Below are 127783 nucleotides of genomic sequence, written 5' to 3' on the forward strand. Positions count from 1 at the left end.
TGTGGCATAGAATTAAAATGACATATGTTATTTTGTCAAAAAATAAGCTAAAAATTAAGAAATTAAAAATGGCAAGTTAGAAAAAAATTGTTGTCACTGTATTTGTAATGAGTTTCATGAAGGAAAAAGCGTTGCAAAAGCAATGATGTGACCTGTTCTTGGGGATAATATTGTATCCAAATGTACATGAGTTTGCAATTAAATATGGTGATTTCAGTATAAGCCATTGTGAACATAGTGCATTAATACTTAATATTAGTTGATGTTTTGTTGACAATGCATCATTTGACATAAAATAGAGATAGAGGAGCAGGAGAATGGTTTTAATTTTGAATTACAGTTATACTTTACACAAAACATTTAAAACGTATTTCTACACCTAATAGTATGTTAAAAATAACATTATATATTATGCTGTGAAACAATACTATGCAGCCGTCCTTTAGGAGTCTGGAGGAATTAGCCCGTGCCTTTGTTACTGACATGTGACAGAATTCACATTGAGCTGAACACGTGAGTGTTCTGATCCACAAATGCAGATTCAACAATTTACAAATATATTTTAAATTTGAGATTTCAGCTTTACCAATATATGCAATTTAAACAAAATATTTATTTTTGCATGAAATTATAAAATATCAATGAAAACCAAAAACATGTATTTATGAATGTAACTGAATAGTGAAACATATTTGCGACTTGTGTTTAATTTGTGGATTAACATTTGCGCATTTGTAAAGTGTTTTGAGACTAATCTCTCCTCATATATGTTCACTTTTCAGTTTGGTTCATGATACTGTGGTGAAGCAAGGCTTTTAAAGTTGTAGAGAACAGCTGTGCTGTGCACGCCACCTCTAAATATATTCCCATATATGCTATGTTCATATACTATAATTTATTAACAATCCAACACCGAGAAAAACAGTCACAGGTTTACCTCACTGCTGTTCTCACAGCTCAGTTTCGTGGAATCCTTTTTTCCTCTTTTCATATGCTGAAGGAAGGTTTTGCTTCAATTACTTTAACTTCACCCTTATCTTGACAAGGGGGCCTTCTTTAATTTGCAGGGCCCTACACAGCGTGTGTAGTGCGCGGATAGTGCGGGGCGGCTCTGCGACTCTCCTTTTCTATCTGTTAGCACATTTCATTAGATTATCTCATAGATACTATGATGTCATGATGTGTGCAACCCCCATAAAACGGCACCCACTAAGGAATCTTAATGAATACATATGAATTTTACTGAAACAATTTTTGGAAAGGTCAATTTTTATGATTCATTGGTCATGAGATATTGCATATCTGTCCAAATGACTCTTTCAATGCACAGTGCCTTTTGAAGAGGTTAACATATTATGAAACAAAATAATAATAAAATAAAAAACACTAAAACATGATTTCTGAGCAGGTCATCTTCCTAGAAAAGTTTGGTGAGTTTGTAGGTTTTCTAAGTACTCTGGTTTCCTCCCACAGTCCATAGACATGTGTTGGTTGGGGGATTGATTGCACAATGCCGCCCACAACTATGAGTGTGTGAGTGAATGTGATAAACTGGAACCCCATCCACGGTGCATTTCTGCCTTGTGCTCATTATTCACAATGACTTATCTACATATACATTCTACTGTTACTATTATTCAAAGTTGTATTCAACAACATTAGAGGTGAGACTATGTCAAGACTGAGTCAAGAGACTATGTCAAGACTGAGCCAAGACATTTAATCTGAGACCACTTGAACAGTTTTTCAGAGTACAAAATTACTTATACTTTAATAAAAATACAAAAAGCTAGATAATAATATATAATGCTATTCATATTCATATACAGGAACATTCATTCATTCATTATCTGTAACCCTTATCCAATTCAGGGTTGCGGTGGGTCCAGAGCCTACCTGGAATCATTGGGCGCAAGGCGGGGACACACCCTGGAGGGGGCGCCAGTCCTTCACAGGGCGACACACACACCCACACACACATTCACTCACACTGTTACGTTTTGTGTTCTGTTCTGTTTTTGTTCATTGTTTGTGCTCCCCTTGTCATGTGACTGTTTCCTGATTTTTCTCTGGTCATGTGATACCCTTCCCTTGTGTTTCTAGTGTAATGTGTCTTAATTAGTACCCAGGTGTTTCTTGTTGGTGTTGTCTTTATATATTCCTTGTCAGCGTTTCTTGTTTCTGGGTCGTTGTATGTATGTTTGGTTGTTGTTCATGGTCCTTAGTCTTGTTCTATGTTTAATGATCTGTGTTTAGCCTTGCTTTGTGTTTAGTCCTTGTTTTATGTTTGGCCTTGTTTTATGTATGATTTTTTTGTTTAGTGTTGAGCCTTTTTTAATGTTTAAAGCTTAGCCGTTTTTACTGTTTAGCTTTGTTTAATGTTTACTGTTTATCTTTGGGGCGGCACGGTGGCGCAGCAGGTAGTGTCGCAGTCACACAGCTCCAGGGGCCTGGAGGTTGTGGGTTAGATTCCCACTCCGGGTGACTGTCTGTGAGGAGTTGGTGTGTTCTCCCCGTGTCCGCGTGAGTTTCCTCCAGGTGCTCCGGTTTCTGGCGTCCCCTCCAGGGTGTATTCCCGCCTTGCGCCCGATGATTCCAGGTAGGCTCTGGACCCCCCGCGACCCTAAATTGGATAAGCGGTTACAGATAATGGATGGATGGATGGATGGATGGATGGATGTTTAGCTTTGTTTAATGGTTAGTGTTTTGCTTTGTTTAATGGTTAGTGTTTAGCTGTGTTTAGCATTTAGCCCCTTAGTTCTGTATAGTCCATGTTTAGTGTTTATCCCTGTTTATAGTTTAGCCCTTTGTCCCTCTGTCTAGTGTCCTTTAAGTTATATTAATAAAGCCTCGTCCATCTATCTCCGTCCTTGACCACTCCTATACATTGTCATATTTAATCAGTTACAGATCATATAGAAAAACAGAAAGCGCATAGAGAAACACAGATTAGACCCGGAGGTCCTAATATGAGCATAGTGCAGATTACATGATGATGTCAGAGGTCTTTGGATGCAGTACATTTGGTCCAGACATAATTTGATTCAGTCTGGGAATCGGTTCAGAAGGCGGAGAGAGGGATTGAAAAGATCACTCGCTCCCTGCTGAAGCAGAAGTTGTATGAGACCTTCAGCAGTACAAGGAGCTGGGCTCGAGGCATTCCCTAAAGCGTCGATGATGACTAATACGACGCCAATCTAACGCGAGCACTATCAACTTGAGCGTTATGAATAGCACCGATGCCCTCGTCCTCGCCCCGCTGCCGCTGCTCCAGCCATTTTGGGACGCGTTGCGCGCGCGCTCGGCACTGCTGTCTCCAGTGGGCTGCGCGTGTGTCGCGCTGCTCTTGCACCTCTGCTTCTCCACACCGTTTCTGCTGCTCGAGCTGCTCGGAGCGCGCTCCACGCTACTGAGACGTTACCGAATCGCTGGGCGCGAGTATGGAGCGCGTGAAACTGCGGATCGTTGGTTCGAGTGCCTCGCCCGGATAACGTGCCTGTACGTAGCGGCGGTGCTGCCGCTGGCCGCGCTCGTGCAGCTCTTCGGAGGAGATACTGGCCATGACCGTTACCGAGAGGCACCGCCGCTGTTCCGCGCGCTTTCACAGATCTTCGCGTGCCTGCTCCTGTTCGACACGCTGTTTTTCGTCTCGCACTACGCCATACACAGGTGAGCTTGAGCGCACACACCCTGTCCTGCATGATGGACTGGTCCATAAGGTAAACATGTATCTGCAAGTTTGATAACATTAAGACCTTTTCTGAATCTCACACAAGTAGCACGGTAGGAGCCTGGGGTTGTGGGTTTGAGACCCACTCACTGTCTGAGGAGTTGTGAGGAGGTGTGTTCTCCCCGTGTGTGTGTGGGTTTCCCAAGATTTTCTGGCTTTGTCCCACATTTTAAAAATCTACTAATCTTAATTAAAGCCTTATAAGAAGAGACAAAGCTGTTACTTAATAATGCCCTTCATTCCAGGAGAAACGTTGGATGAGAAGATGTCCAGAAACATTTTGCCATGTTGCATAGTCCTGCCTTAATCCATCCATCCATTATCTGTAACCGCTTATCCAATTTAGGGTCGCAGGGGGTCCAGAGCCTATCTGGAATCATCGGGCGCAAGGCGGGAATACACCCTGGAGGGGATGCCAGTCCTTCACAGGGCAACACAGACACACACACATTCACACCTACGGACACTTTCGAGTCACCAATCCACCTGCAACGTGTGTTTTTGGACTGTGGGAGGAAACCGGAGGAAACCCATGCGGACACGGGGAGAACACACCAACTCCTCACAGACAGTCACCCGGAGCTGGAATTGAACCCACAACCTCCAGGCCCCTGGAGCTGTGTGACTGCGACACTACCTGCTGCGCCACCGTGCCGCCGTCCTGCCTTAATATCATTCTTAAATACTTTTAAAGCAGGGTGTAGATCAGACTAAACAGTGCAGTAAGAGTCACTGCAGAGTAGCACATTGTTATAAAACTGAATTACATGGAGTTAATAATAATTATTTTATTATTGCGAACATATGACTAAATATTATCAAAGGTATCAGGCTAATAAAGAAGTAAGGAAGGCTAAAAGTGTAAGAAAGAAGTGGTAAATTACTTGCACATGTATGGTGGTTGTGATAAAGAAGAATAATTGTGCTTGCATTAAACCTTATGGACCAGTACAGTCAAGTAAAGACAAAGTCAGTTTCTGTTTATTGTGGTGCACAGTTCAATTAAATTTGCACAGGTGAGAACTGCAATCATGGATTTTGCATGTCTGCTTAAAGCAGTCACATAAAGACATGTCCTGGAATGTTGGAATGTAAATTTATTTCTTCAATTTACCATAATAGCCATCATCAGATATGGCTATTTCATGATGAATGGACCCATATTACTGTTTAATAATTACTTGGAATAGAGTACAAGTTTTTTTCCTTCTTCCTGTAAAGTTACTGTTTTGGAGAGATACATTTTTTTTGAGCAGCGACAGTATGTGTTGGTATAGTAGTGATTTTGGGTAGTAAATAAGTTGTGTGTTCTGTTGTGTTGTAGATATTGTTATCCCTGTTTATCACCACTTCTGTAAGGAAACCTAACTCAATAAGCTTTTCTACAATTTCACGTTTCACGTCAACAGACTCGTTTAAATCTCAGGTCAACCTTTAAATCTCAACAAAAATCTGCTTCTAACATTATATATTCTGAAATGTCTTTTTTCTATTTTTTTATATGCTGTCCCCGCTCCTCATAGTATGACCAAGAAATCTAATGAAAATAATGAATGAGCAAAATAACATAACAATCAAACATTGTCAGAAAATGTGTCCCTGTGGTACCTTTGACTGTCTCTGTGGTGGTACCCTCAAGGGTACATATTTGTACCTTTTTAATTAGGGAACATAATTGTACCTTATTCTATTATAATTGTAGATTTTAAAATTGTGTTGATTTCATGTGCCCCGTTTCACCTCTAGGACTTTTATTATGTTTTTTATATGACACAGTTCTATAATGAAAGATTACAAAAATGTATCTCTTCTTCTGGAGAAGAGAATGTAATGTACCTTTAAGGAACAAAACTTAAACAGTAATACACTTAAAATGAATAACTTCTCTTAAAAACCATCAGGTCTATTCCATCACAAATGAACGACTATTTCTCGGATACATAGCTTTTAAATGTTATTTCCTCGTGTGCCTAAAACTTGTGCACAGTACTGTACTTGTACACCACTGTCCAATTTCCTAGACTCAAAATAAAGATGTCCAATTATTACAGAGTATATATGTGAAAACGGTGCTCAATTCATGATGTGTTTACACATGAGAATTTCCCACCAAAATAAATCAACATTCCTTTATTCCCAGCATCTAAATACCATATTAGGATAAACTGTTCCTGGCTGTTTGATACAAAGTGTGTCCTCCCCAAAAGTGCCCCTCTCTCATCTTTTGGCAAAAAACATCATCAGACACATGGTTCAACAGAAATCAGTGAAGAGTCTGTGAGGCGAACTAAGCGAATGATCTGGAATAGTCTGGCCAGTATTAACCAGGACCAAAACCTTAATTAGGCAGGGTGGAGAACTGCTACATGCATCTTAATTTGAACAGTCCAGTCTATGAGTCAGGATGTAATTTTGTTGTATAATTTAATATTTAAAGATAAGTGACATGCAAAATGCTTCTGGAATTATTAATTAATTTGTTTTTCCTCTGTAGCTACTCACACAGTCACACACACTCATACTAGTGGACAATTTCACATATCACCCAGTCACTCACACATTTACGTTAATGGGCAAATCACACATCTAGTGTTTTAGACTGTGGAAAGAGAACCACATAGACATGTGGGGAACACCACAAACACTGTCCTGAGGCGAGGATAGAACCCAGGACCACAAGAGATTAGAGCTGTGTTATTTTTAAATGTGCTTAATAAATTGCTGAAGCAGAATTGAGGGGGAAAAAATCAAATAAAGTTAGAATCGTGTACAATTTGTGTACAGGATATTTATTTATTGTTTTTGTTACATTTATATAGCACCTTTCTATAAACACAAGGATACTTTGACATCAGCACTGCACAGAACACAATTCCATTCACCAAGGCAATTTATGAGTCTGAAACATACACAACAATGAGCCAACATTAAAATTACCTCCTGCACTCATATCAACTGGACACACAGGTGCCCTTTGTAGCTCTACCCTGGCATTTAGCACTCACAACCATCAAAGAGTGCTGGTGGTGTTTTTGGAGTATGGTGCACTGGTACGAGTGGATCAAACAGAGCATTGCACATGGATATTTGAACCACAGTACCCTGCCCTGCGAATGTTCCATCACCCAGGTGATACCTGCTGTGTGGTGGTCCTGTGGGCATTCTGACCATTGAAGAGAAGTGTGAAAAGTGACAACAGATGGACTAAACTTTGTTAAGTATGGAACTAAAAAAATGCAAGTATATAGTAAGAGGAGCAGACAATACTTAATTTTTTTTGTCATTTTAATATTTAAATCCAAAATACAGAGATTTTAAAGAGTTTACGTCTAATCCCTATTACTTAAATATTGGGACATTCAGGAAAAAAGTATGGTAGAGGTATATTATTGGTCACTACATGTGCACACATTGTGAATACAGTTTATCCTCTGGGATCAATAGAGTATCTGTCTGTCTGTCTGTCTATCTATCTATCTCATGTACGTATAATGGTACAAGTAACAGCTTTTTTTTTCCTGAATGTACATTACATTCTCTTCTCCAGAAGGAGAGTTGTATATTTGTAATAGTTTATTACAGATTTGGGTAAAATAAAAGAACATAATAGAAGGTCTGGAAGTGAAATAGGGTGTATGAAATCAACACAATTTGAAAATTATAATTACAGTTTTCCTCAATTGCTTTGGTGCATTTCTCACATCACTATTAACATTTGCACAACATTAAGTGAATTTCTCAAAACAATTAGTACAAAAACTAGTTGATAACCTGCAAAAGTGTGTCACTTGTTCAAAATGAATAGTTCATTCCTCAAAATCAAGTATTCATATCAATGAAAGTGTCTGGGTAATCAAAATAAAAACTCCTGACACCATTGCTTATGAACAATATAGTCAAATGGCTTTGTCATGTTTTCATTACGACAGTTCACTCTGTAAGTGTTTTCCAGTGCAAAAAACTCAGATTATGGTGACACTACCTGAAAATGCTCAAGACAGCACTGTACACTATTAGCACACCCATTTGAAGTCTACAGTTACAGTAAGTTACACATTATTGTATTTAGTGGTAAATTAGGTAAATGGGTACAAGACACATGTTTCACATTTTTACTCTTTGAAATTCTAATTTGTTCACATCACTGTGCAAAAGCAAAGTACAAACTTATTTACGACAAAAATATGAAACACCCTTTGGATAGAGTTGTGCACAACTGTAAACAATATTGCAGTACATATTGGAACTGAATAGGAACATACAAAGTACTGTAAATCATTCTTGCACATCCATACGTTCCTGTCTGTCTGGCCACATGTTTGCATCGACATCACAGCGAATATCATCCCTGGCAATGCAGCAAGGAAAGTATCCCCTCGAGTGGTGAATCCACCCTCTGCAGGATGCTGCTGTGATGTCATCACATGCTGCATCCATGGCCACTAACAGGACCATTTGGGTCTGTGGATGCCGGTCATATACCTTCCACCTCCAGGCAGAGAAAAACTCCTCTATTGGATTAAGGAATGGGGAATAGGGAGGGAGATATTCCACCAGCAGCCTTTGTGAGCTGCAAACCACTGTCTGACCAAATCTGAGTGGTGAAAACGCACATTATCCCAACAAACTTGTTCAGATGGTCTCCATTTAGACCCCCCTCATTCTCAGGGATTATGTCCCTGTAAAGAGTGTCTAAAAAAGTCAGCAAATGTTGTGTGTTGTATGGACCACGATGTGGGACATGGGTGAGGAGACAGTTTTCTGTAGCCCTAAATTCATCAGGAATCTGCCTATGTACTTGGCCTCTTCTTCCTCTTCCCCTGGTTTGTCCCCTTCCCCTTCCTCCACGCATCCTCACCCCTCTTCCACGATGCTGACGTTCCATTTCCGTGTCACTGTATTGACAAAATGGTGCACACTATGTCCTGCTTGGCTCATATATACTTGCCAATTGAGAGTTCATGAGGTTCAGCTTTGAGGGACTGTGGAGAAGTGGCATATCATTGGTTACAGCTAATGCTTCAAACACTCCTCATCAGTGAAAGCTGAGGTTCACCTGAGAGGAATTGTTCAATTTGGGAGACATTTTCAGAAAAAAATGATAAAGAAATGCATAAGATTTTCTTGACTGCCTTTGACAACTATCGCAACATTTTTCTATGTAATGATTCAAACAATGAAATGAGGACTATTAGTGTCACAGGGAAAGACTATTCAGCATTCATAAGTATAGTGCATTTTGACTGACATGACATAAGCATATGATAATGTTATAAAACAGAAGAGAATTGTCTGGAAGCAATTGATGCATGTCCAAAAGCATTTGCAGTTTGTTGGATGGAATGAGAAACTGCTACTATGATGTGCACAAATGACTCTGTCTTGTCGAGGTTGAACTAACAGTTATGAGAATTTTAATTCTGATCGGAGAAATGCACCAAAGCAGCTGAGAAAAACTGTATAATAACATAAAGTATAATTACATTCCCTATATAATATGTACCTTTGAGGGGATCACCACATTGAGACTGACAGCAAAAGGTACCACAACAGAGAGAGTTGTTCTGACAGTGCACAACAGTGCTGTTTATCTTCACTCTCAGATGAATATTTAACCACTGATGTACATTAACCAGTTTCAGATTTTCTGCAGCACAAGTTGTCCTTTGTGTTTTTCTGGCCTGTAATGATTTATGTGTCTGTTTTTCAGGAATCAGTGGTTATTCCAGAAAATCCATCGCTCTCACCACTTACACCGGGACACGTTTGCACTGGCTGCACAGGACTCTGGTGTTACGGAGCTACTGCTTCAGCAGATGCTGGCCATATGCAGTGCCAGACTAGTTGGATGCCACCCCATGAGCGAGATCCTTTTCCATTTTCTCAACATCTGGCTGGCTGTGGAGGACCACTGTGGCTATGACTTCCCCTGGGCAACACACAGACTACTGCCCTGCTTTGGTGGACCTCCCTTCCACCATGCTCACCACTTGCATTTCAGGGGAAACTATGCACCATATTTCAGACACTGGGACCTGATCTTCAGGACCTCACTCCCACCCGCCCCTACACACAAGGGCAATTCCAGCACGTCTGTCTTTGATCACCAAGCGCTTAGCAACTATTCAGTAGGGAGCTGTAAAAATTTCCACTCCACTGCTGTGAGGAGGAGATTACTGAAGGGACAAAATATCTAAGGTTTTTCATTAGTTGCTCATTTGTGGGCCTCTTTTCACTTTATATTATACAGTCAACAAAGATTGGGTGGGTGAAAAGAAAAATAAATGGCTAAAATACACCAAAAGATCAAACACATAATCATAAACTTTGCAGTTGTCTCTAAAATGATCAGAAAATGGATTGAACAAATTAACTAGTGTGCAAGAGACACTCAGAATATTCTTTTCAATCTTTCAACATTCAAAATGACACACTAGCCCAAACTGTTTGTTGGTGTTCATCTTGTTGGTGTTCTCTGGCCTTCAGACTTATAGAGTATGGTTAATGCTTTCAGGCATTAACATGAAAACGGTAAACATTATTCATTTCTTCAGAAATCCAAGTGTCAGTATGGAGTTTTGCAGTAGTGACAGCCTCTACTGTATTTGGAGACTTTACCCTAAATGGAACATAGCTGTGAGAATCTGGTGAGGTCAGCTACTGATGTTGGATGATTAGTTCTGGATCACAAATGGTTCTCCAGCTCATCCCAGAGGTATAAAAGGGAGCTCCATTACTCCACAGCCATTCTACTGCTCCATGGCCCCATGCTGGAAGCCTCATGCTGATGTTTGGCATTGGGCACCGTAACCTTAAGGGTCATGTGCAGGTGCTCCAGAATGATCAATTCTCAGTGCAAAAATCAAAACAAAACTGGGTGCATATAAAAGTAGTTAAATTCAGTCCCAATATCTTGAGACATCCTGTTTAGACATGTGTTTACTTTGTGGAGGATTTTCAGTTGTGAAAGACCATAATTACTGTTTAGTGTAATTTTATTTCTCTTTTGCTGTGCCAGGTCTCACAGATTCATCTTTAATTCCAGCACAAATGAGCAGCTATTTCTGCTGCTGTCATTGTCATAACTTAGTGACAGCTCGGGGCCAGTGTTCTATTTATTTTTGATATGTAAATATAATGACTAAAAAAGGCTAACAAAGTTTTAATTTGTGTCACAAACTACTTTTAAAAGACACATTTCAGTGTCTTTAACAAGTATATCAATGTAAACTGCATTCTGAATATATAAATCTAATATATAAATCTAATATAGTGCATCGAAGGCAGAATGGACCTGTTGGAAAACACAGTAGCAGAAAACTTCTGTATTATATTCACTGATGATAGTTTATGTTTGATTGGGTTAAATAGATGTGTTACCACAGGCAGAACTCTGTTACTGTAAGGCATGTTTCTAACACAGCACAGTTAGTACATAAACAATCATAAATGTTAAAAGTATGCAAGAGCTCCCCAGGGATAACACTTTGAACTTTGAATCTCCTCAAGGCTAAGGTTGCAAATTTCAGAGGAGCACTAGACATATTTTTCAATAAGTAAATAGATAAATATTTTCTGGAGTTACATAATTTAGTGTTTTCTTTTTTGCTTTGGATGCCTTCATTTGTAATTGGTTGTAGCTGTGAATTCCGCCACTATGCAAGATTGGACTTGATATCTGCCTTGGCACAGACAAGCAGAGTTTCTCCTTTAATGTTTGATCAACCCCTGGAGAGATTGGTTGTACTGAAGGAGAAATGTGGCATCCGGCTGAACTTGAATGCAGCTGAAGACATGAAAAAAAATTTCAAACTTTGTAGATGGGAAAGCAACTGGTAGTATGAGGTTTATCAGAGCAGGTAGAGGTGGGCACTATGATATCAGTATTGCAATACATTGCTAGTGATAATTAATTTCCACAATTTTTATTTTTATTTTAACACAATCCATCCATCCATTATCTGTAACCGCTTATCCAATTTTTAGGGTCGCGGGGGGTCCAGAGCCTACCTGGATTCATCGGGCGCAAGGCGGGAATACACCCTGGAGGGGACGCCAGTCCTTCACAGGGCAACACAGACACACGGACACTTTCGAGTCGCCAATCCACCTGCAACGTGTGTTTTTGGACTGTGGGAGGAAACTGGAGCACCCGGAGGAAACCCACGCGGACACGGGGAGAACACACCAACTCCTCACAGACAGTCACCCGGAGCTGGAATCGAACCCACAACCTCCAGGCCCCTGGAGCTGTGTGACTGCGACACTACCTGCTGCGCCACCGTGCCGCCCTTTAACACAATCTAACCATCGATATTTTCACATTCTGTCACCTCATTTAAAGAAAATCAGATTCAGATAAAAGGGATATAAGCCTCTTAGCTTTTAGATGATACCATGTCTGTGTTCACATGTTAAAAATACTGAATTACTGAAACAAATTGTTTTTTCTGATTTGACTTTTTTTTTCCACTTGTGTAAAATTAACAAAAAGCCCTGTGGGTTAAATGACCAAAAAGTACTAAACATGAATTGTGATAAAAAAGAACTTTAACACAGGCTTCTATTTTGTTTTGCTGTTTTCAGTTTTGTTTTATCATCAGTAATGTATGGCTAATGGCTGTTAAACTGGAAAGGAATAATTAATGTTATTTTGGGGGACCTGTTTAGGATGTCGCTGAACGTCCTGTGAATGTATGTTTGAGAATATTCCACTACAATTGAGCTGTTGGGCTTGCTGTTTGCTGAGATTATCTAATTCCCTAGCCCCAAATTCCATCCAGACTAAGAGTTTTTACTTGGTGTAGAGCACCTATATTTTTAGCTTTAGTGAATTGTGGTTTTAACGAGTAAGGCTGTCGCGGTTCAAAAATCGGTCAGTATTCAGTTTGATGAACTGGGGTGCAGGTGCTTGTAAGATGACATAATTTATTCTGTTCCATTGGATGGGTGGATTCCTCTGGGTGTGGAGATGATTCATCAGTCTGGACCAGTGTCCACCACAGCACACTCACATAGACATTCCACTGCTAACAAACCCTGGACAAGCCTACTGTTGCAGCTTGGAGCAGCCTGTCAATTTTTGATATAATTTCAAAAAGCCAGTTATCCTTCAGACTGTGAGAGAAATCCGGGAATAGACAAAGATAAATGGTCCAGAACCATTAAAAAATAAATATGTTTGAATTTCTCTTTCTCTAATGAAATGCCTGAAATGTTTATGAAAGTTTTTACCGAATTTCCTAACCCTAAATGCAGAAAAGATACAGAAGGTGTCTGTAGAGTTTTTGAATGTATACATCAACAAAGACTGTGATATGAACCAGGATATAAGTGGAAGGAATAAATGAAGGAGATGTTAATGTGAATTTTATCATGGATCAATGTTGAAAATGCTTGCTGATGCTGTGTGAACATTTTTAAAGGAACCAAGAGGGTGATAGTGCAGTAACTGAGGCTTCCTTGGAACTATGACACATCCACACATCACTACTTCCTGTAAATACTGAAGAAGAAAGGCAGCCCTTCTTTCACAGTCTGCTGAGGCATTTCACAACAAATCAACCCCAACTAAAACACTGTTGCTTCTTCTGAAAGACTTTTGAAATGAGAGAGAGGAAATGGCCTGATTGACTTTGTTTCTTTTAGGCTTTACTTGGCTGATCACGTCAGAAAGGATTTCTTTTTTTTCTTCTTTTCATTCAAGGTTTTAAAATCGGTTTTGGGCCTCCTCCAGCTCAGACTAAATGAAAACATGTTCATCTACTGTTTATGGAATTTTAACTATTCCTCTGAATGGTGTAAAGATATTTTCTGTGACAAATTATTGATTATCATGAATATGAAAGAATAATTGAGAATGAGAATCAATATGAGAATTGTGTTGTACGTTCTTAATTAAAAGGGTTCTAATTAAAAAATGTATAATATACGGCTTGTAGCTTGCAACCAAGACAAATTTCAAAGAAATGTAAAATTTACAACAGGTTTTCCACCCTAGGACCATCCAATCAGGCAAAGATTAAATAACCCTTGAAGCACTATTTCCGCAGGTATAAACTACCTTAAAATATGGGTATTACTCTATTTTTCTTGATGAAAAATACATTCTTTTAAGGTTCTTTGAATGGACATTAATGGTTCTAGGAAACATCTTTAAAAGTGCAGTTAATGTAGCAAAAATGGTAGATGGAAACCTTTATGGTTTTAAAAGGGTCCTTTAATATCTATATATAGAATATTATTTACAGTACATCTATTAACCAGGCAATAAATCATTAACTATACAGTTAAGTGGTCTCAGTTCTATATAAAACCTTAACCTGAATCATTTTTAAGGGTGTAGTCATTCAGTTTAATTTTAAAATGCATGCAAAAATAAATAGCGTTTATTCTTCTGTATTTTGGTTAGTAAACTCATCATTCTTTATTCAGGGTCATGAAAGGGGTTATGAGTGTAAGATAAATTTCATAAATATATTTTCATAAAATAAATGCAATAATCCAAACTTGCTGCTCACTAATGTCGCTATGAAGTCAGACATATATATAATATAGCAGTTTTTAGAAACGTTCCTTTTTTAATATATGCAAGTGGAATTTTTCACCATGATTAAAACTTGTGCTTAATGGATATTTTAACTGGGAAATTCAATAAGTGTGAGACAAATGAATGTACCTACAGGAGAAATAGCATGTAGTAGATTACAATACTAAAATAACCTTAATAAAATAAACACTAGAAAGGTTATATGCTCTTGGGGCCTAATTGTGGCTTGGAGGTCTCTTAACTTTAAACACAAAGGTAGAAATACTGCAAATACAGTTTCAAAATACAGCAGGCACTTTGAGAAAAAAAAGGTACTCTTGCATAACTGTTTACCATATATACAAACAGTGTAAATGTACCTGTAAAGCCCTGTAGATTAAATGGGCCATATGAAATCATTAAATATACATTAATATAGAACATTGTACAAACATATTCCTTATGTAAATGTACTTAATGTGTATCCACTGCAGTGTGTGTTCTGAAGGTACCACCACTGTGACGGTGTTCCTGAGAGTTTGTAAGACTGATTTAAATCTAATCATTTAAATATAATCATTCTTGTCCACACAGTCTTTATTGGAATCATGCGATTATGTTATTACTTGCAGAAGGAGCTCATCGCATGTCTCTTTTAGAAACATTTGCTGCTGTCATTTGCTTTGCTGTACTATGGAAATAAATGTAGAATTTCATCACAAAATAAAATAAAATGCCCAAAGTCCTGTTTGTAAAGCAGTTTAATTACTACATGTATAATAAGAGCTCAATTAATTAATTTTCTTACATTTCTATGGAGATAATAAAAGCTGTGTTCTCATTTCTGTTTCCACACTGGATGCGCTTTAAGGTAACTGAATTCATTGTAAATTCACTGGTTTGAAGCAGTGTTTAAACATGCTATTCATTCATTCATTATCTGTAACCCTTATCCAGTTCAGGGTCGCGGTGGGTCCAGAGCCTACCTGGAATCATTGGGCGCAAGGCAGGAATTCACCCTGGAGGGGGCGCCAGTCCTTCACAGGGCAACAAACACATTCACACACTCACACATACAGACACTTTTGAGTCACCAGTCCACCTCCCAACCTGTGTTTTTGGACTGTGGGAGGAAATTGGAGGAAACCCACGCAGACACGGGGAGAACACCCGGAGCAGGAATTGAACCCACAACCTCCAGGTCCCTGGAGCTGTGTGACTGCAACATTTCCTGCTGCACCACTGCCCTTAAGCATGTTAATTAACACTAAATAAAGTCATGTATAACACAGATCAGTAGAGCTTTAAAAGTATGTACATCAGTTCCAACATGTCAAGATTTTGCTAGAGATACAAGCAGCAGCATGAAATGATAACCTTTCCAGCAACGATCAAAGAGTGCTTTGCTGTAGCACAGAAATAACTATCATTTTTTACACAAATTACTTGCAACTGACTTACTTACACATTTGATTTTACAGAATTTGCCAGATTTTTTTTATACACAGAAACTACTATTTCAATCATGTTACAGTTGTAGGTTAATGGAGAAACCTGTAATACTGACACCAAGCGTTTAAAATTGGAACTAAGATACATATAAAACAATGGAGATGCTGTTTGCCTCCTCCCCCTCCTCCACAGATGCGAAGCTTGACTAGGGCAGTTTGAGGAAAACTGAACCTTCATGAACAAGCAAGAGAAAAGTTAAGGAAATTTGGACAGTTATTTCCCAGCATTCAATGTTTTGTTTTAAATTTGTCACTCATGTTGTTATTCACCTTCTTTGTATAAAACATACAAAAGTAATTACAAATTTCAATTGCCTCTACCCCTTATTTCTTTAAAATCTTTAATATATACAAAGACATCTGTACTTATATATTTTTTTTCTTTCAGAAATGACTTGCTTTATTTTGGCAGGAAATCAGTCCACTCTGGAACTGTCTGATAGCTGCTTCTAAGTTGCCTCCATCTTCCAAACACATGGCCAGTATTTCCTCTCGCTTTACTCTGTCTCTGATCATAGAGTTTTTAGAAGGTCATATGGTAAAATCTAATATTTTCTCTGTTCACTTCATGGCTGAATGACAATGTGTTGGTGTCAGCTATTGCAGTGATGGCCAACCTATCAGACACAAACAACGGAAAAACAAACAGATTACTACCAGGAGCCACAAATAATGTATTTACGCAAATTGTGCAATACAACAACCGCAACTTCTTATGACAATCACAAACCATGACGAAACAGATCAAAGCGTTTCAACGGCAGACGCTCCCCAGAGACTGGCAGAGCATTTTCCTTTACTTGCTATTTTTGTTTTACAAATTAAAGAAATGGGGCGGCACGGTGGCGCAGTCACATAGCTCTAGGGGCCTGGAGGTTGTGACTTCGATTCCCGCTCCGGGTGACTATCTGTGAGGAGTTGGTGTGTTCTCCCCGTGTCCGCGTGGGTTTCCTCTGGGTGCTCCGGTTTCCTCCACAGTCCAAAAACACACGTTGGTAGGTGAATTGGCGACTCAAAAGTAGGTGTGAGTGAATGTGTGTGTGTCTGTGTTGCCCTGTGAAGGACTGGCGCCCCCTCCAGGGTGTATTTCCGCCTTGCGCCCAATGATTCCATGTAGGCTCTGGACCAGTGGCGGATGCTGGTCTTTCAAGGAGGGGAAACTCAATTTCGGCCTACATCATAAAATGTGTCGGTTTATTTATACGTAAATTCTACCCTCTGTTCCTTTTTTAAGAAAATGATCTGTGACCCTGTCGTACCAACAAAGCGTCTTTTCCAGGGACTTGACTAGTGTCCTCTCAATGGCCAGCAGAGCTAGGCTGCTTAAACGGCCCTGGCCCATGTGAAGTGTGTCCACCTGTGAGTGCTTTGTGACGGTGGAGGGGCTCAGCAGCACCCGCTGGACAGAAACTGCGATAGAAGTCAGAAAGAGTGATAGAAGTCAGTCTCCAAACACAAGCAGCTACAAAAAAACCACCAGAAATAGAAGCTCGATTTGTCACTAGTCGTTTTTAACAAAGAACATGCCGCTAAGAGGATTAAGAAAGTCTAGTTCAACTCAGAACAGAAAGAAAATGTAATGCTCCCTCGGATCTTTACACCAAAGGATCACTGATTCGCTAATTTCGCTGTCAATCAAAAAGGGAATCAGCCAAATACAGATCATCCAATCATCATGCAGAAGCTGAGTATCCGGGCCAGCCGAGGCCAGCCCACTGCTCCATAGACCCCCAGAGACGCTGAGCGTCCGATGGGCGGGACAAAGCCCAGCATTTATCCAATGGCTCCAAATGACATTTTAGGGGAAGCTGAGCTTCCCTTGCAGTCTTAGAGCAATCACCTCTGCTCTGGACCCTGAACTGGATAAGCGGTTACAGATAATGAATGAATGAAATCAAAGAAATGGCCCAGGTGTGTATATTTGGTTACAATATGAAATATTTTATTCATATTTTATTTAACATGTTTTACATTATGATCTGCATTAACACTGAATTAAAACTGAGCCAAAGTGTGATAGTTGTATGCTTGGCGTTCATTGTTTGTATTACGTACAATCCATGGATACCTGTCTTTACAATTTTATTTTCAAGATTCTTTTGTGTACTGTCATTTTAAGACCATGCAACCCCTTTTTGCAAAAAGTAAAAAAAAAATTTAAAATAGAATTATGAGTTGTTGTGTATTTTAGGTGATGTACTTGACTAACAGGCCACTTTTAACTAACCCTGCCATATTTTTTTGCTATTGAAACTTCCAGCACAATTAAATCTGAATTTATTTTACCTGGAAGGCTAAGTACCTTCTAGAATTTATTAAACTCAGAGCCTATGCATATTACAGTTTTATAAATACACTGGTAAAACATTAATAAAATCCACTTCTGTTATTGGTGCCCAGAAGGCTTGACTTCAAACAATGGCTCTAATCTTCAGACTTTTGGCCAGATATAAGGAACACTGAAATAATATTTCAGGAATATCCTGAAACTGAAAATACCTCTCAAATGTCAGAGTGATATCTAACTTGCTGGAGAACATTTGTTATTGGCCCACTTTCCTGTCCTTATCTAAGATGGTTTGATCTGGGATTCTGGAAAATGTGGGATTCTTTACCTCCTGTGTCATTCAGTTCAAATAATACTTAGCAAATGTACCCGATATTATACGTTTTTTTTTTTTATTGCTTGTACCTTAAGAATTTTAGATTTGGATCACATGTCACATCCATCCAAAACATCAGAATTGCGCTGCTACTATTCTGGATACTGTTAATAATATCCCTTTAACTGAACCTGAGTCTGTATTCTATGCAACTGGAAAATATTAAGCTTACATAAGTTTATAGCTATGAGGCTGATGAAATAAATAATATAATACAGTGATGCTTGTCTGATGTACTAGCTTGGATTCCATGTCATATATAAAAACAGAGATGGCCAAAAGTCAACAAGTTACAGATTTAAGTTTAAGACTAATGACTTGAGTCTGACTTCATACTGTCACTGACTGCTTGCCTGAAGGTCAGATTTGAGTCAAAGTTTAATCAATTTACAGTTTTGTTGCTGCAGAGCACAGTGCTTTTTAGCTCAAAGAAGCGAGAAATGACTCCATTAAAAGTAAAAGGCAAAGAGAGGTGCAATAACTTAAACAAAACTTAAACTCTGTTTTCCAGAACTCAAATTCACATCTTGGAACTCAACTTGGATTTGCATCCTGAAGAATAATGACTCAACTCAATTCAACATCGGGAATCTCCTAGAGACACCAAAGGACATTAGCGATATTAGCATGGTGATTAATGAGGGCTAATGAGGGCAATAAGTTGCAAGGTTTCTGAATTGATCACTGTTGATGAATAACAACTGACACATTTTAATGACTATTGACTGTTATTATGCTTCACAAGGTATATCAGTGTACTTGAAATTCTCCATTTACTGGATGTAGTCCATCTATTGCTCTGCATATCACACTTTCACACTGTTCACGCAGATGACTAACACAGAGCAGGTGTGGTTTGGCTGGTTGATCATTATTAGTCCTGCAGTGACACAGTGGTGGTGTTACAAGTGTGTTCAGACTTGTAGTTTTGTTCCCATGGCCCGGTCCAAACAAGAAAATGATATAGGCTGTTGCAACATCTTAGTGCTGGTTTGATTTAACACTGACGCATACAATCTAACATTTTTTTAATGACATCGGACACAAGTATGGCTTTTATTTTGAATCGTCAGCTGGGTTTATTACAGTTATTGGGAATTTGTGTGTGCCCACCTGGAGGTAGTTTTACCAACTGGAAACAAAGCAAGAAATAAGATGTGTGTCTTCAGTTTGTTTCCTTTTCATTGTTTGCACTCAATTTCCACGTGGCCCCATTATTGTTACATCCTGCCTGCACAGCCGATAGTGTTGCAGTCACACAGCTCCAGGGACCTGGGTTCGAGTTCTGCTCTGGGTGACTGTCTATGAGGAGTTTGGTGTGTTCTCCCTGTGTCTGCATGGGTTTCCTCCGGGTGCTCCGGCTTCCTCCCACAGTCCAAAAACACACGTTGGTAGGGGGATTGGCGACTCAAATGTGTCTCTGCGTGAGGTGTGAGTGAATGTGTGAGTGTGTGTTGCCCTGTGAAGGACTGGCGCCCACTCCAGGGTGTGTTCCCGCTTTGCGCCCAATGATTCCAGGTAGGCTCTGGGCCAACCGCGACCCTGAAGCGGTTACAGATAATGAATGAATGTTTGGTTTGTTTCAAGGCCTTTGCTTCATGTTGCATTCACAGTTGAAACTCACTGCACCAGAGTTTGTATAGAAACGTTCACACTATTAGGGTGTTTACACAACTGCAATTTTTAGTCTGGTTAGCTCAAACTCTAGTTCGTTTTCACACTTGGTGTGGTTTGCTTGGGCAGGTGTGAAATAAGTAATCGTTTCTGGTGAGAATGTGATCCGACCTTGATCCAATACAACAATAAGGTGTACGCCATAGGTCAGTGCTAAATGGCATTCGTAGCCAGGGTGTGCTTTGCATATTGCACACAGAAGGCAGGTAAACAGAGAACTGGTTCAAGTTAAAACTCTAATCTGAATAATGGATCAGAAAAGCACTAGTCCAGAATACAGGACCTTTTTCCTGTGTTTACATTCTTGCTCCCACCTCAGTCAGTCTGACCAATCAGCTGCTAGGATTTTTCAGTGTGTGAAAATAAACCAAACCAAGGCGAAAACGCTCCAAGATTATGAGCTTCTTAAATGATTCAGACCAGAACAAATGAACTACAGGTGTGAAAATGCCCTAACATACAGCACCAAAAGTGCTAGGGTTCGTTTTAAATTAAAGATATTTGAACACACCCTTAAAGGCAGTATGATACTGGAGATCATAGAAGTATTATTCTCCCAGCAAAATCAACTCCCCCTGCCCTTTGTATTCATTCAGATGTGGCACACTTTTAATGTGGATTGATATGTTTGAATAAGAAGCCAAATAATCCTTTGGTTGAACGTGGTTGAAGTTTGACTTGCCTGAATGTTTTTATTTACTCTTTGAATTACCACAGGAAGTCATTGAACTGTTTACGTTTGTAGCACTTTCATTTACTTTCATGAAGTTAAGGGCCTCCTGAATTTGAAGTCAAGTCCTTAGTAACATAACTGTAACAACAAAAAAATAGAGGAAGAGAGAACTCCTGAGCCAGTTCGGACATAGATACTTAGTTTGTTTCCATTGTATGAGCCAGGCCAACAGCAATATATGGGCAGCATCCAGTGACCACTGATGATGGACTAGAGAATGACAAACAGAAACTGTGCCTCGACAGTGGTCGGTATGTCTAATAGAGTGAAAATTGACTGGGTACAGAGTTTAAAAAGTGATCTGATCTGCTTGTACCAGTGTAACTGGTAAAGGCTCATTTATGCTTAACGTTAAATATGGATATGGACGGAGCCTTCGGTCTGTACTCTGCATTCATTTTGTACATAATTTGCACATTTTCTGAAACTTTTGGATGTGGATGGGACAGAGCAATACCACTGGAGACCATGGGGTCAGTGCAAGATGACACCACTTGGACACGACCAAGGCACACTGTGCGAGATCCCATTCCAGATGTGTGGGGATCCTTAACCCTGTGTGGCGATTAATGAGCGGCTAGTCAGTTCATTGCCATTTATATTAGTGACCAACGGAGTTGCCGCAGATAAAAATTAACATCAATTTGGGGGAATGATTATGCAGTTTGTGCTCATTTTCTCTAATTCATGGCTACAAAAATATAATAATAATTAACTGGATTTATGCATCTTGCCGAAATACATTAAAATATAGTTTTTATTGTCAGTGCACATCATACAACAAAACAGTGTCTCCTCAATTACCCATCTGTTGTAGTGAAAACACACAAAGACAGTACTTTATTAGGATTTAACATATAAAATATATTATCATATAAAACCCAAATAGTGGTTCAGAGTCATTACAAAGTTCATAATTAAATTCACACTATGCATTTCTCATGGAGACAGAAGATAGTGTCTTCTCCAGATAAACAGATTCCCTATAACTGCAGAAACCTCAGTTGGGTTAAATATAGGGCTGGGCACTTTCTGATCGGCATAAACATGTCTATATTCATTATATCAATTTGTCTTGTAATTCTGTTTTTTTTTTTTAATTTTTTTTTTATTAATCTGTCCCTAGTGTTGCAGTCACACAGCTCCAGGGACCTGGAGGTTATGGGTTCAAGTTCTGCTGACTTGAACTGTCTGTGAAGAGTTTGGTGTGTTATCCCTGTGTCTGTGTGAGTTTCCTCCCACAGTCCAAAAACACACATTGGTAGGTGGATTGGTGACTCAAAAGTGTCCTTAGGTGTGAGTGCATATGAGTTGCCCTGTGAAGGACTGGCAACCCCTCTAGTGTGTATTCCTGCCTTGTGCCCAATGATTCCGAGTAGACCCCACACCCACTGTGACCCTGAACTGGATACAGAAGAGGTTACAGATAATGAAAGAATGAATAAATGAATAAATGTTATGTCCCCATTATGTGTTCATGTACTGTCCATTTAAAACCACACTACCATGCTGTAGTCACATGATTCTGCCCTAATCTGCCTAATGGAAGCAACATGGAGAAGAACCTAAACACTCAGGAATACCAAGTGGCTCAAGTAGCTCCTACCAAAGAAAAAAGCTGTGTCTGTGGTTTGGACGTGATTTGAATTTAGTGAAAACGACACTGTTTCAGGCCAAATTTATTCCCCCAGTCTTTTTCACACTGAACACAGTCGCACACTGAAAATGAACAGAGCACAGCTCAAAAACAGGGATGAACAAGCTTCTAGCTACATAAGAAACAAATATACCAGCTTTAATACTGGAGCATATATACAGTACAAGCCTCATCACTGAACTATGAGATAAACAAAAACAAAATCTTTCATTAATTGTAATAGTGGTAAAATGTTCAATTAATCGTGATACAGATTAGCACTCATATCGCCTAGCACTAGTTACAAGTCTTGCTCAAGGGCACCTCAGCTGTGGATGTTGAGGGAGGAAAAAGCACAGTTCCCTCACTCCCCCTGCTTCTTATTTTCCTGCCAGTTAGGGGGATCAAACCAACAACCTTCGGTTCCCAAACCTTTATGGTTGTGTTATGTCAGGGCTGCACCCTGTTGTGGTCCTGTGGGGTCACTGACCATTGAAGAAAAGGGTGGAATGGTGCTAACAAATATGCAAAAACTACAGCTAAATTAAAACCAGTACCTCTAGAATGTGCAGCTGATGGAATGTATAAAGTGCTTGAATGTTATGGCTGATTTATGTGGAAAATTACAGAGCTGAAATATGGGCTAAAAATATATAAATTACAAGTGATGACTTATTGTTGGACACAGGTTTGGACTTGTTTTAAATTGTAAATCACACTCTACCAGGAAAGTGCATGAGCTCTTTCAGGGTAAACTCTTAAATCTTCTCAAAGAGGAATACCACATGCAGTAAGGCCACAGTATCTTATCTCAGGATGAATCACTGTCACAGATTGAATACAGACATTGTGCTGCCCACAAGCATGAGGTAATTTACACAGAATGATTTAATAATGACTCAAACACTTCTGCCATATCTCTGTAGTACGGTGCAACATAAAGGTGCATCTCAGTAAATTAAAATATAATCAAAATAATAATTTATTTCAGTAATTCAATTGAATATTATATAGCTTCATTCCAGACAGAGTGATCTGTATCAAGCGTTTATTTCTTTTAATGTTGATGATTATGGCTTACAGCCAGTGAAAACCCTGAAGTCAATATTCTCAGTAAAGCAGTGACACTGTGGGCATTAAGAACTTCAGCAGCAGTGCTGTGTCTGATTCAGCACAACACACACTAACGTGTCATTGCAGTGTTGAAAATGATCTGCTAACCAAATCAAGTCAAGTCAAGTCAAGAGAGTTTTATTGTCAATTCCGCATATGTACAGGACATACAAAGGATTGAAATTACAGTACTCTCCTCTCCAAGATGCAGTAACGTTTAACAAAAAATAGACTAAATTCAACTAAGCTAAGTATATAAATATATGAAAGTGAACAAACAGAAGACAAGTGCAGGACAACAGAAGACAAGTGCAGGACATACGATACCAGCAGCTCACAGATAGACATACATGAGACAATGGGACACTGACTGAAGACAATAACCTGATTTGGAGGTAGGATACTGGATGTACAAGGCAGAGTAGACAATAGTGCAAGATAATCGTATAACAACTAAGTAAAGTGAACAAGTGCATACCTATTGAAAAAGTCACAATTAGGTCTCATGAGGAGATTAAGTGACAGTACCAATATAAACAGACCCGGTTTCAACAGAAGTGCAAATACAGGGATATGAAGCCTGGAGGCTGGTTATAGTGATTGAGTGCCTGCCTGATTTTCAAAGTCACAGTTGGGTATTGGTGATAATTGATGAGGTTGCTGAGTAGTGTGTGTGGGGGCAGAGCAGGGAGAGAGTTCAGCATTCTCACAGCCTGATGGATGGGGCTATCCCTCAGTCTGCTGGTCCTCGCCCTGAGACTACGCAGTCTCCGCCCTGATGGCAGCAGGCTGAAGAAGCTGTGTAGCGGGTGGGTGGGATTGCCTGTCAAGCAGAGGGCTTTTCATAGGAGGCGAGAGCTGTATAAGTCCTGAAGGCAGGGGAGAGAGGTACCAATGATCTTCTCAGCAGTTCTCTGCGGCAGGATGCTGTGCAGGCCCCGTAACACACAGTGAAACAGCTAGTCAGGATACTCTCAATGGGCCCACTGTAGAAGGTGATCATGATGGGAGTGGGAACTCTTGCTCTTCTTAGCTTGCAGAGAAAGTAGAGCTGTTGGTGAGCCTTCTTGGCCAGTGATGCTGTGTTGATGGTCCAGGAGTCCCGTTGATGGATAGAGGGGCATGTTGTGTGTGGGTTCTCCTGAAGTCCACAACAATCTCCTTGGTCTTCTCAGTGTTCAGATAGAGATTGTTGTGTTTGCACCAAGAGGCCAGCCGGCTTACATTGCTATTTGCTCTGTGGTTGTCCTGACCATTGAAGAACATGGTGAAAGGGGCAAACAATGTATACAGAACTACAGATTAACTCCAGTCTGTAATTGTAGAACAACAAAGTGCTCCTGAGGACAGTGGAGGTGAGGGATGGACAATGAGTATAGGAGCAAGGAGGTAGTCATAACATTGCATTGTTGATGCATGAATTTGAGCCTAATTCGATCAAATATGTCTAAGATATACTCACTGTCAGGCTAAATCCTCTCATCTCCAACTTACAGCTTTACAAGAGAGGGGTGAATATCTTAGCTTGCAATGTAGATAAGTATAATCATTCAATTATATATCATTGTTTTTTACAGGCTCACTGGATCCCCCCCTGCACCAGAAATATCCCCAGTCCACTCAAGACTACAAAAGCTGGGTGAACTGAGCTCTGCCACCAGTTTCATATTCCTAATTGTTCATTTTAAGTCTTTTTAAAGAAAGTATCTTTGGTGAGGTGTTTTAGAGAGATGGTGATGTGTTGGGCCAGCCTACATCATCACAGAGGTGCTGATTATAGAGCCTAACAGCAGTAGGTAGGAAAAAGCTGTGGTATCTCTCCTTTCCACATCTCAGTTGGAGGAACATTTCACTGAAGGAGCTACCCAGTACTGCAACGATCCCTAAGTCATGCATACTGTGGTCTGTTTGTGAGGTAGTCCATAGTCCATGTGGTGAGAAGATAAACCACACCTGCTCTTTCCAACGTGCTCCCTAGTATAGTGGGGCTTATGGAGTGGAAAGCACTCGATGGCTCAAAGAACATGATTCTAACAGTGCTTCCTGACTTTTCAAAATGAGCGAGGGATCTGTGGAGTAAGTAAAAGATTGCAACCTCTACTCCTATACCTGACTGGTAGGCAAACTGCAGATGATCCATAGCTGGTCCTACCATTGGCGAAGATAGGCAAGAACAAGTCTTTCCAGTGCCTTCATCAGATGAGAGATGAGAGCCACTGATCTGTAGTTATTCAAATCACTGGGTTGTGGAGTTTTTGGAATTGGTACCACACACAATGTCTTCCAGAGAAGCCAGCACTCTCCTGTTTCAGTCTTAGGTTGAAAATGTCCTTCACTATCCCACACAGTTAGTTTGAGCATTGCCTCAGGAGCCCAGGGCTGATGTTGTCTGGACCTGCTGCTTTCCTCACCTTCATCTTTCTTAGTTCCCTTCTTACCTGTTCTGTGGTTAAGGACAGAGGGGAGCAGAGTAGTGATGGGAATTTCGGCTCTTTTGGCTCGGCTCTTCATAAAGAGCCGGCTCTTTTGGCTCTTACTTGTAACTTGTAATAACTTGTAATAACTTGTAAACTCTGAAATATAGCCAATGGAACCCAAAAGGTAGGTATTACAAAATAGCTTATTAAATTAAATAATCATCCATTTCTGGGTAATAAAATAAACAAATACTCTGCAAAGTGCAAAACAGCAGCATTCAACCATAGTGATTAAAACAACCACAACTGTCAACAAACATTTAACTGATTTAACATATTCTTCAACTATTTTTTGGAAGGCAGATTGGCATTCAGGACAACCAAGTGTCTCAGCTTGGAGGGTTGGAGCTTGCTTGTTCTCTGGTTGAATGACAAGCCTTAGAAAAAAATGGCTCGGTCTTAGACGGGAACCGGCTCTCATCGTTCACTTACAAGAGCCGGCTCTTTGAACCGGTTCGTTCGCGACCGACACATCACTAGAGCAGAGCTGAGTGTTGAGTGCTGAGAGCAAGGATGTTGGCTGGTCTAAGGGAGGGTTAGATACCAGACTGAATCTGTTGAAGAAGGAATTAAAGTCATTTGCCCTTTGTAAGTTTCCTTATAGCTGCCTGTTGGATTCCTAAAACCTGAGATGGTTTTAAGACTCCTCCAGACTCCACTCATGTTATTCTGCTGCAGAGGGAAAAAAGGGCAGCTCTGAGGAAACAGACACTACACTCTATATTATTTATAAGTGAAATACAGTTGCATGCAAATGTCAGATCACCTTGGTTAAATTATTATTATTATTATTATTATTATTATTATTATTATTAAGGGTGGCACAGTGTTGCAGCAGGTAGTGTCCTGGCAGCTCCAGGGACTTGGAGGTTGTGGGTTTGATTCCTGCTCCGGGTGACTGTCTGTGAGGAGTTTGGTGTGTTCCTCCCATGTCTGCGTGGGTTTCCTCCGGGTGCTATTCACTATTAAGGCTGCTAAACAACTCTTACTGATGTATAGTGTGGTGCGTTTACCCAAGCAGGGAATCAAACCCTATTCTTCTGCATAGGAAGCCTTTGTGCTAACGCCAAAATCGAAACTTATGGCTGTTGTATAAGTCACATAGTGCACACATGCCATAAATTTCAGCACTTACAGGGGTCTGCAATTTGTTCCAGTGAGTATATACAGTATAACCACTAACACCTCAGCCTCATTTCTGCGTTAAGCCACAGCCACTTTCAGTTTAAATTATAAAGATTGCACTGAAAAAAACAATATTGTTTAGGAATCAGTACTGAAATCTTCTAATGTTACCCATATGTAATCACGATCTCATTTCCCTTTTGGCTAACATTATGATCCTAAAGAAAACATTTCACTCGCCTCCACTCTTGCATTTGTAAGATCAAGTTCAGCCACTTCCCTGTTCAGCTGGGCAAGCTGCAAACCTTGTTCCAGGTTTGTTTTGCACTTATAATATATTTATTACATCAAGTTGTTTGGACACACTGTGGCTTTCCCTTTCTGTTGCCTGCTGGCTTTCACTGCCTCACTGCTGTTGCAGATGTTGGCAAAAACAATGCAGAATGTTTAACCAAAATGGCCTGCAAGCCTCACTGAAGCTGTTGCAGATGTTGTCAAAAACAATGCAGAATGTTTAACCAAAATGGCCTGTAAGCTGACCTTTAACTGTTGTTTCTCAGCTCTCCACAGCCTCGAGAGTCTGTCCAGGAGCATGAGAGACTTATACAAACGGGTTTGTTTATTCAAGAGAGGAACAGTGTTGGAAAAGATGTAGATATGATGAGCCCCATTCACTTTCTCTGTGGACATATGTTGGAAGATTTTTAAGTTTCTTAATTAGGAAGCACTATGAAAGCTTGCAGGGTGTAATGTCTAGACATTTCTTTGTTTTACTCAGTCTATTAAACGGCTTCTACTTTATGTATAGTTGTCTGTCAGGTATTTTAAAGCAGGGAATATGATACCTAATACACTGCTGTGGCTTCCAGAACCTACACATATGCTTTTTTAATTTGTCCCTTTTATATTTCCCTGAGGAAGTTTTTGTGGTTGGGGCGTGTTTTTTCTTTTTCTTTTTTCTTTTGTAAATTAACATATTTAATGCTCTTTATTCCTCAAACTAGTTTATATACCTTTAGGATATATATTGCTAGATCAAATCCTTGGTTCTAAAATGTAAGGAAAATACTTATATTTCTTTATAGTGTCTGTGGGAATTTAAAACCTTTAAAAAGCTCACAGCACTGAAAAAATAAGGCCAGAGTGTGAGAAAATAAGCAGTCTAAGAAATTTGACCTTAAGGGACCACTCATATGTGGTAAAGCCCACAGAAACACACTTATAACAAATTACAATCCCCTTCTAAAAGGCACAGCCCATGCTCTGGACATAAATCAAGAGCTGATTGCCTAGCTTAATGGTGCTTGTAGCCCTGGGTTTGCCAGTTTTGTACAGATTGGTGCTGATGTGCACATCTCTATTTCTGAGTAGTACCAATTAAAATACTCAGACTTTACTGTGTTGCAATTCTGCTCTTGGGTCCATGTACTGGAACTGGTCTGAACTTTGTAGCAATTTTCCCCCAAGGAAAACTGTATAATCAATCCACACAAACATACACCATAAATAGCTTTTGGCTGAGACATGCAGTCAAAAAAAAAAAAAAAGGGGAGGAAAGTCACCCAGTTGTTTGGGGGTAGATGTTGGTTATGAAGATATACTAGAGCTTGTTTTAGCAATTGCAGCAACATGGGAGCTGTCTAGACAAAGCCCATGTCCTACTGTAATAGAACTATTAGTATTTTGCGCATTCAAGTATAGAATAATATACTTGGACATAAATACACAGTTTACACAGTTTTTTCACTCACTGTCCTTTCACTTAGCTTCACTGACCATACAGGAGCACTTTGTTGTTCTACAGTTAAAGTTATAAGTCCATCTGTTGGTCTGCATACTTTGTTTTCCCACTTTAACCCTGTTTTTCCAGTGGTCAGGACATCCACAGAACCACCACAGAGTAGGTTTTAATTTGGGTGATGGATAATTGCTGCAGTGATATTAACGTGGTGCTGGTATGAGTGAATCAGACGCAGTGGTGCTGCTGGAGTTTTTAATCCCTCAGTGTCACGGCCAGATTGAGAATAGCCCAGCAGAACACTCATATATATCCATAACACCTGGTACAATGTGGTCACGACCTTTGAAGGACAAGGGTGGAGCAACAGATGGACTACAAAAGTTATACAGTCAATGGAGAGTGACTGTAGAAACAAGCAGATGTTGTGGCTGATTGGTGTATATAGATGTCATGTAGCCTTATCAAGGGACACATACAATAAGGTGTTACCAAAATGTTCAGCAATGAGTTTTGCTTTGGTATCAGATGGAATACATTAACAGACACTTTCTTTCAGTACATAGATATGTAGTCTCATTCTCATTAACGGCTTGTTGTTTGGTAAGAGCTGGAATTGGGAAGCTATAAAGATCAGTGTTGTTTAAAAATGGTAAAATGTTCAGTGAGAGGAAATTAGGTGAGGCAAGAAATATATGCCATTTTCTTTTTTTTTTTCTTGTCTGGGGCCTTAAAACTCTTGTAAACATGCCCGGAGGGCGTTCTTTTTAACAACAAGAAACAGCTATATTTACAGCAATTAAAAAAATAATCTGGACAAATCACAACGATGGGCATGTATCCCATTTCCGGTATATGCACATGAGTCACTAAACAGGATTAATGCTGTATTCCTGGGGAACAACCTAGGACTGTGTCATATTCATGACTCAGGTATTGACTAAACATATCTAGAAATTCTTAGGAACCTTATTATTTACACATTCATAAATATTCAACAGGGCATTGTACCTTTTTCTAATCACTGCTTTATTAAATACTGATTTCTAGTGAAATTCACCCAGACATTGCTGAACAGCTGAAGCATCCAAAAAAAAAAACAAGAAGGAATGTTCTGCAGTATGAGACACGGACTGGATGTGATCTTGGGTTAAACTAAGTCCAATTGAAAAAATTGAATATATAAGATCAGTCAGGGCGGCACGGTGGCGCAGCAGGTAGTGTCGCAATCACACAGCTCCAGGGACTTGGAGGTTGTGTGTTCGATTCCCGCTCCGGGTGACTGTCTGTGAGGAGTTGGTGTGTTCTCCCCGCGTGGGTTTCCTCCGGGTGCTCCGGTTTCCTCCCACAGTCCATGTTGGTAGGTGGATTGGCGACTCGAAAGTGTCCGTAGGTGTGTATGTGTCTGTGTTGCCCTGTGAAGGACTGGCGCCCCCTCCAGGGTGTATTCCTGCCTTGCACCCAATGATTCCAGGTAGGCTCTGGACCCCCGCGACCCTGAATTGGTCATTAAAGCTTGAAGGTTTTAAAAGTGAATTTTAAGAGCCAAGAAGCAGATCCCATAACCATAAAAGCACTGATTATACACAAGGGGACTCTCGCTTTTGTAAAGAAAACCTTTTTATATGAACAAATCAGTGTTAGCTACTCATGAAGTATTTCTTATCTGTCTCATTCTCCTCATTACAAAATGCTTCTCACTTAATGGTTTGGGATATAGTCAAAGACCGGCTGCTAAACAAATTAATGACAAATTTTGGTAACACTTTATATTACAGCCCACTAATTAGTAGGTAAGTATGGAGAAAGTATCTGTTAAGTAAGCCATAAGATAAAATAAGTACTGAGAAAGTAAAGGGTATGATACTAGGAATATGTGGATATTACTGAGTATCTTACAAACGTTTTACAAATAGGGAAGGAGAGCAGAAGAGAAACACCCATTTCATCATTGGTCAGCTGTGTTCATATAATGCCACAATACATATCAGCTAAACAGTGTAAAATATCTCTGAAGTATGTGAAGATGATTATTGTGCTAAATCACGTCCTGAACCTAATGAGTACAAAGCACCATGAAACTCTCTCAATGCTTGTAATGAAAGTAACTGACCATGTCCTTCTCTGTATGTGCACTGTAAATCATTTTAAAGGATCAATAATTTAATTTAATAATTTAATTACAGTAATAAACCCAAATTTCTAGTATCATACCCTTTACTTACTCAGTTGTTTATTTTTGTTTTATTTATACCTTACTTAACAGGTACTTACTCTGTACTTACAGTATGCCTTATCAATAAAATGTTTGTAAGATACCAGTAATAATCACATATTTCTAGTATCATAACCTTTACTCACTTAGTACTTATTTTAATTTACACCTTAGGTACAGGTAATTACTTTGTACTTACCCAGTAATTAGCAAGCTGTAATTCAAAGTGTTACCCTTTAAACATTTGGCCTTATTTTGATGATATATGTTTGTTGTATTTTAAACAAATGCATGTTTGTGCTCTGGTCTGGACAAGTCAGTCTGGATATGGTTTGTTACCATGATTGGTGCTGATCAGGAAGTGTCTAAGAGTATCGTAACTATGAAACCAGACTGTGAATCACTGTCATGAAGACCACCAGAACATTTTTACAGCTCTTGACACGTTTAACCAACTATGACGAATGGCCATGGCTTCAGTGCTGAATGTAAACAATCCGTACTAAAGCATGTCCATGTGGAAACCATTTGGCGCGGCAGTTAAAAAGATGCTTCAGGCTTTGATGTAATTTATTGAATTGCGCCCCCTTGTGGAGCAGCGAACTTGAGCGAACGGCACCACTTTGAGGAGGATTTTGTGCTCTATTTATGTTTGCACATAGTGAATGCAAAAATAATTAGTACTTTTACGGCTTAGGAAACAATCACCACACAATGTGGAAAAATGTACACAATCCATCTAAAAAATGTTTTCAGCGGAGGAGCCCCATAATCTGGAAGAAACCATACACATATGGCATCTTTCTTTTTTTTGACTACAATGCCCTGCTCTCTGAATCCTGAGACATTAATTACTAACAAAAGACACCCTGTACTGCTTTCATGTAGCATTAATGCTGTTGTGTTTCAGCACTGACTGAGATGATTACCATATAAATCACCTACTTCAGTATATATGCTCTGTGTGACCTTTTGTAGAATACTTACCAAAAGTGTCTCCATGCTGTTCTCATTATGCCTTGTTTTTGTTACTGTTCTGCAGGGTCCTGCAGGAAGCATTTCCAGTTCTCAGTGGGGCAGTTTAAGTTGAAAAGTTCTGCTGGAAATGGATTTTCTCAGAAAGTAAAAGTCTGTTTGTCCAAGGTTTCACTCTACAAGACATACCAAGAGTTTACCTTCAGAATGCAGGGCCTAAATTGGTATTGTTTTACAGCTTTATCTGTGTCTAATTAAGTTTACTGAGACAATAACCTGATCAGCTCTTCATTAATGAATAACATTCACATTGACATCTGTTTCAAATAAAATATAGACCCTCCATCTTAAGCTACTGATGTCAGGTCTGTGTAGGTTTCTGTGAGGTTTTATGGTGAGCAGAGGATTACATTTCCAAAGAAATCCACTGGGTGTCCTCACTGTATTGTTTCTGGCATTCATGGGCACTGACTCAATACAGGCGCAATAGAATATGTTTATTTATTCAGTGTACTCATGCAGTTTAAAACCAAAATTCCATGGTCTGAGGAGCAAGTCAAGCAGATTAAAGTAATGCCTTTTTACCAGCTCTGCTGAGCAGTGTGCATCATCACAATCTCACAGTAAACGAGTTACAGTTCAAAGCTTTGAGAGTGTTTTTTGGGAAAGACTATATTTCACAACTGACTTCAAAAAAAAAAAAGAATCCATTTGCAAACAATCTGTTTTGTGTGATCTGCCAACATCTAAAAACATGTGGTAAAATGACTCATGAGCTGACCCCAGGTATCAAATGCAATTTCAGGCTGAGCCTTTGGTGGATACATCTTTTTAAACTATATCGCCTGTTTTTAGTGGAATGTTTAAAAATGGGTTTACTTGCATATTCCCAACTTTCTTGGAGTTTGTTATGGCCATTTAAATTGTTTTAGAGTTTGAAAACACAATCAAGTTGATTAAGGACATATAGGAAATACTTACTTTTGTCAGTTAAAGTTTCAAGAGAATGAACAATTAGTTGTTTTTATTAGTTTATTTTTATTATTATGTGCCTGACATTCTAGCTTAAAGCAGAAGCCCCCAAAGCTGCAGACTAAATACAGTCTCTTTTCAAAATGAACCCATTTGTCAGAACTAGCAAACTGAGAGATTACAGAGTCACACAACTCTACAGAACTAAATTTCAGAGATTTTTCTTATAATGTGCTTTAGCCTTGTTCCAAGTGGCAGGAGTACACCCCTGAGATTATTTTGAGCACAATGAATCAAATTACTTTGATTTTGTAGGTTGAGAGTACCACTGCAGGGACAAGAGGCACTGTGTGTGTGTGTGTGTGTGTGTGTGTGTGTCTTTCTGTAGGTGTGGCTAAGAGGGGGCCGGGGGTCCTGCGAACTCACACGTAGCCCACTGTACACTCTGGAAATGACCACAGCCCTTCATCCCCATACCACATGTCCTCATGACGTCTCTGCCCACGAGCAGGCCCTCTATCTCTACCCTCATCGCACCATCCATACACTTTATCTCTCTTTTCATCACTCCATCCCAGCACGGGCTGAATGGGGTCGGGCAGCAGCAACCCTCCGCCAGGCCTCCCTCCTGCCCCATTAAAGGCAATTACAGACATCCGCTCATGTAAATAACCACGTTGCAGCTGCTTTCTTACTTTTGCTATTTCTCTCTCTGTTGTTTTCTCATTTGTGCTGTCTCATTCTGCCATGCTGTTTATTATCCTCCTTTAATACATAACACCCTGGCCTGAGCGTTGTATCTCTTAGCACAAAGCTTAGACCATTTTGTCCAATTTTATTGAAAATGTATAGCATAGCTGTACACCTTTAATTCAATTCAGTGATTTAATTTTGTTTGTCACATATATTTCACACAGCAGCATTGCTTGCAAGACTTTGTCTCCCTTCTTTTTCCTCAGTCTTCTAAATCCATTACATGGTATTGCTAATGCAAAGCACCATGTGTTCCACAGTGAACGTGAAGAATATTTTTTATTACCTGAATATATTTGACTCATATTCAAGAACAAAAAAAGTTTTAACAATTATGCCCAATCTGAGGCCATTTATACTTCAGAGAACACATGTGCCACTGATTTCACTATATTTGCTGAAGTAAATGCATGCATCTCTCTCTTCCTTTCTCTTGTTCTGCCATGCTCTTTCTCATTATTCCTTTCCAACCCTTTACCTGTGATGTTTGCTATGTGCTAAAGCTAATGCTAAGAAACATGAGCTTCTAATGTCAACCTCCCTCAAGCATTTGTTTCTCATATTCATTCAGACATTCATCACTGCTTACACTTCTTTCTTATATCACATATATATTATTACTATATATGAAACATTTATTTGTCAGATTTCACTTTATCTTTGTCTTATCAATGATCATATGGCAGTTGTTCTTTCTTTCCCACTATCACTTTCATTGTTTCTTGTTCTCTTTTTCTTACCGCTCTAAATCTACTTGTCTGACTGTTTGAGAGATTTTCAAGGACACACACCCACACTCACACTGAGAGGGATCAGAGTGTTCTATGGGTGGAAGTGTTGTCGAGGTGATGAGCTGATATGGAGTTTTGTGATGTGCAAGTGGTGATAAGCTTCATTAGGCTTTCACGTCATACTAGAGGATGACAACACATCTCAGCCTCCACCTACAATACAAATCATCCATCATTATTCGTGGTCAACAGCTAAGCATTCAGTTCACATCATAAATTACGAAACTTCATAAGACAAGACAAACAATGATATTATATCTTCCCTATAGAATATATAATGTATGTGAGCATTAAGGTAATGCTGGTAAACAAAAACACAGATATTACAGATATTCAGATATTTATTGTCTGTAAATTACTTGTAAAAATATTTTCTTACATTTCATTTGAAAGATGTAAATCAAAATTAATACAGATTTTATTTTAAATATAGCAGTATCTGTATTAGTATTATTAAACATCTGCATTAGTAAACTGCCACTGCCTTTTTCCCTTTCTAACAATTGACTGAGAACTGTTAACCTATAGGGTTTTTTTTGTCACAAATATGTGGCAATAGTATAGTTGATTAAAATGTGACTTGGTCAAATTGTTATTGGTTCAACTGGTTAACTGCCTTGAGACCATGCGTGTGTGTGTATGTGTGTGTGTGTGTGTGTGTGTGTTTGTTTGTTCACTGCCACAGATGGAGGACACATTTAATTGCATGTTAAAAATTAGTTTAAATGTAAACTCCACCCAGAGTATTCAAGAGTCCAGTTACTGAGCTTGAAATTTAGTAACAGTTTTAAGTGTTTTATATATATATATATATATATATATATATATATATATATATATATATATATATATATATATATATATATATATATATATTTTTTTTTTTTTTTTTCAAACGAATAGTGCAGCAGTGTGCAGTTTGGGATACAGCCAGAGAGTAACGTTAACTTGCTTGCATATACTATACTCAACTTAACGAAGGCTGAAAGAAGACCCACCCTGTGTTTGACTCGCTGTCAAAAAACATGTTAATCTCAGTGGTACATTTTCAAAAAAATGCATATTTTGGTTCCAGGCAAGCTACGTTTTCTGGTCTCCTATCTAATGTTCTTTTAGTATGTTTAAGGACTATTAATGAATCCATTGTGAATGGGTACTTTTTATTGAGTAAACTTTATTGGCAAAACAGAAAGGCATTAATGAAGACAGGCATAAAAATGCTAATTTCTGCAAAAACCAGTGGATCGTGTCCCACACTGTGCTAATCTAAACGGTGCTAATAATCTAATTTATTACTATATAACAGGTTCTACATACAATACACATTCAGGGCTTAAAATAATGGAACATTAAGTACCGCGCAGAGGGCTCGGTTTGTTTTTCTGAAGAACAGGTAAATGTCATAGGACCATTTAGTTGGATTACTCCTGAAAAATCAGAGTTGACATTTTTACTGTGTGATAATAACATTTGACGCAACTAACTAATACATTTTGAGTCAACATTTTTTAGAAGGTGTGCCTTCATTACGGTGTTTTAATTTAGTACAGTGGTTAGTACCCAGACATAACCATGGTCATGTTCTGGAAATTTAATATCAACAATTGTATTGGAGGATTTTTGTTTTATTATATTATATTAAACGTTAAAGTGTTTGCTATCATGAACTCATGCTAATAGCTTCTAATTTCAGCATAGCAGCTGGCTGTTTAGCATAAGATGACAGTGTCCAGATGTAACTTTTTCAGCAAAATAGTAAATAGCTTGTTAATAGGAAAATGCTCAAAGGCTTACTGAAGCCTTAAGAGGAGTTCAAGTAATTGGTCAGGGTCCTTGAACTCCACAGTGCTGTATTTAGACTGTCACATAATTTCACTAAACATCATGGCGATTGGGTTTACTGATATTCACTTCTGCCTATAAACATTACAACTCTGTGTCTTATGAAGTGTGGGAGTGTATACTTCATTATAGATTATATGTATATGATTTATGCATAATACAATACAAAATCAGTTACAAGTAAAGATTTGATATATTTCATCAGTAGACAAACAATCAGGGGCGATTCCAGATTAAAAATGATTGCACCGGTGGACCAAGAATCAAATGGCTTGAAAATAAGTGTTCTCCAGTGCCAATTTATTTTTACTGCTTAATTTCCAGTTATTTCATATGTTAATATTAATTGCAGCAGCAATATGTGTGATTTATTAACCAGATAGTTTGTGAGTGGATTGAAACAAGATAATAATAACAGTTTATTTTATTTATTTATATTATAAACTATTTATAAATGTATTTATATTATTATTATTATTATTATTATTATTATTATTATTATTATTATTTTATAATAAAAAAAAGCATGTATGTGTTTTAATTGTCCTGATTTACCATGTCTTTATTTTACTTCATCCTCCCCCTGCTAAAATTACATTAATTTAAAAGATTTGCCAAAAGCCCTGAGTTCTAGTTTCACTTGCACAAAAGACTTTTATGTTGATGAGCCTGAATATGGGTGGAGTGGGGTGAGCACTGTTTTTCCTGCTGGAGTCTGAATGTGGTGGAGTGTTGCCTTTATCAATAACCATATTTAAAGCGGAATATCAGAATCTCAAAATTAGAAACTGTATACAAACACCCCACAAACAAACATCTAAATACCCTAATATCTGGGGCCATCCCTATTGTTCAGAATTTCAGCACTCAGCACCCACTTTAAAATTAGGACTGCACTGTATTGAGTAAGATTACTGTCAAAAATAAACGTGTGCATGCTCATTTATATTCATACATAAATATTTAAGTTGTACACAATAGTCTGTTGTGTGTGTTTTGTACGAATACAAAACTTAAAAAATACACAGTTATAAAGACATGTGCATACAACTTTAGTTATTACTAAATTACTATTACTATTACTATTTAGTTTAGGTATGACTTCTAGATTATGAACATGAATATAAGTGAGAAAACACTGTCAAAAACACATTGCTGAACTCACAGGCAAAATGCATCGAGGAGACAACCAATTAATTCAATATTTTTGCCTATTATCTAAGCTGTCTGCAGTTAAAGAGAATGAGGAAAGTCAGTAAAAGAGAGACATTAAACAGCAAAAAAATATGTAAGTATATATTTTTAGCAGTGTCGTATTTTTATGTAAGTACACGTTGTTGAATATGAATTGCATCCTTAATAAAAATGCTGTCTAATGTTCTGCTTAGAAAGAAACCTTCAGTTTCAGACTTATGTTGATTTAACCTGTATTCTTTACAAATGGAACCAGATACATAGGTTTGTAAATGTTTGTACTTGTATTGTTGCCATCCCCTTTATGTCTGGTTTTAAACAGCAGATGTAGTGACCATGGCCTGGATGTTAATGAAGCATTTCAGCAAACAATATATAAAAGCAATGTATATTAGTTTGTTGCATAAATTAGTCTGATCAAGGATAGTAAAACTCTGGAGCATGTTTCTTTCTGTTGTTACAAAAAGTCTGGTAAGCAGAGGTGGGTTTTTGTGTATCATGGTTTATTCTGCTGGTATGTGCTATTGATTTGAAACTCATGTCTGGGTTCCTGCAATTTCGAAAGGACTGTAGTGATCTTGAAACATTTCAAAGTTCCTTTGATCAGTGGCTACAACAGGCAAATTGATTAATGTACCCTGAGAAGTAGACATTTTGAGGACCATTTGAAAATTCTGCTTGTTATTATTTGCAGCAGCTGTATCTGAACTGGGTCCACATAAAGGGTTTATTGCACATCATATGGTCTTGAACTTCCTATGGTTATTGCAAGTGTGTATTGCACAACCTGTTTCTTTACAAGTGTTCCAATTTAGGTGCTGACATGAGGCTCAGAATGACAGAGGAGTAGACACAATGCCAAAGTCTAACACTTGGAGCCTAAATGTCTTTGTTTGTTATCCAGTCATGGAGACAACAGCTGACATTTCTTCAATGCAAAGCATTGAAGAGATGAGTTTAAAATGTTTAATTGAACGTGAACCTACTATAACTATTAATTATCTCTTGTGCACATGTCCACTCTTAATTTTTGAATGTTGCCCTGTTAAAGAGTAAATAAAACACCCTTTCAATGATATAAGTTGAAGATGAGTGTAAAGGGTGTTTCTTTTCTCTTTAACCAATAAGTCTTTGATAACCAGTTCTTATCAATTCGAGCTCTAAGTTAAAAACTCCTCCAGAGGCCAGGTGTTACGATTAATTCACAAGAAGTGTGTGTGGGGTTGTGTGTTTAATGTGCGGTGGGTTTTTGACAAAACAGTTCTGTTAAACTGATACAACAAATAACTATATAACAAATATTAAATGCGTTTTTCGGCTGGGATACCACTTTTCCATCCATCTATCCCTAAATACTTAATGTTGGAATTTTGTTTGAGAAAAATTGACATAACAACTTATAATGTTTAATTACAAAATTTTAATTTAATTTAAAATGTATTATAGTTTATTTTTTTACGTAGTAAGATGGTTCATGTTGGCATGCAACATATAACAACTTAAAATCATAACTTAAAACTTAGTAATTGTGTCAGATCTGTCATCATAATACTATGGACAGCACATTCCTCACAGTTTATGTACAGTCATGACAAGTGATACAATGCAAACAATCTTAACAAAGCACACTCAAAGTCCCAAAAAACACCCTTTTCGGTTTAAAGAAAATGGCATATGAGCAGCTGCATGAGACTGCAGGGTTTTGTGCATTTGGACAGATCACTGACTGTGGTCATTAGCTTCTACTGAGTTTCCAGTCACATATGAACTATGGCCCTGGACCAGACAACTTCTCCTTTCAATGAAAAGTTAAGTTATGAATGGCTCCCCCTGCAAGCTGTGTTTAAACAAAATGTTCTGGTTAAATGAAGAGTGTCATGTCTAAAAATATCTACTGTTTTAGAGGGGCCAGTGTGGGTGGCTTTGGGGGATGAGTTTAGATGATCTGCAGAGGATCTGCACAAATGTCACAGCATCTGCTCAAATATGTAAGAAATTGGATGCATTTATCAATGCTACTAAGACAAGAGGTTCCTTGACTTGGCATTTTACAAGCCTTAGGGTTTCATAACATAACATCGCTAACTTTAACAAAGCACATGATGGTATTCATGGTGAGGTGATGTATGAGTGTAATCAATTTATGTACATTTATTGCTATACAAAATTACTTAAGACACAAAATTAATAAATTAATCAATAAATAGGCATTTGTCTTTAAGCAGCAGTACAAAATCATATTTCAGGAGCATCATGATTGTGGATAGGTTTGTAGGAACCTCAGTTTTGACAATTATCACGAGTAGTTAAGGTTACGGTATTGGTTCCTATTTCTATCAACATTTTACTCAGCATGCTGAAAACAAAATATTCTGTCAAGGAGACAGTAGCAAACTGGCAGGCAACATGTAGAAGCTAGCATACCCCAATTAAGATAATGTTGCTTGTTAAAATTTTTGGTTAAACTACCTCTTCAAAAATTTCACTAAATATCTTTGCTGTCATAGACCCAATATGAAGTTAGTCAGTAATTGTTCCCTGACTCCAACAGACTACAGTTGCTAGAAATGCATGAAAGTTAGTTGGGGCTATCTATTTATATGCAAAAGTCATGCTAATCTTCCCACATTTGACTTGATTAATTGTTAGCAACATCCCAGGAGTATTATCTTTATTTAAGTAAAAACAAAAAGTTATCTAAAGAAAACTCAAAAGCCCTCTGTTTTGTTAAGAAGCTTAATATGGGTAAGGAAACACTTGAGAATTGTCATCTGTTCTCTGGGTCTGTGAATCTACACACTGCTCATAAAATGAATGACATGTGTCTGTCTGCTAGAGGAGCAGAGGTGAGGAGAAGGAAAAATAGAGGCAATATAATATGCAGAGAAGGGCCCAGTATCCAAAAATGAGTCAAAATTAGGGTCAGAGAGTTGAAATAAATTTGGAATCTTGACAGGTTTCGGTCCCACCTCCACAGTTGCTTGGAATGGCCACTTGCATGTTTCTCAGCCATAACACCTTCTTATCATGGACCGATTGAGGGCTTAGAGCTCAGCTCTCACGGCAGGCAAGTCAACAGAACAAAGATAACCCTACAACCCCCATAGCTCCACATCCTTACGTGCACTCCCACCCTCACACTGACTACTGCCCCTCAGACAATTGAAATAATATGTGGTTTCCTTTATGTTCTCTAGTGTTGTTCTCTGGGAAATAGTGAGTTTGAAATTCAACATTTAGAAGGTCAGTAATGAGGTAAGCAATGAGAATAAAAATAATAGAGAAGCAAAGAAAAACCTCAACTGTGTTTTCATGAATCCAATCAGCTGTGCGTTAAGTTAAAAGATGTCCCTGCAACTTAATTGTTGTTAGACTGAGGGATCTCAGCAGTGTTTATTTTGTTATGCAGGAACTGGGTGACTCACAAGAGTCCATCAACTTTGATTGGTACTTTCTTTTGCGTGCAACAAGTCCAGATATTGAGTTTTTCTCATCATCCAAGAGAACATCTCAGTGCTGGTTAGTTTCACACGTTTCCTTGCTTTGAAAGACTTCCCAGATAATGGCTTCTCTGCTTCAGATGGCTCATATCAAATGCATTCAGCCAAGCAGGAAACTGTATATTGACACAGGGCAGAGAGGGGATGTAGATACGGTACTGAGGAGACTGGATCAGGGCGGTTTTTGCAGGCATCTAGACTCTGCCAGGGTCATTGAATGATACCATGCTATTTTGAGTTCACAGGGCCTCTAAACACAAATTGATATATCAAAGAAGCTTTTTATCATTTTACATCATTTCAGAGCTCAGAAACATCTGTCTATATAGAATCTTTTACTATAACATACAGACTTCAGCATTGTCTTTTTAAGAATGCTTTTTTTTTTTTTTTTTTTTTTTTTTTTTGATCAGCTATTGCACTTCAGAGTTCAGTTGCGTTATATTCCACTCGATCAGAGATTGGTCAGAGATTTATCATGATTTTTTTACACATTGTCTTTTAGTCTTTCGCTCCTTATGTTCCCGTTTTTCTGTTCCTGAATTGAACATGGCTTAGTGTGACTTTATAAAACACTAGATTATAATGGCAAATGTGTCTCAATGTGTTGTTTTGTCCTGTATTCCCTTTAAACAGTCATATATAAAAGCCCCTGCAGATCAGTCTTGAAGGTTTTAGATTCCATAGGTTTAAAATGAATCTTCTTTTATCTGTGGGACCATCTTGATTTTGGCTTGTTGCCACAACACTACTCACGGTTTATAAGTGTCAAACCCTTTCAGGACTATCTGCAACCACACTGTGACACCACCATGCCTTCATACTTGTACTGGTATGTGACCACACCTGCATCATCCAGGTAGAGCAAAGAGATTGGGTCAAGCTTGGTGGGAACACAGCAGGCTCTGGAAACCTTGTCAGGTTTTTTGATACCAACCAGAGTCTGCACAATAGCATGTTTGGTTGGAGTGACATGTTTGGTCAAGGGGTAAGTACAGATTCCTGTGCATTCATATGCCTCATAGCCTTGAGGTTCTAAGATCCAGGAATCCCAGCCAATGTCTTTGAAGTTGACATAAAGTGAGCTCTTCTTACATTGGTTGCCTTTTGCATTCCTTCGAATCCTCGAGGCTGTGTCATAAATCAGGTTGGATCGCATTTGCAGGAGGTCTTGCTCATCAGGATCTTCCTCCTTAGTCTGTCCTTCTTGTTCCATAGTCCCAAGCTCACCCAATACATCTGAGAGATCCAGGTTATTATTAACCCCTTGGCCAGTTGTTTCATGCTTGATCATCTCACTCAACTCCTGTTTGTCTCCTCTGTGGTCACCGCTCTGGTCATTGGAGAAAACGATCATTAGAGGTTTGTGTCTCTCTTCAGGGCTTGTATCAATTTCCATGTCCCCACCTAAGAGAGGCTCTTCGACCTCTGACCCATTCTGTCCAGGCATGTTTTGTGAGTTCAGACTTGCAATGTGGACCTCCAGTCTGTGGGTGGTACCGTAGTCAGATTTGTGCCACTGATGCACAGCAGCAGTCAAATCGAACGACTCCCACCCACTGTCCATGCCATACACCTGCCGTGAGGCCAGCTCCACAAGCTGCGTCTCTTCCTCTTCTGCTTCAAAGACATCCCCTCGTTTTGGTTGACTGCTGTTGCTGAGCCTCTGCACAACCTCGTAAATTGTCACCTTGCGGTCAACACCAGCATACAGGTGCCGGTCTGTCTGGACCAGAGTATAGAGGCGCAACTCAGAAGCTGTGACTCGTTCATGATGCGGCACAGAAACGTTGAAGAGGAGAGGGTGACGCCTTACACCATCTCTACCCACATTGCATGGGGAGGAGTCTGAAAAAGGCAATAAAAATGTCAATTTCTCAGTTTTCACATAGTGAAATACTGCAGATACTTGGTTAAAATTCTGTAAATACATAAACTGCAAATTGCGATTACATGTAATGTTACTGTTTTTGTCTTTTTTGTACTGTATGCTTTTTTTTTTTTTTTTATCATCAATGGTTTGGGTTATTTACCACTTGAAATGTGTTCCAGAAATATGTCAAATAATGTAAATTAGATCCAAAATGTGGCAGGTTCAAAAATATTGTCCAATTTTCAAAAATATAAAACAGATTAGACATGACACATTCAAGGATATTCAAGGAAAACATGAAATCAAAAACAATTCAACATTATCTGTACAACACATGATAAGGTTTACAAGAGAATTCCCTAAAAAGAAAAGTTCAATTTTAACAATATACCTTCATTTTTGAAGCTGCGTACAATATTGGCAGATGGCATGGCTGTGTGGTCATTAGCAAATCGGTTATACAACTCCAACATGTATTCTGGGGGCTCCACACGGGGAGCCCCAGGCTGCGAAGATGGACCACGGATGGAAAGGTTAAAGGTTCTGAGAAAGTGACCCCGCAGATTCTCTAGAAGGTCCTGCATGTCCACCTCACTGTCTTGCTCCAGAAAAGAGGGGTCAATCATCCCTCCATGCCCGTCCTCTAGCCCTGGAGCAGGTCGGTGTCTCTCTGGGGAGCTGATGGGACTTGAGTCCCCAGAGAGAGGCCCCAAGAGGAGTAACAGAATGGGGAGAAATTGCGTGGTGGCTGTTAACCGACATTTGCAAACCCCAGTGCCAGACATGGTTAGAGGCAAAAGGGATGTGGGAAGCGTGTATCAGCTGTAGGCGTTCTCCAATGTGCAAGAGGTTTCACACAAGAAGAAAATCTTGGTAGGTCCAGAGAGAAAAACGATTTCCTGATCTGGCTTGATGTTGAAGAATTTAAAAAGATCCTTCCTCTAAAGACTTGCTGATCCAGGTGGTTCTAGAAAGTTCTTGTCCAGTAGTGAATGCTGTTGCTGGTTTAGTTGGAGGGTCAAGGGTTCTACCCTGTTGTGCCTGGACACTAGTCCCCGCTTTGTAGTGTTCCTATTGCAGATCTCAGGGACTTTATTCCTCCGTAAACCTTTTGATGTGATGTTTGATGTCTGAAGTTTGTTTTAAAGGGTGGCTTCACTAAGCTCTACTGTGGCATCTCTTTTCTTCTTTTCTTGTGTTTTTTCCTCCCTCTCTCTCTTGCTCTCTCTCTCACTATCTCTTGCATTCTCTGTCCCTTATCTATGAGCTGGGAAGCTCTGCATTTCAGTGCTGATGGTGTCCCTGTGTGTATGTTCGTGTGTTTGTGTGTGTGTGTGTGTGCGTGAGTGTGTGTGTGTGTGTGTGTGTGCTGTTATCTACTTTCTTTCCTTAATGAGGACTTTGTAAACATCGTTCTGATACCAGCAGAAGCCCCTTCCTTGTTAGGGTGTTTTTTTGTTTGGGTGGGTGAGCCAGGGAAGATTTGGGCCTACTGTTTATTTGTTTTTCAAATGGTGTGGTTTGAGTGTTGAGCTACTGCTTCATTGACCATTTCTTTCATACAAAACTTGTTAAGCAGTCCTGATATTCTTGAGTGTGGTAGGATAGATATCTGCTGTGGCCACGAGTCATCAAAACAGGGAAGTTGAAATGAAATGAGGTGTGAGGAGCAATGGCCTCTATGTCTAGTTGACATATCTTTGTGGTGTTCATGAGTTTGATTTTAGAAATGATCAAAAGTCTATAATTGTTGAATGCAAAATTTAGAGTTTAAACCTCCCAGTGTATGATTCCCCATTATGCACATTGTCACATTTTTCCATCATTATATCACAAATTCAGGATCCATTTCTACAAAACAACATATAAGATATTGGGTTTTTTTTAACTATAATATCCCATATAGCAGACACATTTGAACCTAATTTTTTGCCCTTACGACTTAATGTACTGGCATGCATTGAAATCTGACCTGTATAAGGTGAACTTGTGGCTGAAATGAGACAGACTCACCTTGTGTCAGCAACATCAAACATTACAATCTCACTGTCTGTAACTGAGAACTTCTCAGTTCAAGTAGAACTTTAGTGCAATACAAGACATTGGTGAAGGCAACATGCATGTACACTTTGCAAATGAAAGCATTATAAACGTTGTCAATAAATCATGCTGTCCAAAGAAAAAATCTCCAAAATAGTAAATAGAAAAATCCTTTATTTCAATGAAACTCAGTGTAAAACGATTGGATTCCAAGTAATTTTGCAGCAGTTCTATTGGTCCATTCGTTGTGCAAATTTCACACAGCATGAAGAACAAATGATATAGTAAAATTAAAACAAATTACGAAAAAGGCAGTGTGATGATGGGAAATATTTCTCATCATAAAATTAAGGCTATTTCAGTTGTAAGGCTATTCCCTAGATGTTTTTACTTGTTTTTAAATAATCATGATTTTACAATACTGCAAGATAATTTTGCTAATTACTTAACATTTGTTACGACAAGCTTGAGACAATCAAAATGATCTGTCAGTAACTTCGAAAATATTTGACATGATTACCTAAAATTTCTGGTAAAATTAAATAAACTTATGTTCTGTAGAAGTGTCAATTAGAGAAATATGACATGTATCAACTTGGTATTTACATGATCAAAACATTTAGAAACCTTTGTTCATCTTAGAGCTGCTATTCTATTAAATGCAATTCTCGTTAACCATTGAGTGCCATAAAATGATCTGGCATCTATAAAAACAACCAACTTAATTAACCTAATGTTAAACCAAATAAGTACTATTATTTCATAAAAATTATACTATTCAATATTTGGTCATATTTTATTTTTTGCTTTTGCACGATGAATCTTGTTCCCAGTCAGTGGTTGGCTGATAGAGATGTGGCTCAAAAAAGTAGCAGTCCTTCAGTGGTGAATGTTGCTCCATGCTCACACATCAAGCAAACAGACCTTTCAGAAGTACCAGGAAGCCCTTATCACGGTCATTTGAGGGCTTATGAGGCCTTGCAGCTGGTGGAAATTTGCAGCAGAGTGCAGGGGAGTGTTGAAGCATCTGCCAGTGTGGCCCCACACAGAGAATGAAGCATGTCCAGCTGGAATGCTTTGTGTACAATACTAAAAAAACTATGTTGTTAGTACAACTTTGCAGATACTTTACACTTGCCTAGAACATTATTTTCTATGGTGCGAAGAAATTGTTCAAGGGATGTTTTATTCTTTCATACAGCCTCATGTTATAACCAGTATAAGACTATGTATGTTCATTGTTTATGACATATATCACTTAATATATTCCCACCAAGTCAACACGTGATTCAACTCATCACCACAAGGTCAGAAACATGGGCAGGAAATATGTATTTGTTTGTTCACTACTATTAATAATTATGCCATTCCCAAAAAACATACTTACCTATGAGTCTGGGGCGGTAAATACTTACATTTTATGGTTGTTGGGATAAGAGATAATACATGGTCAGACTGGACTGATTGAAGAATAATATTTAACATAGTATGGGATTCACACAAACGCTGTGTCAGACATACATCAGTCCAATCAATGTACATTGCTGGAGCATCAACTGGACTTAAGTTGAGCAGGAAAAAGAATGGCTAAACTAACACCTAATTATTTTTAAGAGTTACCTAAAAAGGGTGCAAATAAACTGAATCAGTTTAATTGGAAGATTCATTTAAACAAACAATTTAAAACAATCAGTTCTCTCAGGACACTTGAAATACATCCAATCAAATCCCAATGTATAAAATCTAGTCATAAAATTTCCTGCACATTAGTCTTGTTTCATTTGGATTTATGTCACTCAAAGCCACTTTGCAATGTCCCTTTCCTTTAAGCAGTTTTTTCAAGCTGATACTTTTGAACTTTTATTCAAGTTCAAATCTTGCAATACCCAGCAAAAAAGTCTTTATATTGTTTTCTCTAATTAATCTACAAAGATCTCCCACTTCTCCCATTTTTAGAACTTCAGAAACTACACGGAAAGCCTTTATATATTAAATATATTACCAGCAAAATTAGCAGGTCAAGGAAGAATCAATCAGGTCTTCATTTACAGTCAGTGGAACAAACTCAAGTTGTTGTTGGTGAAGGTTCATTTACATTTACATGATTAACAGTTTCACTGAAGTAACAGTACGTTTACTTCAGTATGGATTTAGGCTACTCACCTCTGAGAATAACTCCTGTCTCAGATTACTGTGAACAGGGAAAATACACCAGCACTTAATGAAGCAAAGGTCCAGACTGAGGACCAGATACGTGGAGGCTGCTTTATGTGCGTCTGATTAGAAATGACGTATAAGGTCAAAGATCACAGTGATGGACCCTCACATGGGTGTGTAGAGGAATGCTGACCCAGTGACCAAATGTTCCAAGATTCCTTTGCGTTTTTCTCTGCCTCTTTGTCTTTTGACACTCACTGAACACATTGGTTATCGCTGAGCGTGCCTGCTGCTGTCTCTGACTATGTACACACAACCGTCAAGAAACTTCTAATACAAACATTCCAGAACAATCTGAAATCTGTGTCATGGACAGAACACTGGATGTTTTCCTATTGATCTGGACAGGCACATCCTTCATACCTCAGGGCCTCATGTTTTTCTGTCATTTTTCAATCATTGTGACAGTTCTCAGGCATCCCACTAGCAAGCTTCCGTTCTTACGTAATATTTTCCTTGCATCTTCCCTGTTTACTTCAAGTGGAATGATAGCTCCCCGATCCCATGCTCTCTCATGCTCACTCTTTCTCATGCTCATTACAGTGTCCAGAAATTCTTCATATTTCTTTCTCACCCCAGCCAATTAAATATCTCCTTATCTAAAAAGAACTATTTTATATTAATGAAAAATGTGACAAATTTCCCAACAGCAAATTAACAAGTCAACATATATTTCCTAGGTATTATCTAGGTAGATGTAGCAAATCCAGTTTTCTCATTGGACAGGAACTCAGTTGTACTGAATGCTTAAAAGTGTAGATTAACTACAAACATATGTAAGAGGTGACAGTGGAGTTAACTAATAATGCTTTGATTTCACACAATTTCATGAGAAGGTGGCCTTCTGGAAGTCACATCACTGAGTGTGATGTAGTCTATGCAAGGGCTCTTTACTGAAAGAGAAACTGTAAAACTGCTACATAGTATATGTTAACACCTGTTACAAGCTACAAATAAAATATGTTTGTTTATTCATTCATTAAACCACTTATCCAATTCAGGGATGCTACCTGGAGTCACTTGGTTCAAGGCAGCAACACACACTGGATGAGCAGTCAAACATGCTGACTTTGTTTTAACTAGAACTTTGAGCAGAATGGCTTCACTAGAGGTAATTTAGTGTTAAGGAATCAGCATTATTTTAAAGGGTTTTATCACAAGTTGGTGTTTATGACACTAAATAAGGATCTAATTGTCACAGTTTGCCTGTAATCTAGCAGAGTATATATTCACCTTTGATTCTGAGAATGCTTTTCTGCAACCAAACTATATTATATATATATATATTGGCAGGAACATGATCAGGCTTTGCACTAGGATTTCCAAATGTATCTGTTTTGTAGGTTTGGTGACTTACTAAATAATCTGTTGCATTTAGTAATGGCATAATAATAGGAAATGTTATTCACACTGGACTAAACATATGTATGAAACCAGTCCTTGGCAAAAGAAAGTTTATTAAAATGTCTATTAAAAGCAAATCCTGAAATGAGATCACAGTCCAAAAGCATTTTTTCTCAACACTGGGAGACAGAGATACTCCGCACCAATCTTTGTGTGTTTATGAATACATCACAGACGTATTGTATATCGGTACCGGCCGATAATTTTTACATGCAAGTTAGAAACTTTATTATTAAAATTAAAGTTACCTCGCAGAGGAGACCTAATGTTCATAATCTAATGATATTTCATATATTAAAGTCCTTAATTTTTAAATAAAACTAATATATCAGTATATGTTTGACCACTGATGTTTGGCCAGATGCTTGGCCTCAGTGTATTTGTGCAGAACATGAGCCTACACTTGTAGCAAAAACAGTTCAATTTAGCACTGAAAAAAGGATACATACCTTTTTTTTTTGTTTTCCTATGAATGTTAGAACCGTTTTGAAATAAAAATTCTTTCCTTACAAGAAGTTTCCATCGTAGAGTAGGACCATTAATTTTTAGGGAAAAAAAAAAAACGTTCATTTCTGAATGTCTATAGTTCCATATGCAACCATTGGTTGCATTGAAACCAATGGTTCCTAAAGAACCATTTTAAGGTGAAATGAAACAAGTAGCAATATGGTCATCAAACCAAATTTAGATTCCATATTATGTGAGACAGTTTAGATTATAAAGAGATCCACAAGGATCTCACACATGGGCATGAAGTGTAAGGCAGCCTCGACTGAGGGCAGTGTTTTGGTGGTCCTAAGGTTGCCCACTTCTGGCTTTGTTCAGGAATTCCTGGATATCTCTGTCCAGGTGCTCATTGCGTCTTAGGGCTTCATCCCTGCTCCGCTCTGTGTTTCTCAGAAGAATCTCCAGGGCAGCTTTACAGCGTCGCTCTGCCTCCAAAGCTGACTGCAGTTCTGCTACTGTAGCACTCAACTCCTTGTTCCTCTGCTGCAGGCTAAACAGATACACAGAGACACACAACTTTATAAATTATTATCTCCTGGACATGGACATTCTTCAATGAAAGGACAACAATATCCATGACGCTTAATTCCTATCAATGAAATCAGCCCTGCAGAGCCAACACTGTAAAAACTGCAGTAGTTTCCCTAAAATAAAATAATCCCCTTAATGAACTTGTTCAACTTGTTTAACTATGTAAGTAAACCAAAACATGTAAAGAGTGACCAATAATCTATAATGGCGCAACTGATTTAATAATACACGGTATAGAATCCCACTCCCATACACCACCCCTGGATGCATTAATAACATCTAATATACTGGGAAGGCTTTATACTGTATACTGTAACCTATTGTAAGAAAGCAGTGCCCTAGATCTGCAAAATAATCCTAAAGGGCTTTAACCCAGGCTTGGCAGTGCGCATGGTGACCTTAGGCCCAAGTGCAGATGCTCTGGACTATAATATTTTATGCATATTTTTGGGTATATTCTATACTAGCTGATTTCAATAATTACAAGTGGTGTCTAGAAACCTTTGGGTTTTCATAGTTTTGGAAAGGGCCATCCTACCCATCCAGGAAGTAAGGCCAATTGTGCTCCCTATAACTCCCAGCCTTGGATGGCTGATGCACCTCTAGTCTTTTAATCTCCTGGTGAAAGGGTCAGTCCTTTTGGACCACGTGCAAAGTTTGATTACATGCCACTGGGGAATTATTGTAGTATTGTATTCCATAAAGATTGAGAATGGCTTATTCAGAATATACCTGGTGATGAGATCTTGTTGGTCAACTGTGTTATTATTCTGGGTTGCTGTAATATTCTGGGATGGAGGAATTCCAGCTGGGGGCTTTGATTTCTCTTCTTTGCCCAGGGTTGGTGCACTTTGCTGTGGACTGTCTGGCTGTTTGACCTTTGGGTCTGATTTTATTTCTGGAGGATCTGTGTTTTTAATCAGGACATTATTGCCCTTCATTTCTAAGGTGGCATCTTCAGCTCCAGTTTTCTCCTCTTTGCTTGGTTTTCCAGGGAAGACAGTAACCTTTTGCAGGTCCAGGATTTTAAAAATGTCTTCCGAAAGTGATTTCTCATCACTCTCTTCAAAACTCTCTGGCAGTCTGCTCCAGCGGTCCCAGGCTGGCTTTTGAGAAACTTTCCCCACACCTGGTGGGCCACCCAAGCTGGGCAGAGTCTGTGTACGTTTCCTGGGGCTTCCACACCATGCGTCCACCATAGTCGGAGATGATAAAGATGGAGAGGGTGGAGAGGTGGGTGAGAACTCTGATACTGCCTCAAATGATTGTCCCCTTCTCTCTATCTCTGGAGTATCCACTTCTTCTTCTTCTGGAGACTCAGACAGGGATGACACCTCACACTGTGAAAATCAAAGGAAGTGATTGGTGAGGAGAAATAAATTAGCAGCTGATATTATAAAGGAGCTCCAGAGGATGATTCAAGAGATCTATCGAGACTAACTATGTATGGGTAATGACATATACTTGGCTAATTTAAGAAGTTCAATTTAAAAAAGTATCTGAATAAGGTTTCGGGAAGCTCAGCGGAAGGGTAAACAGGGTTTCTTCATATTGGAAGTAAACCGTATGCTTGCTCAGTTATGAATGCACGAGTGCCACTAGAAAGTCTGTCTAATCTGAAGTCCAGTCAAGATGAGGGGGTGCTGCTGAGCTTGTAATGGACTTGTTTGGGACGACACTTATAAATACAAAGTAATTATTTGAAATATAATTAAATTATTTCATTTGTATGAAATATAATGTTCCATTACTCAATTTCCTTTCATTTTGCAAATGTGCTCAATCTTCATTACTAGAATGTTTTCAAAATTTAGGGAAAACAGCAACAGTTCAGACTGGCCGAAGCTGATTTCAAGCTTTATAATAAATTCAAGTTTTCCTAGAAGTAGAAGAGTAGAGCTCAATTTAGAATGGGTATTTGTTCTGGCCCAACATGAGTAAGTTCTTTAAAGTCCCGCCTGGAACCTCAGTTAAATATTTTTCCAACCCACACTGTGTAGTCAAGTCAAGTCATATTTGTTTATATAGCCCATTTTAAAGAGTCAGCCAAAGTGCTGCACTATAAAATCAACTAACAAAACATAAACAGATAAAATTGTGAGAAAAAAAAAACACATAAAAGAAATAAAACCAATAAAAAAGATCTAAGAACAAAATATTGTGGACGACCTACTGATGGCAAGACAGCATAATCAAGGCAGAACAAATGACTGAAATATCTAAAAAGACAGAAAAACGCCAGAGAGAAAAAAAAGTTTTTAAGTTGGATTTAACAATCTGTTTTGTAGGAGATTGCTTAATGAAAAGTGGGAGGGTGGGGTTTAAAATTGATGTACTCCATATAGTTGTAAATGTCATTTAAATATTTCAAGTAATGAAGACTAATGAGGTAATGAGGACCACATTTGCAAAATGAAAATATATTGAGTAATAGAAAAGCATATTTCATTCAATATTTTCAATAAATTATTTCAATAAATTATTTATTTATTTATTTATTTATGTTACAAGGGTGATCATTCTACTTAATGGACCTTTTCTCAATTACATTTTATTATTAATCAGTGAAGCTTTAAATATAAATTGCTGTGCAAGTGTGTAGATGTGAACAATCTCTTAAGTTGACCGTTAAGTTTACCAAAGTGGGGAGTGAGTCGGAGATCATGGTGCACTACCAGCGGAATTCAACGGTGGGTTACACCAGGACTTCACTAACACAAAGGATGTTTGGTGGAAAAGCTCTAAGGGTTTTAGGGCCCCATGTAAACTAAATTGTTGGTGCACTTATTTACAACCCTCATTCCAAAAACGGCTGGATACTGTAAAATGAAAATACATATAACATGGAAAAAAAAAAACAGAAATATACAGTGGAATAATTTGCAAATCTCATATATCTCTCTTTTATTCAGAACAGAACATAGAACACATATTGAAAGTGAAACAATTTACCCTTTAATGAAAAATATAAATTAAAAACTTATTTAGAACTTTTAAATTTATATTTATTTACATTTTATACCACCTCCCTGCCTTTTTGGTCCTCCATACAAAACAAGCTTCAGCAGAATGATTATATTATTTTTCCACAATTAAATTATTTTCATCACATGAACCCAATGACATCCTGTGAGAGAAACAGTGGCTGCACGTTTCAGTTAAAATATAAAATTTACACCAGAAAGACACAACTTTCAAATTACCTCTTCTTTCTACAATTATTGTGTTGATAATGTGCATCAACTCCACATAGGAGCACTTTGTAGTTCTACAAACAGTTAGTACAAAACCCAGAGTGTTCTCTCACACTGTTCACCCTGTTCTTCAATGGTCAGGACACCTACAGGACCACCACAGAGATATAATTTGTGAGTTGGACTACTCTCAGCTGTGACACAGATGTGTTAGTGTTGTCTTAATTCGTGTTGCACTGAGTGAGTGGGTCAGCTTTTTAAATACATAGTGTTACTGTTGGACCTAGAATAGTCCATAGACCAAAAACTTTGTAATCACTGATGAGGATTAGAGAATGAACAATACAAATTGCAGCAGCAGATGAGCTACTGTGTCTCATTTTACATCTACAAAGTGGACCAATAAAGTGTGTCACATAGAGTGGACAGCGTGTGGGCACTGTGTTTAAAAACTGATCCACTCATTCTAGGGCAACACACTAATATACTGCCACCGCATCAGGGCTGAAAAGTTTCCACCACCCATGTGATACCTGCTATGTTGTGGTCCTGTGGGTTCCTGTTTATCGAAGAATAGGTTGAAAATGGACTAAGAATGTATGCACAGCAACAGAGGAACCACAGTTGGTATTTGTAGAACTACAAAATGGACCTGTATTGTTGATAAAATTACATCTTTGTTTCCACACTTAATGTTTTGATTAATGTATATCAGATATATAGATCTGCAAATGTTTGAACTTTCCTGGTAAATGTACAAATTCTACTGATGTTTTTATATGAACGTAAATATAAATCTCAATATAAACACTTTTACACATTTTAATTCACAAATATTTTGTTTTTTGCTAATTTGTATATTTTCTAATTATATTTGTACTCCAGTATACATGTATAACATATTTCATATTTTTACCCCAATATATTTACTAATATTAAATCCTGCACCAAAATTAGGAATTTTCTTCCTCTAGGGCCCAAACCTTTACATTTGTTAGGATTTTAGTTAAGAATTACAATAGCATTACCCCACAAAAAGGAAATTTATATAAACCATGGCTCAGTGTCATTGTGGTCAATTTGATTGATTAATTCTGTCACCAAAGGCACCCACTGAAAACTGCTACGACTACACTGAAGATCTCAGTTGTAGAAAATGTAGAGGCAGTGTGTGAAGCAGTCCTTACCTCTGCAGATTCCCACCCAACAAAGCTGCGTGGATTACTGGCTTTCTGACTTTTTGTCTTTTTGCTGGGAGGAGGAGATGGAGGCACATCTTTAGAGGCAGGAAAGAGTAGCTCATGATGCCTAATCATCACTGTCATCACCTTCTGGATCATAGGAGTCCCTGAGACAGAGAAAGAGGGACAGGAGTGTGTATTATGCGCGAGTTATTTTAATATAGTTTTGTGGAGAGATATGAATTGTTTTCAGAACTGGAAGTTCTCATAAACCTTTCATTCCTCATTGCCCTCTACCAACTCAGTAGAGTCATAACATTTCACATGTGTCAAAGCTGAACAGATGATAGTCTTATAATTGTATTTTAATGTGTTCCTGCAGAAGAGGCTTTTTTTCAATTTCTACACAACGATTTTATTTCTATTAAAATAAAAATAACAGTGCTCCTGAGTGGTCCAGCAGTCTAAAGGTGTTTTTCCACCGCATGGGTCCGGCTCAGCACACTTGAAGCTTGTCGAAAATGGTGACAGTGACATCAGAAAAAAACGTTTCTTACAAGAATCACTGTCTTTGAAAACCACAAGAACTGCGTGGGTAAAGTTAGGTGCCGTTTGCTCATGATGTATTTGCATGCTGTTTTAGTTTTTTGGACTAAACACGGCTCCGTGCCCCAGTTCTCACAGATCAGTTTTACTAGTTGCACTTTTGGCTTTTCAACTTTCGTTGGCCAATGGCCCAAGAAGCTTATAAACCTCTTCAAAACACATCGAGGTAAAGACACAAGCTGCCGTTGTGAGTCTGATAAAAATAAACAGGAACGCTGCTGTAATTTAAGAGATTTTACAAGCGGTGGTTTGTGCTGGATTTGAATGAGCTCTGCGTTTTGTGGTGATTGACATAGCTCTGGCAAATCAGTGCTCTGCAGGGTTTACACATCACCATTTAGTACCTACTCTGCATGGCTGGAACCCCGAGCTAGCTGGGACTGAAAACCTACCCGGTTCCAGGGACATGGTACCAGATTTGGCCAGTGGAAAAGCAAAAGAGCCATGCTGAGTCAAGCAGATTTGTGTAGGTTCCATGCAGTGGAAAAGCACCATAAGAAATGGCCCTATCACCAAGAGATTGCAAGTTTAATCCCCAGCCATCAGTGGCCTTAGCACAAATCTTCAGACACTCCTATGACATGTGAATTTGTTCAGTAGTGTTCCACTGGTGGCTGTTTAAAAAGAAGAAGCCAGTTGACCACAAATGCCTTAAGGGAAGTAACTTTACCTGACCAAAAATGGTGGCTTAGCTTTCAGTCTTGGGAGAAATAATGAGGGATATAATTGGCAACAGCTAATAACTGGATTGAAAATAATCAACCAAAATTGGGGATTAACAATAAAATAAAAAAATATGTGGATGCAAATTGGTTCCAAAATCACCAGTTTAACCATCTCTGCTGCAAGAATAGCTTCTACCCATCAGAGGAGGCTTTAGACTAGATGTCAAAACATCTCTGTGAGGTCAGATACTGATGTTAGAAGATTAGTTCTGCATCACAAACACAAAGAGCTTAAACTTGCAGCTTGTTTGCTCACCCTTCATCATGCTGATTGCGTCCTCAACCTGTGGTTTAAACAGGTTCACTCCCATCACTGTGGCCAGGTTCTCCACACTCATTTTGTTCACCTTTGAGTGCTGTTGCACTTCAAAGAGGAATCTGCATACAAAGATACCAGTTCCAATGACACAACATTAACACAAAAGACCAGCCATTGTATTTACTGAGTATACAGACTCTTATGTGTAAATTCAGACATACCTGCATGTGTAACTCAGAAGGTTGTAGTTCACTTTCGGAAGTAGGCTGATCTGTTTCTCCAGATTCTCCCTCCCCTATGTGGTAAAACAGATTGCAACACATTGGAAGCGCTTACATGAGAATTAGTGTCCTACAAGGATAACAACAAAATAGTATCATGCAGTTTATCACAGAACAGTACGACCAGTGAGTCATTTCCTTCAGTGATTCATTGTTCATAGTTTCAATATAGCCGTAACACGGGCACCTTGTCGCCAGAATGTATCTGATGCCGCACCATTGCAAACTACTGTACTGTGTACACTAAACTAAATTGGTTTTAATAAGAAAAACAAAGTAATTTGATTATTCATTTCATATGAGTTGCACTTTAAAAACAACAACAACAAAATGACAGTCTCTGCTCTTTGCTCATTTCTGGTGCTACAAATTACTGACTACATTTTAGTTTACACTCACATCTGTACAATAGCTTTTGGAAATGTGAAAACAGGGTGGTCTTTGGTTATCAGTCTGTCCTGTGATTATCTTGTATTTTGACATTAAAAGCTTTTTGTCCTTAAATTTAAACAGCCTTTGATTATTTTTAAAAGTGACATAAGATAACTTAAGTTGTTCAACTGTCTAAGCATGTCACAGGCATTGGAGTCAGGGGTACAAATGTTTAGGATTTTTTTGGCCTCAGATACTGTACAGTGTTGTTACAGCTGTGAACTGCTATATTCTGCTTGGGAGTCTAACATGATTCTCACAAGCAATCCTCAGTCTCAGTCCTGGAAATTCAGGCTCCTGAGCACCAGAGGTGATACTGTACATTCTGTAATTAAAAACAAACTTTAAGTAAACATTTCAAATATGTTTTCTTATTATTTTTTTCCTCCAACAAATACTTGTAATTTTATTACTAGATTTTAAAAAATCCTTATAATATTCAATTAATTATACGTCAGTTTCTCCCATGATTTTATATTTAGGAGAAGAGACATATGAAAACTACAGAACTTGGGTATGAAGGGAAAGCCAGTGATAAGCTAGGAAATATTGTAGAAGCCACTGCCTTGCCAAACCGTTCCCCACACATGTCCTCAATTTGTTCTGAACCAAATGAATGTTCCACAGAATATGTCTCCTTTTTAAGTGTCCTTTAAAAGGGAATTCCTCAAGGTTTATTTATAGATTAACTCAAGTAAAGAATCTGAAGCTAAACTTTACCTGTAAGAAGAATAATTTTACATTCTTTAACTACGAGACTTGTGTATTCAAGTCTGAGGCAGGTGCCCAATGATGTTTGCATTGTATTTAGTTACTTATACATAAAGACAAGAAGAAAACATAGTAGAATGGGTCTCACTGTCGCTGTTGTGGCATCCAGCGTCAAGGTGCTGTCCAGAAAGTCCTGGTACTGAGTCCAAGGAACCACAGGCTCAGGCAACTCCCTCAAATACAGCTTGAGTAAGGACGCCACTGTGTGGACATCAGTATCACTGCAGACAACAGAAAAACCACATTGCGATTTATTAAATACTCAGAAAGCCAGGCTGAAGAGGCAAAAATGACTGTTTGCATCAAGTATGTCTTATACATGTCCAAAGGTAACTAGACACACCTTGAATTAATTACACTATTTTAAAGTGCCCCCATTGCTCCAATCAATTTCACACACACAATGTTCTGTAGTTTTTATAGAAAAGCATTGACCCATAGACTGGGATGCTCTGCAGGGGCCAACACACATGTGACTAGGCCCTAAGGTCACTATAACCAACATGTAGTGTCCAAAATCATTACCAGACCTTGCTAGTGTTGTTGTGGGCTGAATGCAATCAAATATACACAGCAAAGTTTCAACATCCAGTCTAAAGCCTTTGCAGAAGTGTGGCACCTGTCAGTGCAGCAAAGAGGAAACAAACTACTAATGAACATTTTGAGCAGCTGTAAAAAGATTTGGACATACAGCCACATGCAGACGTTTGGACACCTCTGGTCAAAAGATAGTTTGGTGATTTTCTAACTTAAGATAAGATGAAATGTTCAGCAGGGAACAAAATCATTTAAACAAATTTTATTTTGCAATTTCTATTTACTTACTGAGTTACATCAAAGTGGAATAAGCCATCAACAATTAAACAAGCTATAACATTTGGACAGGCTAGATTTCTTCTGTTATATTACTCAATATGTTAAACGCAGCACAAAGAAGGTAGCTGTTAATTAAAATATATAGAAAGTGCCGTATGTGAACACATTGTGACAGTGGCACTGAGTGGGGATGGGGGTGTCTGTGTGTGTGCATGTGTGTGCTTGATGTAAGGTGATTAACATGGGAAGAGCAGTATCCATGGTCAGTGAGGCTTGTATTGTGGTGGATAACGGCTCTGCCTCCTCTGCTCAGTCCTCCTCTTACCTCAAGCCCAAATACTACCATTACTATATATATTACCAATACTACCCTTGCTTCCCTTTCTCTACTTGTGCCCTTTTGAGGGCATGAATGAAGGTTGCATGTTTGCGTAGTAGCAGTGTCTCAATACCCATCTTCCAAGACCCATCTTCTGTTAGAGCTCCGTCCTTTCAGGACTGAAAGTGGGTTGAAAGTCTACATGGAATCATTAGGCACAAGGCAGGAACATATCCTGGAGAGGGCAGTCTATCACTGGGTAAAATATTGACAATATAAAAACCACATACACTATTTTTTAACACTAGAATAAGTAAGTTCAGTTGTTGGGTTCAAGTCCACCTCTGGGTGACTGTCTGTGAGGAGCTTGGTGTGTTCCCCTCCTGTCTGAGTGGGTTTCCTCCGGGTGCTCCGGTTTCCTCCCATGGTCCAAAAACACACGTTGGTTGGTGGATTAGTGACTCAAACGTGTTCGTAGGTGTGAGTGAATGTGTGTGTATTTGTGTGTATGTGTTTCGCCCTGTGAAGGACTGGCACCACCTCCAAGGTTTTTCCTGCCTTGTGCCCAGTGATTCCAGGTCGGCTGCAGACCCACTGTGACCCTGAACTGGATAAGTGCTTACAGACAATGAATGAATGAATGAATGAATGAATGTGCACTGGGACACACTGACATATAATAAAGTATTAATTAGTATATACGGCACGATGGTGCAACAGGTAGTGTCGCAGTCACACAGCTCCTGGGACCTGGAAATTGTGGGTTCGAGTCCTGCTCCGGGTGACTGTCTGTGAGGAGTTGGTGTGTTCTCCCCGTGTTCGCATGGGTATCCTCTGGGTGCTCCGGTTTCCAAAAACACACGTTGGTAGGTGGATTGACGACTCAAAAGTGTCCGTGAGTGAATGTGTAAGTGTGTGTTGCCCTGTGAAGGACTGGTGCCCCCTCCAGGGTGTATTCCCATCTTGCGCCCAATGATTCCAGGTCGGCTCTCGACCCTGAACTGGATAAGCACTTAAAGATAATGAATGAATGAATAATTAGTATATAATAGTTTTAGTACAGTTGTACTACATGCATTAGGAAATTAGAGTGTAGACAGTATATTCTACTACAGTACATTACTGAATTATGTGAACATTATAACCATGTGCATATTATACACTTTGGTGAAGTTGTGGGGTGGTTTAGTTTGCAGTTCCGTTTTATTCAATCAGGTATTTGAACTCCACAGCTTTGGGGAAGAAGCTTTGTGAATGTCTGATTGTGTTGGCTTTAATGGCTCTCAACATTCTACCAGAAGGGTGTGGCTGGACGAGCTAATTTCCAGGACAAATGTGGTTATTATCATGTCATTTGCCATTAGCACCTATTTTAAATATTCTTAACATTTCTTAAAGGAGAAATCAGTCATTTTTTACAAACTGATTATTGACAATTTTTACAAACTGCTTTGTAGTCTCTGAATTAACCTGTTTGTGCTTCATATAGAGACTATCCAATATGTTTATAGCCATGATTACATGGGTTTAGCATAGAATTAGACACATCCAGGTCACTAGGTGGTTTAATTTTTATTATTATTATTTATTTATTTATTTTTAAATTGTGTAAGAATCACGACTGATTGTTCCTTTAAGGAAAAGGAAACTAACACTAAGGCTTGTTAGATTAATGTGGCCATATAGATGGGAAGTGCTTGGGTTATCCTGAGTGCTACAATAATCAATTTAAAATAGCAAAGCTTTTTGATTGAGCTGTTTAGTGAAGTATATGCATGCGTGTGTGTGTGTGTGTGTGCTCAATAGTGATAGAGGATACACCTCAGTTAGAACAGGATGTGGCTGGACCACATATCTCTGATGTGAAGCTGTGAAAGAAATCGTGTTTTTGCAGCTGTCCCTTTTTCACTCTTTCTCTGTCTCTCTCTCTATCTCTCTTTCACTAGGTTTTATTGAGAAGGATTAACACCTTTTCTGCTCTCCTAAAATTACAACTGTCTCCAGAGAAATTTGAATGACTTTTTCCACAATTTCACATATATTACACTGATGTCGGGCACAGTATATATTATTACATTTTGCTGTAATGTTGTATTTAGCCATAATGATAATGATTGCAGAAGGCTGCAATATGCAAATGATCCCTCACCGTTTACGCATTCTCTCAAATCACAGTTCCAAATGAGTAGTTATGTATGTTTCCTGATGAAGTAAGATTTTCATGTATTCCAACAAGTGAAGATAACTTGAGTCAAAACACAGTTAGCCGATCTTCAACCGTTCAGCAGTTTAAACACAAAACCCATTTATTGCCTTTACTGTTCATCCCTAAACTCAGTCAGATTCACTGCTTTGTTTTTGGTATAAGATGAAAAGCCCGCAAATCTGAATCACAAGTATCATACAGAGGATTTCAGAATATGGAAAGACAGATTGGTATAACTTTACGGTGGTAGAGCGAGCTAATTTCCTGAACACATTACGCCTTACAGAAGCTGAGAACGAAAAATTGCTGTTTCATTTCCATACCAGGAAATGAGCACTCACTGCCTTACAAAGTGTGCAGCAACTTACAAATCATTTGATCTCAGCACAGTAACACAGACATGTCAGGCTACTAAGAAGAGCTTTATGTTTAGTTCATCTGTCTCTTTAGAAAAAGCCCATGTGGCATTATTTAGAGGTATGTTAAGTGCAGAGATCACTAAGAGAAGTGTTCTTTATTTATATGTCCTAAACATGGAAATGGGGTCCTAAAACCAAACAAATTTGTATCTGCTGGAGTAAAAAAAAATGCATTAATGCATAGTCAGGCAGCAATCTGAAAGTGGTAATTGAACTGCATTGAATTGCATTAAAATATGTTATGTCAATGTTTAAAGAAAATCAAATTATGATTAAATTGTCCAGTTTCTAAATGGAAATTACCTAAAAAAGTATCTTTATCTCATCCTCCTTAATAAAAATTGTCTTTTGTCGCTGCCAAAACAATGCACCTGGTTTTAAAGAACGGAGTCGATTGTGGATTCAGTTACCTGGGAAATGATGGCCTCTCTCCAGCATCGAAGGCCTCTCTGAAGTGTTTGACCTGGTTCTCCTGACCTGGCAGACGGAAGATGCCTTCTTCGTCTAGGCCATGCTCCTTGATGAACTCTGCACACTTCTCCACCAATATAGGCACCAATCGAGGTCCAAGCTTCTTCTCATAGGCCAAGATGTCCGATATGTTTCTCCCAAACACTGTCAGAAAGAATGGCCCACCACCCAAAAAATATCTGGTCAGTATTTTTTTTGTCCTATATTGGTTAGGTTGATGAATGGGGTAGAGAGTAGCTACACCTTTATGCAGCAAGAGAAGGGCAGTGTATAGTCTTTACCCAGCATGCAACAACCAAGTTTATCACTAACCACTGGGAATCACACTGGAACCAAACAATCCCAAATGATAGACTCGACATTGGTATAAGCTAACGGTATCGTAACAGTTCAGCCAGAGAATAGGAGACAAATGCAGTGAAAGAATAAATGTCCCCATTCTCAAATGGGTAGACAAATTACATTGCCTTCACTTGACAGAAATCCAGTTCTGACCCAAAATAGCAACAACATAAACAGAGGTCTTACAGTCATAGCCATTTCATTAGATATTAACTTTGGTTAATACCTAATATTTCAATATTAAATGTGTCTATATTCATGCTTTTACTACAACAAGGATAATTTCCACACTTCAGTATTAGACATTGTTCAAGAAACTCCAAACACTTTCAGTGAGGCTGAGGTCTGGGGGCTTGTCTTTTGTTCTGACAATGCCAAAAGGTTTTGTTTGAGTTTAAAAGTTTCTTCCTTTTATCAATTTTCTTTTCTCAGTTAGAATTTTTTACGGCTTCACATTCTTTCAGACTCACAGTGTTTTGCTATTGCAGCGGAAAGATGTAAAGAGAAACCAGTGTTTTTAAAGATTTGAAACAACAGTGGAGATTGTTCTTGTCCTAATTCTCCAAAATGAAAGCATTAAGTACTCGTTGCAAAAGTTTTGATGGTCTACAAATGATTTCATGTTACAAGAAAGTTTACTCTTGTAACTCAAATAGTTTCCTCTGACTGTCCCCTTTCTTACATGAGTGGATCTTATAACCAATCACCTCAGAAAAATGTCATAAGTAAATTATTAACTTGCACATAATTGTTAGTTTTAATGGGAATAATGTAAATTAAGATTTTTCACTCTAACAGTTGCACATCTGGTCTAAGAAAAGTACAAGTATGAGTCTTGGTCCTTCATATTTGGAGAGCACATTTGGATAAACAAAACTGAGACTTGTCTTGACTTGAGCAAATATTTAAACTGACTGGCTTATAGACTTTTGTGTCTATGTTATTTGAGATTGTGTATGAATGTATGTATATGTGCATATGTGTGTGTACCTGCACTGGTAGGTGCTCCAATAGCTCGGCGGATCAGTCGGACCCACTCTTCCATCTCACTCTGGCTGGAAGCCATGAGAACGTAGTTGTCCTTTTCGCGGTCCCCATTACTACCTACACACGTACAACACACACGGCAGAACATAAGAAATATTACAGTACACACTGCATGAGTGTAGAATGTATTAAACCCTGAATGGAGTGTTGAAGCAACCCACTGCTCCTCTTACATCAAGGCCACTACGGTTGAGAGATGGTCCGAATCTATTGCTTTTGTTAAAGACATGTTGGCTGATTTGTGACATTGTATGTAGTGTGTTACATTCTTTCACTCTTTTTCCCCGTTTTCTTCCTCCCTTCCATGTGCATCTTTGTTTCTCTTTCTTTTTCGTGTTTGTTTGTCTGATGTGTTGAAAAAAATCATAATAAAATATATTCACAAAAAAAAAACCCTGAAAGGAGGTTTAATACTTTACATATAAAAAGTAGCAGTTATATGCACAGTCATAGCAGAATATTATGACCATCTCCTTGTTAAAGCACTTGCTCTCAAATCTCTCAACTCCATTGTACAAAGGATCACTTAGAATTTTTAGTCCATTTGTTGCCCTGCATACTTTGTTTCTTGTTGTTTCTTTCTCCCTGTGGGACACAGCAGTGTTGTTGGAGTTTTTAAACCCCTCAGTGTCACTGCTGAACTGAGAATAGTCCTCCAACTAAAAACATCCAGTCAACACTGTACTATGTGCAGTGTCCACTGACCATTGATGAAAGACTTGAGTACCATCACAAACTCTGCAGCAACAGATGAGCTTCTGTCTCTGACTTAACAGTTACAGTGTGGACCAACAAATTGTGTGTAACACTGTATGGACACAATGTATGTATTGTATGGACACAATGTTTAAAAACTCAAGCAGTACTGTGGTGTCTGAGCACAACACACACACACAAACCACCACCACCACATCATTGTCACTGCAGCGATGGAACAAATGCACTACCTAAATCACACCTGCTCTGTGGTGGTCCTGACCATTAAAGAACAGAATGAAAAGCTGTTAATAAATTATAAAGAGCAACAGGTGGGCTACAGTTTGTAATTGTTAAACTACAGTACTGCTGTGTGATCACTGGAGCTGACAGAAACAAGGAGGTGGTGGTTTAAAATTCTCTGATGCTTATTTTCATGTGAAGTCAGTTTTAGTAATTTAGTCATATTAAAACTTTTACAATATTGTATTGTTAATATCCCTCTAGTCCACACTTGAAATTTAGCATGATGACCTAAATCTCTTATGCAGATGCGCCCCAGTCTTCAATTTTGTGCTTTTCTCAGGAGGTTATACAGATAATGTGTTCATAATTAGAGGTCTGTGTCTAGTATGTGTGCAAGTAGCTGAATTCATTAATTATAAGTGGTGTCTACAAACTTTTGGAAATATATAATGTAGTACTGTGTCAGACCCTGTTCCTTAAAGCTAGGATAAGTGATTTAGCTTAAAAGGTTTCTTTGTTATATTTCTCGAAATACTCTTAACATCCTGATGGCAGCCAGTAAGTTTAAAGATCTGATGACATAAAGAAAGAGATTTGTTGTGTATATTAGCAAAAAAACAGCAAAAACTGTAAATGTTTCATCCAATCTTTTATATTGGACCAACCACAAATAATAATATTATTATTATGTGACTCACACCAGAACTACATGTGTATTCATTTGCACATGCGTGGCTACATACATACATACATACATACATACATACTATCACCACTTAAAGCTGGAAAATGGCAGAAAAATAGATGATGGCACTAAAGAAACCAAAGTAAGTGGCAGAGATGATAGTCAATAAAAAAATTTGGATTAAGCCAGAGGCCAACCAGAGTGGAGCTTTCCAAAAGGTGGAGCACAGAAAGGCATGGCAAGTAATGCAGCAAGTAGCTGTTTTTGTACTAGACAGCTAATTATCATTTATCTTCAATTTATCATTTTGTGTATGTGAGATTTGTGTGTGTGTAAAAGTTAATTTTCAGAGTTATGTATCCAAAATAGCTGCTTCTTTGCAATGCCGTCAGCTAACTTTCTGGCTGTGTTTATCCTGTTCGTGATCTTCACTGTAGCTTGAGCAGATGTTGGTTAGTACTATGTATCTTATGTTAAATACATTACATTGGTAAGCTATATATATCGGCTTTGAACAAGACAGAGTTGAGGTGGTGCAGCTCGCTGGCTTATCTGTGTTTATTTATGGGCACGACAAATATTCTCTCTGCAGTGTTCTCTCTGTGTTTACTAATTTCTGTGTAATACATTCACATGTAAATTGGTGGAGTGGATTTGGAAAAAGGGCTGAAAGAATGGGCTGGGTCTTTTTATTAGGATTTCTTTTCAACACCACCCACACTGACTGGTTTCAACAAAATCACCTACCCTTGTTTTAATAGGACAGACTCCTGTGCTTAGAATAAAACACAATTAAAATAATAAAAATACTATTCAGAAAAATGATTTTATTTATAATGCACCTTTCATTTAGGTGAAAATTTCAAGGTACTATGATGCTGTGACATCATACAGCAACAACAGGACAATAGGGCACAGAGACAAAGGAAATGTTTAAAATGTGCAGTGCTGCATCTTTTGGAAAGTGTGCTATGTAACTGAAGAGGTCAATCAAATGCACTGGTTGAGATAACTGCACTACATTTTATAGACTACAATATCAAAAGTAAGCAACAAGATCTTGGACTAGAGTTCATAAGTGGAGTCCAGGGTGTGCAAAATGAGTACATAAGGCAGCAAAATCAGGTCAAGAGCCTGTAATAGAGTTTGTTCAGGAAGTGGGGGAGGAACAAAAAAACTCTTACGTGGGATGATTTCAAAGATGAATTTGTCGTCTGTGTTTGATGGCAGTTCGTTCACTTGACTTGCCAACAGCTGTATAGTTCCCTAGAAACAGATCAGAAAATAGACGTAGTTCAACAACAGAAAAAATGCATGATTCTAAACTTAAGCTATACCATGCATGAGAATTGAGCCTTATGGGGGTGGCTTTAAGTCAAGTCCATGACTATATTCTCCCTTCAGTGGGAAATCACAATTCAAAATGTTGTGTAGTCCAGGACTAGGCTTAATCCCTGTCTGGGCAAATATGTTTATCTGTTCAGTTACTAATTATGTAAAGCTGCTTTGTGGCGACATCAGTTGTAAGTCTAAAGTGAAAAATATGTAATATTTTAACCCACAAAAATCCTTCTGTGGTCTCTTTTACTGCATTTATTAGTGCTTTGACCCTGTTCTCTCACTTGAGTTATGTATAACTTATCTTAAATGACACTGATAGCAAACGGTCTTTATAAGTTAGCAAGCATTTTTAAAAGTCTCTTGTGATGTTTTATATCAGCAAACCTATCTTTGTGGAGAGTTATAAGTTTTATTCACAATGAGGGTTTTCTGAGGTTCACCCCTCATTGCTTGCTAGCAGCTTCACAAGGTAGGTTATAATATTTCACAGAGAGGGAGCCAATGGATATTGACTGGCCAAATTAGGGAGTGGCAAAAAACTTTCAGTTTGTTAAGTAATTGTACCAAAGATATTGTTTATAGTGGGTTTGAGGATACCACATCAACTTCCACCTACCCACAAAGATTATTAAGCTCGGAAATTACACATAACTGCCTACAACATGTTACTCCAGCTGACTCTCTGAGATCTTGTCCACTAGTTGAGATGGATAAATAACCTACTAAAAAGCATGAATAAGCTAGCTCCATCAGTCTTGTAATTTGAAGTTTTTCAAATTGATAATTACTTCAGCAACTGCTTACATAAATTAGGAAGTTATCTGGGTCACATTACTACAGTGTGGCTTGAGTAAACTGACTGCACACTAATGTAGCTGGAAAATGTACTGCTAGTTAACTAGCTACTAAGTCACTTGCCACCTACACTAAAATCTAGTACAATTATTGGGGTTAGTGTACATCTTTAAAATAGTCCATATATTTATTGTTAGGATATCGTTGCAAGGGAATTAAAGGACTTATCACAGATAAAGAACAATCATTTCTCTAAAAGTAGAATAAAACAGTATTACTATATATAAACGAAATTGGCTAGAAATAAGCTAAATATACTCTTTCAGCATTCTCAAATATTGACCAGTTGTAACTTGTTCAGAAATAATTTTGTAGTGTAGATTTTGTGTAGTTTATCATTTGTTGGACTAGAAACGTTTATATGTCTACTTTTACTCTTGTTCAATTTCACTGTACAGAAAGTGAATATGCACTTAATTAAAACTGAAATATTTATGCATCTCACTGATGTATAATTAATATATATTGCCAAAAAAAAAAACAGATGTTTCTAAACAAACTCAGAGACTTTTAAAACATCAGGAAGTACTCTAAGTTAAGTTCACACAACGCCTACATAAGATTTTTATGAGAATGAACATAAACCTGTACTGCTGTATTTCTTAAGGTTTGTTCCACCACACAACAGTTGCCAAAACACTTGTTGAGGTGAAACAACTACTACTAATACAAAACAACAAAGCCAATATGACCAATGATGTTTGTAGGAGCAGTGCTTGTATAATTGTTTATGTATGCTCATATCAGTTATGAAATACTAATGTAGGTTTCATGCAAGTAAGGGTGCTAATTAGATTGGATATTTAATATATTTGTAGTGTATTAGTACACTACCACTGTGTTGGTGCCCTGTACCTTTAATTTTTTAATTAAAAAACAATTTTTTTACAATTTATTCTAAATGTAGGTTTTATAATTGTGTTGATTTCATAGTTTCTATTTCATCTCCAGGATTTCTTTCATTTTTAAATTTTACTAATATTCACCTCTCCTGGATAAGAAAGCGTCATGTAACTTTAGATGTATTTAGTCACTGCAAATTAATAATATTTGAACTTAGTTGCAGAGTTTACATTTACAGATACGAGACATCTATTTTCAATTGAAAGACAAGGCTCTCGCGAAATGACTCACGATTGCAAAATTCTCCCATATTTTTGATAGGCCATATGCAGTATGTATGGAGTCATTGTCCATCTTGTTTTCTGTCCCGGTACATTGCTCCATTTATATTTCCTTTGATAACATGCAATTCCTCACTACTGTGCAGAGAAACCACCTCATATTCTGATGCTTTCACTGTCTTGCTTTAATGTGTGCATGGTGTGCTTCAGCTCATATTAACACCTTCTCCATCTCCAAAAATGACAAACTGAATCACTGCCATAGAATTAGTTTCTCTGAACAAGATACAACAATCTAAATGTGCTATTGTATATGCACATTTCTGTGATTCTTATTTTTAGCTGAGGGGTTTTCCATACGATGCAGGAGATGACTAAAGTGCATTCCATTGCTTCTGACTCTCTGTGAAACTGTGGTTCCTGCCATTTTCGGGTCACCCTGAAACTATTTCTAAGCAAATGCCAGCTTCTTTCTTCCTCATCATTAGTCAGTGAATTTATTTATTTATTTATTTATTTATTGCCTGTTGCATTAGTTGTGGTGGTTCCATTGACTTTTAGTTGAGTATTACTGAATCAATTGTACTGACTGCCTTTGCTTTTTCTCTCTAGCATTTTGCATTTCAACAAATATTTGTTACATGGTAGCTTCCCAGGGAATAATTTTGTGTATTAAGATAAAAGGTGCAGTGAGAAATTGATTTTTATTTTAAATCTACATATTTATGTATATAAGAGTCTTAATACATTTCGTTCAATGTACCTATTTCACTTTTTAAATATACATTTGTTAATACTTAAATATGTATACTTTGTGCACATTTATCAGTACAAGTACAAAGATATTACACATGAATATCTGAAGCTTTGCTGCCCTTAGTCAAAACTGGTTTTGCTGGTTTATCTCATCTCATCTCATCTTTACAAACAACAAAACATTCCATTTGATCAAGAGAGTTCAGGCATGGTCTGGAGGTATTTTAAACAGCAAAAATGGAAGTGCCAAAATTCTTTTTTCCATTTAATTGTACATACAGTATCTAAGCAATTATTTCTCACCTCTCTCTCTTTCTCTCTTACCTGTATTGTGCCCTCTTTGTCATCCTTATGGTAGGTCAGGGTGTTCCCTCTGAGCACAAAGTAGCAGGGTTTCCAGTTCTTTACAATGGACCTCTGCTTCTTTAACCAGCCTTTCTTCAAAGGCTTCTCCATCGATCTCCTGATGGATCCCGGAGCCCCTTCCCCTGGCACCACGCTTTTGGACCTCGCTGAGTGAAACCCCACAAATACCCACAGGAGGCAAAACAGAGATCAAAAGTGAGTTTAGATTAAGGTAAAATACTGCACTGCTTGCTCTGCCACTGTCTTGTTTCAGTCTGTGCAACACAGCAGAAAGTCTGTGCATTAACCGTTGATATTTTTATCAGGCGAACAGAGCCTCCACAGCAGCTCATAGTGGTGGACTGGTAGGAAATGCAGTGACCCCAGCAGCTTCCTGCTTAACCCAAACGCTTCAAGCCAGCTGAGATTGTTCTATTATAACACACACCCATTACATAACTCTAAGCAGCTAGTATTAAAAGGGCTACTCAATTTAACCCTTTAATAATGCAGCTCATTCAGAGTCAGTTAGCTCTGGCTCCTTTACATCATTCAAAACTGCCCTGATTTCTGTCTTTATTGTTGCATGCACTATGATTAAGAAAATGTGTACACACATTGAGAAAGAAATTCACATGGCTATGGCATCACTTATTATAGATTAACTTCATCAGAGGATCAAAACCTAAAAATCTACCAATGTTCAGGTTTGTCAGATTATTATTTACATACCAAAACAAACAGAACCATACAGCAAACATCTATGATAATATAGGAGATACATTTTTCATGCCCAGTTTCCAACATACATATGCCTTCAGTTTAAATATACTTAAATATGCTTAATATACCTAAATATATTACTCTTTTTAAGTCTAATATATGTAAGTGGGCTCTTTTATTGATAGCTGTTCTGCACTGTACAAAACCCGTCTTGGCCCAAACACTCCCTTATAGCTTCAGTGCCAAGTACAGGGCTAAACTGCAGTAAGCTGTGTTATATCTGTAAATGCATTTATTTTGTGACATCACAAAAACAAAACTGTTACTGTTTGAGGTTTGCTATTCTGATAAACAATGCATTTTTGGAGCATAATAAGTCTAACTGGATTTAGCATAGTGCAGAATCTGAATTGAAATTATGACATGGTATTTTTGACGATCGTTTTTAAATATGACTCGACTAAACACAAAATAAAGCTCAGAAAAGTTCAGCAAGTTCAGCCAGCTTTAAATAGCCAAAGGAGGCCAAGAACAAGGATGTATGAGCCAAGGCACAGAGAGAACGAGCAACAAGGCATAAAGAGATGACAGAAGGGGAGAATAAAAGATGAGAAAAGCTCAGGGAGGGTCCCAGAGGGATTACCACCCAGCTGGGACTAATCAAGTGTCCTTACTCTTTTGTAGTTCAGTTTCACTTTGCTGGCTGAGTTTAAAGGAGGGAAGTAGGGAGGGGTCGAGGAGGGGGCGGGGGGTGGTGGGACGTTATGAGTTAGATAAACAGGATGTTGCTGCATCATCCACCACCTAAGTAGCTGTGTTTGAAAGGTCCCCACCTAACATTTGTATTTCTACTCTATTTACAGAGCATCTTCCTTCACTGAGTGGATATCTACTTTTCACTCTGCAACTTCCAAGGCCACACATACTGTCTGCAGTTTAATACCCCACATGCGTCCTTCTCTCGCTCTCTCTCTCACACACACAGGCCTCTGAGGACCACTTAGCGTGTGTGTGGGTTGGGGGGGAGAGAACAAAAGTGAGAGTTCAAACCACAAACTCATCATTTAGGCAGTATAGAAAGGCAGAGAGATAGGTGATGGATTACAATCACTGCACTTCCATGTCAGCCTTAAACCAGATGATATCAAAAGTTAAAGGGGCTGTTTATCTCTCATTTTGTTTTTGATATATCAGCTCTACTAAGAATGAGCAGGGACTGATGAATAATAAATATGTACTTCATATACACTACATGAAGGTTATATTTTTATACATAATTAGAGCATTTGGCTAATAGTGAATGAATAACTGCTGAATGACAGTTTCTACAGTGCTTGTATTGCCACCATTGTTCACTATGAAATGAAACGTGACACTCTGGAGTAGACGCGCATGAGTATAAAGTCACCACACCTTATGCCAATTGTTGGCTAGAGGGGTATAAATAAAAGGTATAAAGGAGTGTTGGAGCTCCATCCAATGTCTTTGGGATTAATTAGAATGGCGATTGCTATCCAAAAGTCATCTTTCAAAATCAACACCTGATTTCAGTAATGTCCTTGTGATTGAAAGCCATTAAATTCTCACAGACATTTTTCAACATTGGTTCTAAAGACTTCCCAGAGGAAAAGAACACGTTTCTACAAAAAAGGGGGACAGACATCTTATTAGTACTCTTTTTTTTTTTCTTGAGAGGAAATGTTACATGAGTAAGTGTCCACAAGCTTTTGAGATAGTATATGGCAAGTTAGTGTAGTAACAGTACATACTGAATTGGATACAGTGCACACTGCCCAACCATTAAAGCAGTACGCTCTTTCAGTATGTGAGTGTGCAGTATCCACACAACCTCAGACGCACTACATCCGCCATCTTACCAATGTACATTGACCTGTGACGTCACACCACCAACGACAAGAGTCTCACTAGTCACTAAAATCCCTGTTCACCAACTCTATTGTTTAAATTTTGTATTTTTTGCTAAACGTACCAGGGCTCTTTCCCCCATGGATTCTGACTCCACACTGAGACACCATTGTGCAGTAGTTCAGGGAAGACACACTATGAGGAATTTATTGATTCTTTACCTCAGGATATATGTAAGCATCACTAGCCTTCACTTATAACAGCTTTAAAAATTTGCAGATTACAATAATACCACTTTAAACAACAAGTAAAAGGGGTTTGTTGTTTTCTGTAGAGTTACTCATAATGTTACTTAATGTTGTCCATAATCATAATATATATATTTCAGTATGGATGTATGCAATTTCGGAAGCAGCCTATGGCATTTAACTGTTTCTACTACTACTACTACTACTACTACTACTAATAATAATAATAATAGGGCCATTCTACCAGAAACAAACATTTCACTTACAAAAAACACAGGGAAATAACATATTAAACTATGAGAAACACAAATTGTGCAATCTCTGTGTGCAATATTGCTTTAATAAGATCACTCCTAAAATATCAGGTCCTGTCACAGATAAATCTGTGTATGTTATAATGGTTTCATTATTACTTGTTTTTAGTCGCTAATAACATTTTCTTGTTGATCTAATCTCCCTGATAATTTCTAACATGGCTTTGTAATTTCTATAAGAAATATAACCAACATTTTGGTTGAGTGTATTGGATGAAAATCACAGAGTAACTGCCACTCATGCAATTAAGAAAAAACTACCTTTACACTGAGATTGTTGTGAACTGGTAATAGTAGATATATATCAATTATTTTTCAAATAGTACATTTTTATATCATAATGTCCTGTGTGACAGGACTGACAGTGTCGTGACAGCACTGTTGGTGTTGTGACAGGACTGAATTTATGGCACTTGCTGATGCAGGAAAGTTACGTTTTACATTATATTTTAGCTTATATTAAGCATTTATATTTTATTACTGATTTTAATGTTAATGTAATATGGAAAGTATTTTGGCCATATACAAAAGGAATTAATTCATTTGAAGAGGACTGACAACTATAATAGTTCAAAAATATGTTTCATTCCACCTATTAATTAATTAACAATTAATATAATAATTATTATTCTGCTCGTTCAACTCATTAATATTTTCAACTTTTCTAGCCCTGCCTAAAACTTGCCTTTAGCTCTTGCCTTTGTCTCTTACCTGCACTAACTGAAGCTGTAACTGCAATCTGCATAAATCAAAGTAATTATCATTTTTACTTAAAGCCAACAATACACTTTATGATTATATAGATTTGTATCAAAAGATCATGAATGTATGACATGAAACCTTAAAAGCAGTGCTACATAGGCATGCGTAACAGAGAGACCACATTCAAAAATTTGGACTATAAGCATAAAAACATTGACATTTACACTGTAATGTCTGCATTCATTAAATGTGTATTATATGCAATAAAGTTAATAAAGAGGAACAATTATATTAATTTCTCAGGCTGTAATGTGAAAGGCCAGGCGGTCAGCCATTTTAAGTGCTATTTTCAGCCTGTTAACATGCCAGCAAGTAATTTCAGAAACCTTTCATGTTTTGGATTTGCAACAGTTACATTCTTTTCTAGGACATTTCAGTGTGAAAGGGCCTGATGCATTAAGCCAGTACCCATCAACAAAACATGGCATACCATGTTAAACATTATACTATTCAATAAGAAAACTTTATGTTTTTCAGCTTCTGCATTCACATTTGCCGGGGGGGGGGGGTAGGTACATGAGCTTTACCTGACGTAAACAAGGACTACTGATGTGCAGACTGACCAATTAAATGTTTACAGAGAAGATAATCGACCAATAACAGTAGCTCTACAGTCAGACCGTCCAATCAGAAGATTTTAGGCTACTTCACCACGCCCTCTTCTCACTCAAGCGGACCAATCGGAGTAGGGGAGGGCGGGACTAGTTTGTGAATGAAGCGCTTCTCGAAATTCTATGTAAGCTCTAGAAAAACAAAACATCGGACGTTTGTGAATTCCGCCCGAACATTTTTTTAAGTCTAAAAAAGAGGACATGTCCGGGTAAAAGAGGATGTCTGGTCAGCCTAAATAACATAACTTCCTCTGATTGATGGCACACGGCACATTTCTAAGTAGTGTTTTAAATGTGACAGGACTTAACAAAAGCCTGGGGAGAGTTGTAAAACAAGTGTGAAAACTTGCTGAAATAAATAAGTAAATCATCTGATAACATAATAACAGAACACACAGAACTGAATCATCTTGACAGTTTTAGACCTTTTAAGATTGTACAGCTTTTATTAGCTGTAAAATGTCCTGGACCTAAAATATACATTTCTGGTAGCAGCACCAAACCACAGGGTTAAAACAGGCTCACTAAAGTTACAGTCAATGTAAATACTGTGGCAGATTTGCTAGAGGTGTGCTCCCTCAGGCAACATTAGCAGCAGCTAGCAGCAGGTTATAACAGCTGTTATAAGCATCAGTCAGTTGTAATAAGTACATGCTCCCTCTGTCATCACCAGCAGCAGCTAGCATCAATGTTAGCAGACTGCTAGCCTCCAAGCAGCAGCAATGAGGACAGGCTCCCTAGTGCAACAGCCAGCAGCAGTAATAGCAGGACACCAGCCACCAATGATGACAGTCAAACAGTAGTGAAGGCAGGCAGGTAACTGCTAAAAGCAATGGCAAAATGGGCTCCAGTGGTCCTAGGCATTAGCATGTAAGATATCAGGCAGCTAACTGCCAAGGAGCGATGAAGAAACCAGGCCCCACCAGTCAGAAGTCACAGCAGAAAACAGCACACTAAGCAAACCAGCCACACTTAAATACATATATACATATATATATATATATATATATATATATTATAGATAGCTACAAATCAAACAAGAATAACTGAATAAATAGACAAACAAAACATGAGTAAAGCATGGGGAGAAGCGGCAGCCAAACAGAGATGTCTGGCATCAGACAGACTGGACTTTCCATTATGCCCAAACTGCTTTTAAACTAAATCATAGAGAACGGACCAATGAAAATATTCAAAATTTGTGTGTAATCTTTGGAGACAGTGCTCTCAAGTCTCATGCACTAAGTGTGAGACACACGAATTTCAACAAGTTCACACTTTCACACATGGCATTCCTCACTCTAAGAAATCATTAACTTCTGCATAGAAACAAATCCTACAAACAAGTCAAAGGCTCCTACAGCTGTCTTGAATTAGCAACCTTTCAGCCAATAAGAAAATAGGATTTCTCGTTGCCTGGTGAGGTCTGAAATAGGTTTCAGCTGCAAGCATGAGTGTGTGCACAAGTTGTGTATTTATTTGGGTATGTGGAGTGACTACATACCAAAAAACTGTGAAACAAGACTAACACAGTCAGTGTTTAGTTTCCTAGTCAGAAAACATGGGGTTAACTAGACTTTCAGTTCATTCATTCATTTTATTGATATTCTATCTTTTATCTGATATTTTGTCCTGTGCAGGGTTGCGGTGGGTCCAGTTCTAACACACACACACACGTAGACAATCTCTCACAGCCAACTGACCTATCACCATGTGTTTTTGGACAGTGGGAGAAACCAGAGCATCCAGAGGAATCCCATGCAGGCACTAGGAGAACAAATCAAACTCCTTACAGACAGTGGCCCAAGTTGGATCTGAGCATTCAAATAACCATTAGAACTGTGCCTTCTCTTCTGAGTATTTCCAATTACATTGAACACCAGACATTTATGTCAGTGTGCAAATCCACAAAAAGCAGACACACCTAGAGTGAAAATATAGGAGCTGATAAAAAGAGTGAAAATATAGGAGAGCTGATAAAAAAAAAAACTGAAAATGAGAGCTTCTGTTGTACGCTTGTTGCAGCTGCCCACTCAGGGCTGTGGTGAGCTGTGTGTGCCTCATTTTCAATTAAAAGTACATACACTGAAACTAGTTATTCTGAACACAGCTGTTTAGACAAGGTAAGAAAAATGACCCATGTGGTATTTTGATCAAAGCATGTAACAGGAGTTTCATTAAGACCCCTGGCAACTGTGTTAACTTGTTAAAATAAGCTATAATATGTCACATAAAACATCCTTTATACATGATAGATGTTTTTGCCTTCTACTTAATGTTTTTTTTGTTTGTGACAATATGAAGAAATAGTCAAAATATTGTATATACCATGATATAAACTATTTTTCACATAATTTTAAAAAAGAAAGGGTTTGTTTACAGTGTGGCAGAATTTCATGATTAACAAAACAAAACAAAAAAAAATGTCCCAAGTAACACAGAATGCATTCTTTACATTAAGGAGATGTTAGCTTTGGTTTAAACAGAGATGAGGGGAGTGCTGTAGGTGGACTGCTGTCTGTAATAGGTGTGTAAGAGCTGTGAGAGGTCAGCAGATCTTTGCTAAAGTAATGGTATGTAACAAGCAGTAAGTTTGTAAGTAAGTAATGTCTCACTGGGTGTTTTCACAGTTTGCTTTGACTGTGTTTCATCAGCTTCCTGCTAGGCCTCTGAACACACCAAACACACACACAAACACACAGACACACACACACACACAAAGGAAATTAGAAATGTCTTGTTTTTGAGTGTGTGCTAGTTTTCCACGGGTCCACTATTCTTTACATGTTAAATATTCTGTACTTTAATATTCTATATATATTCATGTGGACAAATGATACATTATTTTTTTAGATTGTACATTATTTCTGACACATTACAGAAACATAGTAAAAATATTTAAACTGCTGCTCATTTAACTAAGCCCTCCCTGAGGAGCAGAGGCTGATGCAAAGACCTCTCATACGCTTGCTTTCAGAAAACATGTTGGATATAAACACATGAGCACAAACAGTGTGTTCACAGTTCTACAGAGAACCACTGTGTTTAGGATGTACCAGCCATGCAAGATGCACACAAATGTTTCTGTTAATTAAAATGTAAGAGGATAATTTCACATCACACTAACGGTAAATATTGAAGTATTTGCAAAAAATAAAAAATAATATGAAATGGCATTAACACTTTAACGACTAGTACAAGCCATTACATTATTTGACCCTGTGTTAATAACTAAAAATGTGAATAAGCATAAAGTTCCAGAATATTATTTGACCAGAGGCAAAATTTTACACACACACATTATGCTTAATGTATCCCTGATTATGACAAGTGCTGCTGTAATAGGATAAACATTTCATTCACTTCATCTTACAGTAGATGTAATCTTGTGGCAGATATGTATACTATTGTACTCTTTGTCTACGTCTTATGTATTTATATATTTATTTTTTCTCTAGTTCATTTGTTGCTCTGCACACTTTGTTAGTCCCCTTTCGCCCTGTTTTTCAGTATTCACAACCTCCACAGAACCACTACAGAGCAGGTATATTTTGGGTGGCGCTTCCTTCCCATTTGACAATGATGTTGCACTGTATGTGTGGATCAGACACAGCAGTGCTGCTATAGTTTATTAAAACATCAGTGTCAGTGCTGGACTGACAACTGTCTTAGAACCAAACATATGTGTCCACTAGATGAGAACAAACACAAACTGGGCAGCCACCAGGCTGATAGACCCCTAGTGGTGCTCAAGCACATGCCCTTTTGCCCTGGATGAGAAAAGTGCCTTTCTGCTGGAGCAGAATATTTTCTTCATTCATCAATATTTAAAAATAAAAATTACCCCCTTGTCATTAATTTCCCCTAATGACTTTTGATATCTGACAGGAGTTTATTTAAGTTCTTGTGAGAACTTTTCCCTGATCTGATCTGCGGCATGCACCAGCTCCCTCCTTGCCCATCCCTCCTCCTCCTCCGGTTAGCACATGCAGTGCTGAGCACCTGGCCAAACTGCTGCTACACACTTCTCTGACCTGCAGCATCAGACCAACAGGTAAGGACAGTGTCTGTGCAATCCCTGACGTGCAATCCCTGACAAAATTAACCACAAACCTTAACATTATAGCGCTGCTGAAAATATTACCTGGCTACTTGCCCTGATGTTTCGGGGGGGTTTAGGTATCACACCCACCGAAAACGCTTGCCTTTTAATATAAAGAGCATTCATACATAACACATAGTCTACACATTGTCTTTACAACAATAAATATTTAAGTTAAATTAAAATTTTGGCAATAGGTGCTTTTTTTTTTTTCTTGAGCACCTGCCCCATATATGACTGTGCATGTGCCTGGCAGCAACAGAAGAGTTACTGCCTCTGACTTTACATCTAGGGTGGCCAATGAGACGTGTTTATCAATTAGAGAAGAAAGGGAGAGGACACATAAACAACACCAAGTTGTAATTTGTAAGTGTGTTAAACAAAGTATGCAGAGCAACAGATGAACTACAGTCTGTAATTATATAATGTCAAACTGCACCTGTATGGTCAGTGGAATTGATGAAATGGACAAAAAACAAGAAGTTGGTTTTAATGTCATGGCTTGTGCTCGTGTGTGCATGCTTGCGTGTGTGTGTGTGTGTGTGTGTGTGTGTGTGTGTGTGTGTGTGTGCGCGTGTGTGCGCTTTGGTTTGTGGTGGAGTACTTTGTCAAAGACCAAGTTAAACCTGCAGTGAAATGCAGGTTGCTGCCTCTTTAAAAGATGTGCATCCAGAGATGATGACTTTTTACTCTTTGAAGTTGAATGCTTTTGCAACATTGCAACCTCTGAATGATGGATCAAGATGATACCATACTACAAATAGGGCATTTAGCAGCAGGGCACTGGTAAAAGGTCATCACTAACTATCGCTCTTACAGCCCTGCACACCCTTTTATGACAGATCAAGATAACATTTATTTTTATTATATCATTTGAAAGCTAGCACTGTACTCTCAGTGAAAAAAATATGTGCATACTTTGCTGTATTTGATTACAATCAGTTGTTATATTATGAAACTGCAGATGCAGTAATATAACAAAATACCTTTATTATGCATTAAAGGAATGCTGCAGTCTTTTTCAAACTAAGCTTTATCTGCCATATCTCTAGCACACAGCCAGCTGCCCCACACACTTATGACAATGCATTTCTCTGTACAGTTTAATATAGGTTTTTTTATTATTTCCTTGAACTAAAATAATGTGCAACAAGGTAAATGACTGCATGCTCCAGAAGCAGCACATAGAGATTAGGGAGTGTTCTTTTAATGCGGTTTAACACTCCTATTAACAAAGCTGCGATAGTGGGTGGTGCATAGGTGATAGTCTACTGCACATCTTGACCACACAGCTGTAGTAAAGGGGTATTTGCTAGCTGGGCTATATATACATACACACACACACACACACACACACACACACACACACACACACACACACACACACACACACACACACACACACATATACATACATACATACATACATACATATATATATGTCCTGCTCTGGGTGACTGTCTGCGAGGAGTTTGATGTGTTCTCCATGCGCCCGTGTAGGTTTCTTCCGGGTGCTCCGGTTTCCTCCCATGGTCCAAAAACACGTTGGTCGGTGGATTGACGACTCAAAAAGTGTCTGCACATGTGTGAGTGAATGTGTGTGTGCATTGCCCTGTGAAGGACTGGCTCTCCCTCCAGGGTGTTTTCCTGCCTTGCACCCAATGAATCCAGGTAGGCTCCGGACCCACTGCGGCCCTGAACCGGATAAGCGGTTACAGATAGTGAATGAATGAATGTTCAGTGCAAGTTTTCAATATACTTCACCATCTACTGTACATAATATTGTGAAAAGGTTGAAGTGGTCCTTAGAAATCTCTGTCTATGTAGGGCAACACTGTTGAAATGCATGACTTCTGAGCCTTCAGATGACATGGCATAAGAAACTGTCATGCTTCTGTGATAAATATAGACAAATAGGCTTGGGAGCACTTTGGAAATCTTTGTCACATAACAAAGTCCACAACATCAAGAAATGCAATGCAAAACATCATGCAAAAAATGGGGTTTTAGAGAGACCTATACTGCCGTCAAGACATAGTCTTTTCCTGGAGAGTCCATGGTTATTTCAGCAAGGCAATGTCAGCTCCTCAGAGACCGCTTAGAGTGTGCACTTGGCTGACCTGCCTATGTCCAGACCTGTCTCCTATGGCACATCAGGGAGAGCAGAATCAGGCAACGGCAACCATGGACTGTAGAGCAGTGGGAGTATTGTATCAACAGTGGTAACCCTGCCCACTCCATTTTGGGCACATGTTGAAGGCATAAGATTTTGAAAGTGTTTGTACTACGTAATAACATAAATATCTTCAATAAAACATTGCATTTCTTTTCTTTCTGCGTTTGTCAGTTAAGTAAATCTTCAAGAATATTAATAAATCACAGATTATCGCATTTTACAGAATGTCTCAACATTTATATACATATATTTCTGTACAAAAGTCTAAGACCAGCCTTCATTTTCAGTTACTAATTACTCAGAGTCATATATTGAAATATATATTTAACAGGAAATTACACAGACTCCTCACCAACAGAACAAAATCATGTTTGTTTAATTTATTGATTTATTTTTTTCTAATGTTCTATTTGATTTATTCCTCTTCTTGGGTAGGGCTTTCTGACAGATCTAAATCCTTTCAGACCCATAGTGATAATCTGAGTCCTCTACTCAAAGAGAAAGAATGGACTGAGCTGTCTGTGGATTGCTTTAGATCTGAAGCAAGACAGAAGGTTGATCGTCTTGAACTTTGTTGAAACACTTCAAAGTACTTATCTGATGGGGACCCTTTTGGTGTTGTGTCAGACCAAGTCTTTTAATGTCCTCAACTCAAGCTTTTTCCTTCTGCAGACGGTCTGCATTACAAATCCCCCCAGAAAGCCCTAAAAATGAATCCCTTTTACTTAACAGCTGTTTGGACTAGCGGTGGCATCTGGCTTTAGCACTGCACTTGTATACATACAAATACAATAATCACACTACTACTGGAGTAGGTCAAATGCCAATGGTACAGAAAGGTCTGGCCACTGTTTGGCACCTGCTCTCCCAGTACCCACACAAACCCACACATATAAACACACAGAAAGGTTGTGCTCACCTATTTTGGCTGTCTCACCCCGGAGAGTGGTGAAGTCCCAGTTGCGAGGCAGTTTCAGAGACATTGCTTCTAATAAGGAAAAGGTCAGTCACTCAAACACATTCACACATGCTCACTCACACACACACACTCACACGTGTACAACATGGTGTACATAGTTTCTTGACATTTTAGCTCCTGAATGTTGCCTCTCTCATTCTGTCTGCCTCACTTCCTACTTCCTTTACAGTTCTATTTCCACTTGTTCGTTCTTGTTTTGTTTTTTTTCCTCTTTCCTACCTTGGAACACGTTCTTTCTTGCCCTTCCCCTCCTCTCTCTCTCACTCTGGCTATGGCCAATTCTAGGCCCCTCTCCTGTCGCCTGGAGCCACGTTCTTCTCTTCCTCAGGTGCGACTGCTTTGACCCATCTCTTGTCTTTAGTCAGCGCACTCTGTTCAAAGCCTTTCTTAACAAGAGATGAGGAAGTCTGTGGCAAGCACAAGACGCCACAGAGGCAGCAATTCTATACAAGGAGAGAGAGAGAGAGAGAGAGAGAGAGAGAGAGATGCTGTGCTGTTTGTAAAAGTATGGACACCCCTGTTTGAATATGTGAACAAATCTACAGGCAACATTTTAAATATGGCATTAAGCGCTACTCATGTGGGAGAAATATAAACCACAAAATCCAAAATAAGAAACAATGATACGTTTGCACAAGTCACATCCCCAACATGTTAAATTACATTAACATTCCACTAACATGTGCAAACTATTTTTTATAAGATCTGTATGTATTTTCTCACACAAACACACCAAAAAAGGTCATTAGAGCAGTGGCACCTAAAGTTTTACACTGATTAAGCACATAAGACTCACAAGCTGTTTGTTTCTATTTGAGCAAAGTACTTCCACAATGTGATGATCTCTAGAAATGAATCACACCATTCAATGGTTTACAGTCAATTAATAACTACTTAATCAATAAGGATAATCAAATAACAGTTTACCATTTACCCTTACAAGCCTTTCCAATTTGCAAGATTTATTAAAATTTTAAATGTAAAAGTAATTACCCACAAAAGATTCTCCAGCACAAAAATGAATGATAGTCAATGATGCTGCTTCTAAATAACAAAAAAAAAGGAAGTTACAAAAATAAAGAGGAAGAAACACTCAAGTATGTACACATGTACTTTTGTTCATTTTATTGGCTGTGTGTAACCGGACAGGGTACTGTACTCGCAGCAACAAGAAAAAGCACAGACAAAACTGCTTTGTTTGAAAGTAAATGCAGAGCACAGTACTAAATAATACCAATAATAATAAATACTGATTATAATAGTAACAACAATAATGATAATCGCAAACAGAGGAAAACAATTATGACATTATTTCGGCCTTTTACAGAGGAAAACAACACTAAGCAAATGATTATAACAGTTAAACTACTACTCAAAAGTTTGGAATCACTTGTTCTATTAAGAATTTCATAAACAATGGAATGTCTTATAACTTAATGACAAAATGCATTTCTAGTAGCTTAATTTTGTGTCACTTTCAACAGCACAATCTGATTGGCTGAGAAATGTTCTGCACATTAGTAAAGTAATAAATCCATCTTTCTTGACCACAGGTAAACTCTTCACACTGCAGCTTTCTACAGAATTTCATACTTCTGTAATGTTTTTGCTGCAGGCTGTTAGGTAGATACTGAAGAACAGTGTGACATCACATTCTACTTAATAAACTGAACTAAATTAATAGGAACTGTCCAGGAACTTACAGAGTACAACTCTGAGTAAATAAGAAGGGCTGTGAAACGCTGAATTGTATAAAACCATTCAGGTCAAACTTGAATTTGATATTGACACAGCTTTATGGCTCTATTCTTAAAACAAAAGAACTACTTTATTTGCTTGAAGTATTTGCTAATACTCGAGTACTTTCTTTTGCTGTTGCACTTTCTTGGGTTGTAGCATTGGGCCTCTCAAAGCTGTGTGTTATTGCTCATCATGTCTGTGATGTTTATCTCAATAACACATGCTCAGTTTCATACTGAATTGTTGGATTTAATGCTGCATTTACCATTTTATAATACATTTTCTGTTTAACACCTCAACGTGAAACATGTGGGTCATTCTGGATTAGTTTTAATACATCTTCCTCATATTAGAGTCTTCTACAGCTCTGCGCATCATTCTGGACTCATGGCTCCCTACTTATTTTCTGTACTGTAAATATGCGCATATTCTACAGTCATTTTATACATTAATATGGAACCAAATATTGTTGTACACGTTTGAGTCCAATCTTTTGAACAATAGCTCAGCCCAGTGCTGAGGGTGTGAAGCAGATTAGATTTTGGTCAGAGGACACAATTTTACTGCTCTTGTTCTGGACTCATTACCACTTTCATAAAACGTTTTTAATGTTCACCTTAAGGGAAACGTTCTTTGAAGAGATTATACACAGTTCACCAAGGGAGAAAGTGAAATATTTCCAATGCAAAATGTTCTTAATATATTTTACACAAATGACAAAAGGTTTCTGGTCATTGTTTTGAAGGCAACACCTGCAAAACCCCAGTATTCCGAAAAATAAATAAATAATAAAAATAAAACGTTCCCTTAGTTCAGTTTTAAACCATACGAAAAATGCTCTTAGCCCCCTCTAGTGGCACCGCACATTAATGCAAAGAGGAAGATCTGTGGAATATTTATTCGTTTCTAATGGCTCACCAACACTCATCAAGTCCAAAACGCACTGGATATTTTCTGAAACATCTGGACATTTCTATTTTTTAAGATGTACACATTGCAAGCACATAGTTGCTCCACTGACTGTGGCTGCTGCATGAGAAATTAGCATGTGTGTTTAAAAACATTTGAACATACAGTGAGTGTATATCTGCTGGCCTGATTTAAAAAAAAAAAAAAAAAAAAAAAAAAAAAAAAAAAAAAAAAGATATTCAAACACCAGTGTTCCCATCTCCATGCTAGGCTTCACTTCCACAATCAACACAGAGCACAGAAGCACTAAGCCAGAAAACAGCTTCATCTATTAACAAATAACACCGCCACCCATTTCTGCCCATATATAAATTTATGTGTATATATATATATATATTATACAGATATATACTCTTTATTCCTATTAGGTCTTCTCTATAAAACCAGAAAGTTGACAAAATCACAAAGGACTACACCCTCCCCTGCCAAAAAATACATTACAGCTTAAATAAACATCTTGGCTCTATCAGAAAAGTCCTGCACCAGTGCACAGTTACACACCGTGACTTAAACACAATGATTCAAACATTAAAAATGTGAGAGGGTGAAAACAAGCACAGATGAGTGAATGAACACACTCTAAATGAACAATGTCATGACGGCTTTGGATTGCAATGTACGCGTGTCTTTATGTGACAAACAGAACAGAACAGGAAAGCCCCTAAAATGTAACTATTTAGAAATGAATATCTGTTGTTTTTTTTCTTACAAAAACACTGCATTGTCTGGTTGGAGTGTGCAGCTTTACAAATGAGAGTAAGAGTCAGATATCATCGCCGTCATAAAAACCTCTTCTCCAATGCTTTAACTATAAAGGAAGGAAAAACTCGTGTGTTTAAAATTTAAAGAAAAAAAAAATCATATTCATCATTTGTCTTTGTATTATGAAACCATTATTGACATCTAGTGCCCAGAATGAGTAACAGTTTTAAACAAGGCCACCATGTGGAGGACCTTCTCTTTGAAGCATCAGCTGGTTCACTGAAGGGCAACAAAGCAATTTCAAAAACACCCAAGAGATTTTGCTTTCTACTCTTTGGTGGTAAAAATTACTTTCTGATTCTTTAAGTTATGTTTTCATTTCATGTGACAACTATTGGTTCATTCATCATGAAGCATTTACACAATGCAAATGTAGCTTTCAAATGGTGGACAAAACAGAAGGAAGGGGTAAAGAGGTTTTAATATGGCAGCAATGATATACGTGTCCAGTCCAGCGTAAAATTCCTTTTAGATTTCAAATTCGATTTCAGAATTGTCCTAAGAATTTCCACCTTGTCCTTCTGAAGAACACAGAAAGGGGTCCAGATAGGGGCAAAGTACAGAAAATAAAGTATAAATAGCTGTCTTAAGACAAAACTGTCTCACTGGAAATCACTGTGTTGCAGTAAGGAAGAGATTTAACAGGTAACAAACCTTGTTACATATTACAAACTTGTAGTGTAGTTACTTCATCTCAGTCTCGCAAACTTTGAGCCTTTGGGATTTTGTAAAGTTTTTAAACACTCTCTGATGCATAATTCCTCTTTAAACTTTTTACTTCTTTTTCAGCCATAAATGAGTTAAAAAGGGTAAATTAGAGCAGAAGAAACTAACCAGAGGGGTCCCGAAAAAAAAAAAGTCTATGTTTAAGTGTTCACCGTTTACACCAACAGCTGTTAGCTGTAGAGTTTTTATTCGGTGGTTAACAGTTGGCTTGTGTACAGTGTGTGGTTTAGCAGTAGCGTAACGTTTACCGGTAATGGATAAGCATCTAATAATAACCATTTATATTCATATTAACAACAATGCCAAGAGAATACATTGTATAAAATATGATATTTGAGCTGCTCTGTTCAGCAAAGTGTTTCAGGGTAAGAATGTGTAGTTTCTCCATATAGTACTGGACAAACCAGAGGCCACCGTTCATATATTTAATATCCCATGAATAAAAATATTAGTTATTGATATCTCTGAGAATGTTAGATATAAGATCATCTTGTTGAAAGGGACAGTCAAAGAAGATATAAAACAAACCAATGAAAAATGTGAATCATATAAAAATCATAAAAGGAACTGAGAAAAGGAAATAGATAAAAACGGGGGGTAAAAAAAAACATTTGCAAACCAAGCAAAGATGCTGACAATTTTCTCAGAAAAAAAATCAGCTTTTTTTTCCTTGTTCTGAACAAATGGATACTAGGAAACTTAATAAGTGAAGGGTGATTTATGAATTTGCACATACTGCACTATATTATGACATAGTTCAGCACTAATATATATATAAATTCAAAACTATTCAAAAATGTCAAATGTAGGCAAAAATACCTTATAAGTTGGGGAGAAATATCTCATAAAGCAGAGGGCAATGATTCACTCATGAACTATATCCAATAGACTACAAGCCTGTCTGGCGTATGGATGCATTATAATTTAGCATGACTGAAAAGTCCCATAAAATCCTTATATTATCCCCTTGATTTCAAAAGAAACACTGCTGTCATACCTTTGGACACAGTGTATATTTATCTACCAAGACAATGGTCATGTGCTATAATGCTCAGCACTTACAGGTTTAGCAACTTGGCTACTGACCGGATTATGACAGAACTTAGTCAATCACAGTCACACTGTGTGCACATGCTTAAGACTTCAATGTTAGCAATGTCCTTACAAGAAAAAAAGACAGAAATAAAAAATATCCAACACTGGAGTTATACATGAAATGGATAAGACTGGCACATAATACACAAACATGACACATGACGACATGGGCACAGAGTGAAATAAATTGGCAATAGAAGGATGAAGATGGCTTTGTGAAGAAAAAAAATCACAGAAGATGTGAACTAGAGTAATATAATAAACTGTAAATATCACATACTGTAGCTTTATACGGCTTGTTATTGCACTGTTGACTCTTTCTGTGGCTTTTTCCCATTTTCAGAGGGTGTGTAACAGTTCAAGATAAATCAGTAAATATCTAGACCACTGGTTCAAAGAGAAACAAGCAGTCTATAAAAATAAGCAATAAAATGGAGAAAACACGAAAAGAGTAAATGAAAGATAACCATAACTGGTTATAATTTTTAACATTCAGTGTTAAAAACATTATCTTTTTAAACCCACTCCACTGCTCAGCCAATGGGACAACATCTTAATCTAATCAACAGATCTTCAAATGGTCTGCGTGGCAAATGTAGCAACAATTGCTAGGTCAGGCAAGCTTTACAGATTGTTAACAAATGTCCAATAATTAGAAAGTAACTCAATTTTATGACTGCAAAAGATCATACATATAATTATTAGAATATTAATAATCAAAAAGCAACCATTAAAAAAAAATTCTCCATTCAGCTTTTTTTTTTATTCTATACCATTTTCAGATATAAAAACCCTACCTGAATGTATTTTTTGGCAAGTTTATACAAAACTAAAGCATTCCTTTTAAGTGGCTCATTGTGAATGCATGTGAAAAGTCATAGGACAAGACCAAGTGTAGCTAATTTGTTAAAACAGACCAACAAACAAATAAACAAAATAACGCTGACCGTTTAGTACAACTGTATACTACAGGTGTATGCTGCAGTTTCTCTTTAGGCCGAATGGGATTTCTGTTAACATTCTTTAAAACTTGTCCCACCTAGCAACTGTAGATGTCAAAGAACACATTAGTAGGCTGATTCTGAAAAGGTTAAATGTGTAAATCATTCCACAATTCATTGGGTATAAAATACTTTGACAACAATGAAAAATCATTGCTTCGTGGTCAACTGGCAGTGTTGTTAGACATCCATGCTAAAGAGCACCATACTACAGAAAAAGGTGAGAGCCATAAATGCAGTCTTGAAATATATAGGTCTTCATATTTTCCCCCTCAAATCCTCACATTCTAAAATGGAGCAACAGAAAAAATCCTCTGTAAGAGCAATATAACAGTATTTGGTTGATTTTGTTTTCCCATAAATAGTTTATCACACCAAAAATAAGCAAGACAGGAGAAAACTAGTTTTTCACTATCAATAAAAAGAAAGCCAGACCACTGAGCGACAAATGTAACAGCAAAACAGTCATTAACACCAAAATAAAACTAGTATGTAAACTAGTCAGGTCAAAACAACAGTGTGATAAGCAGTGCATTAAAAACAAAATAAAATATCTGTACCCTAATTACAGTATATATTGACCTTAAAATACTCAGATACATTACAGGTATAGAGCTTACTGTATACACATAGAAATGTTCACATGGACTCAGTTAAAAGAATCGCAAAATGCATTGTGTCTCCTCACTCTGTATATAATAGTATTCTTATCTGGCATAAAGGAATAATATATAATATATTATTAAAAAAAAAACACTGAACAAATGCTAACACATATATACATGGAACACACACAGTCACACAATTTTTCTTCTCTCACACACACAGAAAATGGAATGACACAAGGCTTAAGTTTTTTCTTTCCTTATTCCTGATCTTGCTTATTTCAAGCATTACTCCCACCTCCACAAAGCACCTGCTCAATGATGCTGCATGACCCTCTTTTCTCTCTCTCTCTCTCTTTTACAAACACTCTCTCTCTCTCACACATCAACCAGGGCACTCTCTCTCTCCTTCTCTCCCTCTCTCTCTGGGTTTACACGGCCTCCTCCAGGGCTGCGAGAAGACCTCTCTCAGTGAGATGAGCCTTCAAGGCATTATAGATGTAGAGCTGCTGGTCTGGCCGTAGCGCGAGTAACTGCTGGATCACTTTAGTAGGGTTTGGCCCCCTGTGATGGGACAGATTAAGAGAAAACATGAGGAGGCAGTGAAAATGAGGCAATGAGAGACAGAGAAAGAGAGAGAGAGAGAACGAGAATATTTAAATACAGAAATGTTCATTAAAAGCTTCCTTTGCTGCAGCTTCTTTTGTGTTCCTGGCCGGTTACATGAGCACCTGAACTCACTGAGTGGAGGTGACCTCCCAAGTTTTGTCTTTAGTACAACAACCATTTGCTGAGGCTTTGTTCTGTAGTTTGTTAGGAGGCCACACAGTAGTTTTTTGGAGGCCACACAGTCTCTGTTTTTTGTGGCATAAAGTTGCATTCAGCCCAGAAAACTATTACATACACCCACTCCTCCTACATCTCCCTTTCAGAGACTTAAATATTTCTGACGTATGAAAACTGATTGTTCTTGGAGAAGGATAAAGTGTCACGAGATAAAATCTTGTTTGGGCTCATCTTAGCTGGAGCAGCCAGAGTGGAGCTCTTCATGGTCGTCAGAGTAAAACAACACGATGTTAGACACTGCTTTCATAGCATTATAACAATATTATATTTGATTTTTGTATAATCAATGAGAAAGCATACATCTGAGAGGGAGTTAGAGGGAGAGGGTCTGTTTGAGTGTCAGTATCTAAATATTTAGAAATGAAAACATTTATGAAAGATTAAAAACAGAACTTTAATGGTAACTGGAACAGCACTATTTAGGTTCTAGGAACAAAATTCTACTAGTTGATCTACTGCAGCATTGCCCTTACACACATTTAAAGCCAATTGTACAGTAGTCTTCAGTGCAACAGCCTTTATCTGTGTGTAGAAAATCATCCCCCAGAGACTGATGACTTTCCCTGGAATACCCACCCATATTCTGTAATTATTTCCTCTGGAAAGCCCAGTCACAGATACCAATAAGTATCTTTCTAGAGCATATACTTATATAAAATGAAAATAAACCATATGTACTAAAGAGAAAACACTCACCTGATGAAGCTGGCAATGTAAACATTAACAAACGTAGCCATGAGGTACTGGCAGTCAAAACGGTCCATAATACCTCCATGTCCAGGAATGGTGTTAGCAAAGTCCTGCAATAAAGAAAGGAATGTTAGTTATGAGCATTGTACCTTTATAACACAAACACTCAGAAGGCACATTAGGTTCGTTGGTGATTTGGGATAGTAAACAAAATGACAAGCTGTTTTAAATCCTGTTTTTCTTAATATCAGGAATTCAAATAATAAAAGGTTTTTTTAAATAGTGAAATTGAATTATTCATACAATATACACACGTAGTCTAACCTTAAACTTTATTTACAATATCTTTTTAAGATGCAAAGTGTTTTTTCAAACTATGACCTATAACCCTTTGCTTTGAAAAGTCCAAAATATTAACTTCTATTAAAAAAGAAATGATTCTGAATAAATGTTAATGGAAATGCAAAACATTTATAAGTGCATTCACTGTAAAATATTAAAACATTACAAATTTCAAAAGGTACATTCCAACTGTGCAAAACCTAATAACCTAATGACATCAAAATGAAGGTTTTGTTAAGACAGCAACAATTTACTAGAACTTTAATATATTGTCATATTTAACTGAAAAGTGTGCTTAGTTGTCCATGTTTAGTTTGAGGTTTAGAAGATGAGGGGTGTGTATAAGATGAAAAAAATCATGAAATTTATCTGAAACCTTAATCTTAAAGGCCCTCTTGAATCCACTGGCAAAGAAGCCTCCAAATGGCCCCATGATGGAGGCAAAGGCTGACAGAGCAATACTGTGAATCTGGAATGGGTAGAGCTTCACCGTGGTCTAAACATATTGAGAAAGAGGAGGAAAAATTATTATTCTAAATTCTCAATCCTTGATGCATTTAGACAAATGAAAGAAAGAAAAAAAAACAATGAAAGACAAAATGACAAAAGATAAAAGAAACATAGCACAAAAAGTTAGGAAATTTGTGTTTGGTAGATTATTTCTTTATTGTAACAATGCTTCTTAGCAATAAATCTTATACAGTTGGAAAGCCTGTTAATTTCCCTAATATTAGTGCCACATTTGTAAGGAACATGCATCTGTGTGATGAGCAGTAGAGCTGAATATGTGGGCTGCACCCATGAAAAATTTGCCAAATCTTCTCTGCCACTGTCAAACAGCATATTGTGCTATGTTTAAATATACGTGAGTTATGTATGAAATTCTTCAGAGAAACTTTATGTAAAGCTATGTTTCCCTGCAGAATATGTTTATTAGGGATTTGTGATGTGTGTGTATTTATCTATTTATTTCCAAATCTCATCTTGAGTAAAACTAATATTTCTAAATTTAATATAATATATTGGGATTATTATTTAATTAGAAATACTGCTGCAATAACTAGAGTGCAGCAAAAAGTCAGGAACTAAACCTGTTTTCATATAACTGGATTTTATTAATATTTTTACTGTAAACAAGAAATTCTATTCTATTCATTCATTCATTATCTGTAACCGCTTATCCAGTTCAGGGTTGTGCTGGGTCCACAGCCTACCCGAGATCATTGGGCGCAAAGCAGGAATACACCCTGAAGGGGGCGCCAGTCTTTCACAGGGCAGAAATTCTGTTCATTTAATTGTATTTATTAAACACACTACTAAAAACAGGTTCAAACCATTTTCTATCCCCCTAATATGTTTGTTTATGTTTGTGTGCATGCGTGTTACCCAGCCAGTGATGGACTCTAGGACAGAAGGCAGTGTGTAGTCCTGCAGCTGGAAGAGCTCTGAAGGTTGACAATCCACAGTAAAACTGTTGGAGTCATTATTGAACTCCACTGGACACACAAAGTAACGATAGCCAGACATCACATAGGATAACTAGGGGATAGGTAAGATAGAGAAATGGTATAGTCTGCATTAAGATACCATGGAACAGATAGATGATATCATGACTAAAAATTAAATTTGAAAAAAAAAAAAAAAACAACAACAACACAGAAGCAGAAAATCTAGGAAAAATGACTGAGTTTTTTGTAAGGCTGATACACTAAAACACAGAAACCAAAACATAATAATAAACTATAATAATAATAATAATAATAATAATAATAATAATAATAAATTGTTCAGCTTTTCTTACCAGGATTCCAAAGACCACTGTGGCGAAGAATCCACCAATAAAACCTTCCCATGTCTTTTTGGGGGACAGCTGTGCATATAAAACAGAGAAGTGTTTAATAAACACACACACAGGATGTGTAAGGTTCCAGAAATGTGAAATGTAAAAAAAAAACAAAGGTGATAAACATAAATAACTACTGTGATTTTGAGTTTTTTAATTAGAAAGGTAAAACATGGGCTAATAGCTTACCTTGATAAGTGGAGTACGTCCAAAGAAGAATCCAAACATGTAGGCCATAATGTCATTACAGATCACACAAGAGATTGGCACAATAAACCTGCACACAAACAGGCTCGTTATATTTTTGACCATGTTAATGTTGAAAAAGGTGCAAATATCCCACCCCAAACAAAAAATCTAAATCATTCAGATAAAAACATATCTCAATAAAATTATCTGAATGACCAGCTGGTGTTTTTATTGGAACATAAAGAAGATAGTATGCATTTTACACTTTGGTTTGCACTGAGCAGATGGTGTCATCTGGTGTAAGCCAAGTTAGATATCTTAGATATCTATATCGCCAAGGATATTGTTATTGCCAAATACCCTGAAATATTGTGATATTATTTCAGAGCCATATCGCCCAGCTCTAATATTTATAGAACTACTGGAGGACAGTGTTTCAGTAGTTTGGCTAATGTTTTTAGATATCTGCTTGCTTTCAATAAAAACAGTCCTCACACTAGGTTTCTGTACAGAAGATTTCACATCAGTTGAACACATAGAATGATATAAAACTGCATCATAGGGGCATATTGGTGTAAAAAGGAAGAAAAATAATTAAATCTACCTTAATAATTGTCAGAGATTTTGTGATTTTTATAATTGTAAAAACTTTCAAAGAAGAGTATTTACTCACCAGATCATCCCTTCAAACAAGTTATGGATGATGAGGTGGGACTGTGTGACCACAATCAGCAGGGTGACGTGGGTCCAGCCAAACTACAGAAGATTTAAAAAATATATATATTCAATGCAAAGTCACAGAAACACATAAAATGTATTTAAAAATGGGCTGGATGCAACAGGAAAAGTTTTACAAATGTTTGTGATAACTAAAGGTCAAAGAATTAAAAATTATAATAATGACAATTTGCATATGTTCATTCATTCATTCATTCATTATCTGTAACCCTTATCCAGTTCAGGGTCACGGTGGGTCCAGAGCCTACCTGGAATCATTGGGCGCAAGGCAGGAATACACCCTGGAGGGGGCGCCAGTCCTTCACAGGGCAACAGACACACACATTTATGAATCGCCAATCCACCTACAGACGTATGTTTTTGGACTGTGGGAGGAAACCGGAGCACCCGGAGGAAACCCATGCGGACATGGGTAGAACACACCAACTCCTCACAGACAGTCACCCGGAGCGGGAATCGAAGCCACAACCTCCAGGTCCCTGGAGCTGTGTGAATGCGACACTACCTGCTGCACCACCGTGCCACCCAATTTGCATATGTGCTTGCCCAAATGTGATACTTAAGGAAGGCATCTGTCCGTGTAAAAGCAGTGCAGACTGTTAGTGTTATAGGAGTAGATTAAATTCAATCAATCAGAAAAGTCCACATGATCCTGAACACCAAAGTCATGTAAACACAAGGTGAATGATGTGAACACACATTCCATTATCAATGTACTTTGCTTATAAATGATACTTCAGCCTCCCTATATTTCAGCAATAAATGTATGCAGCATAGCAGTAGCTGGAAATAATATTGGACTTATTAAAAATTATTCCATGGAAGCTGCTGTTGATAAGCTAGAACAGAGATTATGAAGTTGGCTTCATAATAGAATTTGCTGTTCCATCTTTTAAAGGTGCCACTGTAAATAGGATTACATTTTGAACAGAAAGCTAGCTTCAGATTTGTGCAGTTACGAATGTGTTTTTACAGTGTTAAAAATATAGTTTTAACATGATAAAGGCAATTACACTTGAATGGTGTCTGCATTCCTCCAGACAGAGAAAAAAAGCACATACTCAAAATATTTCAGCCTTAAGAACTTTTCACCCACCATGTAGAACTGCAGCCGATAATGTTTCTTCACTAGACTCAGCACAAACATGCAGAACCCTGCAAACATCCACACACAGACACCAGAAAAGAGACACATAGTGATTAGAGAGGGAGATCTACTAATGGCATTCCCATCTGGGTGTCTAACTATATTTAGATCAGCCACACTGTCACTAATTACACTCTATTTGAGAGGAACTATCCACAGTGTGTCTCATGTTCAGGGAAAAAAGAAAACTCCCACACTAGACCGCCTGCTGCAGAACTGATAAAAAATTGCATCTTGTGATCCCCAGGGTAATGCAGAGAAAGCATTTAAACTAATCAAGTTACATTATGCATGGTTTAACATCATTTAAAGAGACTGCTAAAAACAAAACTCAGACTTTGTATGATGAAAATACGATTATGTTAATTGTTTTTTTGTTATTAATACATCTATCAACTTGGTGACCTTCCTAATAAAGCTCCCAGACACATACATCCAAGACCTGACTTCTGTCTTTAAAAACTGCCATTGGTACAATGCACCATCATTGCCCTGATTTGCACCTTACAACAATTTTCAAATCAGGAATTGGAGTTTCCAGGCTGTGAACAGGGTTCAGAATTGACATGACTGACTGAGAGTCAATATTTAGTCTTCCATTTTTGCTCTAGAGCAGTGGTTCTCAAACTGTGGTACGTGAAGCAGGAAGTGGTGGTATGAGAGGTGACTTCTGAAAATTACTACTTAATTTAAGAATTAGTTCATAACTGAAAAAGGTTCATGTGTAAACTACATAATGTTTCACAGTTTTCATAATTAAACTTTGTTTGTGTAAATGTAGTTTGTGTAAAAACATGGGAAGGGTTTTCCGATGATGTTTCAAGTTCTGAAGCCTGGTTCATCCCCACTGCGAAACATGGAACAAAATTGCCAAAATCGCTGGACTACAACATTGTCCCAGCAGCCACAGACATCCCCTGATTCTCCTTCACCTGGTCTCCTATCCATGCTTTCTGGCCATGTATTCATACCACCATCACCTGAGCTTCTTAATCTTTTATTTAATTATTTGCCTGTCAAAGTATTAAGAACAAACACTACATGAGAGAAATGATGCAGAAGCCTCAACAAATATGAGATCAATACTTCTGAAATAACATGTGTCCAGCATGTGTCTTTTTTCTCTATCGCTTGCTTGTTTTGCTGGATTTTGACACGTTCTGCCGAATATCTTTGGTCTAATCAAGACACAGCTTTTCAAGGTTTGCTTTGTACATTCTGAAATTCTGAATCAGTGGCTGCGCTCCACACGTCACCCTGGTTTACATTAGACATCATTAGGGGGCATGGATATTTAATCCCTCATCAGGGGGGTTGTAAAAACAATTATAATCAAAGCAAAAAAAACAACAACAAAATCTCTCAATCTTGCTTGTTTCTGTGTCTCCCTGACCATCTAAAGTTTATTGGCCAAACCGTAGTGGATGGAAACCCCTCTCAATTTTTTTTTGCCAATATTTCTTTATTGCTTATAGTGTTTGTGAAAAACTCGGACAGAAAATTTGTCTTGTGTCTTAAATGATCAAAATATGAATGATGTGCTGATAGTGGGGCATCAAAATCAGAGCAAAACGCTTCAGTAGACCTACATTCACAATTAAACAACATCCATGATATACACCCATTAATCTGACCACTTGTTTCTACATTCACTGTGCATTCTTTCAGCTCCAGGGACTACATAGGACTACTTTGTAGCTCTACAATTACAGAATGTAGTTGCTCTTCATGCATTGCTTGTCCCCTTTAACCCTGCTCTTCAATAATTAGGACCACCACAAGACCACCACTGCAGGTATGATTCGGTTGGTGAATCATTCTCAGTGCTGTAGTGACATTGATGTGGTAGTGGTGTGTTAGTGTGTTTTGCTGGTACGAGTGAATCAGACACAATCTCCTTGAGTACTCTTGCTCAAGAAAACCACACAACTATTAAGGTTTGTACACAGCCAAAAAAAAAAAAAACACACACAATTTTGTGCCTGTCAAATATCGGGACTATTTTATTCTATAAATTAAGCTTCATTAATTTTTTCTCTGGAAAATTAACACATCCATGTTCAGGCTTAAAGCTTGAACACTGAATGTAAATTTGCCACAACAACCTGTTAACAAGCTCATTTTAAATTTAAGTTTAAATCTCCTGATGGAACTTAAGACAACACTTCTAATTCAAATTGTATTTTAACTTTGATTTTAATACACAAATGATGAATTGTTTAACTCCACTGAACACCTCTGCATTGAACCCGTGTTAAAATCTTGACTAAAAATGTTGAATTCATCTCTCCTCTTAACCTGACACTTGTGAGACTTGTGAGTTGAGCTGTTATGAGTATATGAACATAAACAGAGTCTTTGTGTCAGAAGATTAACCGCATCCTGTTTGCAGAGCTTCATGTTAGAGCACTGCACACACCTGCTAAATGTCTGCACACACACCCATTCATTAACCCTTGGCAGTGGACTTCAGTGAAAGAAAAACAGGTTAAAGCATTTATCTTCCTGTTTTACACACAAAAAATATACATGCACACTAATATTATATTTATAAATTCATTAACTTATTTACATCCCTGCACTTTATTCTGCTTTCTCAAAACATATGTCAAAAAGAAATTACAGTATTTCTACTGATGAGAAAAAGTGATCATTGATTTTACTTTATTTAATTAAATGTTATCAGGATATGGTCATTGTTTTCCTCCAATATCATTACAAAAATAAATACATAAATAAATAGGGATGTCCGATTCTGATTTCAAAGATTTGTATCAGAGTCAATCAAGGCATTTGTTGTTTAACTGATTATCTGCTTTAGCACAAACACTCTGTGTCCATACCAGCAACACCTCTGCGGAGTTATTTCAAGTCATACAAGGCACACCAGGTGTGTGTATATCTTTATAAGGCTAGAGACCAAAATACTGAAAACTGAAGGTTATTACTATTTCAAAAATGTATTTTAAATCACTGATACACTCTGACTTAAACCTCATGAACAGTTTGAGGCATTATTCTCAATAATGCACAAAAAACATGCTTTTTTTTTTTAATTTAGTTTGTTCTTGCTACCGCATATGTGCGGTAGTCTCCCTACTAGTCTTTGACCCTCCCCTGCTTATGGTGCACATCAACCAGACTGGCCCTTTTTGTTGAAGGATGGGACTTTGTCCTTAAATAGACTCAATGTTGAGCGTTATGAGGATATGCATTGATTTTTCAATCAGTGGAGGCTTAGGTGCTTTAAACAGTTGGTGTTTAGGTGCCGCAGCCTTGGACTGAGGTTTTGTTTTACACATTGATTAACACCCTAAAATATAAGGAGCGGTGGCTACAATTTTCCACAAGACTATATTAATATACTATGCACACAGTTTACCATATCTATGCATAGTGTAAATGCTCCCTTGCTTCCTTCCAAATTCTCCCAGGCCTTCCAAACCTGCCACACTGTGCCTCGATGAATGAAAAATGTCAGAAAATATTAAGTTGAACCAACAAATTGGATATTATCAGAAATAGAGTAAGTTCACATAGAGGAGCAAGAATAGCTTAGCTACTGGCCCCACACTCAAACAATCTAATCTCCCACCCATCCTAGGTTTGATAGGTTGCAAATTAATATGATTATGCACTTGTATGTAATTTATTGTGCAATATTGTAAGTAATTTATACAATCGAAACTTGTATGCTCTTTATAATACATTTAAATAAAGGGAGCATTTAAATACATTTAAATTTAGGATATCATAACCCTTTTTGGACAAGTTGTTTTTCTTTAGAGCACTTGATATTGTTTTTTATTTTATTTATTCTTGGTGATATACCAAGACACAATAACCGTTGCCATCCTGTCATGTTTCATTCTGCACTTTGTTTGATGTTGCGCAACTCAGTTAAAGAAAGACTGTATATTTGTCTTTGTACAGTTTATTTACATATACATATTTGTTAGGGTTGGACTAAACTTCAAGCACTATTAAATCTATAACTATTACCAGCAACTAGGCCAGCTTTACTCATTATATTTGGCAGTTTATTACACAGATGTGGAAAATAATTCTGACATCATCATTTTACTGAATCTCTAACAACAGGTTAACAGAGACATTGTGCACATTTCCTCAGATAATCTCATAATATCACCTTCTAATATTCTTAAATTTTAACATGCAAGTATCTCACCAGTGAGGTAGAGGGCGAATGAGATGAAGCGATGGTATTTGCTGAGAATCCTTAGAGGCTCCTCCCTCTGCACCAGCGTGAAGAAATAATCTGTCACCGTCTCACCATAGAAAAAGTAGTTCACACACAACAGGAAGTACCTGAAAAAACACCATCGGTTTAGAGAGGACTAAAATAGATTAAAAGGGGGGAAGAAAAAATTATTAACAAAAAAAAACAAACACATATTTAGCAGACCCTAGTCCAATATACAATCGGTCTTATTTCCTTAAGCTATGTTGTTATAATCTTGACAAATGCTCCAACTTATTATGTGCATGTGTTGTCTGTGTGTTGATTATGTATACATATAATTTTTAAAAAGCTATTTTGGTTCATCAGGTGTGATGCACTCACAGAATAAATATAATTCTAGCATTATCTTCTTTTAGCAGTCCAGAGCCTCGCCAGAATCATTGGGCACAAGGCAGGAACACACCCAAGACAGGACCCCAGTCCATCACAGGGCATCACACAATCACCCAAACACTCATACATGTGGGCCATTTCACACAGAAAATCTGTACATGTATGTATTTTTTGACCATGGAAGGAAAATAGAACACCCAAAAGAAAGGCGCACACACTGGGATAACTCACCAAATTCACAAATCAAGTATTGATCCCAGGACCTCGGGTCTAAGGAGCTGTGTGGCAGTAACACTGCCTACAGTGTCCCCATACAACCCACCCAAATTGCCACCTTGTGTTTTGTGCTAATTTTAGTAAAATACATGCATATTAAGATGATAGATTATTGGAAAATAGTATACTATTAGTAATATACATGCATATTAAGTTGATAGATTATTGGAAAATAGTATACTATTAGTAATATACATGCATATTAAGTTGATAGATTATTGGAAAATAGTATACTATTTTCCAATAATCTATCATCTTAATATGCATGTATATTACTAAAATTAGCACCAAACACAAGTTGGCAATTTCTACTAGAAAATGATTACAGGAACTAATTATACATGATTAAAAGGGGACTTCATTGATTTTAAGCATTACGTGTAGAACACCTCTATATGAACAACAGCACATTATGTTAGTTAATATATATTACAAATTAGAAATGCAGAGTGTTTTACAGAATTAAGAATGCTAACAAAACCTACAAATAGTGCCTTCATGCATACTACACACAGAGAAATGAAAATTAGAAAATTAACTGTGTTTCGGCTGAGATCAGTCTGTAAAGTTGAGAAAATGTCACAGAAATGTTCAGATTTTTGTCAGTCCTCTACTATAGAAACAGGAAACATAATGCTTGATAGTATTTCAGTTAAATATACTACACATAAAAATTTGAATTACAGGCGAAAAATCTTACTCTGGAGATCCCTAGGGGTCACAGTTTGAAACAATTCTTTTTCCAAGCCATGAATATTGTATTTTTTACTCATGTTCAGAACTGTTCAGGCCAAAGGTGGAAGAGAGGATATGGATTCCAGGGTGAATCATTTTACCTCTAAATCTTTTAATTTTCGTACAATTCTAAACTACTACTCTATGATCTAAAAGGGACATTGTTACCTCGACTTTGCTGATGAGAAAGAAATGTGAAGCTGGATGGGCAGAGGAAAGCACTGATTTAGAAAAGGAAAAAAAATATCAGGGTCTGGTTATGCAGCCAGAGTTAATGAGTAACAAAATGTCACACTGACCTCTACACAGAAGCTTATAAACTGCACAAAGTGGGCAGATGTATGAGTTAAAGAAAAAAAAAAGACAGAGGAGGACAGAGAGAGGGAGAAGTGTGGAAAAGTGCAGTAGGAAGTCTGGAAGATCTCACCAGCTGAGAGTTCTGAACCAGGGGAGGTCGTAAGAGTGATATACACTGTAGCCAATGGTGATGATCTCCTGAAAACACTTGATCTGCACACAGAGCACCTGCAGCAGACAGGATACGATGAATATTTAATAACCAATAATAATCATTTTTAAAAAATGTTTAAAAGATGATCAAAATTACTCAGAATAAAATCTTGCTGCATTAAAAGTAGGACTATCAAATCATGAAGACAATTAATCAGATTACTATGTGCATAAGATTACATGTTTTTATAATTCTTTAATTCTCAGGTTTATCATTACTCCACATTAAACAGATTATATTTTGCCAGAGTATTACCAAGATAATTACAGCTATGTACTAAAAAGTGCACAATAAACATGGTATTAAAAAGATGAAGATAAGAAAAACACCCACAATCATCATCAGCACCATTGGGCCAAGATAGATGATAAAGAAGAAGAAGGTGATCATCGCCAGTGTGAGGATGCCCCTCACCCACCAGTTCTTCCATCTGTGTAGTGGAAACACACAGATGATTAGATGGGATGTTTAATCATCTAAATTAAAGGAAGCAAGCTGCTCAAACGGTCGCTATTAGCAAAATAGGCTGTGGCCTGAGAGTGTGCTGATCAATCAATAAATTCCTTCCATTCTCCAGTCTCTATGGAAAACCATCAACGAAAACCAGCAATCAAATACTCTCATGCACAATTCATATAACACCAGATTTAGGCCTGCAAGCTAAATATGGGTAGAAGAAAAGAGGGCAGTTAAAATAATCAGTGTATAACAATGGACTCAGGCAGCAAAACTCAGACTTATAACCTGCTTTTATATAACTTGTTATTTATTATAATATGCTCTCAGAAAAAAAAAAAAACGTATGGTAGAGGTACATTATTGTACCTGAAGGTACACAGAGTGTAAACGTACCTTTAAAGATACGTTTGATGTAATGTTAAAGTCCAGTTGTGTTCCCTAAAGGTATATTACATTCTCTTCTCCAGGTGGAGAGGTGAATATCTGTAATCTTTCATTACAGAACTGTATAAAATTAAAGAACATAATACAGTGGAACCTCTACCTACGAACTTGATCCGTTCCGTGACCCGGTTCGTAAATAGAAAAGTGAATTTTCACCATTTAAAATAATGGAAAAGCAATGAATGCATTCCAGCCCACCCCGAAAGTCACCCTTTTTGCACTGATATATGTTTACAAAACTCTCAAATTAGTAAAAAAATACATGTAGCATTACTAAAAATAAAAAAGAAATACAGTGGAAACAGTAATAAAAAAGAAATAAAAAAGTTTTAAGTGGTTAAACATCGCTACCTTGAAGACGTGACGACTGGCTGGAGGAGTAACACAGGCACTGGCTGTATAACGGGAGGTGGGAGTGGGTGGAATAACGGAGAGTAGGAGGGTGAATGTGGGGAGACGAAGCGTAGATACGGCTTAACTTAGCACGAATTTCGATGTCTGCTATTTACACTAATGCTAAATTAGTTATTTTAAGTTATATACAATTTGCTAATCTTAAAAGCTCACTCAAGTCTGGGGGCGCTGGGAGACTCGCCTATTGGGGTCAGTGGCTATTTCCAGCCGCCGGTTCGACGGAGGCTCGGGTTCATTTCTAGAGTCATGGTTCGTTGGTGGAGGCAAAAAATATTCAAATGCCCGGTTCGTATCTTGGAAAGTTCGTTAGTATAGGTGTTCGTTAGTAGAGGTTCCACTGTATAAGTCCTGGAGATGGAATGCGGCGTGTGAAATCCACACAATTTTGAAATCTACAATTATAATAGAATAAGGTACAAACATGTATGATACATGATGGTACCACCACAGAGACAGCAAAAGGTACCACCACAGCGACAAATTTTCTGACAGTGTATGGTGTATCAATCCTTTAGGAGGACAAAGGCAAAGAGTGTTCCCCACTGGACTAATTATACTTTAAGTCACATGTTTAAATGATAAAGAAAGGTTTTGTATATCTTGCATTTAATCTCCTTGTAAACTCATATTCAGATCGGTTATGACTTGTTATTGGGGCCTCGAGTGATAAACACACTCTGGGCTTCTAGAGATAAACACACTCACATCCTCCCTCAATGCTGAGCCTGTGGAACGTGTGTGATCGAACAAAATTATGTTGAATATATGATAAAAGCTATATATTGCTCATAATATACACTGGACTATGTTACTACAACGACGAAGTGTAACTTCATGGTATTCGTGGTATTAGCAGAATCTATGTCCAACACTAAAATGTGTGCTTATCTGGCTAAAGTTAGCAGGTGCTACCATTCATTCATTCATTATCTGTAACCGCTTATCCAATTCAGGGTCGCGGTGGGTCCAGAGCCTACCTGGAATCATTGGGCGCAAGGCAGGAATACACCCTGGAGGGGCCGCCAGTCCTTCACAGGGCAACACAGACACACACACACACATTCACTCACACCTACAGACACTTTTGAGTCACCAATCCACCTACCAACATGTGTTTTTTTTTTTTTTTTGGACCGTGGGAGGAAACCGGAGCACCCAAAGGAAACCCACGCAGACACGGGGAGAACACACAAACTCCTCACAGACAGTCACCCGGAGCAGGAATCGAACCCACAACCTCCAGGTCCCAGACTGCGATACTACCTGCTGCGGCACCGTGCCGCCCTGAGGTGCTACCACTGGCCCTCATTCATCAGTAACTCTCAAAAACCTGACTATAACACTGTTGTCAATGAAGTTTGGGTTCCACTGATATAAAGTGTAACTATAGCCATTACAACCACACAGCAACTTCAGAAAAGCACTTATTACCAGAATCGATATCTAAGGCTAAAAAGTGAGCCAATCAGGCCAAAGTTAGCAGTGAGTGAACATTCAAAAACTTGAATCTAACACTTTGGTCAACAAAACATGTTACTAAAGAACACAGCAACAACTTAAGAAAGTGCAACAACATGTAATTACTTACTAGTCCAAAAGAAGGAATAATAATAATAATAATAATAATAATAATAATATACGGTGCTTTTCATAACCCAAAGACCCTGTTTATGATGGGATGAACACGTAAAGAAAATCTATCTGTCTTGTGTCATGTCATGTGATGTCTCTTTCAGCTCACTTTACTGAGTAATGTCAGTCTAATATTAACTCTTATACAGGGCTTTGTCACTTTCTCTGTCACACTTTCTCCTCATTGTTTCGTCTGACAACTCTGTCTTGTTTCAACCTCTGCCACAAAGTTTTTACTAGGACAACCAAAATAGATTCTTCATGTAGTAAGCTAAACACCTCTGAGCTATGTGCCACTGAACTTTTCTCAGTTGCTGCGAGAGTTCTCTGCCCCGTTATTCTGAATTTGCAGAGTTTAGTTTGTAAAGAAGCAGCCCTAGAGACCTATTACAAGTCAGAGGAGCATTACAATAATTTTGAAGCTGTCATTTTAAGGTAAAAATACTGGATTTGAAGTGTTCCTTCAAATGAAGAATACCTCGCAATTTCACATAGAGATTTACAGATTATAAACTGAAGTAAAAACATGTGCTAATACTGGGTTGGTACTCAAATACTGGTGTGACATCAGTGCAACTTACTTATAATAATAATAATAATAATAATAATAATAATAAAAGTGTTTTCAAAGGACATACTGGTGCTAATGTAGTCACTGTAATCAGTAAATATAAAAAAATATATTAAAATGAAGAAACAGAAACACCTATAATATCAAAATTGAGCATTGGAATCTATAAACATGTCCTCTCATGTTTGAGTGACCAAGGACCAACATGTTTCAGGTTACCGGGAAGACAGCCCTGACAGGGCTTTGTTGAGAACCTCCGGCGTGTCATCGGCAGGTGGAGGAACTTCAGTAACACCCGAGTCCAGTTTACACTCATTATCTGACGCCCCTCCATCTCTCTCCAACTTATCTTCTGCTTCTGAACCCTAGAGAGAGAGAGAGTGATACATAAAATACTGCTCTATATTCTTTAAATTATAAAAACATTATTATTGTCATTATTTTTGTTAGAAATTGTTAGTCTACTTGGTTTTGTTCAATGTGTGTACAGGTATAATCTTCATTAAAAAACAGTAACCAATAAAGACAGAACAGCTAAATATTGAATAATCACAGCAATGTTCCAAAATCGAGAGGCTGTTACTGCAGCAAAAGGGGACAAACTCACCATTTATACCCTCGATTTCAGAATAAACACTACATGAGTAGGTGTCTACAAACCTTTTGAAAAAATTTATTTAAACATATCAGAGAATCAATCATGTCATTCTGCATTCATTTTGATTAATGTTTGCATTGTATTAAACACTGAACATTCACTGGATAAGGAACGCTTACCTTGCTTCTACACTCACTGTCCATTCTCTCAGCACCACTGGCCATAAAGGAGCCCACCTGCTTCTCTGCATACTTTATTTCCATTTCACCTTGCTCTTCACTGGTCACTTCACTGGTATCATTTGGGTGGTAGATCATTGCTGCAATGACGCTAACATGATAGTAATGTGTTGGAGAGACAGCAGTGCTGCTAGAGTTTTAAAAGCCTTCCTTGTCACTGCTGGACTGAGAATAGTCCACCAACCAAAATCATCCAGCCAACAGCATCCTGTGTCCACTGATAAAGCACTAGAAGAAGGCAAACACAAACTGTGCAGCAAAAGATAAGCAACTGTCTCTGCCTTTACATCTACATGCTGGACCAAGAGTGGACAGTGAGTAGACACCATGTTAAAATCTCCAGCAGCACTGCTGTGTCTGATCCACACATACATGTGCAACATACAATAACACACCACCAACATGTTAGTGTCACTGCAACACTAAGAATGATTCACCACCCTGAATCCACCACCCATACCTACTCTGTGAAGGTCCTGACCTTTGATGTACCAAGTGAAAATGGGATGGAAAAAAAATGAAGATGGAGAGAAACAGATGGACTACATACAGTCTGTACGTGTTGAACTACAAAGTGCTCCTATAAATTGGCCAGTGCAACTCATAAAGTAGATAAAGAGTGTAGATACACGGTACGTGTTCCTAATCCAGTTATCTTTTACTATCGTTCAGTTACCGCTCATATTAAATATTCAGATTTAAACTATGCTGTAGTACACACTTCCAATTTATTTCAAATTTCTTGGTAAGTTACAGTTTACAAAATAAGCAAATGTTTACAGCTTTTTTTCTGTTTGTTACATTTGTAGTAAAATAACACTTTTTAATAAATATAACCATGTAATATTATTGATATTTATTAAATATATTTAATTTACTACAATTAATATTTGTATAACATTGATTTTGTTTCAATAGTGTGTTCTTGAAATGAATACAAATATTTTTCAGTGTTTTTTCTTATCGCCAAGTATATCGTTATCACCAAAATACCCTGAAATATCGTGATATTATTTTAGGGCCATATCGCCCACCCCTGGTATCTGTATTAGCATTGCAAAGATATATGGAAACAGTTTATTTCTATAGGGGTAATGCTGTCAAATTAATACAAAGTTCATATTTTTATTTTAGCTTTATAGCCAAGCATCACTTAAACAAGGCATCATCAAACAGCAGAGTGCCAATTCTATACAGATCCATAAGCAATTTTTGATACATGAATTCAAAAAATAATGTCCAAGGAGAATTAAATTATATATTTCTGTGAGTCCTGTATTTTTCTAAAACTAGGAACTGTTTTTCCTGATAATGAAGATTGTGTCTTGATTACTTTTACTGTTAATGTAGATCTTAAGATAATTACAATAGGACTTATTTTTTCGGTAAACAAAGCTTTCTGTTCACTATGTAAATAAAATAAGTTCTTAATAAGTGTAAGCTATAGCATACTATTTAGACTTTAGTTTGGGCCTTTGCTGGGAGACCAATTTAATATAATCTTAACTGAGTAACACTGACATAAATGCTTGCTCTTCTAATGTAAATTAAATTTAGCCAAAACGTGGATTGGAATATTCGTTAAATCTAAACAAATATCCAGTGTTGATAATTACTTATTAAGAAATATCTGTTAATGTAATATGACTCTAGTGTATGCTTGGACTACACTTGTATCCCAACAACAGAACCACGTGCCATGAAGCAGTCTGTTGTCATGGCATTACAGAAACCCCAGTCACGAGTACAGTATCACTGTAGCAACAGCCTGCAAAGTGTGATGTCAGCCTTGACAACCAGGGTGGCTTCTAGAACACATACACACTCACTCTCTCTCTCTCACTCACTCTCCCTTTTTTTTTAAATTTCCTGATCCTAATGACTACATTCACAGACTTGTCCGGAAGGTAGAGAAGTGAGTGGGCGAATGACTCCATTCTAGCTCTCTTTCTCTCTGAACAATGACACCCAGCATCTCCATCTGACTAAAGGGATCCTTCTGGGAGGAGTTTGGGTTTCCATGGAGATGGTGCACTTCCTGTCATTCAGGATGTCAGGGTTAAAAATATACTAGTTGGCCCCCTTCCCTTCCAGTCCATAAGACACAAATAGCTGTTCAGAAACTAAGGGCATCCTTTGGATGCTAGACAGAGAGACAGGACAGACTAAAAGAAAAAAAAAATAGAATTAGAGATACGAAACAGTAAGTGGGACAGAAAAAAGAGAGGAGTGGAGAGAAACATAGAAAGCAAGGAAAAAAAAAGCAAGTGAAAAAGGAAAGAAAAGAATGGCGTGGGTGGGAAAGCATTCAAAATAATGTAAAAAAAAAAAATATCCTCCATCCTCATATTCCTGGCAGGTTCCTGTTCTATTTTTTCTTCACTATGACACAGTGATTCATATTTGTTGATTTGGCTGAGAGCACTGTGTAATCCCATGAAGCTGAAGCTCCATGAATCACACAAGAACAATGACGTTTATGTTGAATTAAAGATGATAAACTTCAGGTTCTATGTACTGAAGGGTTCTTTCTACCAGGACACCCTGTCAGGAAACTCCAACGAATCAAAACAAAGCGCTTCAGGGTCTGGGTAGGAATTTTGTATGAATTTGGGTCATGAAGGGAAGGTATTCAGTGCACGGATAAAGAAATTTTGGCTACATTAAATATGTCATCTGATATTTTGATGTACTCATGATGATACATGAACATTTGTAAATATATTAAAGCAAATATAAAAGAGGAGCTGTGCCTATCTGGAAAAGAATTAGAGATTATTTCTTCTAGTCTAGTATGAACTTTGTCCTACTTTAATGGTGCACAACATTTTTTTCCATCACATACTGATTTAAATAGTACCATTGTGGCCTAAACCTTTTACCACTCTTCCCAGTATTTTGTCATTTTTTTGTCATTGTCATTTTTTTATTCCTGCATTTACAGTTCTTTGCTTCTTACACGTTTGGCACAAGGACCTGCTAAAAAATCTGGCCAAGTCAATCACTGTGGTAAAAAATGAGATTTAGATCATTTTAACACATAAAATATCAAAACCTATATTAAAAATAGCCAAAAACCAATAATAATGCTGATGAAACCACGACACAGATTTATAACCTTCAATTTATTAGTCAAACAGGTTCAATGTGTGGTATGTATAATCCTAACTCCATTAGCCATATGTAAAAAAAATAATCATGGGAAATTGGATAATTAAAAAAAGTATCTCAGAGGATTTCATTAGTTCCAACTCCACTGTAAATTAGGACAAAATATTCAGCAGAAATGATGATCTGGAGTTAACCACACTGGTGCAGTATCCCTTTAAAATAATTTAAAGGAGCAATATGTAATTTCGACACAAAGCATTTAAAATGTAAAATATAATACAGATTAAAAATAGTGGAGAGAGCCGTCTCCCTCCTCCTCCACAGACCGGACAGGTGGATAGTTTGAGGAAAAACTGAACATACGCGAGTGAGCGCAATACGTGTTTAAGAACTGTGGATAGTAACAGCTAAACTAATGTGCCATAATCAATACATTTACACAGAAAAAGTGTTCATCATTTCAGTAAAACATCTACCTATGCTACAGAAAGGCAAAAAAGGTGAACAAGCAGCTGCCATTTTCCCTGTATTTACAAGCCTTTACTCTCTAAATCTACATTAAGTATTTCGACTTGACAGGTCTAGAATCATCTTACTTGTCTATTTCCCCTTCCAGCATAAATATCATTTTAGGAGGAAGATCTTGGTTTCTTATTCACAATTTTTATTTTCAAACATTTATTAATTTAAGTCTTATTCACATTATTTGCCCACTTCTTACCCGAATACTCCATTCCACCTTAAATAGGTTGCTATGTGAAGCAAAAGTGCTAGCTTGTGAAACAACTGGGAGGATAGCAGAAAACTGCAATAGGGGGCATGGCAAGAAAAGTTTGGAAACCACTGCCTTAATCTATTGTCCCTTTCACATATACATGGTAATGTATATGTATTTACTATTTCATTTCTTTTCAAAACACCTATAGTTTACTAGTATCAGGTGACTGGGGAAAACTTATGAAGTAGATAAATCAGAAGAGACTTGTGGCTCTGTTTCTTTAGGTCAGCTGCTCTCCATCACGTCTACATTAGCCGATAGCTAATGTAACAGACTAAAATTACTTTACACACTCAGATAATCCTATTAAACACAAAAAGACCTGTGTATGCGTTTGGAATAAACTGACCATATCACCTCAAAAGAAACATGCAGTCAAGCACACAAGACATACTTGGTAGGAAGCCTAAAAAAAAACCCTAATACAATCCAAGTGGTTACCAGGCATCTAAACTTACGGACAATGTGACATTGGTTGCCCCCTTTGTCACATTCATTACACGAAAAATTTAAATCTCATTAACATTACAACTAAAGTCAGTCAGTATGTGTCTTAACCAATATTTTACTCAAAACCAAATATTAAATCATTCGATTAAGACAAATATATCGGAGCAAGCTTTGGCCATTCACAGAGTCACAAATATCATTTCAGGCTACTATACAATGTTCATTTTGCTCCTTTCCCATGCTTACATGTAAAAAGGAGGTGTGCCCACAAGGGCAAAGTAAAGATATACACACAAAATAAATAAATAAATAATAAGTAAAGATGTGTAATGATGTCATATGATTAATCTGATTCTACAGATATGAGATCTGCTCCTTCCAGGATTACATATTCTGATTCACAAGAAATATAGTAATATATCTGATATACATATATATATATATATATATATATATATATATATATATATATATATATGATATATATATATATATATATATATATATAATATATATATGATTCATGCCAGCATATACTGCCAAAAACTGGGCATAAGAAGCAGAGGTCTTCAGTGGTCCATGTTAAATAATCAGAAACGAAAAGGGTACATTTTGGTGACACGTTTCTAAATTTTAATACATTTTAAAACAGTGGATATTTTTAAGATATGCACTTAAAAAAAGTATATGAATCATCAGGCAAGCAAGTCTGAACTTGCAAAAAGCCAGCTACTCACCATCAATGCCACACCCTTTTCCAGATTTTCCAAATGCTGTTCCATATTTACAACCACTCCAAAATTCACTTCAAGTTGTAAAACCACTGTTAAGTGTTCTCTTTGCAGAAGCAGGTTTGGTAAACCTCACCCAAGGGTGGATAACCACAAAGTGCTCTTATTTTTGCTGCGAGAGCTCATTCTGCACAAATATTCTGTTGTAGCTATGCTGGCTAGTTAGGAACCCAAACACAGGCAGGTTTGTTCTGGAGTCCAATTCCAATGTAACTTAATTTTGCTCACATAGCAAATAAGATCTCTGTTCGAATGAGCGTGCATCTTCTCGTCCAGTGTTACTTAGTCCTAGAAATAGAGACTCCTCAACGCTACAAACTTTAGAGTTTTCCTAGTTCTAACACACCTGATTCAAGTCATTAAGGAAATTGATATTGCTTTTATTTTATTATTTTTTTTTTTTTGCAGTATCAGCTCTATATATGAAAGACAATGAGTAGGAAAGTATACTTTCTATAAACTGATTAACCATGAAGAAACAAACAATAACTTGACCAGTGTTATCAGTTATAAATGTATTGCATTTTATTTGCAATTATCAACTGTGGCCATCTGTCTAGGAGGATGTATCATGCAGGTATTTAAATTGATGTATTTGTGGAACCAAGAGTGACTATGTTTACATGCAAAGATTTTCTGCAATCTCATAGATCATAGATTCAGACTGAGGGGTTTACATGTAAATTCTATTCACCAGTCTGATTAAAATTTACATTACATTTACATGAACGCTACAAGTAATCAGATCCAAAATGACACGCATGTGCTAAGTACCACTTAGTGTATATGTTACCATGACAATGAGCCTGTGCACAAGTCCAGTCAAAATAAGAGGTGCACCAGTGTGTTATTTAAGTTTTTTGTTGTTGTGTTGATTTTTTAATTGCTTTAAAATTATGGTGGACTCTGAAAATTAGTTTTAAATACACTTACTAAAACGGGTCGAGAGGTCATGCCTAGGGGTAGACGATATGGCCCTAAAATTACATCACGATATTTCAGGGTATTTTGGCGATAACAATATTCTTGGCGATAAGAAAACACACTGAAAAAAATACTTTTTTTAATTTCAAGAACACACTATTGAAACAAAATCAACATTATACTAATATTAATTATAGTAAATTAAATATATAGCAATAGTATTATATGGTTATATTTATTTTACTACAAATATAACAAACATTAAAAAAACTGTAAACATTTGCTTATTTTCTAAACTGTAACTCACCAAAGATTCTGATATTTTATAAAACAATAATGTAGCATATAAACCTACCACACAACCAATGTACACAAAATTGTGTGCGTATAAACAGCAAATGTAAACAATTATACAAAAAGTAACAAAACAAACACAGAATTGCTGCTGTGCCGAGTCATTGCATAAACAAGTCAGAAAATCATGATATTAATTGTTTATATAGTTTTAAAGATGATGACGATATTATCACAAACGATACGATACGATATGGCACAGCTCTAGTCATGCCTAATTCACACTGGGACATTTAGTCAGTCCTGCAGAGGGTCCGAGCCCTTTCATGGACAATCTACATTTTAACTTTCCTAAAATAAAGATTCCCTTCTTAGGAATCCTGTTCTAAATGTTCATTTCACCTCAGTGATTTTCCTCAAAAACCCTTCACAGAAAACTGGAGGGAGAGAGTCAGACTGAAGAATCTCACAGATTCTGAGTGGAGGCACCATGTCCATAACATATGCCATTTACACCAACCCTCATAAAATAACTTTTCAATTGGGGAAAATAATCAGATACAAGCATTTACAGGACTATTTTTCCATTTATCAGACCACACGGATACAGGAAATGTATCGTAATGGCCTCAATTAGTCTATTCGGTTGTGATGTGTAAACTGGATGCATTTCTGATTGAGCCATTGGTCAGATTCTTAATGGATTATTAGTTTGAATGTAAATTTGGCTGGCTAGTGAGAGGTATAAATTGTGCATGAGGATCCATATAAATTAGGGAACCAGAGACAGTTAAGCATTCAAACACTAACTTGGTACCCATTCTTTCAGAGGAATTCTTGGTACCACTTTAGTAGTGTTACATCATGGGGCCATGAATTATGACAGAAGACAGAGACAAATTATCTTAGACCCTCTAAACTTGGGGAACATGCCTAGTAATTCTTCACAAGCAGTCATGTAGGTTGGTGTGAATGTAATTTTTAGCCTTCAAGTCATCAAGTTGTTTTGTTGCATGCACATGACACCAGATTAGCCATTAGTAAATTTTTGGAAGCACACTTTTACTTGCCATTTTTGGGCAAGTAAACATCAATTAAAGAATATGGTCTACCATTACCATTATTGATGTCAAATTGTGTCAGATTTGTAATCCATACTAATAGGCATCAAATTCTTGATATACTGTCCATAAAAGAGCTGCTGTCAATCACCTGCTGCACACTTCCTGAGAGTTAGGCTTGGTATGTCAAAGTAGGTGCTTCAGATACATTTGAAAGAACTGTTCTAAATCTTTGAAAGCACTGTTCAGTCACACACAATGCCACTAACTGAGGAGAGTGAAGCCAAGCACATTCTTTCCTCAAGACAAGTTAAGCCAGCCACTGACTCTTTGAACCACTGCAGATGTAACACCACTGGACAGCGCAGCAGACCAGAGGACAAACACAGGGCCGACAAAAAACCTTGCTGGCTAACACTGTGCACACTGTGATATGGGGCGAGTGAGGCACCCTTCCCATCCAGAAAGAAAAGCCAATTTTGCCCTCTTGGACCCCTGGCTTTGGAAGACATCACCTGACATTGAACAGGAGTTCTCCCAATGACAGCACCAACACTAGGCACTCAGCTAGCACTGCTGCACTTCCCTAAGCTTTCTAAATCAATTCTCCATTTAAGGGAAAATATGAATAACACTAGACATAATCTGTCAGGGAAACAGATCTTAGCAGATGTTGTAAAGATCTGCAGGAACATTGAAACTAGTGCTGGGACAGAAAAAAACACTGAAATTTGCTGTTCAGGAACCTGAGAGCAAGACACTTCCTCCTCGTCATTCACAGGATCAGTAATTAATATAATACGGCATATCTTAAAGGAGAATTCCTCTTATTCCTATTACTGTTGAGAGTAAACAGTCATTCAGTGGTAATCACTGCACAGTACACAATGAATGACTTATTTGTACATCTTAACAATTTGATCCGACATGTTTTACCCATATAAGGCGTTTAGTAGTGGACTTCGTGAGTTACTCTTTTTCAGTGAAAATATACAGTTCATTCATTGCTTAAAATACATCCGAATACACTAAAACCACAGAGTTACTAACTGTGCAGAATCAATCATTCTAAAATAGTCAATGTAAGACAAGATAGTTATTTAAGCATCCTCATTATTCAGTAAGTTGACTACTGTGTTTACTGAAATCTCTGTGTACTGATAGCAGGGCGAGTCACGACCAGAGATCTGTTCACTGTTTAGTGACCGAGCTAATGTTAGTATGCTCTGACATTAGGCTGGCACATATCTGATTAGAATTTTCCGTTCTACCTTAAACGTCATCGTGACTGCTGCACCATTTAAGGTGGCACGGGTAACTCGCAATTAAGAAGGCAAACTCTGTATCCCCTTTTTAATATAGCTATATTTCCTGTGTTGTTTACCTTATCCTCCGACTGCTGGTGCTTCAGGTCCTGCTCTGTTGTTCCGCGGTGCCTTAACTCTGTCATTTCAACCTCGTTTCGGTGGAAAATGACAGGAATGAAAGAGCGGAAAGCGTTAAAGGCTCCCGTTAATCCCTAATAGCCGTTTTTAGCTTAGCACACTGTACAGCAGCTGTTTGTTTCGGTCGTGTCGCTCAGCAGCGCCCTCAGAGGGAGACTCGCTTTACAACACAGTCACGTTACATACATTAAAATAAGGTTTAATATTAACGTTAGTTATTTTCGTTTTTAAGCGGTGTATTGTGATACAGGAATAGGGTTATGTAGCTCATTAACGGTAATATTACATTTTTAAAAAACCAACGTTCATTCACTCAATCCCTATGTAAAATACACTGCAAAACAACCTGTTTTCAATTTAAATTTTATTTGTTTGTTTGTTTGTTTGTTTGTTTGTAGCTTTCTAACAGACATTTACCCAAATATTATTTAATTGTTTCTACATTCTGTCCATGATATCGGCGCCATTGACCATATATGGTCATTTTGTAACCAACAATTCTGTGGCTTCTTTTGATGTTCATCTAGGTTTTTCACTTCGTAAATCACAGATATGACCCACAGCAATTTTTGTTTAATAGCTGAACATTCCTACTTCATGAAACATGGATAAATAAAATAAAATTAAAATGATTTATTTAAGGGCGGCACGGCGACCCTAAATTGGATAAGCGGTTACAGATAATGGATGGATGGACGGTGGCCCAGCAGGTAGTGTCACACAGCTCCAGGAACCTGGAGGTTGTGGGTTCGATTCCCGCTCTGGGTGAATGTCTGTGTGGAGTTGGTGTGTTCTCCCTGTGTCCGTGTGGGTTTCCTCTGGGTGCTCCAGTTTCCTCCCACAGTCCAAAAACACACGTTGTTAGGTGGATTGGCGACTCCAAAGTGAATGTGTGTGTGTCAGTCTGTGTTGCCCTGTGAAAGACTGGCGCCCCCTCCAGGGTGTATTCCCACCTTGCGCTCAATGATTCCAGGTAGGCTCTGGACCCACCGTGACCCTGACTTGGATAAGCGGTTACAGATAATGAATGAATGATTTATTTAATGGTATGGGTTTTTTTTTCCATATCATGTAAGTCTGGGGAAAAAAACAAAAACAGGTCACTGAAAATCTATGAAATGAGGTTAACGACCAGGGAAAATGGCAGTCATTGCTTCAATAAAAGAACATGTGAGCATCAAAATTTTGGGCACTTTTCTCATTCCATGGATACAAAATATTTTCATAATGAAGTCATTGTATTGGATGTAATGCATCCTTCCACAGAGCAGCAGAGTGCTACAGCCTTTCTTCAGGAAAGTAGAGACTACATTTAAACTACATTTATTGTCACACAAATCTACATTTGTTAAATCCTGGATGCTGCATCCTTCGGCGTACAGAGGAGAGGGACCATCTAGCTTGGTATAACCACACAGTTCAAAAACTAGCATCTATGATGGTATGGGATCTCCTAGTGCATAAGTCATGTAAGATTGCATATCTGTAAAGGCACTGTTCATGTTGAACAATATATACATGGGTTTGAAGCAACATGCTGTCTTTTGGAAGGCCTTGCTTATCTCAGTAAGAGAAGGCTAATCCACTTTCTGCATAGATTACAACAGCATGGCTCCTCAGTAAACCAGTCTGGGTGCTAAGTTACTTACCTTACAAAAATGCGCATTTTGAAACAAACAAACTAAAAAAAAAACATTATAATAGAGACCCCGTGCTTCTGAGTGGTTTAGTACTGTTTTCAAGTAAATACAGGGTTTAAATGATTTGCATATTTTGTTTCTGTTTACATATTGCAGTGTCCCAACTTATTGTAAATTGTGTTTTTATATAAATTCAGGTGCAGCAGGTAGGGTCGCAGTCACACAGCTCCAGGGACCTGGAGGTTGTGGGTTCGATTCCCACTCCGGGTGACTGTCTGTGAGGAGTTTGGTGTGTTCTCCCTGTGTCCGTGTGGGTTTCCTCCAGGTGCTCTGGTTTCCTCCCACAGCCCAAAAACACACGGTGGTAGGTGGATTGGTGACTCAAAAGTGTGTGAGTGAATGTGTGTGTGTGTTGCCCTGTGAAGGACTGGCCACTGCAGGGTGTATTCCCACCCTGTGCCCAATGATTCCAGATAGGCTCTGGACCCACCGTGACCCTGAACTGGATAAGCGGTTACAGATAATGAATGAATTAATGAATAATAATAAAAAGTTAATGACAAGACTCTGTCCTACAAAGCTGATCTGTCAGCCTATATTCAAGAAAGTTTAAACCTGCCTGATGTAGAATATTGGTTTTCATTAGTGAATTCCATACATCAAAAAATTCATGCCCATGGAGGATCAATGAATACTAATTTAGATTTTTTAAATTGAGATTCCATCAGAAAATATACTTTTATTTTGAATAATTTAATTTTGAAATTTATTTTGAAGCATTTTGTGTGCTTCAAGAACCAGAATATTCAGAGTAAGTTTGTGTCCTATCTGGGATTTGTTTATTTGCTACGATGTAAAAAAGGAATGGTCTGAACATCCTCTATTGCAGTGGTTCTCAAACTTTTTCTATCATTTCCCACCTCAGAGGAAGGGGAATTTCTGTGCCCCACCTGTCCCATATCGCCCCCCAAAAATGGTAATAAACTACACATGCAACAGTTTTCTAATTTATTTAAGTAACATCAACGTATATCTCTAAATCAGTAGCTTAACATTATAACACCAGATACATCAACATCAGTGTTCAAAAATACTGAAACTTGGCCTACTAATTTAACTGTGCTTCAGTTTCTAACTTTTCAATCAGTGCAAAAATGAACAAAGGCAGGTGCAAGGGCGTAGGAGTCAGTTTGATAATGGGGGACATATTTGCTGAGTCAAAGCCCATCCCATATTCAAATTATTAGATAGCTATAAGCTGATTCTTGTAGGTAAGGCAGTATAATACAGCATTTGATTAACTTTAACGTTAGAGACGCTGTGTGCCAAATAACATACGCCATACTAGTGGGGTGCGCACTACACTTTGAGAAACGCTGCACTATTGCGTGATGACTGTATAAATGTTTGCGTCTACACAGTTAAATATGCGAGTGATTGGACCCCGTGGGAAACAGTAGAATGCAAGAAACTTTTATGAGATATTAGCCCTTTAAGTCTCATTGACTTTGCTGCAGCTCAGAATGAAAACGCTAGGTGGAGATAAAACCCTTAGTAAAGTAAAGGACTGCTTTGAACTGGAGACTGCTGCAATGTTGCACTCTTAAAAATAAAGATGGTACAAATGGTTCCATGAGCGATGCTACAGAATAACCCCTTTGAACCAAAAGTGAAGAAAAGTGGTTCTTCTATGGCATCGCTCAAAAAACCCTTTGTAGCACATTTAATGTTAAGAGAGTGTTAAAAAAATCTGAGAATGACCACTTCAATGAAGCTTAGTTTATTGTAAATGTGTTTATTTGTTCCGTTGTGCAGATTAAAATGCACCTTGTGCTAAACTTGTGAGAGTTTAGTGTTTTGATGAAATAGTTCCAGAGAAAAAAAATGGATGAGAAGTGAAGAAGAATATTCCATACACTGTCCTGAATATCTTTAGCATTCCTTCTCAATAATATGGAGGCTGCTTCAACCAGATTTTGTTTGTTTGTTTGTGGGTTTTTGGTTTTTTTTCCCCTGAAATTCAGATTGTGAGGAGCAGAAATTAAAATAATATTTCTTTTTTACTTAACAAATAATAATAAAAATAAATAAATAAAATTGATTTTTACAATCATTTTTCTATCTTTGGATTTGGCCTCAAACATCAGAAAACTGAACTGATAAATGTTGCTTGCACCCATCTCCACAATAGTACAAGAAAAGGCAAAATAATTTTCTAATATTAATTATATAAGGTTAAAGTCAGAAGAAATATTCCAAAACCCCAAAATCAGTACAGAGAGATAAACAAGTCAAAAAGGCAAAAATGAATATCAGGCAGAAATCAGAAAAACAAACCATAGCCTGATTAAAAAAACATGTGTCTCAGAGTTGCAGAAATCACTCAAACTAAGCTCTGCAACTATGCAGACAAAACAGAATGCTCATAGGAAAACCATGTAATATTTTTTTACCTTATAATTGCAGTTTCAAAGTCATTGTGATGCTTCACTAACCTTAGATAGTGTACTAACCTATAATAGGGATAATAGAGCCTCTGTCGTTGCTACTCTGGGATCCGACACTAGGTTTATACAAGTAACACTACTCTATAAGTTTCAATAAATAGCAGTTTGACTGGTAACAGGAAGTCATCGAGATTGAATATAAAATGAGCATATGCCTGTGTGTCAATTTAGCATACAACATGCACAGTTTGATCAAAACAATTAAACAAAGAAACAAACAAATAAATTATTAAAAAAAAAGATATACCTAATTCAACACCTGCATAAAAACACCTTTCCCTATCCCTGAATACATTGTATGTCCAGAGACATGGACAGTCTCTTGATTGAGTGATTTGTGCTATTTTAACCTGTCATTACTGACATAGATATTCAGCTTTGCCCACACAAATTATAAAAGCATTTCCAATGGAACTGTATGCTCTGGAGTAGCTACACATGAGCCAAGAGTCACCTTGCCTAATGCAAATTGTGGGCAAGAGGACAATTCCATCGGGTTTGGGCTGTGGTGCACTGGAACTGCAGCCTCTAGAGTGATGCTCCATACATTACCTGTGAAATGAGTTGGATAAATAAGTAACTGCACACCATCATTATCTAACCTCTGTAACATGTTAGAATGCAATGAAATCCTCACAGCTATGTTTCACTATCTAAGGGTAGAGGTTAGTACAAAAGCACAGTAGCTTTGTGTAGGAGCACCACTGGGCCCTGTAAGGACAGAGAGAGAGAGAAAGAAGGGTGTGCGCATGCGTTTGTGTCTCTGATTTTGGATGGGGATCAGCAATGCCTCCCATAATGCATCAGGGCTTGGGTTATGGGATATCTGCAATGCAGAAAGTCCATATATAGCAGTAAATATGAACAGCAGCAAGACACAGAAAGAGAGAGAAATAATATGGTAATAAAATGGAAAGACATGAAATGCAAACCTAAGATCCATACTACTAGGGTTGCCAACTTTCTGAAATCAAAATGAGGAACACAGAGGCAGAGGCACCAGTATGCAAATATTAATTGTTGATTAATTACAGTAAGTACTGAAGTGACAGAATCTTATTGGTCTAAGAGTCTTAAAGACATGCTCTTCCTCATTATATTATCATATGCCTAGTCAAAATGTCATCTACATGAAATTATCTTATATAATTTTTATATATAAATAATTAATTTCATGGGCGGCACAGTGGCGCAGCAGGTAGTGTCGCAGTCACACAGCTCCAGGGACCTGGAGGTTGTGGGTTCAATTCCTGCTCCGGGTGACTGTCTGTGAGGAGTTGGTGTGTTTTCCCTGTGTCCGCGTGGGTTTCCTCCGGCTGCTCCGGTTTCCTCCCACGGTCCAAAAACACACGTTGGTAGGTGGACTGGTGACTCCAAAGTGTCCGTAGGTGTGAATGTGTGTGTGTGTGTGTGTCTGTGTTGCCCTATGAAGGACTGGCGCCCCCTCCAGGGTGTATTCCGGCCTTGCGCCCAATGATTCCAGGTAGGCTCTAGACCCACTGCGACCCTGAATTGGATAAGCGGTTACAGATAATGAATGAATGAATGAATAATTAATTTCATTTAAAAATGTATCTGTGATCTGTGTTGAGGGAGAATGAAATGTAGTTTCTCCACACGGTGCTAACATAAGCTCTATTTGAAAGCAGAGCTGTAGTTCCCAGTTTTTCGCCACTGACATGCTGCTCTCAACACTGCTGCAAAACATAACTACTTATAATATTAATAATAATAGGGTTTATCTTTGCAGTGCCTTTCTCATACACAGTATTATAGATTACCAGTTCAATCCCAAGTCATTCTTCAGCCATCTGTTCAAGAGAGCACAGTTAGTCTCATTCGTAATGCTAGCAAATATGGGTGTCTGTTAGCTAGCATAAACTTTGGGTGGTTGTTATCCTCCTCCAAGTGTGTTGAGTTGCTCTGTCGCATTATGTTGGCTGCAGTTTGAAAAGAAGCAGTGGTTGGTTTCACTGGAATCATGCACACACTCCTAGTTTGGAAGCCTTGTGGGTGATTGGGACAACCCGAGTTAATGGTTAGAAAATGCACCAACTAAACTGGGAGATAACTGGGTAGGAAGAATGAAAGAAACACAATTTGCATTAGTGAAATACAAGACATTTCAGTCACTATCTTAATATGATAGTAGAAAAACAGAACTATGAGACAAGAAATGGCTCTGCTAAAAATACAGCAGCCTTGAGAAATGACAGGCCAAATGGAACTATTCCTGGCAAAATTACTACACAAAAGGTAAATCAGGCCTCTATATTAGCATCATCCTCAGGGAAGATACTTCAGGAGACATATAATAATGGCATAAGGGAAAGAAAGGTCAAAGTAGAATAAAGTATATAGAATAGTGGTAACGCTTGGCTCTGAAGAAACATGTAAAACCTGGTAGACAAGCAATAGTGTCCCCATCAGACACTATTTTTTCTACTTTAGAAATGGATCTGAAAAATGTGTAGCTACCAAGAGGTGCTTAATCTCTGACCTGATGTCTTTTCAAAAAATATTTTTTTAACCTAATTTTGTTCCCTATTTAGTCATTACCTGTTGCACTGCTAGCAAGGTCATCAGCACATGATGCTTAGTTTAGCACATGATTCCTTCAAGACATGTGAAGCAAGCCCACACAACACAGTTGGACTACTCATCACACTTGCAGGAGAAGATGGTGGTGCAGCAGGTAGTGTCGCAGTCACACAGCTCCAGGGATCTGGAGGTTATGGGTTCGATTCCCACTCTGGGTGACTGTCTGTGAGGAGTTGGTGTGTTCTCCCCGTGTCCGTGTGTTGGTAGGTGGATTGGCGACTCCAAAAGTGTGTGTGTGTGTGTGTGTGTGTGTGTGTCTGTGTTGCCCTGTGAAGGACTGGTGCCCCCTACAGGGTATGTTCCTGCCTTGCGCCCAATGATTCTAGGTAGGCTCTGGACCCACCGTGACCCTGAGCTGGATAAGTGCTTACAGATAATGGACGGATGGTTGGATATAAACTTGTATTGATTAGTGAGTTGTGATCAGTGGGACTCCCAGCCGGGAATTGAACCAGCTATCTCCTGATACCAGACTTTACAGAGTTGTACCACCCAGAGAGAGTGAGAATATCAGCTTTTGAAAGGCCCATAGGTAAATGCAACCATATATTTATGATAATGTATATTGAGTCTTGGGTCCTATATTGTTCTTTCCTTTTGTGATCAGAAAGAGTTTTTCTTTTTACACTTGTTTCCTCAGCAATACTCTTTTAGGGGACTGTACCCATCACAAGACAACATGAAATAATAGGACTAGAATCTCTTTGGGTATGATATATTTTGAAGAATACATACTATTTTATGTTAATTCTTTGTTATAAGTATCACTGTAAGAAAAGTTTCACAATTTTAGGTGTTAATGTATCACTTGGGATGTTTTTCAAGGATAGCCCTGAGATAATTATTTCTGTTCTGTGAATTGATTTTGAATTGCGTGTTGAATAATTAAAATAATAGAGCCAGGGTTTATTTACAGTTTGATCTTAGGGTAGTGAGAGGGGATTCTCTTGAGCCAGTAGTGATGAAACCTGCTCTGAATTCATATGATTCAATTCTTTATTGTATGCTTTTTTTCGGCTGGAAGCTTTGCTGAGTCACTGTGCCCTGTGGAGGAGGAGGAGGGCACTGTGTGTGTGTGTGTGTGTGCTCTGTTCTGCAGCATCAGTCTGAGTAAACCTGCCTGTATTGTTGTATGTAAATGTGTGTGTTGGTTTTGAGTCATTATTCAGTTATTGTACATATTTGTAATGCTTACAGATTTGGGACAGAGAGAAGCACAAGAGCGAAAGAAACATGTTTAATTGGACAGAGATATGGTCTTCATTGTCCCAATGGGTTATTCTGGTTTATTCTGGTTTTACCATGTTAGAACAGGTTTGCACTAATTTATACAGGGAAATGCATTTTTATTTGGGTTTACCAAGTGTTTGTATGTTTATGAAGATTTGTACATGTTTTCAGAGATTAATACAGGTTTATTCAGACATATACAGGTTTGTGCAGGTATTTTTATGTTTTTGAAGTTTTACAGGTTTATCCAAGTTTGTTTAAGTTTATTACATTTTACATATTTTTAATGTTTTTGGTGGATTCCAGCAGACATTTCCTCACTGGTCCTGTGGGGATGGGGAAAGATGAGGTGAGAGTGTGCTAGCATGTAATGGATTTTTGGAGGCTCATGCATAATGAATCTGACCTGTCTTTCTTTTTGCACACCCACAGGCCAGGTGGAAGTAGATCATAAATCAGAGTAGGTCCACAGTCCGGTCTGCATAATTACGCCTACGTTTACAGTTTAATTAATGGCAGATGAAGGCTGTTGCTGACCTTCCCTCTAAAAGACAGCCCACATGCGGAGCCAGCAGGTGTTGGGTAAAACTGAGTCATTTCAACACAGGATTTAAGTGTATTGATGCTTGTTTGTGTTCGTGTGAGTTTGTGTGTGGTGAGACAAAGATTGGTCTGGATATTTTGAAGTAATCATACATTCGTGTGAAGTAGAGATGTATGTGCATATTATTATTCCTTAATTATCATTAATTTGTATAATTAATAATTATGTTATTCATTTTATATGTATTTAAGATTATATTCAAATGTGCTGTTATGAATCAAGTCATTGTAGTTTATGTCTTCAAAGGACTGTCAAACACACACAAAGACATGCACGCACAAAGTCACAAGTGTGCTTTTGTAGTTTAGAATGACAGAAAATAAAAACAGACAAAGATTTTGGTTGATAAATGGCTTTATTTGGCTTTAAGAACACCACTGTATGGAGATAGCAGCTTACATTGTTGCAGCAGATTAGAAGAATGGTGTCATCTCCCCTTAGCTCTCTCTGAAACCATGTGAAAATGCAAAAAATTGCAAGGACTCTATCGCAATGCTCTCATTAATTAAGGCAATTACAGTACATACATTATTTGTTTACATTGACAAAGCAAGTCTATCCCATCCTGTCTTATTTTGTCAAGCTCCAAGGCTCAGGCCATGCAAACAGACAAAAAAAAAGAAAGAAAAAAAGAAAAATCTTGCTGTCAATTTAGTTCCCCTCCAGCTTTCATCAGAAACCAAGCCATAGACCATGTGCTTCAGTCCTCATAAGAGCATGCAGAGTTTATCTAACATTCATAATTCAGGAATGGGTCAGTTTTAGATGGCAAACCTATCACAACATTCAGCAGGACATAATCTCAAAACCACAACAAGAACATCACTGAAGAGTGATGAGGCATTAGAGTAATTCAATTCCCACCAAAAATATATGTATATATAAATAGAAAACTGACCTCACAAACCTTTTCTGTCACAGTCATTTAGAGTGTATATGGCACTTCTGAGTGTCTATGAAGGGTTGTCCTCAAAGACAATTTCAGTTATTGCTCTGTGGTAAGATGGTGCTGTCACATACAAAACAACTGAATACATTGAATATAAAGTGTATTACACAACAGTTAATCTTTACTGCACAATCTGATTGGATAAAAAGTATGTGGTTAATTCTAATTACAGCACTCCCTTCCACTGTCTATCTTTCTTCTGCCATCTGCAGCCATAGCAAAGAAATGGACTTGTCAAGGCCAGCTGACATTAGATAGGAAACGGTGCTATTACATTGCCCTAGAAACATCACTGAATCAAAACAAACAACACACACAGGCCCACGTGAACACTTATGTCACTCTTGTAATTGTATGAACATAGGGACACAACCAAGACATAACTGTGTGGGGTGCTGCTATTTTTTACATGAGAAAATCATTACTTCTCTGTCTAAGCTAACCTAATTGTAACTGTAACTGTAATTTTGCAATTCTGCGCTTGATTAGTGTGCGGCTGCCAGTCATGAAATTAGCAAACAACGTTTCTGCCATTCCCACACGTGACTGTGCTACGGTCTTATGCCTTATTTCTGTGCTAATGCTATGTTCAAAAAACAGAGCCCACTGAAGGTTGATTTGACAGGCAAACAATGGGAATATTATCATTTGATTTCTCGTTCCTTTTAGCACACCTACTCTTCAGCAATATATGAAACGGAACGAACTAAAAGTTAAAACAAATAAAACACAATTAAGCCTGTAGACTTCCTGTAGGCAATCTCCAGCATCCCTATATACACCACATGCACATAAAGCCTTAGGAAGACTGAAGCAGAAATGGAAAAGGCATAAATAATGTGCAGGCTGGCACACCTTTAACTGCCCCCACACAGCTTCTTTACAGGAGGATTTATTTTTCCAAACGTAAAATTAGCAGGATTAGGAAGATAAACAGCAGCATCATTTCAAGTCTTCATATTCTCTAAGTGTTTCATTCCTGGAGGGGATGCACAGGATGCAAAATTCAAACCCATCTCTCAGATCCAATCCAAAGACAGTCCCCTGAAAACTGTTCATCTTTACATATTAAACATAGCCATTTGTGCTGTGATTACTGCAATAAAACTAAATGGGTGGATTATTTAGTGCTGGTTATGAAATTTGTAAATGGTGAGAAAGTGACAAAGTAGATTCAGTCAGTATATCTTTTATCTTGGTTAATAAATTGTACATTGAAACCGCAATTTGGCTACCACAGAAATAGACATTCATTTATGTGCACATCACTTTTCTAATACTGCAGAACAGGGGTGAATATTAGGGGGAAACTTCCAGCAAAATGGGGTGATCTTAAAGGTAAAGAGTGAATTTAAGAATGAACACTGGAGTACTTTTGTGAAATTTGGGGGAAACATTTGGTTCATTTGGTGAATATTATGGTGATCAGTCTGATATCTTGGCTGGTAACATTTACTAAAAACCCCAACAAAGCACCTGCTGTTATGTTTGAATCCATCAATGTCCAACTTGCTGTTTAAATCGTATAGCACCGTAAAGTTGGGACCAGAGAAGATGGTTCATTTCCTGTGGAGGTCAGTGTATATTTCCAGCCTAATATCATCACTCTATCCAGCACCATCTGTTAGGGTAACTTGTCACACTGATGTATGGAGTGACCAAGCACTGTGGTCTGCGAACCCCATTTCTCACATTAAAAACTGTTTTACCTCAGTTCTCAATGACCATTCATAAGTTTGTTGTCCTTAAAGTGTCATGAGTGTTTTAAGTGCATTAACTACTTACAGCTACATATAGCTGTGCACTCTTATCAAAAGGGGTTCTATACTCTTTAAATGTGACACAAAAGGTTCTTTGAGTAATAAAATGAAGCCAATATTTCTATAAATAAAGAAAGTTTTAAAGAAGCTTTCTATAACGTAAAGATTCTATGTTAATTTAGTCAGTCCCAGGCACACTCAAAAGAAACAAACATGGTTGTTCTATTTAAGAGTGTATGTATTGGCAAATTAGAATGTATTAGAATTATAGAACAATTTATCAGGGGTTTCAAACTGAAATTACCTGGTCTTTCCAATGAGGTGAAAAAATTCAGGGAAATAAATGTCCCAGATAAATTTGCATGTAGGAATTTTTGAATCGTCAGTTCCTAATATAACTATTCCCATTATTAAGGAACTCTTAAAGAATCCCTTTTTATAAGTGTGTACAGGGCTGCTTTTAAACCCTACCATACCCGGAAATATGGACAGATCAAGAGATGATGTGTGAAGAATGTGTGAGCGCACTTGCATGCGTGAGTGAGTGTTTCTGCTTGTGCGTATATATCGGAGGTCTGCACAGACAATAGATTCCTGACTGAACCCAACCCAAACCCACAACCTTGAAACTTGACCCAAATAGGCTTGACTGGAAAATGAAAGTATATATCTGTAATTTATAAACGTTATTTATTACAAATCAATACTTATAGATTTGCTGATTATATCTGTCATAGAGCCAGATCCACGCTATCCTTGTTATCTGTTATCTCCACTGTGCTAAAGTTCCTCTCGCTACTGCGGCTACTGCAGAAATTTGTGGGACACCTTGAGCAAAATACTCATTATGCTAGGATATTTTTTCTGAAAAGTGATATTTAATGTGGAAAAACCTACTCACCACAAAGGTACCTTCATCATAGACCAAAGCCTATAATCCTGTTGATCTTAAATTTATCTAGTGAGTGATAATCACTAATTAGAAAACAAGCCAAGCCTAAACTAAGCTTTAGGTCAAGCATGAAAAATCACTGAGATCCTGATCAGGATCCTTACATTCTGCTGGGCCTCAGTGGGCCTGGGTTGGGTGGTAGACCTCTAAATGTGCTAGTGTGAGGGTGCTTAACAGAGAGGTAAAGGAGATTACATTCCGGTGGAGAAGAGTATGAGGAGCAGCAGTAGCTGGAGCAGTAAAGCCTTTACTTGCTTTTGGCCACAGAGCCTTTATCTCCTTTGTTGTTCTCTGCCTTTTCGCTCTTGCTTTCCACCTTGTTGTTGTTGCCTTTGCTCTCACTCTTCTTCTCTTTCTCAGCTTCCTTCTCTTTCTGCTTATCACCTTCCTTCTCCTTCTTCTCCTCTTTCTCTACTTTCTCTTCTTTAACCTCCTCCTCTCCATTTGCCCCTTCTTCCTCAGCCTGCTCCTGTCCTTCTTCTTCTCCTCCTTCTTCCTCTCCTTCATCTTCTCCCTCACCCTCACCATCTTCTTCTCCTTCTCCTTCCCCTTCTCCTGCCTCTCCTTCATCTCCTTCTCCTTCTCCTTCCTCTTCTGCTCCTTCTTCTTCCTCTTTTTCCTCTGCTTCTGCCTCTGGTTCTGCCTCTTCTTCCTCCTCCTCCTCTGCCTCAGCAGGCTTGGTCACACCCCTCCTGTAGGAGCCCAGACTGAAAGCGTGTCCTGATGTATAAGAGAGGCCAGAGTAGGTGGGCTGGAGCAAAACCCCGCCCACAGAGCTCAGACGAGTTTCCTCACCCTCCAGCAACTTCCTATAAAGAGAGCGGGGAATTTTAGGACACTCAAAAAATGTTTACATCTTGGTATTTATATCATTTTCATGTTAAAACAGTTTTCAGATCTATTTTTAAATAGGGAACTTTTTTTGCTAGAATATGCCAAATCCATGTGCATTTTTAAACAGCTTATGTGGACAAAGCCTTATTGAAGGCAGTTTTTCAAACAATAACTAGAACACAAGAGCAAAGGAGGAATTGATTTCTTTTTTACCTGTAGGCAGCAATCTCGATGTCCAATGCCATCTTGACATTCAACAGGTCCTGGTATTCACGTAGGTGACGGGACATTTCTCCTTTAGTGCTGCGCAGTGCATCCTCCAGCTGCTGGATCGTCTCCTACAGAAAAACAACAGTCAATCTTGTTCACACTGTGAAACAATCATACTGACTCCTGGTGGCCTGTATGTGTCAGAAAATCTGTAACCATGGCATGTGCAGAACCTGCTAACTCACTGGTTAGCATAGCAAATTATGGCTAGTTTGTTAGCGTGCTGTTGTTAATGTGCAGCTGGGGGGAAATACTGTTGATGTAATGACTCTTTATCCACAGAGTCTTAGTAGGTAAGAGAGTGGAACAATGATAAATTCGAGTTATAAAATGCTGCCTACATAGTAAGCATTCTATATAGCACAGTTCAGAGATTTATATTACATCTGCTTTTGGAGGTTTGAATGCTAACTGCAGTGTGCCAAACTGCCACTTAGTAACAGTTGTATTATACCTGATTGGCCATGGTTTAGAGTCTCCTTGTAAACAGGTTACATTTTCCCATTTAAACTAGGATATGAGGATAAAGTTGAGTTCTTTAAAATTGCAATTTCAATATAAAACCAGTTTATCTTTAAGCCCCAACAGCAAATACCAGATTTCTTACCATACATTTTCATATCTCCCTCCTAGTCCGGTTTGATCTTTATCAGCTCACCTGCAGCTCACCAATCTCGTTGCTGTGGCGGTCTTCCATCTCAGCCATCTGCCTCTCAAGAGCCTCATTGTGGCCCCTGAGGGCCTCTATCTCCAGGGTCCGTGCTTGCACCTGTCTCCGGTACTCGCTTAGCTCGTCTTTGGCCTGTTTGATGGCGTCTGTGTTGCGGGACGCAGCCTCGGTCACACTGGTGAATTTGGAGCGGTACCACTCCTCAGCCTGCTGCTGATTCCTCATTGAGAGGACCTCGTACTGAGAGCGGATGTCCTTCAAAGCCACGGCCAGGTCCGGCTTACTCACATCCATCTCAACAGATACCTGTTCATCAATAACAGATTGAAGAAATGTGTTATTTTAGACAAAATGCATTATGTAAAATATGATATAATATCATAGACATCATATAGGAATTTCTAGTAAATCTCTGGGATGCAGTTTATGATGTTTCTAAATGTATAAAGCAATATTTACTCTCTAAACTTGGTTATGTTTTTACTGCATTGTCTTTTGTAAGTAAATGAGTAAATGAGTGTAAAACATTTTTTTTTATCTTACCGAAAATCTAGCTATATCCTGAAATATATATATTGTTCTAGTTAAATAGCTAAGTTATCCATAAATCCATAAAACAGGAATAAATATCTGCATATTTCTGTGCTGAGGTTAAGCTGCTGTGTTCATTCGATCTGATCTGATACTGATGCTATTGTGCAAACCAGATTTGCCCAAGATGAAGTTGCTGCATGCACCATCAAGCCTACTGATTAGACAGTGCCTGCATCGACTGCAGCTAGAAATCTTAACATACTCATATTAAATGCAATGATAAACATCTAACATTCAACACTGGTTTTCATATTTACTTCTCATTCTCACTCTGATAATGAAAATGGTTCATCTGTACACTTCTGCCCAAAGACAGACACTTCTCTTTATGTTCTTATACATTCACTGTTGTATACATATTGTAAATCCATAAATCTTTTATCACATTATTGTTTAGTTCTATGGTCATCAGAAGAAGATTCTTAAGGTTACTTCCTCAAGTTCTGAGGGAGATTTTCCTGCCACTGTTTGCTTCGACAATGCTCACATAGGATTAGGACCCATGTCTC

The 127783-nt window shown here is 37.8% G+C and overlaps 5 protein-coding genes across 5 annotated transcripts in view; 1 reads left to right on the plus strand and 4 right to left on the minus strand.

The window, feature by feature from the left end:
* Window positions 1–3132: 3132 nt before the first annotated feature.
* Window positions 3133–10770, plus strand: LOC136677497 (cholesterol 25-hydroxylase-like protein). The gene is made up of 2 exons (XM_066655059.1): window positions 3133–3669; window positions 9441–10770. Exons 1-2 carry the CDS (start codon window positions 3227–3229, stop codon window positions 9925–9927), a joined length of 930 nt encoding a protein of 309 aa, XP_066511156.1. The 5' UTR covers window positions 3133–3226; the 3' UTR covers window positions 9928–10770.
* A 30863-nt stretch (window positions 10771–41633) lies between these two features.
* LOC136677292 (bone morphogenetic protein 10-like) lies at window positions 41634–43828 on the minus strand. The gene is made up of 2 exons (XM_066654787.1): window positions 43435–43828; window positions 41634–43018 (listed from the first exon to the last, which is right to left on the minus strand). The coding sequence occupies exons 1-2, from the start codon at window positions 43826–43828 to the stop codon at window positions 41955–41957; spliced, it is 1458 nt and encodes a 485-aa protein (XP_066510884.1). The 3' UTR covers window positions 41634–41954.
* A 4919-nt stretch (window positions 43829–48747) lies between these two features.
* Window positions 48748–81674, minus strand: LOC136676972 (rho GTPase-activating protein 25-like). The gene is made up of 12 exons (XM_066654297.1): window positions 81634–81674; window positions 80581–81083; window positions 68839–69026; window positions 65623–65704; window positions 62755–62868; window positions 61362–61566; window positions 57280–57412; window positions 55929–56002; window positions 55705–55826; window positions 54124–54284; window positions 50475–51082; window positions 48748–49701 (listed from the first exon to the last, which is right to left on the minus strand). Exons 2-12 carry the CDS (start codon window positions 80642–80644, stop codon window positions 49500–49502), a joined length of 1953 nt encoding a protein of 650 aa, XP_066510394.1. The 5' UTR covers window positions 80645–81083; window positions 81634–81674; the 3' UTR covers window positions 48748–49499.
* An 84-nt stretch (window positions 81675–81758) lies between these two features.
* Window positions 81759–112780, minus strand: LOC136676966 (phosphatidate cytidylyltransferase 2-like). The gene is made up of 13 exons (XM_066654290.1): window positions 112603–112780; window positions 103192–103337; window positions 99786–99882; window positions 99369–99466; window positions 97523–97662; window positions 93283–93341; window positions 92122–92204; window positions 91449–91536; window positions 91218–91286; window positions 90803–90955; window positions 89793–89912; window positions 89081–89184; window positions 81759–88102 (listed from the first exon to the last, which is right to left on the minus strand). Exons 1-13 carry the CDS (start codon window positions 112666–112668, stop codon window positions 87970–87972), a joined length of 1356 nt encoding a protein of 451 aa, XP_066510387.1. The 5' UTR covers window positions 112669–112780; the 3' UTR covers window positions 81759–87969.
* Window positions 112781–121610: 8830 nt separating this feature from the next.
* The window catches only part of LOC136676946 (low molecular weight neuronal intermediate filament-like), a 10468-nt gene continuing 4295 nt past the window's right edge, over window positions 121611–127783 (minus strand). The window contains exons 3-5 of the mRNA XM_066654258.1: window positions 126669–126986; window positions 125954–126078; window positions 121611–125715 (exon numbers count right to left, since the gene is read on the minus strand). Of these exons, the coding sequence (XP_066510355.1) occupies window positions 125154–125715; window positions 125954–126078; window positions 126669–126986 (1005 nt within the window). The 3' untranslated portion in view covers window positions 121611–125153. The remainder of the gene's footprint in view (window positions 125716–125953; window positions 126079–126668; window positions 126987–127783) is intronic.

This window comes from Hoplias malabaricus, chromosome X2 (genome assembly GCF_029633855.1).
Source record: "Hoplias malabaricus isolate fHopMal1 chromosome X2, fHopMal1.hap1, whole genome shotgun sequence".
In the NCBI taxonomy this organism is placed as follows: domain Eukaryota; kingdom Metazoa; phylum Chordata; class Actinopteri; order Characiformes; family Erythrinidae; genus Hoplias; species Hoplias malabaricus.

Bases quoted from the DNA above. Each gene is read 5' to 3' on its own strand.
- LOC136676972 (XM_066654297.1), bottom strand. From the start codon at position 80,644: ATGTCTCTGAAACTGCCTCGCAACTGGGACTTCACCACTCTCCGGGGT. The intron at 57,413-61,361 runs GTAACTGAATCC...TGTTGTCTGCAG, and splicing joins GAGAGGCCATCATTTCCCAG to TGATACTGATGTCCACACAG. The intron at 51,083-54,123 runs GTAAGGACTGCT...TGATTTTCACAG, and splicing joins TTGGGTGGGAATCTGCAGAG to TGTGAGGTGTCATCCCTGTC.
- LOC136677497 (XM_066655059.1), top strand. From the start codon at position 3,227: ATGAATAGCACCGATGCCCTCGTCCTCGCCCCGCTGCCGCTGCTCCAG. The intron at 3,670-9,440 runs GTGAGCTTGAGC...TCTGTTTTTCAG, and splicing joins TCGCACTACGCCATACACAG to GAATCAGTGGTTATTCCAGA.
- LOC136676966 (XM_066654290.1), bottom strand. From the start codon at position 112,668: ATGACAGAGTTAAGGCACCGCGGAACAACAGAGCAGGACCTGAAGCAC. The intron at 90,956-91,217 runs GTAAGAAAAGCT...CCTATCCCCTAG, and splicing joins CAGTGGTCTTTGGAATCCTG to TTATCCTATGTGATGTCTGG. The intron at 89,185-89,792 runs GTTTCAGATAAA...TCTTTATTGCAG, and splicing joins AGAGGGCCTTTAAGATTAAG to GACTTTGCTAACACCATTCC.
- LOC136677292 (XM_066654787.1), bottom strand. From the start codon at position 43,828: ATGTCTGGCACTGGGGTTTGCAAATGTCGGTTAACAGCCACCACGCAA. The intron at 43,019-43,434 runs GTATATTGTTAA...TGCCTTTTTCAG, and splicing joins ACGCAGCTTCAAAAATGAAG to ACTCCTCCCCATGCAATGTG.